The 144,179-nt window shown below is 37.1% G+C and overlaps 6 protein-coding genes and 1 pseudogene across 10 annotated transcripts in view; 2 read left to right on the top strand and 5 right to left on the bottom strand.

The window, feature by feature from the left end:
* aifm2 (apoptosis inducing factor mitochondria associated 2) overlaps nucleotides 1–6,638 on the bottom strand; it is a 7,252-nt gene extending 614 nt beyond the window's left edge. Inside the window, exons 1-9 of the mRNA XM_053501400.1 lie at nucleotides 6,534–6,638; nucleotides 4,075–4,258; nucleotides 3,839–3,954; nucleotides 3,637–3,756; nucleotides 3,417–3,509; nucleotides 3,205–3,313; nucleotides 2,376–2,522; nucleotides 1,860–2,060; nucleotides 1–330 (exon numbers count right to left, since the gene is read on the bottom strand). The exon at nucleotides 1–330 is cut by the window's left edge and continues 614 nt beyond it. Coding sequence (XP_053357375.1) covers nucleotides 176–330; nucleotides 1,860–2,060; nucleotides 2,376–2,522; nucleotides 3,205–3,313; nucleotides 3,417–3,509; nucleotides 3,637–3,756; nucleotides 3,839–3,954; nucleotides 4,075–4,249 — 1,116 coding nt within the window. The 5' untranslated portion in view covers nucleotides 4,250–4,258; nucleotides 6,534–6,638 and the 3' untranslated portion in view covers nucleotides 1–175. The remainder of the gene's footprint in view (nucleotides 331–1,859; nucleotides 2,061–2,375; nucleotides 2,523–3,204; nucleotides 3,314–3,416; nucleotides 3,510–3,636; nucleotides 3,757–3,838; nucleotides 3,955–4,074; nucleotides 4,259–6,533) is intronic.
* A 2,271-nt stretch (nucleotides 6,639–8,909) lies between these two features.
* ninl (ninein-like) lies at nucleotides 8,910–32,012 on the top strand. The gene is made up of 28 exons (XM_053502226.1): nucleotides 8,910–9,063; nucleotides 10,527–10,740; nucleotides 11,058–11,154; nucleotides 11,730–11,905; nucleotides 14,703–14,796; nucleotides 15,307–15,497; nucleotides 16,336–16,506; nucleotides 17,480–17,647; nucleotides 18,090–18,226; nucleotides 18,809–18,949; nucleotides 19,930–20,104; nucleotides 20,360–20,470; nucleotides 20,589–20,678; nucleotides 21,053–21,203; nucleotides 21,302–21,361; nucleotides 21,440–21,561; nucleotides 21,634–21,992; nucleotides 23,700–25,328; nucleotides 25,786–25,890; nucleotides 26,659–26,728; nucleotides 26,812–27,096; nucleotides 27,804–27,917; nucleotides 28,046–28,192; nucleotides 28,280–28,429; nucleotides 28,596–28,721; nucleotides 29,561–29,770; nucleotides 31,036–31,152; nucleotides 31,243–32,012. Exons 2-28 carry the CDS (start codon nucleotides 10,558–10,560, stop codon nucleotides 31,429–31,431), a joined length of 5,568 nt encoding a protein of 1,855 aa, XP_053358201.1. The 5' UTR covers nucleotides 8,910–9,063; nucleotides 10,527–10,557; the 3' UTR covers nucleotides 31,432–32,012.
* A 35-nt stretch (nucleotides 32,013–32,047) lies between these two features.
* On the bottom strand, nucleotides 32,048–37,186 carry gins1 (GINS complex subunit 1 (Psf1 homolog)). The gene is made up of 7 exons (XM_053502227.1): nucleotides 36,963–37,186; nucleotides 34,113–34,177; nucleotides 33,919–34,017; nucleotides 33,752–33,842; nucleotides 32,470–32,586; nucleotides 32,269–32,343; nucleotides 32,048–32,176 (listed from the first exon to the last, which is right to left on the bottom strand). The coding sequence occupies exons 1-7, from the start codon at nucleotides 37,035–37,037 to the stop codon at nucleotides 32,108–32,110; spliced, it is 591 nt and encodes a 196-aa protein (XP_053358202.1). The 5' UTR covers nucleotides 37,038–37,186; the 3' UTR covers nucleotides 32,048–32,107.
* A 1,558-nt stretch (nucleotides 37,187–38,744) lies between these two features.
* LOC128528870 (pancreatic triacylglycerol lipase-like) lies at nucleotides 38,745–44,913 on the bottom strand (annotated as a pseudogene).
* Nucleotides 44,914–49,284: 4,371 nt separating this feature from the next.
* On the bottom strand, nucleotides 49,285–54,311 carry LOC128528522 (pancreatic triacylglycerol lipase-like). The gene is made up of 13 exons (XM_053501392.1): nucleotides 54,251–54,311; nucleotides 54,109–54,163; nucleotides 53,790–53,944; nucleotides 53,403–53,525; nucleotides 53,138–53,272; nucleotides 52,878–52,986; nucleotides 52,674–52,793; nucleotides 52,041–52,160; nucleotides 51,372–51,490; nucleotides 50,369–50,501; nucleotides 49,996–50,107; nucleotides 49,669–49,836; nucleotides 49,285–49,418 (listed from the first exon to the last, which is right to left on the bottom strand). Exons 2-13 carry the CDS (start codon nucleotides 54,161–54,163, stop codon nucleotides 49,352–49,354), a joined length of 1,416 nt encoding a protein of 471 aa, XP_053357367.1. The 5' UTR covers nucleotides 54,251–54,311; the 3' UTR covers nucleotides 49,285–49,351.
* Nucleotides 54,312–61,251: 6,940 nt separating this feature from the next.
* pitx3 (paired-like homeodomain 3) lies at nucleotides 61,252–74,023 on the bottom strand. 2 transcript variants are annotated; one of them, XM_053502364.1, is made up of 4 exons: nucleotides 73,928–74,023; nucleotides 68,163–68,289; nucleotides 65,070–65,275; nucleotides 61,252–62,605 (listed from the first exon to the last, which is right to left on the bottom strand). In XM_053502364.1, exons 2-4 carry the CDS (start codon nucleotides 68,269–68,271, stop codon nucleotides 62,039–62,041), a joined length of 882 nt encoding a protein of 293 aa, XP_053358339.1. In that variant the 5' UTR covers nucleotides 68,272–68,289; nucleotides 73,928–74,023; the 3' UTR covers nucleotides 61,252–62,038. The 2 variants fall into 2 exon arrangements, with proteins under 2 accessions (XP_053358339.1, XP_053358340.1); XM_053502365.1 differs by having other exon boundaries at nucleotides 73,937–74,015.
* A 4,568-nt stretch (nucleotides 74,024–78,591) lies between these two features.
* gbf1 (golgi brefeldin A resistant guanine nucleotide exchange factor 1) lies at nucleotides 78,592–140,033 on the top strand. 4 transcript variants are annotated; one of them, XM_053501617.1, is made up of 40 exons: nucleotides 78,592–78,731; nucleotides 81,625–81,727; nucleotides 82,927–82,993; nucleotides 115,534–115,665; nucleotides 119,841–119,959; nucleotides 120,366–120,474; nucleotides 120,808–120,868; nucleotides 122,492–122,546; nucleotides 124,438–124,588; nucleotides 125,211–125,428; nucleotides 125,687–125,855; nucleotides 125,955–126,166; nucleotides 126,263–126,361; nucleotides 126,491–126,685; nucleotides 126,789–126,981; nucleotides 127,070–127,210; nucleotides 127,318–127,406; nucleotides 127,853–128,055; nucleotides 128,456–128,579; nucleotides 129,256–129,381; nucleotides 130,346–130,428; nucleotides 130,609–130,845; nucleotides 130,980–131,073; nucleotides 131,158–131,334; nucleotides 131,510–131,574; nucleotides 131,870–131,996; nucleotides 132,113–132,184; nucleotides 132,317–132,411; nucleotides 132,553–132,706; nucleotides 133,203–133,428; nucleotides 133,547–133,695; nucleotides 134,373–134,619; nucleotides 135,660–135,862; nucleotides 136,307–136,457; nucleotides 136,924–137,054; nucleotides 137,139–137,240; nucleotides 137,346–137,459; nucleotides 137,725–137,902; nucleotides 138,035–138,199; nucleotides 138,322–140,033. In XM_053501617.1, exons 2-40 carry the CDS (start codon nucleotides 81,632–81,634, stop codon nucleotides 138,597–138,599), a joined length of 5,607 nt encoding a protein of 1,868 aa, XP_053357592.1. In that variant the 5' UTR covers nucleotides 78,592–78,731; nucleotides 81,625–81,631; the 3' UTR covers nucleotides 138,600–140,033. The 4 variants fall into 4 exon arrangements, with proteins under 4 accessions (XP_053357592.1, XP_053357593.1, XP_053357596.1 ...); XM_053501618.1 differs by having other exon boundaries at nucleotides 78,605–78,731; nucleotides 135,660–135,850; XM_053501621.1 differs by lacking the exon at nucleotides 78,592–78,731 and adding an exon at nucleotides 122,910–122,990 and having other exon boundaries at nucleotides 81,606–81,727.
* The last annotated feature ends 4,146 nt before the right edge of the window (nucleotides 140,034–144,179 follow it).

Here is a 144,179-nt window from a genome sequence, read left to right as displayed (position 1 = left end):
AGTACTGTTATTAAAAAATCTTTAGTTACATTGAAGATATATAATTAACAGCATATATGTCCTTCTATTTAGGCTGATAACAAAATTACCACCACACCAATAGGAATAGGAATCTCCTTGAACTAGATGAATGTAGTTTTGTGTACTGCACAATAATAGACCCTGTGGCTACCTACTAGCTAGGTGCTTTCTGTCCCATTTCCATCCAGCTCTTCCACAGCAGTAAGCCTTGACTCTTCCCCTTAGTGACTAAGAAGCGAGGTAGTTTATAACCATTGAATTGTCCCACACCATCATCTCTGCCCATAGCCAACAGCATTGTCACATTTCCTACAAAAGAAATCAGAGAGACAAAATTTAAATGCATTATACACACACACACGGGTTTTTACACACACACACACACACACACATTATGTTCTGGCCGATAATATTGAGTGGGTCTTGCTTTTTCTGTCAAAATTCAATTTAATTCAATTTTTCTTTTTTTTAGAAAAAAAAGGAAAGAAAATATTTGGAAGTGTGTATGGGTGAAAAAAATGTGTCTAGATGATGTCTCTGATGAGCAAGCCAAGGGTGATGGCGACGTTGGCAAGGAAAAACTCCCTGAGATGGCAATAGGAAGAAACCTTGAGAGGAACCAGACTCAACAGGGAACCCATCCTCATCTGGGTGATAACAGATAGAAATAACATCATGTGTGTTGTGCAGGTGAAAGTTTAAAACAGGTCATGTCATGTAAATTGTGAGGCCTCTATGGATCAGACTTGGTTGTCCAGCACATCCCACAGATGCTCAATTAGACTGAGATCTAAAGAATCCGGAGATCTTGTCAACACCTCAAACTCAATGTTCTGTTTCTTAATCCATTCTTAAAAACATTTTTGCAGCGGGGCAGGGAGCATTATTCGTTTAAAAATGGCCACCGGCATCAGGAAATACCGTTTCCATGAAGGAGTGCACTTGGTCAGAAAAAATGAACTGTACAGTTGAAAACAGAAGTTTGCATACGCCTTTACCGGAAACATTTAAACTCAGTTTTTTTTTACAATTCCTGACATTTAATCCTAGTAAAAAAATACTGTCTTAGGTCTGGTAGGATCACTACTTTATTTTAAGAATGTAAAATGTCGAAATAACAGTATTTGAGAGATGCTACTGGCCTCTTTCAGCTTGCATTTTAAACAATGGCTTCACCGGCCTTTCAGGTTTAATTGATATAGGACTTGTTTTACTACGGCTATAAATATGTTTGTTCCCGTTTCCATCTAGTGTCTTCACATGGTTCTTTGTTTTTGTTCTGGGATTAATTTGTATTTTTTATACCAAAGTACTTTCACATTTAGGAGACAAAATTAATCTCCTTTCTTAGTGGTATGATGTCTGCGTGGTCTCATGCTGTTTAGAGTTGCATGGTATTGTTTTTACAGATGACCGCGGTAACTTCAAGCATACGGAAATGGCTCTCAAGGATAAGATTTCAGCAGTTTCAGTGTTAACATTAATAATCAGAATGGAGAAAACATGTGATCTCGATGATTCTGACCATACAATGAACTGCACACACAGTCACAGGGAGCATAGAGCTTCATAAGTCAGTGTGTCAAAAGTGACATTGCGCATCAAGATTTCATCCCCAGCAACAGTCAATAGCAAATTCTACAGCCAGGTTTTAAGGCGTCTGAGAGAGAACCCCATAGCGAAAGTGACCGGATCAATGGCACATAAATCTCGAAACATTTACACCACCTCGTAGTGTCCCTAATAAAGTGCAAAATGAATGTAGACATCAAAGCCATCTGCAAGATTAGCGCATGCAACCAAAGGGTACAATCTAAGAAAAGGGTGAAATATGTTACCTGTGTTGTATGACGTCAGTGCTTTTCCGGCCAGACTGTTAATAATATTTGTCACAACCACCTTGGCATGAAGTCCAGCATGGTAGGCCATCTTTGGTTCATTCACGTTAGCACAGTCCCCAACAGCATATATATCTTCAAAGCCCTCCACCTGCATGTGCTTATTCACTTTCAGGGCTCCATTCTGTGCCAGAGACCCAGCTGAAGCATGAGTAGATACATAGCAAACAGAATGAAATGGATGGATATATCAATTTTAACACTAGAAATGTGTGTCAGAATATATCTGTTACATCTACATTTAACAATTAAGCATTAAAATATACATAAATGCAGAGATTTATAAATCCAGCTAGAAACCTCTGTAGACCAACTAAGAAGGCCAATGGTGACCACTGTATTTATTCCCATTTTTACAACTGTGTTAAGACCACTGGTCAACATTCACACTCATGTTACATAAATGCCACATTTATAGAAAATCTCATTTATCTGGGTATTTACTTATTTACTGACCTAAACTGGACCTGTATGCATCTGAATTGATCTTATTCCCTGTACAGAAAATAATAAGGTCAACAGTAAACTGCTCGTTCTTATCCGTCTTTATCATTTTGCCCTTCACATTCAGTTCCAGCTCATCAAGGTTTGAAACTTTCTGTCCTGAAAATGAAAAAAAATAATTAAATGAATTTTGGACTAACCAATTATGCTGTAAACATTTAAAGACCAAGACCAAATCTGCCAAAAAAAATTAATAAATAATAATAATAATAATAATAAGAAGAATAAATATTATTAGGACACACCTTCTAATTCATTGGTTTCTTCCTGTTTTTAATTTCTTTTAACATTGTAAAACAATGCTGAATATAAAATATGCAATAATCTCCTTTGAACAGTTGGTATTGTGTCTGCTGCTTATGCTCTGCAAAGCCTTCATAAAGACTCTAATCTGAGATGCTGTTAATTGGTGATTTTTAAGGCTGGTAACTTGAAATAACTTCTTCCCTGCAGCAGAGGTACGTTTTTGTCTTGTTTGCCTGGGATGGTCTTTATGAGAGCCAGTTCCATGATGGTGCTTGATGGGTTTTGCAGGAGAACTTGACAAAACTGTTCTTGCAAGAACTACACCAGAACAACTGACTTTTGTGTCTTAAAATAACAACTGACTGTTAATTTTCCTGGATTGTTCTAGAATGTAAAAATACTACTACAATAATAATAATAATAATAATAATAATAACTAAACAAAACCATTGAATTATAAGGTAAGTCCAAACTTTTGACTAGTACTGTAGTTTGAATGTATTGGAAATATATAAATGTCATCATAAAGATTTACCTAAAAATAACTCCACTCCTTTCTCGAGTAGTACCTGTTTGGCCTCTTCTCTTACACTGGAAAGCAGCTCTGAATCAGCTAGGGTATCACGTGAGTGAACAAGAATAACCTGCATAATAATACAAATTTTAATTAATAATAAAAATCCTTAATTTGTATTTCTAGTTATTAAAATGCTCCGTAAAAGCAGTTTCTTAAACAAGTATAATTACCCTCTTGTTTGGATATTCTGTCCTGATCTCAGCAGCCATTTCCACCCCGGTGGATCCACCACCAACTACGAGCACTGAGTCAGCTGCCTGGACCTGAGAAAGGACATTATACTGAATTGTCTTCCTGTTTAGACAAATCCTGTTTTGTTGATAACATGATAAGACATGTTTGTAACCCTCCAGAAAAGGAGAAATTTAGTATGACAGTTAAAAGTTCCACCTCTTTTACAATATCTTCATATTTCTTTATGGCTTTCTGGTACGTATCCACATTGCTGCATTTCCCAGGAAAAGGTCCATCTGACCCAGTACAGAGAATCAGGTGTGAATATCTTACTTCCTATAAAAAGTTACACATTGTTTAGATTTTAATACCAATATTGCAAGATAGTTACTTATTTTTAAGAAGCATCAGTAAATACCTTTCCATTGTCGAGCACAACAAATTTTTCTGTAGTGTCTATTTGTGTCACACGGCCCTGAAGGAAATTCAGGCCAAATGTTTTTTTGTAAGGGATAAAGGTTTGCTGGGCAAAGCCTGTGTAAATAAAAAGCAGTGACTGTTACACATAAAAAAAATACCCAAAAGAAATGCTACATATATTTAAAATCACTTTAGTAAGAATACATTATTTCAAAATGTGTTATGCTGACATACCACTTTGAACTGAAGCGCGCAGTGATGCAACATTGTGATGAAATGCATCTAAAGGGTTAATCAAGATAAAGGGTACCCCGTGACTTTTAAGATGCATGCCAGCTGCAATGCCACCAAACCCACCACCAACAATTACCACATGAACCTTCTCATCAATGGACAACTGGCCTCCCATAGTGTAAATCTGAAATGAATAAAAATACATTAATGCCCCTATCTAAATACAAGAACAAAATATTTGATCATCCTTTTTTGGGCTACATATTGCCACACTATTGATTCATATTGTGGGGCAATTTGCTTTAAGCCCACCACGTCTCAGAGATCGAGGATGACATACATCTAGACTCTGGAACCTAGGTGGGAAAATGAACTTTCTCTAGATGTCCGTACAGCTAAGACTCATGCAATATTTAAACGATGACTTAAGACATATCTGTTTCTTCACTACTTGGGTGAACCCCCCCAAAACACAAACAAAAATTCCCAACAGTGTTTGACTGGTACTTAGTTTGCAACTTAGTAAACCAGTGTAAGAATCTATCCAATTATGGAAACTTAAGCACTTTTTTATAGTCATTCTGGATAAGAGCGTTTGCCAAGTGCCTTAATGTAAAATGTAAACCTATTCCTATACCTAGGGTTCATACACTACAATGCTTCAGCAAGTCAAAACCTGAATTTTACCTAAGTGACTTAGATCTGTTTATTTAAAATGTTGCACAACATAAAAATGAGATTTTAAAATTGGATTTAAGGCAGCTCATATTCGGCATATGAGCCACATAAACAGGATCTCAGAAAATCTAAAAACAGGTCCCTCATGTGAACATTCAAGTTACGAACTTTCAAAGATGAGAACATGTGGTCAAGCATGTTCAATTGCGTTAGTTAGATCACATGTCCACCATACATTGCCACGTGCGTGCAGCTTGCATCCTAGGATGTCCGGAAGCAAGTGTAAACGTTGCTTGTTCTTTTAACATGAATCATTCAACCATCATGGAACATGTTAGTTTTATACTGTGTACAGCCAACTGTGTTAGTATCCAAGTACCTAACCAATATTCGTTGGAATTCATTATTAAGAAATAGCTCTCGGAACGGAACTCATTTGAAGGTTGGGGACTTACTGTTCTTTCATTCTCTATTTTAATTAAAATTGCAACTTGCTGGTGCACCTCGTGTACAGTTACTTAACTCCCCTCCGGTACATTTAATCATTATGTACATGTAGAGACAGTATATTCATATTGTTTTACAATATTTTTTAACTCATTGATGCACCTAAATGTGAAGTGTTTCAGATTCACACTGTATATATATATATATATATATATATATATATATATATATAATATAATATGACTGTAAACAGTGTATCTGATATATACACTTAAATATCAGTCAGTGTGCATTTTGGTCATCAGTGAAAAGGATGCCAATGGATAACTTTCAGTAGTTATTTTTTATTATGCTTTTATTCCCTACATTTTAGATTACTGGGCTAGCATAAACATTGACAGTACACAGTCCTCTGTTGGTGCTTTCCCCTTCTAGTAGAATTCAGGTTTATTTAGTTTGTACTATGCATCGTTTTCTTTCAGATTCCTGCACAACAAAACATTTCCAGAGACATGCAGCTTGGTTGAGAAAATGGCTCAGAGTGGCTCTTTGCAGCTTTCACTTTGTTCTGTTTATTTATATTTAACAGGTTAATTAAAAATTGTTCTTCTCTTGAAATAATACACTTCGTAACTCACCCTCAGATATTAAATTACTTGTACCCTAAACAAGTTCAGCCCCAAACCTCATCTGCTCTAAAAGAAAGCAGCAGGAAGTGCAGCTACACTATAGTTCCGCCTTCGTGCTCTAGAATTGGCTCATCTGTGGAGATCTAACCAATCATAGATCAGAATAAATTCTTACAACCAATCATAACGGGGAAAACAGGATTCGCCAGAAAGACTAGCAAATCATACAGCAACTATTAAGCACGACGTTGTCCTTTTCTTTTTTAATGTTCTCTTTAAAACTAATCTCACTGCTGATCTGCTGATCATTTAGTTAATTGTCATTGGTGCATTATGGCTTTAGCTCTCTCCAGCATGGCGGAAATCGCAGTCTATTCCACATAGCTTTGGTAAAGAAGTAGAGTACCAGGAACTGCTGCGAATATATTATTACTCCGTGCAGGAACAGTCCACAAATGACCGATAACTGTTGAATTAAATGCTTGCTGGTACTTCTGTCATTTTATGGCTACTGCTGACAGACTCGAAAATCACCTCGCAAGTCATTAAGTGTAACCTAGTTTAACTGGTTGTTAGACCAAGCCCTTACAAATAAACCATTTGTCCACTTGAACAGTATAGTAAAAGTCCCATAAGACAGTGTAACCTACTGTTAAAATGTTTATCTTTCACACCACTAAGTAGTAAACAATGAATCACACCAACCTTAAAGTTACAATCAGTGTGATTCCCCGACACGCATCGTATACGACGTGTTGTGAATTAGACAGCAGACGCAGATTAGGTAACGATGATCCTGCCCGATTTTATTACGCACATGCGCAGAAATATCACGTTGCAAAGCACGCGGAGATTACATCCAAAGTGGGCGGTCTCCACTTCTTTTGTTATGTAATTGCGACAGCACAATTACTTTTATAATAGTATATATATATAATTTAAATATATATTTTAAACAAATGGCTATATTAAGTTAATATATATAAAATATATATAAAAAATAGTGGTAATGTAAACTAATTTCTCCTCATTTAAGCATGTGTTAAAAATAAATGAAGATTAATATAATCATATATTAATGTCTTATTGGATTTATTCATAGTGTATTTGACACCATTGGATAGAATTCAGGAATTTAATTTTTATTATGCATTTTCCCCACATTTTAGATTCCCCAGTGCACAGTAAAAGCAGATAAAATTGAAACTAAACAACTACTTGATGGGACTCTGTTTGATACTATGCCTAATCGTGCTGTGGTGCTTAACTGTTCTCAGAAATGATCTCAGGGGCCTAACGTGCGCTGCCTAACCCTAACCATACCCCCCTTTTTTGTGCCCTAAGATCATCTTGCATTTCTTGTAAAAAATCTAAAAACCGTCGATGATATTGAATAAACATAAATTTCCCATCTTAGTGCATATGTTACTGCTAGAATTTGCCCAGTCCTATCAATTGTACTTTGAAACACTTAAATATCTTAATGCGACCACTTCCCAACCACCCATGCTCTCTGCATGAATGCAAACATCCTGCTGGTGTGGCAGATGTTCACCAGAGGTATGCAATGCTGATCACACCAAAGGTTTAAGGGTTTTGAGATCCAGACCAGTGATGTTACCATACAACATGCTGATGTTGCTTGTCAGGATGCTGTTAAAGATGCTTCTGTAGAAAATTGTTTGGAAGTGGCAGTCAGAAGTCTGCAGAGATCTCAGTCTTAACTTCCCCTCTTGGGGTAATCAGAAACAAACAGTTGATTTTTCCCTTCGAGTATTTCCTGTCATGGGAATGAAGACTACATGCAGTTGTGTAATTAAAGGATTTGCACTTGTTTAATGATGCACTGTCTGCTTGTAGTCTATAGAGAGTATTATGGGATGGCGTTTTCTTTTTAAATTTCAAAAATTACCAGACCTTCAATCTAAATAGCCTTACTAAATTAACTAACTACAAATGTAAAGAAAAGTGGACTATAATATTTAATAAGCAGACAGGTGTTTGATTGAAATATTTATTTCAAATTCAATTTCTGCTTTTAAAATAAAATAAACCAAGCATTAAATGTCAATGTTTCTGTCTGTGTCATTAGTCTACTGTATGTATGTATGGTCTAGGACATATTTTAAACTTTTTTGAAAACGATCTGGTAGTAAAATGATTTCTTAATTTTACTATAATAAAGTGCATGTTGTGAACGGTTTTATTCCTCTTATATTGTGGCGATTTGCCAAGAAATATACTTCTCCATGAGTTAAACATAATTAATTGTCAGTTGTGTATCTGTTTACAGTAATGTCACTGAACATTTGTGGAAAAAGCCCACATTCTCATGAATCCATTTTGGAATTTCAACTGCGTGCATAATACGATTTGTAACACAGTTATTAATTTGGCCCTTGTCAAAGTCACTTCAATCCTCACGTTTGTCCTTTCTGTCTGTTTTCAACACATCATATTCAGGGACAAAACGGTCACTTGCTACCTTATGTATCCCACTCACTTCCAGGTGCCTTCCAGATATTGTATCTGTAGCTACTGTGAGAAGGGCCAAACTGTGATGGCTAGATGAACGGTTCAGAGCAGCACCAAAGCTGCAGCTCTTATGGAATGTTTTCATGCTGCAGGGGACAAGGCATACCAAAAGTGATCCCAGGAAGGATTCAAGGCTTACTGATGCACATGGGGCGCCAGCCTAGGCTGTGTAGTCTGATCCAATAGAAGAGCTGCTGTAGTTCTAATTGCTGAAAAGGTTAAAGCTGGTTTCAATAGAAAGATGTCAGAACGCAGAGTGCATTACTGTTTGGTGTCAAATGGGGGAATTGTAGAATATTGTAGAATATAAGCCCTGCTCAGAGCTCCATGTAGTGTGATAGCAGTGATTACACACAGGCCAAATTCACCTTTTCCGCCTGGCCACTAGGGGCTGCTGAGCGGCCTGCGTGTTTTCTGTGCTCTCTCCACACACACACACACACACACATTGAGCATCTCTGAATGAGCAATAAGTAACTATCGGCGAGACTGCCTCATTACAGTGTGTGCGCGCGCGCGCGCGTGTGTGTGTGTGTGTGTGTGTGTGTGTCCGTACCAGTGACTGTACCCCTGTCCTGTTCACTTCTCCGGGGATTTAATGGGGACTGCGTTGTTTTAGTTCTTTCCGCCTTTGCCGTGATGCGGTGGAATAAAACACAGTTGGTTTGACCGAAAGTAACGGCACGATACAGTAAAGACGGTAAGATGGACTCATGTTTCACTTTTCTTTCAGTTACGTGTGCATATTTTCGAGTTCGGATCGCCCACGCATCTGCTCCGTGTCGGCTGAGGAATCCGTGTGTGAAACAGATAAAACTGTCCTGGCTGATCGGGCTTTTGTTTTCGGTGTCGAGTCTCGTTCCCATGGTGAAGCGTTCAGGTTCGAGGAATGCATCATGGGAAATGCACATATATACAGCTGTGTGTAAACAGACTTTCAAATTGTTGTTTTTTAATCCAAAGTGTCACTGATAATACTTTATACACGTCTTGGAAATGTGTGCACTCGAGCTCTTTTTCTCACTTTGTGTGTGTGTGTGTGTGTGTGTTTAACCTTGCGAGGTCATTTGGCTTGTCCCCACAAGGAAAGCTGTTTTTTTTTTTCCTTTTCTTACTTTCCTTTTTAATTATTATTTTAACTACCAAACCTACAACAGTTTAGTTTTCCTTTTAATGAACAGTTTTACACATAAGTTTTATGTTAGCATAAATATAGATGTAAACATAGCGTTAATTAGCTCCTTTAATAATGTGGAAGGTCCTCAGAAGTGTGGAAAGACAAATGTTTACACAGAGAAGCACAAAAAAAATGGATACACATATCAACATGAAAAATATATGCACAAAAAAAATCATGGTAACATGACAACATTACAGTAATTATGGTGCGACTACTGACATCTTTATAGGAAAATACAGTAATACTGCACATTGCTGTCATAATTCATTTCAAGTGTTAAAAAAGGCCGTAAATAACCAGTGCTCAAGTGTGTATAAATTTTTTGGGGCCCCTCATGTTTGTGGGTTTACTGTACGTCGCTAGTGTAGTTAACACAAATAGTTATTATTATTATTTCTATTATTACTAATAAAATGAGCAACATATTAACATTGCAATTACAAATGACTTGATCTACAAATTCCTAAATAAATTCTATTTATGTTTTATTCGAAAACTTACATGAGACATCAGACATGAACTCAACCACCTAAACTTCAGTTAAATTTATGGAAATTTCGAGTTGCATGTCCGACAGAATCATGGTCCTACACTTAGCCTACATTTAGACAACACAGTGACAGGCAGCGCAAAAGTCCATATATAAATATTTGAATATATATATATATAAATTAAAAACAGACAATAAAGTATATGCTGTACAATATGTAAAAATCGTATATATAGTATTTTGGTTATCTTAATGCACATTAAGATAACCAAAAACATTGTTACACGATGATCTATCTATCTATCTATCTATCTATCTATCTATCTATCTATCTATCTATCTATCTATCTATTTGTCTATCTCACTTTCTATCTAATCAGACATGGAGAAACTAAATTTCCTGTTGATTTGGGTGATCCTATAAACACTGTGTAGATAGAAATACTTTGAAATAAACAAAAATCTCTTATTTTTACATGTCTTACTTACATAGGTCATATGCAGTTTATGCAGTATGTGGTGGAATGGATGAGGATGAGCAGAACCGTTACGTGACTCAGCTGAAAGAGGAGTTTGACAGCTGTGACACTACTGGCACGGGTTACCTGGATAAAGAAGAGATCACTGCACTTTGCCACAAACTGAGTTTGGATGCTCATCTCCCACTTCTATTGGACATACTGCTCGGGTCACAGCATTATGCAAGGGTGATGCATGACCACTCTCTTGGAATTGAATTAGCTGATTGTGCCAGTCAATGTTATAATAGGTTTACATAATGTAGCGTTTATTACTGTGTAATTTTCCAAAAATACTTTTGCATTATAACAAAAAAATACTTTTTGTAAAGCGGAGCTGTTGTGGAGTACGGGGCTTTTTATTATAGTTTCAGTTTACTATAATAACCCTAATGCTAGTATAAGTGTATGTAATACATTACACGGTATAGAATAATAATAGAGTATAATACACTGTATAATATCTACATAAATGTTTTATAATTATATTTTATTTATGGGTTAAGGTGAATTTTGAAGAGTTCAAGGAGGGATTTGTAGCAGTGCTCTCCAGGTCATTAGACTTTTCTACATCTGAAGAGGAAAGCAGCTACCTTGAGCCAGGTACATACAGTACTTTAGACCTAATTACATCATGGTGGCTTAGTGTTGTTAGCACTGTCGTCTTGCACTTTCAGGGTCCGGGTTTGATTCCCGCATCAGGGACTGTGTGCATCGAGTTTGCATTTTCTCTCTGTGATTGGTGGGTTCCCCGAGTACTCCAGTTTTCTCCCACAGTCCAAAGATATGCAGATTAGGGTAACTGGCCTTCCCAAATTGCCCATAGTGTGTGAATGCATGTGTGAATGTTAACCGGAGGTCCCACCACAGTCGTAAAATGGGAATAAATACAATGGTCACTATTGACCTCCACGGTCCTTAGTTGGACTACAGAGGTTCCTAGATGGAATAACATGATAAAAGCATCCGTGTACTAGAAGATGGAAGTATTGCAAAATTGTTTATCTTCAAAAAAATCATTTATTTCAAGTACATTTTATGTCTTTTAAGCCACAATAACATTCTAGGAATATTGAGACACTTTGAGCTAATTTTACATAGAGTTTGCTTTTATAGTCAATATAGTAAAAATGGGTACATCTTATTCTGCATATGATTTATTAAAATTTTTTCCTCAGCACTGCCAGAGGAGGTCAGCCCAAAGTTTGTGAAAGGGACAAAGCGCTATGGACGCAGGTCTCGACCTGATAAAACCACCTCTGTGCTGACGGATGAGACGGAAAAGGACGAGACGCCTTGTACAGGTGTGAGGAGGGCCAAGCTCAGACGCTCCACCTCACTAGAGAGCGTAGAGGTAGGAAGCTTAATTCTCACACGCTTTCAAGGATTGTTATTAATACCATATCAAGGCCTGAATAAATATTTATAGCACTGTATTTCTCTAAAGGGGACAGTGGTCTGTATTCGTACCAGTTTTTAAACACCAGTTAAAATGTCAGTGTTTGTGCTGGGTAATGCTTAAGGTTGCTTTTAGGAGTGTTAGTAGTTCAGTAGCAGAGTCAGAGCACTGCGTACCTCCAGCAGTACGGGAGTGTGAGCACAGCTGCTCGCTACTCAGGAAGTGCGGTAATGTGGAATGTGCAAGTGGCGGCCTTTTCTCCAACCTCCACCTTCACCAGTTCTCACTGTTACTGTTGGCTCAGGATCAAGAAATGGTTTAATACACTTTCCTACTTTTTTCTACTGTGCAGGAACACTGGTTAAATAGGGCCTTTGTGTTCCTCACTTTTTTCTTTTAGGAGTATTTTATTTACTCTCTGTCTGTGTTGTGGAGAAAAATGTGTGGTGGAACTCCTCCTACGATCAGGCTCTGTTTCCTTTCTATTTGATTTCTGAGGCATCATATTACAGTTTCCCTAAATACAAAAGGTACTCGAGCAAAAGCTAACTGTAACAATGACTTTGTTTACCATCAATCCATGACAATGTGTGAAGGGGGAGGGAGGCTGAAATTAGCATTGTTCAGGGTGTTAAGACATCCGTGGTGGTCCACTTATGGAGAAAGTGAGAACTGTGGTGAGAGGTCTCTCTCTCTCTGTCTCTCACAGAATGCATGCTGTTCCACAAATCACTCCCATAGCAATTTATGTTGATTATAAGATGGCTATGTAATCGTAGTGCTATATGATTATCTGTCAATTATACTGATTTGGCTTTAAATGTTTAGATTAGAAGCCTTGTTTGGTTGGTTTGGGTGGAGACCAGAGTGAAGACACACATCTTGAGTAATTAGCCTGCCATACACTGTAATCGGGCCTGCTGGTCTCTCGTTTTAGAAGCACATATTTGCATTCCAAAATTTCTCCCTTTTTCTCTCTCTGCATTTTTTAAGTATGTAGGGCTTTTATGTAACCTAGCTGGCATGGACTGTTCTAGCAGCCTGAGGGACTGTGTGGTTTCAAACCACTTTCTCTTAGAGTAATATGAAATGGTTAGCATTGCAGTGTGGTGAAGAAGAGAATTCAAAGCCATACTTCCCCAAAGATTATGATCATTTAAAAAGATAACAAGTGTATTTACACCTAAATGGGTGAAAGCAGTCATGTCTGTAAAGACTGTAAGTAACTGCGAAGTTTCTGTGGAGGAAGTAAATCACTAATCTGAGATTTCATATCTTTTTGTAATGTTTAATCAAACTGCTCTTCTAATGTAACTAACTAAACTGGTAAATATTTTTTTAAAGTCAGTTCTAGTCTTTTATGTAATACTATATGCAATAAGTATGCTACATTTATGCACAGATTTTTGTATCACATTTTATCTCCTTTTTTTTAAACTGTCCAAGATCACATAAAAATTTTTGGTTAATTTTATGGTGGTTTAAACTGTTAATTATATCTGTACTGCAAACATACTGATTGTAGCCAGGACATTCTCAGTGATTTCTGTATGCTCTCTTAAACTTATTAATCTGTGAATATAAATACACTTTAGTATTAACATAAAGGGTAAGCGAAAAGTCCTTCCCTGATTATGTACAATGGCATCTTACTAATTATGTTATGTGTTCATGTATGGTAAATACATGAAAGTTGTGGCATTATATCACTTAATTAATAGACTTTTTTGAAACTTTAAAGGCAAAGATAACAGATGCTTTAGCGAGGGTAAATGTATGTTTGAAATCAGGGAAAGACTTTATGCTTATTCTGTAGTTTTTGCCAATTTGGATAAAAGATTCTCATTGACACAATTTCAGTATAGAGGCTTAAGTTTGTAAATTAACCAGCTCTGAATTTCCTAATAAGCAAAAGTTAAGAGTGAATGTAAGAGAAAAGAGAGACTGCATTAGTGATGGGTGAAAAGAGATGCTAAAAGAAGATACTGTATGAGAGGGACAGAAGAGACAAACACTCTATGCTCTCTGCTGGAAAACTGTTTGTGAACAGTTATGTAATTCTGTACAATACCCTAAGCTGATGAAAATTGATTGTGGCCTGTGTGTGTTTTATTAGGCATTGCTGGAAGCTAAACAGTGACCCCTCTCTGTCAAGAGTGATTGTATTGATGTGTTCTATGACTGTGGAGTATGTGAACTGTACTGCAGCTGCATGTAAAAAAAAACACAGTTAGGCTATATTTAATATATTTTGTATAAATGCAAAAGTGTCATTGGGGTTGAATGTGCATTTTCTATGAAGAAGTGACTAGTATAAATTTATATTGGTGTTCCTAAAATGCACTTTAGGTTACCACTACAGGTGGCACAGTGGTGTGGTGGGTAGCATTATCGCCTTGCACCTCCAGGGTTTGATTCCCGGCCAGGCTCAATTTCCGTCTTTGTGTGCATGGTTTCCCCGTGCTCGGTGGGTTTCCTCCGGGTACTTCGGGTTCCTCCCACAGTCCAAAGATATGCAGGTTCGGCTAATTGCCGTTCTCGAAAAAATTGTGAAGTATTTGTGTGTGCCCTGTGATGGATTGGCACCCTGTCCAGGGAGTACCCTGCCTTGTGCCCTAAGCCTCCTGGGATAGGCTCCAGATCCCCGCGACCCTGAATACAGTATAAAGCGGTATAGACGATGAGTGAGAGTTAGTGAGTGAGTTAAAATTTACAGTCCAAAAATAATTGCTGAACTATTATATATTTTTAGAGTCTGAAGTCTGATGAAGACACAGGAAACAACAAGGAAACAAACAGGGAACAGCAAAATGCCATTCAGAACTCACTTCAATTTGAGGCACAAGGTAAGTTTTCATAGTTACTTTCTATAATTTGGTACAAAAGTCTCTGCACACTGTCTTGTCTTATCATTGTTAATCATCATATGTTTAATAAAATTTTTTTTAATCTAAATCAGTGTATACAATAAAGTCGGAGACCATTTCAAACTATATTATTGATAACAACTTAAGTGAAAAGTAGAATCTTTCAAATATTTACTTGAATCTTAAAGTTTCCTAGCATTCCCCTTTTTTTTGCTTTACTGACAGTGTGCATAGACTCTTTTGTGCAAATTTAATGATTAGTTTAAATTCAAATCCTTGGATAAGGCATGGCGGGAATCTGAATTTTTGTACATTGCAAGTAACATTGTCAATATTACAAATTTGCTTACATTTTAAAGTAAGAAGAATACTTATAGAAGAATAGTTTAAGAAATAGTTTAATAAATAGTGCAAAACCTTTAATAATATTCAAGCTGTCAAACATTTGCTTTGTTTGTTTAAATTTATTTACACGTTTAAAATTCTCAGGCCAGTTAAAGTGCTGGAAGCCAGACAGCTTAGGAGGTCGGAAGCACTTCATTGAGCCATGTCAGGAAGTAACAGATGGGCAGGTGAGAGCGGTTTGGAAGGATCTGGGGGTTGGCGCTGGAGGATCGCTGAACAAGCAAGAGCTGTTGCTAGTATGTGACCACATTGGCATCAAGGATCTACAATCTGAGGTACAGTTATATGAACCAGAGCAAACTAAAATGTAGTAGATTATACACTCACTGGTTATAGTAAAAAGAAAAGAAAAAAAAGGAAACATTCTGGGAAACATGCACTCTGCTGAATGCTGGGATGTGTAATTTGTCTGGTTCAGAAAAGGATTTCGTTTCATCACAATGAAAAAACTCATTCCACTATTGTTTGGGGAAATTCCCAGCCAAGCTATACCTTGATTTGGAAGAGATAAAATTTTATGGAGAAGTAAAATCTACCTTCTTAGTGGAAATGTGAACTCCAGAAAATGTTGCCCATGTTACACACAATGTACAAGGACATTACACTCCTGTCATTTATTTATAAAATGCATTGCTCTGTCTCCCTGTGCAGGGAATAGAGTGTGTGCCAAATTGTCATTAGTTTACAAGAACAATTCCTTACAGTGCCACAGGCATCTGTTACAAAGAGTCCAGAAGAGCGGAGACCTTCTCGTCATATAAGTAGAATGGCATTCGATTTCCTCTGTTGTTTGGAGCGGAATGAGCCTATGCCAGTAATTTGTTTACAATATATTCCAGTTATTGCATCCACCCCAAATTATATTTCTCCACCCTGTGAGGATTAGTTGTGGTCATGCTCTAAGTAAGTGCTAGTAGTTAATCAGTGGAAACTGATGTGTCTAAAAATCAAAAATCAAAATGTTTCCTACTTGTCTTACAGTGTGCAGCCATTCGCTGTGTTATAGTGAGAATAAAGCAATATATCTACATCTAAATGATCAACATATCTACAAGGATTAAATGTTAGTTTTAAATTTTATTTACTGAGTTTAACGCTTATGTTTATACACAGGAGCTAGACAATCTCTTCAGGAAACTGGATAAAGACCAGGATGGGAAAGTGAGCCTTACTGAGTTCCAGGATGGTTTGTTTATACATGGAGATTTGCCCGAACCCAAAGCTGCATCCACCCCTGCCCGTCTCATTAGCCACTGCTCTTTCTCACAGGTCACTACACTTACAGTAAGCCTTCAAAAGCCTCTGTTTCACACAAACACCTAGATTTATAACTTGAGAGAATTTATAAAGTTGTTTTTTAAGCACAAATTAGACAAGGTTATTCAGTTGAACTATTTGCTGTAAAAGTTTGGAGGTAAATAAAGTCTACAAGTGCATCCAGCGGCCAGAGAATTTCTAATGACATGCAAGTGTTCCCTTTATGTTATTAATCTGGTTTCAGTATGTTGGATGTATTTTTAGACAGGCAGAAAATCTAGGCAGCTAAATACTTACCTGTGCCAAATAGGACTGGTTAAACAGCTCAAATACCAGGCCAAAGAACTGAGCCCAGCAGATGCTGAAAGTAATTAAGTTAACCGGGAAGGTGGAGCTTTATCTTGACTGCAGCCATCTAAACCCAACAAAGAAGGGATTTCTATAACCACAGTCATGTGGAGAATGAGCACAATGTATTGTACTTCAGGGATCCTATCTGAAGTGCATTTAGTAACGTGGGCACATCAAGACCATTTCGAATCTTTCAGTGAGAGCGCTCTGGACTTTCCTGAGGTGATTTTGTTAATCCAGACATTATCAAAAGCTATCATCAGAAAATGCTTTTACATTCAGAACCGTCTAAAAGCAAAGCTTTTCCACATAAGTACTAAATTATGAAATTAGAAATTAATGTAGAAAAAATATAGTAAAGTCAGAATATAAAAAATGCAGTTAATTTTTGTTGTGGATTTAATCGTAATAGTTTGATTTGTTCCAAAAGTAGGCCACGTGGTTTTAAAGAGCTTACAGCTTACAACACCAGTATGTTTTAGATTATTAGTGGTATGCGGACCAATGTTATTTATATTTGAATCTCCACAGCTCATACTTGACAATTGTCCAGTGTTTTTGGATTTTGTAAAAAATTTTTTTTTTTTTTTTTTTTTTTTTAAACAGTGAAACTGTGCTGTTTATAATGTCCTTACCTGTGATCTCTCAGGACTTCGAGGAGCGAGTTCTGCGGTCCACCTCACCCTCGTTGCTCTCTGCCACAGTGGGTCAGAGGCTGCTCACTCGGCTGGATGATGGCTCAGGCTGCACCAGTCCTGATAGTGTCATCACCCTTTGGACTGAGGAAGGAATTCATAACAGCAGAGATATCCTTCAGGTCAGAACTGGGTTTGTCTGGATATTTTGCTTTGTAGCTGTTTTTTTCACTAAAACTGTAAAATTTTGTTTCAGTAGAAACTTCACTGTACTATGTCTATGTTCATATTACAAGCCACATTGCTCAATTTTTTTTACAGATCCCATCTGAAAACATTTACACAGCCCTAAAATCTGACCTGTGTCACATTAGAAATTGGATATGTCTGATGTATTCTAGCATGATTTTAGCACTGTATTTCCCAAAATACTGGGTAAACATAAGTGATTGAATATGTGTTCTGTGATGATGGGAGTCGTTCATGATGTTTTATTTTCATAAGTTAAAGCTTATGGCAGATGTGCTTTACTGTTTGGTAACAACCTTAGTTGCAATATGGTCAATGTTCTCATACATTTTACATGCATTGTGCATAATTCTAGTTTGTTGCGTTATTGAACAGACTTTGGATTTCAATTTGGAAGAGCAGCTGAGCCTGGTTGACCTCACCCTAGCCCTGGACAATGAGCTGTTGGTCAGCGGCAATGGCATCCACCAGGCTGCACTCATTTCCTACAAGGATGAAATCCAATTCCTTCAGTAGGTTTCTGATACCCAAATTTATCTTGTATCAACTGTCAACAAAATTACTTGAAACACACAGTATATGCCACAAGTATGTGGACACCTATGGTGGGTATGGAATAGAATCACTCCCCTTTAAAATAATCACACTTAGTGCACACTGATTGTGCACCGGATCACCTCACCTAACATCATTGTCCAACATTATAAATGATATTGTGGCTGAATGGGCATATCCACACAACCCAAATCATAAATTTAATGGAAAGTGTCCTCAGAATAGTGAAGATTGTTATAAGAGAAAAAGGGGCACTAAATCTGAAATGGTATATTCATTAATCACATAAGAGTAGGTATGATTGGTCAAATCTCTATGTACTTTAGGCCATATAGTGCATTACATTTTATGATTTCTCTCCATGTAGGTGTGATATGCTGATATTTGGAAGAATGTTTTCTATACCCTTCTCTTAGAACAACATAAAGATTGAGAAAATTACTGTGGTTTCTTCGTTATCAAAAGTTTTTGTTGTCATTAGAATTTAGTGGTCTGCTGATTGCTGACTTATATGTTTCTTGTATCTGTCCATTATTTAGAGCACTGGCAAATCAAGCCTGTCAGGAGAGGGACAAGGCCAAGGCCCAATTGGAACTGGCTGACCGTCGTAACCTGCAGCTGGTCAGAGAGATTGATGACCGACATGCCACCATGGAGTCACTTAATGAGTCTAAGATCAAGTAAGCTTTTTCTGTACATCTAAAATATTACGGTGGCCCTGAAGTGCAAAACAAATTAACAAAACCCAAAACAAAATAACAAAACCCAAAACCAAATTAACAAAACGGAAAACAAAATAACTAATATCTGACTGGCCGAGAAGTGCAATACAAATTAACAAAACGGAAAACAAATTTAAAACCAAATAACAAAACCCAAAACTATTTTTTTTGGAGGGGGGGAGTTTTGTTGTTTTGTTTTTGGTTTTGTTATTTTGTATTCAGATTTGTTAATTTGGTTTTGAATTTGTTCAATTTGTATTGCACTTCTCGGCCAGTCCGATACAAACCGGAAAAGGTAGGTATAGATTGCGAATGAAATGCTTGCCGCTGATTGGACGAGACATCTGTCACTCAAGATATACAGGAAGTACTGTAGTAGCGGGAAATTTGTGTGTGTATGAATGTGCAAACATTATTGTGGTTTCAAATATGGCCCTGAAGTCAGTTTTGTTAATTTTTTTGCACTTCACGGCCATCATAGTTTAAAGTGAAGCAGAGCACACAAGAAACAAAGATAAAGAAACAAGTTCCTACTTCCTGTATATCTTGAGTGACAGATGTCTCGTCCAATCAGTGGTAAGCATTTAATTCGCTAACTATACCTATCTTTTCCGGTTTGTATCGGACTGGCCGAGAAGTGCAATACAAATTAACAAAACCAAAAACAAAACAACAAAACTCCCCCCCTCCAAAAAAAAATAGTTTCAGTTTTGTTATTTGGTTTTTAATTTGTTTTCCGTTTTGTTAATTTGTATTGCACTTCTCGGCCAGTCAGATATTAGTTATTTTGTTTTCAGTTTTGTTAATTAGGTTTTGAATTTGTTATTTTGTTTTCAGTTTTGTTAATTTGTTTTGCACTTCAGGGCCACCGTAAAAATATATAAGATTTGCTTAAAATCATGTTACTAAAACAAGACGTTTTTTTTTTTTTGGTTAAGGGATCTGGAGCAGGAGTTTCGGGAAAAGCTAAGTGCTCTGAGAAGTGAGACGGAGCAAGAGAATGAGGTGCTGCTTCAGCAGGTGGAGAAGGAGAGAGACAAGTTTAGGGAAGAAGTAGAACTCCTCAAAAGCCAAGAAGCCAACTTGCAGGAAGAAGCCACTACTGCCATTAAGGTGACCAAAGATTATAGCTCAATTTAATCTGTAAAGCACTGGCTTAAACCATCTTTTTACAATAAAAAAATATATATATAGATATTTTTTAATATCCTGTCAGTATTAGACCCTATTCTATGACGCACACCACCTTTGCTGTCTGTGCATACTGTTCTGGCTTCCTTCATTTAGACGCTGTTCACTCATGGTGAGTGGTGTACGTTTCTGTCTGGTGTGGTGTCAGGTTAAGTATTTGGCAATCTGTCTTTATAGGAGAACAGTCGTCTAGAAGAGGAGAACTGTGCTCTAAAAGAGAAGCTGTCTGAAGCTGAAAGCAACATCTCTAAACTAAAGAAGGATCTAGACCATGTGCTACAGAACAAGGTCAGCAATTTTGCCTATTGTTTCCATCAGATGTTCCCCCTTAATTATAATGTATTTTCAATACATTAACAATCTGAGTGATTTTGGCTGATAATGATATTGTACTTATGATTGACAGTATGGTGGTTTAGATCCAAACAGTGCAGGACTGATAAGTCAAGAGGAGCATCTCTCAGGGATCATAAAGGAGTATGAATTGCAGTGCCGGGTAAGGCTGTTTTTGCATAGCTTCTCTGTGGCTTTTTGATTAGAAGCATTATCTTTGGCAATTTGAATCATTATGTTGCCAGGGGAGAAAATGCAGGTTGTACTTATGTTTTTTTTCATAGTCAATGATTCCGTCTTATACACTCTAGCTAAAATGTTAAACTTCAGTGACTAAGATACTTGTGTGCATTTGCTTAAATAAAATGCACAATAAATGTTATATGTACAATATAAATGTTTTTATATATTTATTTTCCATATATTCCATTTGATGCTGCTGTAATGTTAAAACCAAGTGTATTCCTATTTAGTTTCTAGTTTAAGTTGGTTTCATTCTGTATTCTGCCATTGACTAAGACATTATTTGTGCAACAGGAGCTGCAGGACAGGAATGACGAGTTGAGCTCTGAGCTAGAAGTACTGAAAAATCAAGGTTCAGGAAAGAAAACCAGAAAATCAAGAGACAGACCTTCCGCTTACACCTGGTCAACAAGCCACAGAGGACCAACCACTGAGTCTGATTCTGGTAAATTCTATTTTAATTTTTTAATTTTGAAAACTAGAATTTTCTTTTACAGCAGTAGATTAAAAACAGCTTTTATTGCTAACCTATTCGCCTTTTAGATGACCCTGAAATAAAAAGAATCTCTTCTCCCAAAATCAAGAAATGCACTAACAAGAATGGTAAGATATTATGGAACTGACTTTGGATGTATCAAAAGAAAATGGGATTGTTCAGCACAATGGAATTTTTGTTGACAGCTTTGGGGTCATTGGAGAGTCTAGCCCCTACTGTGAGCATTGAGACTGAGCTAGCAATGGAGCAACTTAAAGAAAAATATGAACAAGAGATCCAAGATCTGAAAATCCAGTTGGAAACCAAGGTAAAGATAAAAACTACATCCTGGTCAGAATATTTGTCCACATGGAGCGATACTAATAATTATGCCTTGCAGGTAAACTTCTATGAACGCACCATAGAACTGATGAAGCAGAACATGGAGGTTGAGCGTAAGGAAATTGCTCAGGGCTTCAAAATGGAAATAAGTGAACTGGAGGAGCAGAAGGCTTCGGCAGAGAAGAGACATGAGCAGCTACGTAAGAATGTGGAGCGGTTAGAAGGGGAACTGAAGATAAGGAGTGAGGCCATGGCTTGGGGACCTGAACAGGAGCGACGAGTTCAGCGGGAGCAGGCGGAACTCGAGCAGAACTATGCCCGTGAGATTGGTAACATTGTGCATCGCCTGACCTCAGAGAAGGACCAGCTGGAGGCAGAGCTTAAGTTAAAAATGGATCAGGAAGTACTACTTGTTAGGTGGGTTTACTCTGATGTTCTGTGGCCCCCACTGTGCAGGTGAATCTATTAAGCATATAACTTAAATTCAATTTCATTTGATAATTACAACTGAAACAAGTTTCAAGTTTCAACGGCAAAAGAGATAATATAATAAAGCATTTTCTTGCCTTTTTTTCCCAGTAAATAATCATTTCTAAACTCAACTGCAGAGTTTAAATAAGGAACTGATTAGCAGTTTTAATCTACACTACAGTATCTACACTACAGGGTGTATTCCAGTAGCCTATAAACTGAAGGAATTACTGAAGAAGACTGATTGGAACTATTTTCTAGGCTGCTTATTAGTATTGCACACCTTCAGCATCTTAACTAAACCGTAGGTTTAAAAAATGCACAAATTACACCTTTTATGTAAATCTCTTACAGACCTACTGTTAGGTTCAGCTACAGCAGAGGTGACATTCCTTTGCCTATACAAAGTAGGTTAACTATATTTGTTGTTAGCTATCTAGACTGTTTGGCCAAAAACCCACAAATATCAGCATTAGCATTTCACAAAGATCAAATTATTACATCAGGCAAAGAAAACCATCCAATATCTTTTTAAAACCTAGAAGAATAGTGCTGAACCACCAATGTCATAGAAGAAATGTGTTCAGCAAACTGTACTTAATACAGTGGTACATCTGCATAGAAATTTAATATGTTCCCGAAGGAGCAAGTTTTTAAGGCAAAATTCGGTATTACGGAATTTTCCTGTAGGAAATAATTTTCCTGTAAATGCAGATAATCTTTTCCAGACACACACAAATATTACCATTATTTCCAACACTATAATCATATTTTTGTATTTTTGATTGCATAACAATCAAAACATTTAGAAAAGACATGTAAATTAAATATGAGATAAATGGACATCATCATTTTACCTTAATTTATGATGCCTCTTGGCACCGGCCGCTTTTAAAATTAAACTAAAAGTGGCTCTCTTTTTTTTTTTTTTTTTTCTTCTTCCATGTTGGATAACATTCTTGGGACCCTTGTTGCTATGTCTTCACAAAATCTTGCAGAGGGGGAAAAAACATAGTCATAGTCAGTACTATAATAATGGATCTGATCAAATGAGTTTATGATTTTACACAAAAAAAAAAACATCGAATTAAGAGAAGGGGTACGCACTTTTACGAATGCATGTTTAATAGTGAAAGTAAAAGCATTTCATCTCGCACAATGCTCTTCACTCTATTGGGTCTAAAAAGCTCTGTGACCAGGAAAAGCCTTTGGAGGCAGTGTTATAATCTGGGGTTTCCTCTGTTGATCAGGTCTAGGCTCAGGAATGTTAAGTGGCAACAAATGGTCAGTTCTCAAATTGTGAAAAGTAATTCTGTGAGCATGAGGAATCGTTTTTACACACAAAATTGCCCAACATGATGTGTGCCATATTTAAAATTATTAGTCAAATAAAATTTTATATATACAAATATTATAGACTTTTTGGGCAGATGGTGTATATATGACAAAATTAAATATTTATATCTCAGCTGTGCCTGGTGGGTCCTGAAAAACTATTTTACTGTTTAATTGAACAATTTCAATTGTATCATATTATATTTTACAAAAAAATTCCTGCTTTTCCCCACTTTAGCCGTTTAATTTATATTTGAGTTTATATCTGTTTCCTTACTGGTATTGATGGTAAAAAGTTAGCACCTTACTCTGTACCAGGGAGGAGCTGGAGCAACAGTTATCACAAATCAAGGCTCAGTACAGCGAGACTCAGCACAGTTTGCTGCATCAGCTGCATGGTGAGCAAGTTCGGCTGCAGGAACAGACCGAGCAACGCTGCAGGGAAATGGGCGCGTGGGAGGCTAGAGTGAAGGAGCTCGAGCAGGAGGTGCGCAAGGAGCGGCTTCACAGTGCTGAGCGCTTAGGGGAGGAACAGGTTCAGATCTGCAGCAGTGCTGCTCAGGAAAGGAAGAAACTTGAGGAAAAGCACCAAGAAGAGGTTCGGCAGCTAAGGGAGTGTATTTGCAAGATGCAGGAGCAGGCTGAGCTACAGTGTAAAGCAGAGGAGGAATCACTCATCCTACAAAGGGAGATGGAGGAAAAGCTGGAGGAGATGTGTGTTCAACTGGAAGACAACACAATATCAATGAAAGCACAGGATGCCCTTATCCAGAGTCTGACCTCAGAGCTTCATGCCAAAGAAAGAGAGATAGACATTAAGAAGGAGAAAGAACAAAAGCTTCTCAGTAAGGTGTCTCAGCTAGAGCGCAAACTTAATTTTGAACGAGAAAGGAAGCTTTCTCAACAAAAGGTGGAGAAAAACAAAGAGGAACAGCTTCTTGGCAAGGTGTCTCAGCTTGAACAGAGACTTATGGAGGACAAAAAGAGGGAAGAAGAGCTTCTTGATAAACTCTGTCAGTTTACAGAGGAATGGGATGGCATGAAAACTGGATTTGACAGAGTTCAAATAGAAAAGGAAAGAATTCAAGGAAACTGCAATAATTTAACATCTGCACTTGTCCAGCAAAAAGCACAGCTTGAGGAGCAAGAGAAGGAACTTGATCAGCTTAGAGAGAATTTGGAAAAAACTCATGAGGCATTAAAAAGCAGAGATGATGATTTGACAAAACAGACTTCTGAGCTAAAATCTGTGGAGATGGACAGAGACCGGCTTGTGGAGGAGCTGAAGAGTCAAGACAATGTTGTGAAGGAACTTCAAGCAAAGTTTCAAAATCTCTCTGCAGACTGGGATAAGCTGAATGATATTGTACAAAACCTACAGAATGCTCTAAGCAAGGAGCAAGGCATGGTTTCTTGGCTACAAACTCAACTGAACTTGGAACAGGAAGAGAAGAGCCACCTTCTGCAAGAGAATTCCTGTTATAGAAATCTCTCAAACCAACTCTCATCCCAGATTGTGGAAATGGAATCTGAAACAACTAAGCTTACAGAAGATCTCAAGGAACTGAGAGGAGAATTACATCTCAAGGATAAACAATTAGTAGAACTCAGGACCCTGCTAGATACCAAATCCAAAGAGAGAGACTTGCTCTGGAACGAGGTGCACCAGAAGACAGAGATGTGTGAAAATGTCAACCGTCTTTCTAATGAGGTACAACATTTGACCCAGTGTTTGGAGGACAAGGAAAAGGAGCTGTGCTCCCTTAGAGAAAAAACAGACAGTGACACTAATCAGCTGCAGCAGTCCTTGATGGACACCCAGGAAGAAGTTCGGCAGGTGGAGGAAGCATTTAATTGGGAGAAGAACCAGATGAAAGGGCAGTTATTAGAGATGGAGAGACTCGTCATTGCTCTGGAAACAGTGATGGACCCATCAAGTCCACACAGGTTTGTCATTACCGGCCCGGTAGATGACCGTGAGACAAAGAACTGTTAATCTATGCTGTGTTGATTGTTGTTCTGCTTCTACAACTTGGATGCAAAGGATCCAGTGATGTAGTTGCAAGAGCACTTCTTACCCTGGATTGTGTCATGGAACGAAATTCCATTTAACCCTTCACATTTGCATTAATCTTTCATAAATCTGTAACCTGAGAACCCTCACTTCACTTGCATTGTACTAACTGCTGCATTATTGCTGAATTGCTGCATGTTTTAATTTTATGTGAATGCTAAATAACACATTTTAGTGCCAAAATGTGCAGTGTTGCATCCTCTCACAACTAATCTTTTTATGACTGCTTGATCTCCTTTTTTTTATTGCATTCTTCAGATTAAAATCATATAGTAGGAGAACTTGATGAATATGTGTGAAACATATGAAACATTTTCTTTCCATTTCTAGGGCCAAACTCGATCAGGTTAATTCTGAAAACAGTGCACTGAAAGACAGATTGACTGTTTTACATCAGGATGTAATGAGGTTGGAGGAGGAAGTCAGCAAAAAGAGGTATGATCTTGCTTTTTAGGTCTACCTAAAAGTGATGGCTTTAGTGTTATGGCTGATCACTGTAAAGCCAGTTATATAGACACAAGTATCTGGATCCTCTGGGTGTGGCACCAAGGTACCTCTAAAGGTGTGCCGTGGTGTCAGGCACTGGAATATTAGAAGCAGAGTGGGTGCTCTGGGATGCAGGGTGGGGTCTCCACGTTTGTCAGGTGCTTAATCCGATTGGAATCTGAAAAAAATTGGACCATCTGCATAGTCGGCTGGAAAGCACTGGGTGTCCCATTACCTTTCCCTTCATTGTCAGCATGACATTTTTGGCGGGCTTGCCTTCGGTCAAAACAGACATAGATGAACCTTGGCTGCCTGTAACTCTCTCGCCGGTTTACTGGTATATAACTGATGGTTATTCAATTCACCTGGTGGTGTTGCCACCATTACATATTCAACATCTTCCTTCCCAATCACTTGATTTTAACTTCTATTAAATAGTGTGTTTCAACCCAAACTAGTTTAGTGTAACATAAAATAAATATATTACAGAAAAAAAATAGTTCCTTTCAAAAAGAACTTTAGTATAGGTACAAAGCAGATTGGATAATGATGCATTAGATTATCTGTTCATCCATTCTATTTAGCACAGATATTGTGCAATAACTATGTAGTATAAATATTTACATTAACGTGACTGTTCCCTTGTTACTTTGCATTGCATTTTCAGCTATTGTCAATATATATATTTTTTTTATTACTATTGAACTGTCCTTTCAGAAGGAAACTTGAGGAAATGGGAAGAGAATATTTAAAAATTGAAGAAGAAAAGGAGAGGTTCCACAAAGAGGCAAGACCATTTAATTCCATTACTTATGAACACATTTGTATAAAATCCCTGGCCATCATTAAACTGCGCTCTTTTAAAAACAGAACTCCAAGCTACGAGGAGAGGTGTTGGAATTAAGTGCACGAAACTTGCAGCTTAGCAACGAGAACGCAGAGTTAAATTCTCGCCTCCAGTCTGACCAAGGCACAGTACAGATGTTGACTGAAAGGCTTTCCCAGGTGTGTCAAGAACAAGACGAGTTGACAAACTTCATCAAACAGCTCCAAGAGACAAATAGCAGTCTGGAGAAAGAGAAGCTACAGCTGCAAGCTAGTAAGCAAGATGAAAAGAACCTCCTGGAGAGGCAGCTGAAGGAAACCAAAGACAAGGTATTTTGTAGTAACTGAAAAAGAAACTGGCCAAAATACATTATTGGTGCTGATTTTTATAGCCTTATACAGTCTCTTGCTTCAAACAATAATAATTTAAAATGCAAATTTGTTAAAATTGGTATAAGTTTCTAGCAGCATATGACCTGTAAAAATTGTTGCTTATATAGTTTTTTAGTAAAAGCTTAAAAAGACAAATATCTGTATCATTTGTAATCATGTCAAAAGATGCGATCATGTTGCAATCTAGCCTAACAATTCTAACAGATTTGCCTTTTAGAATAATACACCTTTTCAGGTTTGTCTTTTTCATGTGAAATCTAAATTGCTCAAGTTTTATCTCAATGACTAGATAACTGAAATATTTGAATAAAGAGTTACGGACACTACATAAAAGGGCATGAAATTGTAGCTAGAAAATGTTTCCTTTTATCTGATAATGTGTGTATGCATATTTACATGAATCAGAAGATAAGAAGCATTAAGTATTATAAAAAATGGAGTTAGTTTACTTTTTAGCACCAATACCATGTTTTGGCGGTTAATTGATTTGGTTTAGCATTCTAATTTTTCTGTTTTTTTTTTTTTTTTTGCCATGTTTAAATAGAAAACCTTGAAGCAATCAATATTTGCAGAAAGCACAAAAAATGTTCATTGCACAAACTGTAAATATAATATTTGCCCTCTTTATACCTTTTCCTAAATAGCTTGAACACTTAACAGAGGTTGAGTCCGCCCTGATGAGCCTAACCTTGAAAAAACAATCGCTTCAGCAGGACAAGGAGAACTTGTTGAAAGATGCAGATGAAAGGAACAAAAAGGTGGAAAGACTTATCAATGATTACATTAATTATCTTATTGATAAAGACTTATCAATAATTATCAAAAAAATTATTTCAAATGCAATCATCCATGATTTTGTACTTAAACAACCATATTCCTGTATCAGCTTAAAAAACTTCAAGAGAGTGTTGACTCACTTGAGTGCCAGTCATCACAGCTTCATTCTCAGATTCATTCAATGTGCAAGGAAAAGGAGGATCACATGAAGGAAATGTCCACACAACACGTACTGTTAAAGGAATCGCAAAACAAGGTTGGGACTGCAGGGGAAGCTTAAAAATAAAGCTTGTATTTGCAAAAGCATTACTGTAAATGAAATTCCACTGCTTTTATTTAACAGGCTCTGGAGCTTGAAACCAGGATGCACCAATTGGTTAAGGAGAAAGAACACATGCAGCTTGTTCACAGAATGCAGGAGGAGACAGCAGCCAGTGCTCTTCAGGAAAAACTGAGAAGTGTGCAAGGCCAGTGTCAAGAGCTTCTTGACAAGGTTGGTCAACTTGGAAATGTGAATGCAATATGTAATATTTTTAAAACGGAAATGATAAATGCAGTGCATGTTGTGTTGGGTTCTTTAACCTGAGAAAGTGGATTCATTGAATGTACACACAATGAAGGACATAGACGTGATATGACTTTGTTTTATTTACTTGTAGTTGAAAGCGTCTGAGTCTAAGGTGCACGATCAGGAGATAGAACTTCAGAGGTTAAAGCATGAAAGCCTCACTTTAAAAAACAAACAGGCCGAACTGGAGACCACCAAGCGGGAGGCAGAAGAGCAGGTAAGAAAGTGTTTGATTTGCTGCATTTTAGTAACTTAATATTACGTTTTGTTCAATAAATGGGTCAGAAAACAGTTTTTATGAGGCATCATCTTAAAGGACAAAAAAAGGATTAAGATAAAGAGTAAAAAATATATATAATTGTACAATTATATTGTATTCCACTACATTCAGGTCATCAGCTGACTTAATTTTACTGCGTCATAATGTTGCTGAGTCTAGATCTGACCAGCTGAAGCAACATCGTGAGGCATTAAAATACAGTCAGCTAATGACTTAAATGTAGAGAAATGGCACGGGTGGACAGCGGGTATGTGGGTGCATGATGGGTGCATCACTTCCCTTCTTATCCTGACATGCTGTAAAATCCAATCTTTATGCTCCCTAGCAAATTGAAGCTTTTTTTCCCCTGATTAGTCTCAATAGCAAGGTGTTTTTCTTACGACCTAACCAACATTTATCTTCCATCTAAATCTCTTGTTGCATTATGCATGTGAAGATGCTCTTACTTTCATTATTATTTCCTGTTGACCTTTTTTTTTTTTTAATGATGTGACTAAGTGCTTAAGTGATCGCTGATTATTTATTTTATTTTCTATGGTTCAGCACTGTCCTTTTAGGTTTTAACAATGCATTGAACAGTTCATAGTCCTGTTACAGTACTTTTAGTGTTTACTTTGCTTGATGCAGGCCTTCTGTATGTATATTGTATGTATGAATGTTATATACTGATGCAAGATTTGATAGCCTTCAATTTTAAATGCCTGTGGCTGATTTAATCTTAAAACTTTGTTGGGACAGTTCTTACATAAAACACTCTTGAAATAAACCTTGCATAGGCTTTGAGGGCAAACACTGCTCTATCACTGAGCAAGGCACAGCATGTTCGTGAGGTGCAGGAGTTACAGGAACAGATCGGCCTCAATACCCAGGAACTACTTTCTAACCTACATACTCAACTAGCTGAACACCAGAGTAAAACACAGCAGCTGGAGGTACAGCTTCACTCTCAGGCTCAGCAGGCCAGGACTCAACTGAACCTTCAACAGGTACATCCAAAACACACACACACACACACACTTTGCGTGAGAGGGAAAGAGACCTATTTACTGTAGATAAATACTGTATTGTAATTTATCATAGATTATTATAATATAATGTGTCCCCTTCTAAATTACATAATTTTATATTATGAGAAGATTGCAAAATGTATTTGTTACATTGCTTTTAAACTGGTTACCGAACATAAACGGAAAGACACTCACGTGAACACATACTAATGGAATCACTGCTGTAAAGTCAAACAAACAAATGAACCTGCACTTTATCTTTAAATAGAATCGCGCCAGAGCAGTGTGTGTGTGAATGGAGCCGAGAGGGGCACGGTTTCAAACTACGTGTGCACACACACGACGACATAAAATGGATCTTTAACCTCTCAAATAAGAATTTCTTTTGCTTTACATGTGCGTGCGCACACACGCTTACAAACACAAAATAAAATGTTTTGTGCACACACGTGGTCACAGTGTTATAGTAAACAGTGCACATGTGCACGGATGTTGATTAAACCACTGAAAGACGCGCACTACCCAGCAGGGGAGACGATTCCCCACAGCCAGCGCAAGAGAGAGAGAGAAAAAACATTGGCTCAGTTGTGATCACGTGACTACTCGTAAACCAAAACCTTGCTCGTTTTTTAAAAGTCAAAATGTATTAAAATTCATCTTGCAGAACACTAGAAACCGCATTACTCGCAATCCGAGGTTCCACTGTACTTGCTCAATGTAAAGAAACACCTGCACCAAAAGATATTAATTACAAAAGCTAAACTAAATATTTGTACTGGGATTACTAAATATTTACACCGTTGAAGTAACAGTGCTAAAGTGGTCCGAGTCGATTAAAGACAATATTTAATCTTTTAACTTAATCTAAAATTGAAAGTAACTTTCAACCCAGCGTTTTTTTTTCTAAGTTCAAAATGTTTTTGTTGCATGCAGAATTTTTTTTTCTCTAGCAGTTCATTGATTTCATAAATGCAACACATTTGTATTTTTTCCATAAAGGTAAAAACTGATATATGCAGTGTTCTCTTAATTTAAGATGTCAAAAGGGTTTTGTGGCTTCCGGTGATTTCTTTTCTGTGGGAAATAGGTGCATATGGCTCTTTCAGTGTTTAAGGTTGCTGACGCCTGGTCTAGGTTCTGCCTAGAAAGAAATATTCCTGACCACTGACTTGGTAATCGTAAGACGACAAACAATTGTAGTTGTGACATTAAATTGTTTGTATATTAAATGTTTCTATGTACAGGACCAGTATGAGAAAGTAATGGAAAACATGCAAGACAGGATGGATGATGTGGAAACCAAACTTAAGGCGGTACGTCTGATGCTGCAGGAAAAGGTTACCCAGCTGAAGGAGCAGATGCGTCCATGATGTTAACACCAAGCTTATGTGACACTCTTAAATCATGGCTATGATGGTAATTCTCTGTCCAATGTTTCTCCTTATTAGATGTCTAAGAACATTAAGTCAGATCTGCTTCTAAAGGACCTCTACGTAGAGAACGCTGAACTTATGAAGGCTCTGCAGATAACTGAGCAGCGGCAGAAAAGTGCAGAGAAGAAGTCCTTCCTTTTGGAGGAGAAGGTCACCGCACTCAACAGAGTCTTGCGTAAAATTGCTCCTGTCTCTCTTTCCACTTAGGATAGGATTGTTGGCCACAAATATCCCTAACAATAGTGAAATGGGAAAAGCTAGCCAAGTTTTTTTTTGTTTCTGGCTGAAATGTGACAATCATTGTTGATTTAAGCTCCAGGTTTAAAATGAACACCACAAGCGATATGCCGACAATGTTTGCAATAAATTGTGTTCTACCAGTTTATATCAACATGTAATGTTACAATTTTGGAAAAGGCCATGAACATTTTATTATGTCTCTTCTGAGACAATCGTGTCTGAATAAAATATTAACCGGAATATTGTATAGGGGCATTTTGCTAATGAAAAATTCATTTGTTTATATACATTATAATGTTTGTACGGTATTCGACTAGATGGATCAACACACAGTATTCTTCACATGTACATTTTTGATACACAGGCTGTCCTTAAACTTGCACAATCATGATGCACTACTGTACAGTCCACTGTGATATTCATAAATTGTGTTGACAGTCTTGTAAAAGGTGTAATTTTATTGATTTGTATTGTCTTTACTTTGTCTATTTAAAAAAAATCTGAATCACTGTTTATATTTGGACAGTAAAACTTCATTCAGAAAAAAACAGACTGATTTGTGAAACTGCTTTGAATTATATACAATTAACTGACATGTTGATTTATAGTAAATTAACTATCAAAAGCATCTGTACATCAAATGTTAGGAAATTACATGCTCCAGCACTCCCTGGCGAATCAGCTGCTCACACTTCCAGCGGGGAAGAAAATGCTGTAACAACAAAAGAGTTGTGTGTAAATGCAATTGGCAGCATGTAATCTGGCCTTAAAGTATAACAGACATAGTAAGAACCATCTCAATACCTGGCTATTCTTCTTCAAGAGAATAACCGTTCCATCATCTATTTCAAACTCCCCATGATCTTTCAAGCAGCGTACCTAAAGAAACGGAAGGAAGGATCAATACCAACAGCGTGCAGTAATCAATTATACTAAAGCATAATCTGAAACATGATTACATTAGAAGACTGCAGGCAGAACTCAATGTATAAAATTTTAACTCACCTCAATATATAAGCTCTTAGGGGGTTTCATGTCTTGTGTTATGTCCAAACCCTCCTCACCTCCAAGTGACCTCATATATGTAGCCAGGGATTTCTTGTACTGGTTAAACCACTCCAACTAAATAAATTAAAAAGAACCCATACAAGTTCAAAACTGAAAATCAGTGCCACTCATTGCTTGAATTATGCTTCCTCTTCTCTTTTCCTTGCATCTCTACATCAGGTTTTCTCTCTTAGATATTTTAGTCTGATGACTGGGTGCACAAGCTGTATAGCCTGTCACTGGCCATAATGGATCTGAACAACATTGAGATTAACATAAACGGAATTTTAATTTACGTGTTCTTCCTATCTAAACCATTGTTTAACTTGATGTTCTGTTCTTTACACAACTCTTCTCATCTGAACCTATTTCATCAATATACTTCTTGTGTTTTCCCCTTTCCACCCCCATTTGGTCTTGGCCAAGTTCTTCCCACCAGCTATCCCATCCCCGTTTTACAACAGCCACCAACCTGCAATGGGTTAAGTGAACACGTTTCTTTAAACACCCAAGTAGCCAGTCACCCTTATGCTTTTAAATCGCTGCTTACACCTCATCATAGAACACTGTAACACACTCTTGAGGAAAGGTCCATCTGCATGCATCAACATACATTATGCTCACATATCATTCTGTAATAGTTACCCATACTGTAACTTCTCCTTGCACATATCCCTTTTAGGTGTACTTAGAACTTATACCTTTATCCTGCACTTTTTGCTAATTGCACTTCTGGTTAGACCTAAACTGCATTTTGTTGCCTTGTACGTGTGTAATGACAAAGTTTAATCTAATCTAAAAAAATCTAATCTAATGAACTAACAGACACATGCAATCTGTCTTTTAGCAATAAAGGCTGCTGCATTATCAGGATTCAAGGATTATCAGGGTAGGGGCAAACATTGCCTTGTCACTCTGAAACCCAGCACCCTTATTTTTACTACCTTTGATCCCGTTTGAAGAATTGACGCACACTTGAATCAATTTTTAGCTAATGAGTTAATGCACAGGTTCTCGACACTTGTCCTGGAGTACATCATGAGCTAGTACTTTCTGTGCTCTAAGTCACCCCTCCTAACTTAACTGATTCATTTGATCAGGTGTTTTCGGACAGGGGGTACCCCAGGACCGGGGTTAGGATCCTGCGAGTTAATTGATGTAGAAAGGAGAGGCAAACATTTAATTAAGTATTAGGATTTAACCCTGATATTACTAGCATTCTTTAAAAAAAAAAAAACACCTCCTCTGCACACATATGAAAGCGAATTGTTGTGGGCAACACACTTCCATACTCCCATCTCAGAGCACGGATTCGCAGGAGCCGATCATACCTGCAGAAATAAAAAAAAAACTTGTAAGTTGTCATCTGTTTGGAGATACAGGATGTAAAAATGTTAAATAACTTACAGGTAAGCTGAAATACAGCGCTGGTTTCTCAGCAAGCAGCAGTGACGAAACTTGATAGTTGGTATTAGTTCAGCTTTGCCCTCAGTCTTGGCTTCATTACTTTCGAGAAAAAAAATCAAAAGGAGCAATTTCAGATGCAAGACTGCTGCGATTTTAAATGATGAGAAATTATGAGAAAATGGTTAGAACCTTACACGTCACTTTGGTTTTGCTCGTACAAAGCTTTCATTTCTTCAAGCACTTGTCGAATGCCATCCTCCTGTTGAGACATGAATAACTGTCAGTTAATTGTGCATTAAAACAAGCTTAAAGAATAATTTATTCCACATGGGAAAGTGGAATAAATTTTCAACAATTATTTAGGATAGTCCTTAAGATTTAACCAGATACAGTTTTACTAACCTTGTGACTGTACACTTCATTCTTATTTTCTATACATTTTATTATTATTTTATACTTGTAAAGTTAAATTCTTCTTTTAGTGTGGATTTGATTTAACTTACACTTAATTTTTTTTTTCCCAATCAGTGGAAGTCGTCTAAGCATTTCATTGGATGTTGTACTGGTTATGTATGTGACAAATGTTTTTTAATAATTCATCTTATATACCGCTTTTGATCCAACATGGGGTTTATTTCATATAGTTTATTATTTAAGCATTGATCCCATTGTAATTGCCATTAATTTTGGAAAAAACATGCAAACTCTAAGCACACCGTCCCATGTCAGGAAACGAACCCAGACCCTGGAGGTGCAAATTATTTAGATGCAAGTTAGTTACTAATAGTGATGGGTCGTTCATGAACGATTCGTTCTTTTGAAGGAATGTTTAACATGACACAGGTGAACAGAGGTAATCTCGAAGAGTGATTCGTTTAATTTCTATTGGGCGCGCATGCGCAAAGCATTGCAAAACCTCTGTATGTTATATACAGGAAACAGAAATAAGTTGTTACTTTTGAGTCTTTTCGGTCCTGAGTCGTTCGTTCTTTTGTCACGTGACTCCCATAGACGCTATGCAATGCAGTACACAGGAAACAGTATTAAACGATTCTCTCTCAATGATGTCAATGTCTACTTCGTCTCTCTCAATGTCTACTCCGAGTCGTTCGTTCTTTTAACACGTGACTCAGATAGACGCTATTCGGTGCAATAGTTTCAAAAGAACGAACAACTCAGACTGGAAGATATGAAAGGTGAGCTACTCCTTCTGTTTATTATAATATGTCCAAGCTGCATTGTAATATTTTCATTACCTAAACTATTTTATTTTGTTTCTGATCAAAAGAACGGAATGAACTAAATGACTCAAAAAAGGATTCGTTAATTTTGATGAACGAGATTCAAAGAACCGAGTCACTAAAATGATTCAAACGTCCCATCACTAGTTACTATTTAAATCGATTCTTTCAAATCGATTTTTATTCAATACTATTTTTCTCAGTGTTTTAAAAGCTTTCCCACATGTAACACATTCAGCCAAACACCAGATCAGCTCTCTTTACCCAGCATTTTCCTCGCCAATGTGTGGTCGCTGATGAACAAAATGGACGAGATTCGACTCCGCATCAACACAGTAAGAGACTATGGAACTGCAATGTTATGATTTTCACTGAAACATGGCTGAACAGTGACATATATCGGACAATGCTATTGCTCTAGCTGAGCACCACACATTCCGGGCAGACAGAACGGTGGATGACTCTGGTAAGGAGGATTGTGCATAGACCCACACCAGTTTGCTTACCATGCCAACAGGAGCACAGATGATGCAGTCTCCATAGCGCTGCACTCTGTACTTACACTTGGACAATACAAACACCTATGCACAACTGTTGTTTGTTGACTTTAGCTCAGCTTTTAATACTGTTTTACCCTCCAAGTTAATCACCAAACTTGGAGATCTGGACATTAACCCCTCACTTTGTAATTGGATTACGGATTTTTTGACCAACAGACCCTAGCATGAGCCATATCTGCTCCACTACTGTCGCCGTTCAACACTGGCGTACCACAGGGCTGTGTGCTAAGCCCCTTCCTTTACTCCCTTTTCACCCACGACTGCAGGCCTGTGTATGGATCTAACCACATCATCAAGTTTGCAGACGATACTATGGTGATCGGCCTCATCAGCAACAACGATGAGTCTGCCTACAGAGAGGAGATCAAGCACCTTGCCACTTGGTGCACAAACAATAATCTGCTCCTTAACACCAATAAAACCAAGGAGCTCATTGTGGACTTCAGGAAAGGAAGAAGACGTCCACATCAACCCATCCACATCAACGGGATGGTTGTTGAGCCTGTCTCATCCTTTAAGTTCCTGGGGACCCATATTTCGGAGAACCTATCCTGGTCCACTAACACCTCTAGCCTGGTCAAGAAGGCTCACCAACGCCTATTCTTCTGGAGAACACTTAAGAAGAACCAGCTGTCCTCAACTACTCTGGTGAACTTCTATCGCTGCACAATAGAAAGCATCCTAACCAACTGTGTCACAGTTTGGTACGGAAGCTGCTCTGTTGCTGAGCGTAAGGCACTGCAGCGGGTGGTAAACTGACCTAAACTGCATCTTGTTGCCTTGTACATGTGTAATGACAATAAAGTTGAATCTAATCTAATCTAATCTAAATCTAATCAATCATCGTGAAGATACAACAAATATGTAAATTAGCATGCGACGTCACCAAGCGCAGTAGCTACGTTCCCCTGAAAGCAGATAACAGTAAAAGACAAACTCCCAAATTGTTGCGCGTTGTTTGTCTCTCCATTAAATCTCCAAACTCAGAGCCATTACTCAGTCTTGACTTACTAAGCCACGAATTAAAAATGGTTACAAAATGATCCTTAAACCAGGGCTGTAGTGGATCTAACTTAGTAAGTAAATAAAATAGATTCAATCTAATCGTTACCCCTTTATCTGTTGCTGATTAGCCAGGAAGAGTGAACATGTGGTGATGTTTGGAAACTTATATATATATATATATATATATATATACACAATAACTGTGATCTAGGCAGTGACACTGAGATACAGAACTTACGTTAAAAGCAGGCAGCTGGCCATCACTCATCCGGTGAAGTTCTCTTACAAGTTCAACGGCTTTTTCGCAAAACATTATTAAGCAGCTGTTTACAGAATTTAATCAGTAACGAACAAACAGCGAACCAGGTTAACCGATGCAGTGCTGTGTTCTTTTCTCATAAAACCTTCACGTATTCGTGCACCTACAGCAAGCGCGCGCGAGAGTTTTCGCGGCAGAATATGTTTGCACCACATGACCATGGCGAGAAGTACGGAGAGCCTAGTAGGACAACGCGTCCCTTTGAATAGTGAGAAATATTTTCCAAGACGCAAAAAGCTTCGCCCTAATAAAGCAGAAAAATTCCGAACGAGAGAAATAACAAAACACGCTTAGAAGTTTCACAAATATGACAAGGGTTTGAAATAGTCTTCTTCTTCTTTTTTTTTTTTTCAAGAAAGACCAACATAAAATGTTTGAACAAAGGTTGCAAACTTTGCAACACGTAATGTGAGACAGCCAAAGTGTTATAGTTCAAAGTCTCTCTTTCTGATATTTGGCATTTTGCGTTATATATTAGTATATATTATATTATGATAATACAGTAATATGATAGGATTATTATATTCATATAATAAACAGTACATCATACTATTTTTCTTATCCTTTTTTTTTTGCCTCAGACTAAACAGCCTAAGAAAACCACCTGTTAGTGAGACTACTCCGGAAAAAGCTACAATTTGTTAGGGAACATAAGATTTTACTTTAAAGCAATAGATAAAGGTTATGTGGTCTGATGAGGTTGACCTTAATGGCTGAATTAGGGTAAGAAGAGAGGCAGATGAAGTGATTCTATCTAGTACCCACTGTACAAGCCTCTGGTGTTAGGATTACTTCAGGTGGTCAGGTCTCGGCTCAGCATCATTGTGTGGAAATAAAATGAAGTCATCTGACTACAGTTCATTACTCAGACATGCTCTCTTACTTATGTAGCCAAGACTTTTGTGAATAGATTTGTATTAGGTAACGGTGCAGATCTGAGGGACTCGTGGACATGCAGTGTCTTGCAAAAGTATTCGCACCCCCTGAACTTTTCCACATTTTGTCATGTTACAATCAAAAGCGTTGTCATGTTAATCCCACCACAAGGCACCATGCACAGATATTCACATGCTTAAATATAACCTATAGGCGATTCAGAGTCATCTATCCAACTACAAGGGTTGGACAATGAAAGGGAAACACTGGACAATTTAGTGGTATAGCTTCATGGCTAAATTTAAACAGCCTGGTGACAGAGTGGTTTGATGAACATGAAAGTGAAGTTGAACATCTCCCATGGCCTGCACAGTAACCAGATCTAAAAATTATTGAGCCACTTTGGGATGTTTTGGAGGAACGAGTCAGGAAACATTTTCCTCCACCAGCATCACATAGTAACCTGGCCACTATTCTGCAAAAGAATGGCTTAAAATCCATTCTGTATTGGCCACAAAAAAGGCCCTACACCATACTAATGAATTATTGTGTTTTAAAACCAGGCATTTTAGTTTCATTGTCCAACCTCTGTATCTACACATTTGAGAGATGGAAGAAAACTGGAGAACCTTGAGCAAATTGTATTTACAGTAAACTAAGCTCAGGAACAACTTGGGACCCTGGAACTGTGACCCAGCAATGTGACCCAGTGAAGAGTCTTAATTTAGATGAACTTAAAAAGATTAAAGTTAATAATAAAGTGAATGCTTTAATGACTAACTGAATTTACTGGCAGGAAGACAGGTAGACATGAAGCACATTTTCTCACACTTGCTCACTTCCACAGAACTTACACCTGTCACAGAAAACACAGATTCTTTATAAGTTTGTGTAAAAATTTCCTTTATTATTATTTTAATTCACAGGTCTTGTACTGTGCTTGGGTCCCTCTGCTTATTTTAAACTATACTTCATGGCCAAAAATTGAATCAATTACTTTTCTTGCCATTGCCTTACTGAAAACCTCTGTTCAGTGTTGGCTATAAGGCAGGAATATTGAAAACAACTCACATTTTCTGTCCACTATTATTTAAGTGGCACCAAACTTAGGCAGAAATGGATTTAGTATATTGTTGTTCCATATAAACTAAACATGAGTCAATTCATTAACTTCTGTCTCAACATTAATGAGGAGCTTGTAGGTTTTACCAGGTGACAATGTGCCTCTGAAACGAATAAGTCAGAGCTGTGCTTATCTGTTATTTCCCAAAATAACTAAATGAAAAAGAAGTTTAACAGAAATCAACAGATTCTGTCAAGAGATCACTGGTACTGTAAATGCAATATGGAGTGTCTTTATAGCAAAGTAAATAATATTATGTGGTTGCATTTTAAATTATAGTTAAATATTAGTGTTGATTTTAGTTTACATTGTATGCTGTTTTACAGTAAGGAAAATGAAGTGTATGAAATATACAGTACTGAGAATAGGTGGGACATTCAAAATGTGAAAAGGGCTGAGACTCTACTGCTTAGGCAGAATTCCAACTTTTTCGCTGAATTGGATACTTTAAATTTGTCAGCATAGTGACTCATAAAAGGACATAGACCACTGGAAGCACATGAAAAACATTGCCCCTAAAACTTTTTTTTTCTTCTGTCAAACATTAAATTAGAGTAAACCTTTTTCTGTTTTAGATTAATGAATATTAAAAATTTACATACACTTTCTTAGTATTTGATAAAATTGCCCCCAAGCTGTGTCATTTGGGCCAAACGTTTCGGGTATCCTTCCACAAGCTTTCTACAATAGTTTGCTGAAATTTTGACCCACTCCTCTTAACAGAACTGGTGTAATTGGATCAGGTTTGTAGACCATTTTGCTTGCATTCGCCTTTTCAGATCAGGGCTTTGTGATCGCCACTCCAATACCTTGATTTTTTTGTTCTTGGGCCACTTTGTAACTAATTTGTATGTATCCTTGTGACCATTGCCTATTTGAAAGATGCATTTACGCCCACGCTTTAACTTCCTGGCTGATGTCTTAAGATATTGTTTCAATATATCCACATAATTTTCTTTTCTCATGATGCCATCTATTTGGTGAAGTGGCCTTCTGCAGCAAAGCAGCCCCACAACATTATACTACCACCCCCATACTTTTAGCATTTATATGGTTATTATTATGGCCAAAGAGTCTTACCAGATGCAATCTTCACAAGGTCTTTTGCTGTTGTCCTGAGATTGATTTGCACATTTTGCACCAAAAAACGTTTCTCTCTGAGACTCAGAATTCGTCCTGATTTCTTAAATCTTCCTGAACGATTTGATGGTTTTACATTTCCATGTTTTTTTTATATTTGCGTATTATTGTCTGAACGGATGAACGTGGGACCTTCAGGCACTTGACAATTGCACTTAAAGATGAGCCACAATTGTGGAGGTCCACAATTCTTTTCCTGATGTCTTGGTTGATTTCTTTTGATTTTCCCATGATGTCAAATAAAGAGGCTCTGTGTTTGATGTGTGCGTCTTTATATGCATCCACAGGTGTGCCAACAATTAACTCAAATGGAATCAAATAACCTATCAGAAGCTTCTAAAGCTCAGAATGGAATAATCTGGAGTTTTCTTGTGTATGTACGTATACTTCTGACTTTGATGAATGTGATAAAAAAATACATAAAAAATTTCCCTCGCTCGATTCTGATATTTAACAAATGCAAAAAAATGGTTAATATTTATTGATATAAAACAGAAAAATTTTACTCTGATTGACAGTAAATAAAAAAAATTTCTTGTATGTAAATATCTGGTTTCAACTGTAGAAGAAGAACGAATTCTTTAAAAAAGTCTTGTAATTCACTGAAGCCACCTGTCTGGTGAAACACAAACAAAAAATGACAGATTTCTGATTTTACTCCTCAGGCAACTTTTCTTCATTGCTAAAAGGTTTTAATGGAACCTTTTAATGCAACCTTGTCTTTCATAAATCTTCGATTGTCATTTGATAAATGAGAATGGTATTATATTGTGGGAACCCGCAACTTTATACAGCACAGTAGCTGCAGTTCACAAAAGAGAACAACCACGAGTCCCTCAGGAAACATGATCACATGAGAACTTGGACTGTGTCTGCTGGACTATTTTGCTTATCCCAATTTTAGAAGTGTTATTAGAGACAGCTGCAGAAACTCTGTTAATTGAAGTCCTACCTACATGAACCTGCTAAATAAACAGATAGAAACAGTTCATGACTAAGTGGTTTGTGCGCTGACAGGTGGTCATTCTGCACCTTTTCATTACCACTATAACAAACTCTAAATCATGTGATATTTAGACATTCATATGAAAATCTGAGTAATATTTATAGGTATGCCCTGGGTTAACATTTTTAAGTGGCATAAACATCATATAAAGAGTCATATAGAAACGTACAGAGGCGCAAGCTAAAAAGGCCAGCTTTGGGAGCCCCGGGATTCACATTCACATCCTTTCAGTACAGACTTTAACTGCTGGATCACTTGGATTTATTTTCTACATTTTAAAACATTACTGTTATGTTTTTTAGTTTTTTATCTATAAAATAACACATATAGCATTAGATAATTATATAACTACAACAGTCAGTTGTTGTTTTAAGACATAAACATCTGCTGTTCTGGACTAGTCCTTGCACGAACAGTATTGTCAAGTGCATTTGCAAAACTTTTCAAGAACCCTGATGAAACTCTCATGAAGACCATCCCAGTGTGGCAGGACTGCTAAGACTCCTCCTACTTATGTTTGGTTGGCTACTTAATTTATTGGTGGTTCTATGATGGATCAGTGGGGAGATATATATGTTCAGTGACAAGATCGTAGGGTCCCCTTGACACATGCCATGTGTTATCCAGAACAACGCATTTAACGTGTTGCTGGCACTGACCCGAGGTTATTCCTCTACACATTCAGAGGTTGGCGTGGGACAGATTTAAACCTGTTAGCTACGGATATTATTGGACGTATAGAGTGTACTCAGAGTTCTTAGTTGAAAGTATTTGCCTGCTTGATTGGGTTCCCGGGGCTGTGTGGAAACTTTTTGCCTGGGAGCTAACTGCTGCTTGGCCTTGAGCTAACTGTTACTTTGAACTGGTTTACTTCTTGCAATTCCTTTTAATTAAGTTTTTTGTGCATATTGTGTTGGATTCTCTTTGTTTTGGTGCATGTATGCCAATGTGTGTTCAGTGGTGTGTGTGATTTCTTTTATTTGTTTTCGTTGTTTGGGTTCATTGTTTTGACCAGAATTCTGGGTTTTAATTCAAGGTGTAACGAAATGTAAAGTACAGTGGAGGCCTTGTGCCCCTTATTGCCTGCTATCACATCTTAGGTGTTGTACAGTGTACCAAGACATTTCTGGCGTAGCACAGTCACTCTTGTGTGTGTGAAGTTGTTTATTATTATTATATGTTACAGTGGGATTTCATTTCTTTTGTGTTTTCTTGTTTTGTTTGTTTGATGTGATTTTTGCAATAAAATTTTATTTATTTTTATATCTGCGTCTCCTGCCACCTCACTGAGAACGAACCTGTGCTGTGTCTAAGCCACTAGGGGTGGCTGTGGCCCTTCAGGGCATGGCGCCATGGGATCTCTTGGGTGTGCTGTGCGAGTTATAGGCTTGTTTGTCTGGCACATGCCATGAGATTTGGGGAATTTGTGTGTTCATGTGTGTGTTTGTGTGTGTGCACAAGTTGTTCTGATACCTTTCGTTTGTGGCCAGCAGTGACTTTTTTTGGTGATTTGTGCTGAATTGGATTTTCTGTGGGATCGGACGTGACAGTTGGCTTTTGGTCCCCACAGACATAGATAGGCCTTGGGCTCCCATGATTCTGTTGCCTGTTTACTAGTATATAATTGATAATCAATGTTATTCATGGCATTATTATTTGTGTCGTTAATGTTATGGCTGATCTGTTTATTTGAAAATATTAAACAAAATTATCACTACAAGTTTATTTCTTATAATTCCTCCTTGGTCATGTAATACCTGTGAGCCATATGTGAACCAAGACTATGCCCTATATTATGTAAATTTTCGAGACTCTGCTAAAAACCTTCCTGCAGTTATGTCAGTACAGTGAGGCAAAAAAGTATTTAGTCAGCCACCTAAGCGTTGTGTTCTCTCGCTTAAAAAGATGAGAGAGGCCTGTAATTTTTATCATAGGTATACAGTACCTCAACTATGAGAGACAAAATAAGAAAAAAAATCCAAAAAAATCACATTGTAGGATTTTTAAAGAATTTATTTGCAAATTTTGGTGGAAAATAAGTATTTGGTCAATAACAACATTTTATCTCAATACTCTGTTATATACCCTTTGTTGCCAATGACGGAGTCGTTTTCTGTAAGTCTTTACAAGGTTTTCACCCACTGTTGCTTGTATCATGGCCCATTGCTCCATGCAGATCTCCTCTAGAGCAGTGATGCTTTGGGGCTGTCGCTGGGCCTGGACATGTACTGGCTTAAGCAGGGGGACACGTCTGGCACTGCAGGATTTGAGTCCCTGGCGGCGCAGTGTGTTACTACCATTGTTACTACCAACACTGATGGTAGCCTTTGTTACTTTGGTCCCAGCTCTCTGCAGGTCATTCACTAGGTCCCCCTGTGTGGTTGTGGGATCTTTGCTTACAGCTCTTGTGATCTTTTTGACTCCATGGTGTGAGATCTTGCGTGGAACCCCAGATCGAGGGAGATTATCAGTGGTCTTGTATGTCTTTTATTTTCTAATAATTGCTCCCACAGTTGGTTTCTTCACTCCAAGCTGCTTACCAATTGCAGATTCATACTTCGGGTACAGGTAGAAGAAGAAGTTACAGGTCTGTGAGAGCCAGAAATCTTGCTTGTTTGTAGGTGACCAAATACTTATTTTACAGAGGAATTTACCAATTAATTCATTAAAAATCCTACATATCCATACTTTTCTTATTTCGTCTCCCATTATTGAGGTATACCTATGATATACCTTTTTTAAGTGGGAGAACTTGCACAAGTGGTGGCTGACTAAATACTTTTTTGCCCCACTGTCTATAGGATATTTTAAAATACACTGATTGACCAGCTACAGGTTTGGATATATAACAAAAGATATGATGCTATATGTGTAAATGAAAAAACAAACAACACAGTACTTAAGAAAAATAAACACAATCCAGCACTACTACCAATAATAATAATAATAATAATAATAATAATAATAATATCCAACCTACCTTAAAAGTGGAAATCATATAAGCGATCTGAGCACCAACAACTCAAATGTTATTTGCTGTCTGTGTGTACAATGCCCTTGACCCAGATTTCCAGTCCAGACAAATACAGTTTATATCCTTGGCACTCAGCATAAGCTAAGAAACGTTTATTATACAAAAAGATGATGAACACATAGACTAGTAAAGTACATATAAGCATACACACTTAAGCAAAAATAATAAATATTAAACGTTAATAGATTAGATATGGCTTTACTGTACACATGTCAAGAAGCCAATTCTCATCTCATTTGTCAATAAATCCATGGGTTATAAAATGAGTCTTTCTATTTCCTTTATAATTAGATTGCACAATGACATCTGCATTTGCACTAAAAAACTAAAAAATCTTCAGGACTCTCAGTTAGGTGTGCAATAGATCTTTCCGTAGTGCCACTCCATGGCATCTCATTGAAAAAGCAGCCCAGATTGTCAAAGCATATGTCCGCACCTGCCAATCAATTTATACAAATAAAAAAAACTAATGATATTGCTTCAGTATGTGAAAGATGTATAGAAGCCTGGACAACTTTGTGCGTGAGAGATAACTTCGTTGAGTGATGCAGACAAATTCACCTGCAACCCTAGAGGTGCAAGACAACAGTGCTAACCACTACACCACCATGTCGCCGACAGTCAATTAAATTGTTTTTTATTTCTTACCATGCACAACCCTTACACAGCAGTGTAAAAGTCCTCCAATCAATAAAAGTCACATTTGAAACCATGAAACAGAATATATGTCAGTAGAATACAAACAGTCTGAATTATACAAATATGTACTCTACTAATGACAGCAGCCTAGTAGAATAATGTTGGGTATTAGTATAGCAACAACCTAGCTAGTAAAACCTAGTATGGAAGCAAATTAGCATCATAATTAGGCTATTTGAATTATATCAGCCTTTGAAAAACACGTTTTGAAATTTAATCACTGTTAAATTGTTAATTTTTAAATTTAAATACTACTGAATTTATTAAACTGAAATATGATTTTAAAAAGCAACATCTTTGAATTCAAGTGCTCTGAATGTCACATGAAATTTCAAGCTGTGAAATTCAGTTAGAAATATTCAAGTTTGGAAATTCAAGGACAAATTCAATACAGGAAAAGCAATCGAGCCAGAATGGAATCCGTTCGTCAGTCACGTGACCCAGGGAAAGTGGACGTCTTCGATACCGGCTCCCAGTAAGTCTAGCTAGAAGACAGAAAAATAGTGATGGGACATACTGTTCTGATGCTTTGAGGCGTGTGTCGAGAAATGCAGGAACTATTTAGTGAAGCGTGTTCCGAGGCTTGTATTGTTTACAGCGACTGATGTCATAAATGACGTTTGAAGCCTCGCTGCAATTAGCGGTTCAGGAAATGGTTTGAATCTTGCCGACATGTATTGACATCTATAAATATCATATATTTATATTATTTTTGGGGGGCTGTGGAATGAATAATTTGAGTTTCCATTATTTCTTATGGGAAAATTCAATTTGGATTACGATTGTTTTGTAATACAAGCCCCGCTTGGAACGAATCATGCTTGTAATCCAAGGTTTCACTGTGTATATATACAGTGAAACCTTGCTTCCTGCTGTAAGCCTCAAACAATGGAACGAAATTTATTGAGCTTGCATTGGAATCTTTGGAGTCTTTTGACAAGGATGACCTACTGGATGTGCTAGATACTCATGACTGCCACTCTCTGTACTACGGTCACAGATAAAACATAAAATTCTAATCCAGACTCCACTGTTTGTGATCTTTGGAATTACTTTGATCTTGTGTTTAGAAGCTCTATCTGGGTTATGGACATAATATAAAGCAAAATAATGCAGCCTCAAGTGCATATACCACCTGTCACAGCATATGCATATGCCACTTGTCCATTATAAAAAAAATTGTGGTAATCGAAATTGGTTGTTCATTGTTTGACCGTCTTTTCATGTTTGACCATATAACTGCTTAAAACAATAAATTAACTTACTGATACTAACTGAAAAGTATTTTTGTATGCACTTCACACTGACTTGTTAATTACAGTTATGTGCATACCAGTATTATATGTTCAATATCAAATACAAGTTTACTGGCAGGTCCATGTAATTAATTTACATTTCTGTAAACAGCTGTTTTCCTTTGCACAGAATAAATGTTCTGGTTAAATAGCTACTAAAATAAAAATTGATGAACAGCAATTTGGGTAATATTACCATTCACTGCCCACTTACATTATATTTACTGGTATACTTTATATATATAACAGCTTGGACATATCAGTGCAAACCAAAATTCCAGCAAACACAAAGTAAAACCAAAAGTTTGAAAAAGTCAAAATGTATTCATTGTTAACACTTTGATACTAATGACTGGTATTTCTTTTGAAGTAAAAACAATAGATGTTGCATAGGTTGCAAAAATGTTGAGATAGGTAATGTTTAACTGATGATAAAAAAAAACATGAAAGAAAGAAAAAGAAAGAGATACCTTTAAATCACCACAAATACATCTGGTCATGTCAAGCATGTACATGTTCACATTACAGCATGTTTTATTTTTATTTTAGCCTGTCTTTCTTGCTAGGCTAAAAATTTAGGGAGCATAGAGCTTCCCAAGAAAAAAATTTTGGACTTTTGCAATGTTCTGGGAAAAAATAAGGCCCGGTTCTGATATGGTCACATTATATTGGTCAGCTGAGAGGAACTTGCATGTCTGTCTGTTTGCACAAATCAAGGTCAGTGTGTGGAACAATGAGGTTCCTATAAACCCAGAGCTCTGTCATTCCTCTCTGGGTTCTTGCATCTGGAGAATGCAAGATTAATATATAGAACAATATTTAATCTATCTATCTATCTATATATATATATATATATATATATATATATATATATATAATAATGTTCTTGTGTAATTGTGTAATATATAGTAAAAGTGTATGAGCAATGTTGTCAGTACCACATTATCATCTGCACACATTTACTACATTAACTGGTTTCATATCTTATACAATTGTAAATATCGGTATCTGGTGAACTGCAGTCTAAGCTAAAGTACTTCCGTAATTTCTTTGCTTCTTTGCATACAGTACGACCTGTCTGCGCCGTTTTTTTCCCACGCTGTCACTTTCCCCACATATTTATGTTTTCCCTAGCCCTATGTGTCCTTTCCCATTCTGCACACCATTCTAGTGCTCTAATGTCAGACCAACATTGGCCGATTGGTGGGGCCAAAGATAATTGGTTGGCCCAAAGTTGCCGCAACATTAGTTCAGTAGATAATGGCAAGGTTGGAAATTTGAAATTAGATTATATTGCTTTATCTTTGTGCAGAAGGCTCTGTCAATGATGCCATCACATCAGGAGCTCATATGAGGGTTGGTTACCAATCTATTACATAAATAACCCTGAACGAACTATATATCAAACTCAGTGGATACCGCTGTTGGCCCAGTGTTGGTCCAACAACGTCGCCTGTGTTTCTCCTATTCTTCCTGCTAGGCGGCGACACTTTTGTATTTGCTCTACTGACCGTCTTGAAGCCAAGCTAAACACAATCTAAAGTTTGTGCCTCTTTGCCTAACTACAGGTGTATAAATATTCTTTCAAATGAGATGTAAATACCCTTAAGTATTTGATGAGTGTTTGTGGTGGTAACATGAAAAGCAAGTGCTAATAGTTTTGCAGTAATGTGGTGAGAAATGTGTTTAACTATGCACTATTATGCTAGGCTAATCGACCTGTTGCCAGTGAATGCAGTAGCATACGGAGCCATAGTGAGGTTAGAACCATAGGGATTGTTGCCATAGTAAGTGCCAGAAAATTTAAAGGGCTAATATACAGTATTATTGTTTTGCTTTAGGGCACTGCATTTTTGTATGTTTATGCAGTGGTTGAATAATGTACTAAGGTAGTTAGCATGTGAAACATATCATTTGCCAATTTTGCTAGGTTATTTCCTGTTTGAATTGCTGTGTTTACTTCGTTTCTTCTGGAGAAAAATATGTATGCTGTAAAACTGTTGTTGAACTGAGTAGAGCCAAATGTGGAAAATGTTTTTCTCACTATTTTGCTGGTTAAAAAGAAATATTTCGTAGGAACGTATTGCGAAGAATGTATTTCAAAGTACGTTTTAATATACAACGTTCAAATTTCTTGATGTATTTACACAGACTAGAGTCACAGTTCTTCAAAGATGTTTAATGTTAATGAAGATCATAAGGAAGATGATGAGAAAGAACAACTGAGCTACAGTTACCAAGTTGATGGTGAAATTACCGAGGTAAATGATTAGAGGAAGATGCAGTGCCACCTGATATAAAAGACAGTCTGAAGCAATGGGTGTTATGTTTCTATGCATTTATTTTCATCCACCTTGCTGAGACAAAAAGTGGTTGTACTAATTGCTTATTTTGTAGTTTATCATCATAATGGTAACATATATTTGTAACATATCTTAGTTTGTATTCATTTGATCACATTTGCGAATATATGGAGATATAAATGTGTTTTCTTATTGATGACGATAATCAAAATAGTCTAATTAAATTTCCAATTTCCAACCTTCCCATTATCTACTAAATGATGTGCCAACTCATCTTTGGCCCCACCAATGGGCCAACGTTGGGTCAACGGATAAAATGACATTGGGCCAACCACAGATGCCAACACTGACTCAACGTATGCACTGCTGTTGGCCCAACGTTGACCCTTCAGTGGTGTGCGATCTGGGTAACCATACGAAATGATTGTGAAATATGTCAAAATTTTAGTTTTATTAACAAAATTTAAGTTTATAAACTTGGAGCCCTCAAAACAAAACACATGTATTTAAACATGTAATTGTCACTATTATTTGATCCTTTCCTTGGCTTTCAAAGAAAAGGATTATAAGATTACAATAAAAATCTTTGTAAACATTAGTAATTATTTAAAAAAAAAAAAAAACTTAATAGTACTCTAGTTTTGTATTTGTATGTGGGAGAAGCTTGGGAACCTGAAACTGTGAAGCACCAATGGTACCCAGTTTACAACCATGCCACTGTTATTTGTGTATAAAGTCTTTAAATGAACTTAAAAAAAATGCACATTCATAATAAGGTGAATGCTTTATTGAGGGAGTATATTCTGATCCTTTAAATTGTGATTAACTAAATTTACTGGCAGGAAGACAGGGTCTGAAGCACATTCTCTCGTACTATCCCATTTCCACAGAACTTGAACCTGTCAGAGAAAAACACAGATATTAGGATTCTGTGTAATGTTTTAATTCTTTAAAAATTACCTTTTGTTATTATTATACTGTAATACTGGTCCTGTACTGTGCTTGGGTCCCACTGCTCATTTTAAACTATACATCATTACCAAACATTTAATCAGTTACTTTTTATTCTTGCCATTGCCTTACTAAAAACCTCTGTCTAGTGTTGACTACAAAAAAAAGAAATAATTTGAAATATTGAAAATGACTTACGTTTTCCTGTCCCGTCCTCTCTCCACTATTATTTGAGTGGCACCAAACTTTGGCAGCAATGGGTTTAGTACATTGTTGTTCCATATAAACTTAACATGAGTCAATTCATCAACTTCCTTTTCAACATCAATGAGGAGCTCATAGGTTTTACCAGGTGACAATGTGCCTCTGAAACGAATGAATCAGAGCTGTGCTTATCTGTTATTTCTCAAAATTATAAAAAAAAAAAAGATTAATACAGTGGCTTATATGGCAATGTCTGATATGTTTTAATTTGTTTTGCATGTAAAACAGAACAGAACATGTTACAGGGTGTATGATGCATACTTGTAAATTTCATACTGTCGAGTATTTCCATTAACACCATATAAGGCCACTTTGAAGTATCCCGTGTTGGTTCGAGAGCCATCAATAGTTACTGTCACCCTATAGCGATAACCTACAAAGAAAAATAAGTTTAACAGAAGTCAAGAGATTCTGTCAAGAAAACACTGGTTAAGTGCAATATGGAGTGTTTTTTTTAGCATGGTAAATATTATTTGATTGTAATTAAATTGCTGGATTAATATTAGTGTTGATTTTAGTTTACCTTGTCTGCTGTCTTACAATAAGAATAATGAAATGTATGAAATATACTGAGCAACATGAAAACTGGGAACCTGCAAATTGTGAAAATGGATTAATGTATTTAAATACATACGTGAGAAGGGCCGAGAATCACCCGTGTTTAGGTAGAACTTCAACTTTTCTGCTCCATTGGGTACTTTAAATTTGTCAGCATGGTGACCCATGAAAGGACATGGGCTACTGGAAGTACATGGGAAGCATTGCCCCTAAAAGGAAAAATGTAGCACCAGCCATTTATCTTCAAGAAGAATAAGCTCATTTAGAAATCCTTGGGGACAAGATCATTTTAAGCCGTCTGTCAGGTCACACACAAACAAAAAATGACTAAGATTTGATTTCTAATTTTACTTCTCTGCAGGCAACTTATCTCCATTTCTAAAGGGTTTTCTTTTTTAATGCAATTTTAAATTTCATATACATTATCTTAGATTATCATTTCATAATAGAGTAGCTATCATACAGTAGCTGCAGTTTATAAAGAAAAGAACCAGCATACATAGAACTCATAGTATACATGGTCACATGAGAACCTGTACCTGTACTGTGTCAGCTGGGCCTTTTTGCTTATCCCAACCTTGGATGAAGGTTATTAATAGAGACAACTGCAATCAGAGTGTGTTAACTTAAGTCCTACCTACATGAACGTACTAACTAAATAGCTAGAAACAGTTAATAACGATATTAGTGGTATGTATAGTGACAGGTGGGCATTCTGAACTTTTTCATTACAATTATAACAAACATTAAAGCATGTATGTTCAGACATTCTTATGACAATGTGAGTAATATTTGCATGTATGCTCTAGGTTAACACTTTTAAGTGACATAAACCTGAGGCAGAAAATAATTATATAGAAACATACAGTATACAGAGCTGCTGAGCGCGTAAAGTCCTTGCTAAAAAGGTCAGCTTTGGCAGCCCTGGGTTTCACATTCACAATCTTTAAGTCACAAGTACAGACTTGTATACTAACTGCTGGGACACTTGTTTTATTTAAATCAGAAATAATCAACATGTGTTATTTTATATCACCATATAGCATTCTTTCTTTTGGTTTGTCTCAGACTGTACTTACAGACACAAACATGGCCTCGTTTGTACAGGAGTATCCCAGAAATCCTTCAGGGTTTAGGATGCTATCACTGTAGTACTTGTAAGACCTCAGATGATTGCAGGCAACAAAATCACGAGTACCTATAAAGGAGCAAAAAAGAAAATCACTAAAATACAAAGTACCGTGGAACCTTGGATTGGGAGTAAAGCGGTTTGCAAGTGCAAAGATTTTCAATAAATTTTGACTTGGAAAACGAATAAGTCTTGGTTTACGAGGACGGAGTATCATGTATCACGCATGCACTTCTTGTTTTGATGCCAAGCATCACTTGATCACAACTGAGCCAATGTTTTTTCTCTCTCTTGAAAGAAATTGTGGGTAATCGTCCCCACTGGGTCTTAGTGAGTGTCTCTCACTAGTATAATCAATAGCCATGCTTTTTTTAAAGGTAAAGTGCAGGTTAATTTGTTTTATTTTTACTTAATTTTTTGCTTTAATTATTTTTCTGTATTTAAGTTTTTTAGGCTGTGGAACGAATAATTTGAGTTTTTATTATTTTTATGGGAAAATTCCCTTTGGTCTACTGAGTGTTTTCCAAGGTTCCACTGTACATAAATAATTATGATAATTCATAAAATCAGGTTAATTCTGAATATTAGAACCCTAAAACATTATTAATATGATTGTCACCTTCCCAAATGCCATCTATGTCCACAATTTGTGAGATTATATTCTTTTCACAACCAGGCATGCTTTCCCCTCCATTTGGGTAAAAGTCAAGGTGTCCAACAGCTTGAGACATTCCAAATCCTAAAAAAAAAATTAACATTTAGCAATATATATGAAGGCTAAATTGTATGTTTGTAGTATGTATGAATTTGGTCTGACATTATATTGGTCTGACAAATTAGTTATAAATTGGTCTGATATTACATTGGTCTGACAAATACTGACATTAAATACTGCTATTAGAATAACAATCTTATAAATAAGTAAGTCATTACTTCATCACATAGATAGATAGATAGATAGATAGATAGATAGATAGATAGATAGATAGATAGATCCAATACATTTAAATAAGGATTGACATAACCACTAGTCAACTGCTAGTGCACAAGAAAATGTGTCGACAAATAGCGTATTACAAATGATTACTAAACAGATTACTAAATAATTTCGGACCAATGTTGAACTTGCAAGTATTAATCTATTTACATTTTAATTTACTTATTTTTTTGTGAACTAAAGCATGTTACCACTAGACTTGTCAACAAATCATGTGCAAGCAGTCATTAAATTTAGTGGTGATTAAAATCTCACCAAGGTAGGGGATCATTGGTAGGGCATCAGAGTGAATGACATCAACAAACAGAGCATCGCTGGGGTCCAGTCTTACCAGAGTAGGACAGCCCTGGAAATAAGGTTCAGCTGGGTCCAAACCTTAAAATATAACAGAAGTATTTGACGAGACTCTTGCAAAGACCAATTCATGTTATTTCTTTGTTGGCCCTTCATTTTTTTTACCTGTGATCCTCCCAAGCCCTGGTGTCCTTCGACCAGCCTCTGCAGCCAAATGTGAACCAAGACTATGCCCAATAATATGCACATTTTCAGGACTCTGCTGGAAACTTTCCTGCAGTTATTTCAGTATAAGGAATATTTAAAAACACAGAGATTGACCAGCTACAGCTCAATATATATAATAAATGTCTTGATACTATAAGTAAATACTGTATATGAAATAATAATATTAATAATAATAATATTAATAATATCCAACCTACCTTAAAGATGGAAATCATATAAGCAACCTGAGCTCCAAGAACTCGAATATTATTTGCTGCCTGTGTGTATAATGTCCTCGACCCAGATTTCCAGTCCAAACAAATACAGTTTATATCCTCAACACTGAGGATAAGCTAAGAGACAGATATTATACAAAAAGGTAATGAACTGATAGACTGCTAAAGTATATATAAGCATGTAGTTACATTTAAATCATGAATATTTAATAAATATTAAACGTTAATAGATTAGATATGGTTTTACCTTACACATGTCAAGAAGCCAATTTTCATCTCCTTTGTCAATAAATCCATGGGTTATAAAACTAGTTTTTCTGCTTCCTTTATAATTTGACCGTGCAATGACATCTGCATTAGTACTGATTTCCTAAAATAAATAAATAAAATAAAATAAAATAAATTAAATAAAATAAAAGTGATTTTGTCTCAAAAGCAGTATACTTTTGTGACTCCTTAAAAAAATTCTACAGGTAGGTACTAAATTACCCGACTTACATATTTTAGTATTTTCCTTACTTTAACACACCCACTTTAACTTAACTACTTCAACAGATTCTGAAAGTACTACAAACTTGTGCTTATGAGTAAAATATGATTTTGTACCCCACTTAACACTTTAAGCTGACTCTACCTGGTACAAATCAATGTTCTGTCGTGTGAAAAGAAGAAAACGGGCATTGATCTTTTCAGGACTCCATGGTAGGCGTGCAATGGGTCTTTCAGTAGTGCCACTCCATGGCTTCTCATTAGAAAAGCAACCCAGATTTTCATAGCATACCTCCGCACCTGCCAATCAATGTGTTCAAATGAAAACTTCAGTAGGTTTAGGATGACTAGAGGTTTCTGTGGCTTTTGTTAGATGGTTACAGGTAAATACCAATTTTATTTATTTTTTGGTAACAAGGTGGCAATTTGTAACTGACAGTCAATTAAATTGATTTGGCTCTTACCATACACAGCCCCTATGAAGCAGTGTAAAAGTCCTCCAATCAATAAAAGCCACATCTGAAATAATAAAACAAAATATACATCAGCAGAAAACAAATCAATAAATAAACATTTAAACAATATCAAAACTATTTGAATACATACTTTAATAATGGCAGCAACCAGAGATACTGGATATTCCCCTGCTCTCTATATATGTGTATACCTTATCAGATGTCAGATGTAGTAAGTGGGAAAAATACAGGTGATGAGTTGGCACAACCCACTGCACAAATAAATACCTGCTCTGAATATCCTGTTGCACCTAATTTTTGTTTATGAAAGAGCATTTAAGGCAAAACCTTTTTTTGAAAAAAAGATTTTTCATAAATGTAATTAAAGTTTTGTTTTGAGATTTTAAAAGAAAAAAACTTTTATCTCTTTTTTAAATTATTTTTAAACATTGCAAAAGCTGCTTAATAAGATCATGTTGGGTAACTATAGAATAAGAAGCCTAATAAGTAAAAACCTAGCTAGTTTATCGAAGTTTTCTCAATAATTAAATTGTAGGCTATATAATGATGGTGCTATAATAAAACATGACATATGCCTGATCAACTTAGTTTGTAATCAAATTGCCTGAAACGTTATTGCACCATTACACCATCAGCCAAACAAAAACGTGCTTCCATTGTCTGTAGAAGAAACAGTTATAAATTATAAGACACGATAAGCATTATAAAGGTAAAGAATTCATCAATGGAAGAGTGAACATGCAAGAGAAAAGATAAAAATGAAGTTTGTGTTTAATGCCTAATTTAACCTCAGGTTATGAGGTTAAAAATATCCTCTATTAATCCACTATTAAAAATAGTGGATTAAAAAAAAAAAATAGTGGATTATGCTATTGATTAATGCTAATTTTTTTTTTTATTGTAAACTTATATAATTCATTGATAAAATGTAACTAATGTGGGCTTTACCCATGATAAAATTTGGAAACAAACATAGAGTAAGCATACATTTATTATAATCTGTAAACTAATTATAATTTTAAAACAGAATTAGATCCCATTTTTACTGGGATAAAATAGAGAATTATAAACGATTCTTTAAAAAAAATTATGGTGTGAAGATAATGATTTAAAAAATCAACAAATGTTGTGTGCTTATTTTAACATTCATTTCAATGTTAAATCTATTATTGTTGTTGTTGTTGTTGTTAATATTATTAATAATAATTATAATTTAGAAAAAGTTATATAAAGTAATACAACACCACCTGTAGCGTTCCCACCTAAGCAGTAATCACCTGCTGGGTTAATGATTTATAGCACGCTTGTTTATTGTTCTCGAGCTTTTGAGAAACTGCCACCATTGAAATTTGTCCTCCCATAAAATCAGTTGGACCTTACAATAGACAGTATTCCTTATCATACAGGAAGTAACACGGCTTGTCATCCATCCAATTTCCAAAGTGGCTCTGCAGGTGGTACAAAAAAGAGATTTTTTCCCACTCATTTTCCCATCCAAGATTATATATGGAAAAATCCTGTAAAGTACGAATGTTTTTTTTTTTTTTTTTAAGTGTTAATCAATTTATAAAATGGAATGTTGTTTGGGTTCATTGTCCTACTGCAGAATGAATTTGGGGCCTGTCAGACCTTTCCCTGATGTTATTTCATGATGGATAAGTATCTGAGGATATTTTTAGAATTGAGGACACAATTAAATCTCAAGTCATTGACCAAATCATCAACTCCATTTACAGACATGCTTCCCCAAACTTGCAAGGAATCTCCACCATGCTTCACTGTTGCCTGCAGACAGTCATTTTTGTATTGCACTCCAGCCCTTTGGGAAAAAACCTGCATCTTGCTACAGCCAAATATTTTAATTTGTGCACCCCAGTTTCTATGTTTTCAGGCATGGTTGAGTTGTTTAGCCTTGTTTCCATGTTGGAGGTATGGCGTTTGGGATGCAAGACCACTTCTGGCCAGACTTTTCCAGACATAGATGGATGTTCCCATCTTCTGATGTTGAAAGCACAACAGCAAGATGTGTCTTTTATTAGGTTTTCTAGCCCTACCACTATGTCTATGTTACTCAACATTGCCTGTTCCTTTGTGCCTTATCAATATAGCTTAAAAGCACATCTTGAAACACCCTGGTCTGCATTGAAATTTTTCCATGGAGAAGACCTTGCTGATGCAATATAACTATTTTCCTTCCTATACAGCGGTGGTAGTGGACCTTCTGAACCACAGTCCAATGCCTCAACCAAAGAGCCATCCTTGCCCCATACTTCAATATCAGAGCTTGGTTGTTCCTCACCCAGTGAGATACTCCCCTTCTTGTTTACTGCAGTTCACTTTATTACCAGCAGATGGCAGCAGATCCGTGTTTATAGACGCCTGGAGCCAGGTAGCCTCCTTATAAGATTGTTTCAGATAACATGGAATTATTCATTAATATGATCCAAACAAGGAAAAAAATATGAAATAACTTCTTGTTTTTTGTATTCTGAATACACTAATATTAAATGCTGTTGCCGGTCAAAAGGGACTTTTAAAGTCCTGGATAGTCCTGTGTAAATGCTTGTACATATATTTCATTTAATTCCGGGGAAAGACATAAATAGTTTTTTTATTTACAATGGGGTTCAATTAAAAAGTAAACATTTTTGGTCCCAGAAATGTTTAAATGTAAAATATTAAAATATTATTAAAGCGATGGTTTTAGTTTCTGAAATTTCACATTAGGCCTAGACTTTTTTATTATTATTATTATTGTATTAAATTCAAAGGACCAACAAACAGGGTAGTGACTATGAAACTCAATAAGAAACACAAAAACCTTTATGACAGTGATTTGTGATTTTCTTCACTGTACTTAAGCTAAGTCACAGACCTCTTGACTCTGATTTGCAGTCCCCTTGGGGGTCCTCAGGCTACACTTTAAAACCCACTGCTGATAACAGACCTCATCCCCCAGATCAAGATAAACTTCATCATGCTACACTGAGCATTAGGTCCAGGATGGGGTATTACAGGCATTACTGACCTTTCACTGTAACGGGGAGGTGATGCAGTGCAGGGAGGCAATTTGTGTAGAATGACTTTATAAATAAACAGGTACCCATGGACATATCTTCTTACATTGGGAAAAAGCCACCTCACCTTTCTATATAAAACACAGTGAGGGCTATCACTCGTTATGAGCCTGTGAGATGACTGATGTACATCATTGAGAGGTTTAAATGAAAAAAAAAGGGCAATGATTGATACTGTTTAGCTTAATCGTGCATCTATAATTTAACCACCTATCTTAATCTGTAGATAATTTATTAATAAATAAATGTTAACATCTAAGAAAAACTCTTAACAAAATATATTCGTGTAGTGTTTATCTATGCTACTGTGGGCCTGCCTTTAGTTATTATTTATTAGTGTTACCCATAATAATGTAAAGGAAAAAATTCATGCATTTTTTTCTGTGTACAAGCAAGTTAGAGTAAGCTGTGGATGTATTCTGTCATGGGATTTTGACTTTGGAATTTTAATCCTGCCAGTGCATTACAATCAGAGGATGGTCCCAGGAGATCTGACCAAGGCCTCAAGAGGAGAAAGATCTGACTTGTAGATGACCAGAGGTAACGAGAGTAAGAATACACAAAAGAAATTCTAGACTATGTTTACCATTTATTCATGATGTTTGTATTATCCGTTCAATGTAAGGTATGGTGGCTTAATTATGTTTCATGGTGCTAAAAATTGAAACACTAAAACACTGTGCAGGAAATCTTTTTTTTATATCATGCTCTAAATGAGGATTATCGAGATTAAAAACTGCCAAAGTGTATCTCTAGAAATATTAACAAGACAAATTGATCAAAATAGGATGAAAACACACAGCTGTGTCTCAGTATAATAAGTGTTTTATGAACTGTTTGCATGAGTGTGATTGATCGAAGAAAGATGGAACCGAATGTGAAGTTTCATCTATCTTTGATCAATTTGTCTTGTTAATAATTTTAGAGAACCATTCTGGCAGACTTTCATTTCTTTAATCCTCATTTAGAACTTAGTATAAAAAGAAATTACATTTCCTCCACAGTGTTTTTTTTTCCCCTCACTACTAATTATCTTGATTAAGACACTCTGTTCAGGCTTCAATAACTTTTATCTAAATTTTCATATTAATTTTGTCTTAGTGCCTGGCCCATGACATGATTTCCCAGAAACACTGATGAAAAAAATGTAATTAGGCTGAGACCTTCAAATATGCGCGCAATTAGTGAATTAGGGCACTAGCTCTTCATATCAAGCACCCATATCTTTTTGAATGTGTTACGTAAGATATGACTTTTGATTATGAGTTTTTGATAAAAGGCTATTATTATTTCATCATTGCAAGCTTTCATCCAACAAGTTTCATAATATTTTCTTCTTGTAGTCTATTTGAGCTAGTAATATCTCAGATATAAATTATTACCTACGGCTAAAGTTTTAAATGTCAAATTTGTGATCACAGAAAATGTCTTCGTTTTTATGTTTTGTGTTATTCTTTATCTTATTTGATCTTATATATATTTTTAGATATAATGTTGTCAACTGAAAAAAAACATTGACACTTTGATATTTTATTCAGTCATCTTTGGGGTTGATTACAGCTCACAATGTGGTGGCAAATTCATGTGTGTAAATAATTCCTCATAGCTCCCAGAACCACCAGTTTGAGTTTGCCCAGTTTGAGTCCTATACCATAAAGGAAGAATAAAACATTGATGTGATAACCTGATCATTCAGTACCTTCAGTTCATCAGTTGACCTCAATTTATTACCACATAATAAAGCCTTGCTGAGTCTAAACCCAACCAACTGCGGCAGCCCCACATTATAACACAGAGGCTTGTGCAGTGGCCACTATGCATGGTGAGTACAGTACATCGCTTCATGTGATTCCCTTTTTTCTTTGATCACATCAGCCCCAGAACATTGCTCTAAAGTACAATTTTTATGCTCTTTAGCAAATTGAGACAAGTTTTCTGATTAGCCTCACCAGCAAGTGGTTTTCTCATGACCACACAGCTGCCATTGCACTGTGTGTGTGTGTGTGTGTGTGTGTGCGTGTGTGTGTGTGTGTGTGTGTGTAGGTGTGTGTGTAAATGACCACATTTCTTCCATGAAGCTGATGGTTCACCACCTTCCTTTCATGTTTAAGTAACGTGTTGGACAGTTCTAAAGTCAGTTCCGGTAATCTTCATGCTTTTTGCATCTGGTGCAGACCATCAATTAGACTCATCTTAAACAGTTAGAACAATTAGCCTCCTTTTTTGGTCAGGAAGGTATTGTAAATTTAATCATGTAGATTATTATATTTATAATTAATCTTATAATTAAAGTAAATTGGCTTTTAGTATGATTTAATCAAATCCCTTCTTTTCTGCCTCTTTCTGACGAACAAGCTAACCAAATGATGAAGTGGTTCATAGAGGAGGTAAACAAATAACATGAGTGCAGGGTCTGTATTATTATTATTATTATTATTATTATTTGCAATCTTGTTCATAATATAATTAGAATCATATAATCATTTAAGTTCAAAATGATATACAATCTCTATATGATAGCATCGATACGATATTAATCTGATAACCACCAAACTTAATTTTCCAAACAAGTACTACAGTTTGGGTCAGTTTGGAATTAAATACTGCTGTACAGGTGTCTCAAATCTCTGAGGTGATCGTTACTATACTTACCAGTTCATGGGGTATTTTGGGTCAGGGGTCATAACAACTGTAAGTGCTTATTCTTTCTAATTCACAGTCTGCTGTGTGAAGTAATCATCGAAGACGAGAGGTTATTTACACTTCCCTGAGATATTGATTTAGAGTGCTGAGAGAGGATCATCAGTGTGACCAAGCCTTGTCTAAGTATACAGATCTTTCGCTCTCTTGCTTTCTCATGCACATACACTTTGTACGCACATGCACATCTGTAAGTACTGCAGGCATTTTTCCTATACTATGATTGTGTATCCAATACTTTAAAGAAAGTTTTTTTTGCATTCTTTAGTATACTATTAATTGTACACACTATTCCCTATTAGTTGCATTGGCCTTCACTGTCGATCCTGTGTTTTGTGTTATTCTCTTGGTAAGCTAGTATAACTATTATTTTGTAGAAATGGTGACTTTAATATAATGTACCATAATATGTTGAAAAACCTATAGATGAGATAATACTACTACTAATAATACTAATACTAATAATACCACTAATAATAATATTAATCATAATAATAATAATAATAATAATAATAATAATAATAATAAAAATAATAATAATAATCATAATAATAATTTGCTAATATTATTGCAGTGTGTGTGTTTTTAATATAGGACACCTTTACAAGAAATGACTCACCAAATAGCTTAAAGAAACACACAAAATATTTGCATTCATTCTAATATTTGCATTATTCATTCAGGCCAGATAAAGTTGGAAGCACTTTGGTAGTTGTTTGGTAGTAGAGTAGTTGTTAAAGTTGTAAAAAGTATATGCACCATATGTATTGCCCACCAAAAACGTTTTCTCTGGAAAATCATTGTCAGTTAACATGTGGAGGAACTGAATTGAAAGCTCTGAAATACTGGAATGTTTGAGTGGACAGCTGAAGGTTCTCAGGTTTAGTTAGACTGTGAGTGGGAGATTGGGCACCGTGGCACCCTGGAGTGATGCCTCTTATGTGCTTACGTAATGTTGGCCACGATCCGTCTGAGAGACAAGGCGTATCACCAAGAATCCCCTCCACCCTCCCATCGCATGGTATTCACGATGATGTGCCGTTCACAGCTAGAGGGGGACTCTACAAGCATGTAGGTCAAACAGATCAGTGACAAGTTACCAGCGACATCTATATCTTTCCATCTCCCACTCTATTTTGCCCTCGTTCTTGCTGTATGGGGTTGTACTGGAACTTAGGGAAGATTGCTATTAGCTGACAAGTACAAGGAGAGAACACTCTCTCAGATGTTGTTCTGATGTGATAATAAGTCATTTAGAACGCTAATACGTTCACCGAGGCCTATATTTTTCAGGGTGTTACGCATTAAAACAAATAATTCTTTATTTTCATTTTAATGAGACAAATCAGGCTACACCAAAAAAAAGTTTTTTTTTCAACAACTGCACTCTTACATACATATTTTACAGTCATAGACTCCCTTTTTAGAACACCACACAAAACTATATTCAATGGCTTTTTAGTTACTTGCTCAGTGTTTAAGCAGAGCTGAAACTTATTTTTACTCTTGAACTTATTTGTCTGTCTCTCAAACTATTCATTGCTACGTCTGTTTGACAGCAACCTTTGACACGACCTCTTACCCTAGGTGAATGGAATTCACAACAAAGATTAAAATTCCTTTAAAATCCACATTTATCCAGGTTTTTGCTGTTGAGGAACATGCTTAAATCATTCTTTAAAATACTACATTTCAAAGATATTTTTTTTGTTACATACAAAACAGAAAGCCATTATGTACATCCTTTTGCCTGTGTTGCAGACACTTGGGCCTCATTGTGGGCTTGTGGCGAATGTAGTTTAGACACTTTTCCTTGCAAGGCTTTATTTTTAACCAATGCAATAAAAAGCTTTCAATCCTCTTCTTTGTCATTCACTCTAGTCATGCTGGAGAGAAAAAAGTTTAGAGATCCACTTGCCCAGATCAAAGCCAAGTGTAACGATCAAGTCCTTTATATATGGTCCATTTTGTGTTAATTTCTCGTTTATTTCCTTATTCCTAGGTCTTAGTCATTTTCAAAAGTTGCATGTTTGTATCCAGTCCATATTGCTGGTTTGATGCCTTAGAATGAAATGGCAGTCTAGATCAGTAGTGGGTTTTAGGACAGGATGGGGATTTTTTTTCATATGAGCAGAAGTGATTCATACTGGCCGATCTACTGCATACTGGCATGGGCTCAAGTTAGATACGGGGTTTTGCACAGCAGGGTATGCAAAGTTGGTGTGCTGTTTGGCTTTGAGCCGGAGACTAGCCAGGCTGGAGTTACAAGTGTCTCTGTACATGTATGGGCTGGCAGTTGTGGCATAGGGGCAGGTAGCCGCTGACACTGACACTGTGTTGAGCGTAGGGCTGTTAAGATTGTTCAAGTTGCCCAGGTTATTCAGCCCTGATCCTGGCACCCCTGTCACTGCTGAGGGCACCATGGAGGATGCCATGTTCATGGAGGGGATGGAGTTTGGTGGAGAGAACATGGGCTGCGAAGACAAGGGACTAACATTCATAGAGTTAAAGAAAGGGAAACTTTTGGCTGATAGGGGGCTGCTAGCCAAACTCTTGGTGGCCCAGTTGTTGTATGAGTAGCCGGAGTACATATCGTCATAGGGCTGCATGAGTCCATTAAACTGAGCGCCAAAGCCGTTCTTACACAGCTCAGCCTGTTGGTTCCTTTCTCTCTTTCTCCACTTGGCACGACGGTTTTTAAACCATACCTGAAGAACACACAAAGAAGAAGAAAAATCAAACCTACAAGCTATATACAATCATTTTTATTTGAACAATATGTTACACACAAAATTAACATTTGATCATCTGTATTTTTATGTGAATTGTATTTTTTATTGCAAGGTATGTGTGATAATTTTTTTTAAGGCAGCCTAACATTTGCAAACCCTGTATTATAATCATTACTACAACTGCAAAATATAATGCAATATTTAAAAAGAATGTTACATGCGTTTCATTGGTTTTCAATGAAACAGTATAAAAAACTTTATACATATAAAGTATAAAAAGACCCATAATGTCACATATGTCATAAATAAATAGCACTAGAATGACTAAAACAACTCTGCTAAACAACAAGCAAATTCACTAAAAAACAGCCTTTTATTTTAATTTCCTGACTCAATTTTTTACTTATACACCATTTCATCTGTTACTTCAGTACATTCTAATCACAATTAGACAATCACGTTTTAGTCCATTGCATTAAAACACCCCTACCTATCAACATTCATATATTTAATTTATGTAAAATGTTTAACTCGTATCATGGACACAAAAATTACTGCACAATGGGAAGACAAAAATATGGCAATTCCACAGTAAAACTATAAATCTGGCAGTTCTTAAAATACATACATCAAGGACGGAATATTTACATAACATTTCATATGAAAATGATCAAAAGAAGGACAAGCTCTACACTGCATTTTCAAACCACTTTGAGGCTGATTAATTAAACGAAATTATTCTTCTATTATGAGCTATGTCTGAGAGAAATGTCGGGAGAGATCTCTCTGCACATTAGTCAAATTTAAAGTCCTATTTTTAGAGGCTATAGGTGGATTAAAGTTTTAATTGCTAATTTTAAAAGATAATATTGAATTTAGCTCCTCAAAATCTGTTTTCTTAAGCATACATTAAGCTGAACTGCTTGGGAATTTTTATGGGTAAAACTCTATTTGTTATTCATAATAAAACAGTGAACATTTCGAAATCTGTCTAATTCTCACTAATAGATGGCTATTGATAACATTAAACCTTTATCTTTGCTCTGGCAGATACTGAAATAAGCAAGTAGGAAAGTTAACTCTTGAATATGACAAATCTATTAATATGGTGTTTTAATATTTGTCTGAGTGGCATTGGAAAGCTTGCTATAGTAATCAGAAGCTCATTTGGACGGCAAATATAATATGGCACATAGTTGCATTATACCACTAGTTTATTTTAAGGGCTGTGGAATCCCCTACTCTTTGAAACATGTTTGCTATGATATCAATGGTGTTTAAGGCTTCGCAGAAATAACTGAATATCAAATGCTATCTAAATCGCCAGGGTTTCTCTAGTCTTAATTTAGGTTCTCAGCTGTTTCATGATTTACTGAATCATCAGTATATAGTTATTTGTCATAACAATAGATTTCTATATTTTTATTCTCAGGAGCCTAAAATGATAATAAGCATAAAAGATATTAAAAAAAAATATGCATATAGTATAGTTGAGATATTTTTATTATATTGTGATGAAACTTTCCATAAGATCTCAAGTGAACAGTAATAGTAACATGACAGGGATTTTCCTGAAAAGAAAAAAATCCCTCTTCATCATTGTGGTTTTAAAGGGAGTCCAGGTCAGCTTGGCTTCAGGTCAGGGTCATAATTTAGGCTTGGACAGTGTATTAGGAACACATAGTCATTCAATTGCATAAATCAACATGACAGAAGAAGCATTCAGAATATGTTGCAGGAGTGAATGTCCTGCTAGGATTAGTGGAACACATACAGGGTTCAGGAGGCCACTGATAGACATTAGGACAGGGACAGCGCCATCCCTGTTGTTCTTTCAAAATAGCCAAGATTGCATGCTATGTGACCTTTCCTCTGTCCACCATGAATTTGATCCTTTAGATGTCGGGCAGGCATGAAGCCAATGAATGTGCTGTCATCCATCAGGCAGGCAGCCCACCTGCTTTATTCTCTACTACACTGCAATAACTAAAAAGTGCGGGCTCAGATTTGAGGGGATAGGCACCGAATTTGCATATGAGCAATATGTGTCTAATAAACGTGTGCTATATACCATTTGTATTATCTCACATATTTTGTTACAATTACATTTCTGATTACCTAAATAAGTGCCTGAACTGTTACCTGATCACTTTGGCATTTAATTATTGTATAATTATATGTAAATGTATATGACATATAACATGACAATTAAAAATTCTAAATTATGAAACAGTAAATTAACAAATTAACAGCAAGCTTTGAGAATAACATTTTCCAAATCTTCTCTTTAGTGATATAATAGTTTCTGAGTAAATGTAGATTTTCACTACATTTTTGATCACAAAGCACAAACAATTCTGTGAACAATGAATACTCTTCATATCATAAAGCAGCTGTAAGAGTTACTAAGTGGTGCTCAGTTTCTGCACTAGACACATACCCTCACTCGTGCTTCTGTGAGATTTGTCCATACGGCGATTTCCTCTCGTGTGCTCATGTCTGGATAACGGTTTCTTTGGAAGGTTGCCTCCAGTTCCTGTAGCTGCTGGCTGGTGAAATGTGTCCTCTGCCTGCGCTGTTTCTTCTTTAATGAGCCATCTTCGGGGTTTGATTCATCTGTCTGATTTTGATGCGACTTCTCTGTGTCTGCATTTGAAAAATAAACATATTACAGAAATTCACATTGTTTTTGCACCATTTTGTGATTACAAACTTCTTTTTTATTAACGCTAGTGACAAATAAATTTTTGCATGGGAAAAAAAATGATGCATGGGAAAATTGTCTTTTCTTGAAACGTTACCCACCAAGAATAAAGAGTGACACAAAGCAAAGTAAACAGCAAGACCAAACAGCATTTGTTATGTCTGGGGAAAATCCTCCCTCACCAGAGCAGTTCTGCAAATTGAAGACCTCACAGAAGGAGCTAAATTAGCTGGCCACATAATCCCTGGATCAGGCATTAGTGACAGGGCAGGTTTGGAGCTGTTTGGCATGGGCTTAACTACAGGAGCATTTCTAAATCAGCAAGCTTCCAAAACATACCATGATTCTCAATAAATCAGTATGAATTTTTCAACACATCTTTGTGCATTGTTATAAATAAAACCCTTTCAAAGTACTTAAAATAGCTCCTTATTCAAACACAGTTTTAATATTTGAATTTGGTTTTTACTTAACGGACCTGGTCACAAGAATTCACACACACACACACACACACACACACACACACACACACACAGGCATGCAATAATTAAGATTTATGACTTCTTAAACCTGCAGCTCTACAATACAGGGTTATGATATGTTCTTTCTGATTAATTTACACTGATTTCTTTTTGTTATGAGGAAAATGTCTAATCATTTCATTGCAAGCCTGTTGGTTTGTTGGCATCACAAAGCTCTGTAGTAGGATTTATGTGTGTGCCGCATCTCTTGACTGGCTCCAATTAAATAAAAATGTATCAACTCGTTGGCTGTCCTTCAGATTATAACATTAGTGAATATATGTCCCATAAGGGTAGGTTTAAATCTCTCACTTAATGATAAAATAAAAAACACAACCCTTTTAAAAAACACTCTGAGTGGTTTTATATGAGCACTGTGGGATGCAAATTTATTCATGACCTGTTTTAAAGCAAGCCAATGAATGACTTGAGAGAATGACCAGAGGGACATTTAGGGGTGATCAACATATTTCCAGATGTACTGTATATATGGTGATTATCTGTTGCTGAAGTGTAATGTCATTTGAACTTTTCAGACATAACAAATATGTCTGTCTCTGCTACACAGCAAGATAAGAAATTACAAAATAAATATAACTAAATAAGATAACTTTCAACAAAATACATAAAAAAAATATTTTTAATTAATATTAAAATTAATTCTAATAATTGATATTGCCCACTTTTTCAGATTGTTTCTTCTGTTCTTATTAGTTCTCATGTTTGTGACTAACTTTTGCTTTAATGTATTAATCACAATAACTGTCAGTATTTTTTATATGTACTGTCTGTTTACTATGTATCATTTCTTTAGTTTTTCATTATTATTTTAAATGAAAATTGCCTAAATTAACTGTCATAATATGTTTCCCTTTAAACATGAACTTGCATTGCTTACTGTAAAAATATTCTCAACCTTACTTTGGTTCATTGTTGTCATGGAGTCTACCCTTTCTTTATGGAAATTATTGGAAATAAAACATGATAATATAATATGTGCTTTAGCTGTTATTGAAGCATATGTGCTGATGCAGGGTTAGTAAAAATAGAGAATAAAGTGTTTGTTATTATTGAGTGTTATAAGAAACAAAATTTTGAACCTGCTTCTGTTTTAAAAAAAAATCACAGATCTAAACCAAAATTAAAGTTAAGATTGAAATGCTGTATTGTTATGCTACTCTCAAGGGCTTTGTAGATATAAACCACTATATTTCACAGAACACTTTTTGGATTTGCACCATTTAAACCAAACCTCGCAACATTATCCTACATAAAACACAAATCCCAATTTAAAAACTTGACTTCAAATCTAATGAACTACTAATGAAAATGAAAAGGCTATACAGGGTGAGCAAAGTCTCTTATCTAAGTAACCCATAATATATTTAAAGGCTATGCAATATAAAAACATAGAGCCCAGGTTGGAATTCACAAGTAACAGAAAAAGTGTCATTAACCATATGTTCGTACCTAATTTAAGCCTAGATGTAGTACAAACATCAGGTTAATGACACACATGATAAAATATACACATTTTGTTCTCTTGTGAATTCCAACATGTGCTCCTTATTTCTATAATACATAGCCTTTGAAGATATAATGGGTTAATCTCACATCAGCCAATCATCAGTAAATCACAGTGCAGAAAGTTGATTTGCAAGTGCACAATAGCCCTGGGCTTGTTTGAGAAATAAGACACTTATCCCACAAAGGGAGAAGAAAATTCAAAATAAAAACCTAAAACCTTTGTTTCTTTAGGTCATTAACATCATGGACTTAAACAGTCGGATTTAATAAGCTAAGGCTATTTCTGTGTTTTCATTGGATATGTAAAGTGTCAAAGAAAATCCTGGTTTACCACCGTCTACTTCAAACCAACCCTGAAATAGCGACGTCTAAAAACGCATAGTGCCAAAGTTCATCCAAATATGTGGCATATTATTAGGTCTGTATGGCAGTAAATGTGTGTCTGTGGATGTGCACGCGCGCGCCCTAAATTGCCTTTCTCTGGTGTTCGGAAAATCTCCATACATAGGAGAAATGAACACAATCTTTTTATCTGTTTTTTGTTTAATAAAATGTAACTTTATTTGGAAATAAATCGACTTGTTTGTAAACATACACTAAGATTAATAGAACTTGAAAAGGTGTTGTAAATGTAATTGCTTAATTGTCTTTATTGTAGTGCTTTAGTAGGCCTTTGCAGTTTTGGGCGCACAGATCTTGGATTAATAAATTTGACATTTGCAGCATAACATTAGCCTTAGACCCGGTGTTAGTGTGAACATTTCAGCTCCAGTTGACTAACCGCTGTTGTCCTGGCCTTTACACGCCGCGTCGTGCTGCGGAGTGCCGGAGTCGGACAGAGACAGTGCGGGGCTGCGGGCCTCGGTGTCCGCCAGCAGATTAAACTCCATCCCCCCGACCCACAGGCTCTGCAACACACCACAAAACACACATACATTCAATGACTACTTCTAGGAGTAATTATTTCACTAAATAAAACGCATTTTAAATAGATCATATTCACTAGCGCAATGAATTCACTTCCATTAAATAACCTGGTTAAACACGCAAGGGATGTTTTATTCGATTTCCCACAAATAAGCTTGTCAGGACTTCAATTTCATTGGGGGAAAAAACCCTAACATTTCAAGTAGCCTATTTTCCCTAATCTTTTTAGCCGGTTACCAAAGTGCAGGTCTTTACTAGCGCGTATTTTTAGAAGTTCAGGCAATTTCATTTAAATAATATGTAGTCTAGGCTGAGAGTATTCCATATATATTGTCTAAATCTGCTGACAATTTACAATCGAGTGTTTGTTAGATAATAGTAACAGTTCCAGACTGTGAAATATCTTTATTAATTAAGGCATAAAGGCTTAAGTCGTGATTATACACACAAACCGACATGAGCAAATTAATACACCTAGATTTTGGACTTTTTCTCCTAATTAAATCAATAATTTTTTATTATAACTGTATATAATATTCTTTGAGAAAAAAACAAAAGCAATAATAATTTCGGTCCATTTGAAATACGGAGAGAGAGAGAGAGAGAGAGAGAGGGTTCAATGTGATGCTCACTCTACTTTTTAACAAGTTCTATTCCTTTTTTGGAAACTCTGCCATGATCAAACAACACCAACAAACCAATAAACACACTTAATCTTCATATTTATACGAGAAAAGATTGTATGCTTGTTATTGTCAAAAAAAACTATTTTGTATTGCGAAGCGCAAATCCATGACACCGTAATAAAGGATAAAATAACATCTCGTTTATTTATACAACAGCAGTTAACACCTTACACATGGGAGAATCACTCCCTTCACGCACAGACTGCTCTAACCTCTAAAGTGCCCTAATGTTTCAGTTCGCCTTTAGGCTGCCAAAAAGCGAGACTGGAAGACAATATTAATCTATAAAGCCCCTTAGAGTAAAGCGCTTTTATCTGCCTGGAAAAGAGCAAGAGATCGATCCAGATCATTCTATTTTAGTCTTTAAATTGGAAAGCTGTATAAAATATCGGTTAATCTGTAAAAATGTAATATCCAGATAAAGCTTTTTCCTAAAAACCGACTAATAAAGTGCACTTCCAAAAGGATTACATGATGATGCACTTAAAAAAAAAAATCAAGCGTATGTATAATATGCACCACTGCTAAATGCAGTTTGATCATATTGAATGATCATGATGTATAGAATATGCTCATTTAGACCTGTGTGCATACTGCAGAGAAAGCCAGCATCATTATGCACAAAAGGCAATGCAGAACTAAGCTAACCATACCCCTCGTCGAATGTCTTCTTTTTAGACGAGAAGAAGCCAATATAAAATAATATAATAATAAATTAATGGCACTTGTGTAGATAATTTTGATATTTATATGATTACGTTTTGTAAGGAAAACTGTGGAACAACGGGATACTAACAGAGATGAAACGTTACAGACAAGGAAAACTAAATTATTATTATTAGGCAATTATTATTATTATTATTATTATTATTATTATTATTAGTCATAGCGCCAAATATATACGTAACATGTAAAGAATTTCGGCAAATCATATAATGATTTAATCGTTATTATTTACGTAAATATTTGTTAATTTACTAATACGTTTATTTTTTATTCATCCATAAAATATGCTATTCGTCTAATGCCTACATATGTATTTAAAATATTAAATTAAAAAATATATTTTCAGTTTTTATAATTTATTTAGGAAATGTATTGTGTTAAGGTTAATTCTGGAATGCACAACACTCATGCGCTGATAATCACTCTGTACTTAATATTGTCTGTAGTATGTGTTCAACTTCATCTTTTTATTAAACGGTGTGCACGGACAGCATGTCCTCGCCTCATTCTGAGGTGCCATTGTAATAGAATATGTTTTGCTCTTGTAAAGCATTGACTGATGTGTGTGTAACGAGAAAAATCTCTTGAAACAAGTGCCAACCTCTGAGACTAAAACCTCAAAACCTCAAAACCTCAACAACAAAAAACTATCAGGAGGTACCTATTATAATCTTACACTGCGGTTTTGAGACTCACTGTTTATTACAGTAAGGATAACAATATATAAGAGTATTTCATTTTGTCGGTAAAATATTACAATGCCTCAGTTCCAACAAGGCATAAAAAAAACAAAACGGGAATTCGATGACTGATAAGAATTGAATGAATAGGGATTTGGGGTTTGTTTAAACGCAGAGCTTGAGGGATTGAATTGCATGTCATATGTAATATGTTTGATTACTTTCGTTATTTTGACGGAACAAGATGTCATGGACCTCCTCCGGTGAAGACAAAACATTCAACTCGATATACTGAATTGTTACAGAATTAAACAAACTATCAAGTTAATATGACTTTTCGAAAAGAGATGCGTTATATAATAATAATAATAATAATAATAATAATAATAATAATAATAAAATTATATACATATGTAGTTAGTTAGTTAGTTTCATAATTTAAATGCTTGTATGATGACGCTGTCTCCACATTAAATAAATATTCTGACTAAGATGCTCCAAGCTCTGACACTCCGACCTCCAAGCACTTTATAGGCAACATTATATTCAGCACCGCCATTCGGTATTCGGTAGCAGAACAGTTTTATTAGTATAATCGTTATGGTTTGCACTGAGTTGGCCTTGTGCACATTTCACGCTAAGTTTTACCTGCCGATAATAACTGTATTTCCTGTAGATTAATATCCAGTACAGTACCTTTAAGGATTCGAAAGGAGGAACAACCCAAGAATTTACATGAAGTACTCGTGCTTTTCTTTCCCGACTTTTCAGCGCGTATTTTGACAATAATTTGCATAAGCAAAACATTGGTTCACATGAATCGTTTTTTTTTAGCGCATGTTTGGTTCTATAAAAAAGAAGAAAAACCAGAAGTTAAACCAGTAGCCTACGTCCAGCCGTCGGGCTCTTAACATGGTTTAGTACATGCAGCTCAACGAAGAATATTTGATCCATATATTAACGGAGAAGTTAACATACGCGATATATATATTGCGATCTCGTTAAAAATAGCTATTAGGGCAGAGAAGATAATAGATAGGAAAATCCTCTAATTTTTCTGCAGATTGTTGAGTCCATCTGTTGGTTAGACCAAGGCAGACTAAGCACATTTCCACTGGCAGCATTATTAGGCTGGGAATTATTCATAAACGCGTCCAGAATTAATTCTCTGGATTAAGAGTTGATTAAGATGTGTGTCACTTTGCTGTCTGAGAACTTATTAAGGGCCCACTCGAGCCGGCGGCAGATGGAATTTCTACCCAATGTTTGTAGATGTTAATTTCCACCCTCCTAACATCCATTTGCATTTGCCTGTGTGTTAAAGCTGCAGCTCTACATATCCCAGAACTGAGAGATGCACAGCTAGCAATATAACACTGCCAATGTTTATTCAAGCAGTTTTAATCTTTGTGCTGGGATACAGATGTTTTTGCTGTAGGGACGTTAAACATCACATCCCCCAAAACAAAACATATCAAAACAGTGAAAATGCGGATACTTTTTAATGAGGAAAAAACTCAGACTGGTAGTAAAATATAATCTATAATAAATAATTAGATTATTGCATCCTTACAATTGAATTTGAACTTGAAACTCAGGTCATGTTTTCTAGCCTTAAAAAAATTATATATAAATATATTTATTGTATTATTGTATTGGTTCTACTGTGAGGATCGTGCAACAAATGCCATGAGAGCTTAGATGTAAAATTGTTCTTAATAGTGAATTAATTAATAATGTACCCAAAAATCTAGAGATTACAATGCTAAGTGTGCGGTAGACCGGTGAGAAGCCCATCCCAGCCCAGGGAAAACTGATGGGCCACAGCTGAGCCTGAGCTGACAGGGATTTATTCATTACGTCACGCATGATAATGTCCACGAGGTCGCTTAACCCTCGCGTGAAAGCTCAAACAGGCGCGATGCGTAGTATGTCCAGATTTACAACCTACTCCGACTATATACTCCATTAAAACTCAACCAGATGTGGCTTTTACTAAAAGTTTGTTTATTAAAGCTGACTATTTTTTTCTCCCAAATCCATCGCTTTCATGATCTAGATGATGGCAGGTATAGACATTATTTGGTTACATGGTACTAGTAGTTTACAGTCATTGAACTGGAGTCTTAGAGTGTTTTATTATATCTCCCAAGTAGTATGCAAATTCTCTACTTATACAATAAACATCGCAGATGTATGAAGGCATCGTTCTGGGATATAAAGTGTCAAATAATTTACAAATTATTGTTTTTAATCTAACATGAATATCCCGTTTTTGAAAGAATTCATATAAATTATTTCAGCAAAAAAATCAGCTGTCATATAGCCTATAGGCTCTAAAATGTACTAAGTTAATATTATGATGGTTTATATTGAGTTGCATTTTGTTCAGTTATGTTTGCCTATTTGTTTGTGCAACTAATCTATTTCGGAGTCCGAATAAAAAAATCCCAAAAACTTTAAATTCTTCTCTTCAACAAATGTATTGCTAAGCTATTGTTATTATTATTGTTGTTAAGATATAGCCTATTGTTTTGCTCTAATGTTTAATTTAGTAAGTAGACTACGCGGAAATAAGACTAGAGCATAAGATTATTAGATTATTGTCGTCTATAAATGCATTGTTAAGGGTAGAAAGTATAATGTAATTATTATCTCCCATACAGCAGACGACCTGGGGTCGCACATGGCTGAGTTTAGGCACGTAAAGGTGAGTAATGTCAGTGTCAGTGAATGACTGACCTGTTGCAGCTTCTGTCCAAAATGATTCAAATACAATCTGATGTGTGGGATATTAACGATGGGGGGAAAAGTGCTCACACTAAATTCTGAGCCATATCATTGCTAAGACACGATTTCTTCTAGATGGGGTTATGTCTGTATCCTGACTGGCAGATCCAGACGTGTGCGCCAGATGTAAGTGGAAACTGGGCCGGCACTATAGTCTCCCGCTCGTGCGTTATCTGGATCGGCGGGTAACTATTATGACAGAAATACCGGATAATAAACGTTCACATTAAACTGTGGGCCAAAAGATGGTCAAAAGACAAACATGTATTTATTAGGGTTTTAAATTTCAAAATCAAATTCAGGTCACCCCGACTGTATAGGCGATGTAGTCGCAATTATTAGACTAACATCTGTTCTGCAGCATCCTGACTTTAACAAGTTTGGATATAGCCGATATCTCGGTTTAAACGCTTTAATGTCATTCTTTAAAAAGATATACAAATGAAATGGAGTCAATTGGTTAGGCTGAGCGACACATTTACTGCATCGTGATTGTATCTCTTTATAATCATTCAGGCCCTGGGTCAGTAGGACTGCTTCACTGCGACGGTAAAGGCATGCTGTTTATCTTCCTTGCTCAAGCCAAGCTCCACATCACATGCAGCTAGATGCGCTGCCAGGGCTTACGGCGGCGAATGTAAACGCTTCGTGTGTAAGACACACAGAGCTCTAGGTGTTTAAAAGCATTCGTTGTCTATCACTGCACAGTTTTACGGAGAATGTAGTTTTTGACTTACGTTAAATACCTCTTTGGTGGAAGTAATTCCCGAAAAAAGCAACTTGGCTGCGGTTGAGCTGCTGTCCTGAAATGATGTACCGATCAACCGTCATGTAGAAAGTTTCCTGGACTGCAAAGAAAGATGAGAAAGCCCACGTTTCCTGATCTCACGTTGGTCTTTCATAAAGGGTGCTGGAAAAAGTGAAGGCTCGATCCCCACACGCAGAGAGGGACTGACTTTATGTTACACCCTGTGCGACAGGTCCACAGCAGCAAGGACTGCCCACCTCTCTCTCTCTCTCTCTCTCTCTCACACACACACACACACACGTTTGTAATTTCTTTGTGTGGTGTTTCCACTCGCTTGCTACAGTAGCTAAAGTTATGCTATGCCTATACTTATCACTTAAAGACATCCTTTATACCTTTTTCCCCCCCAAAACAATAAACACCCTTGTCAAAAAAAAAAACCTAATAAAAACACACACAAAAAAATCATCAATTTCCCAACCAAATCTCCCGACAAGGTCAAAACTGTCAAATCTTCCTATCATTTGTTTCCTGTTAAGAGATAAAACCTGCCCGTCCCAGACATTCAACTGCCTATTTTTTTTTAAAGAGTTACTTGAAGTAATTCAGGTTATTCTCCTCTCCAAAAGTCCTGGTTCTCAGCCAGAAGGTTTGGGTAGACAACACAAAAAGATCAGTCATAGGACATGCAAGGCCTTTTACACATAACATTGTTCAGGCACCACAATTTTAAAAAGCCCTTTGAGTATCTTATAAATTGTGTGGCTTTTGAGTATAAAAAATTGTAAAACATAAAAAAATAATAATAAAATTGTCCATGTAGAATGTAAGACTCTGTGCAGTCTGAACATGTAGGAACATGTGGGAATCTTCAGTTTATTGGTAGAACCAAGAAAGCCTCCAGACATTTAGGCCTTAATATTGTAAAAGAAAGTTCTCATACATACTGTGCAATGAATGGTTCTCACTTACCAAAGGGATTAGTAGGGGCATGGCTTTAATGCATGTTCTCCTTGCAAATTCTCATTTGCATTTTATTCAGACATTAAAGTCATTTCAAGAATTGTATGTATTTTTACAAGCATTGACATGACATCTCAATTGTGGTAAATTGCTCTTAGTTGGGATTAATTTTTCAGTTATAAAGGACTACCACAGGCCATGTGAAGTTCTTCCTTTTACCCAATAATTATCTTTGTTCAAAATCTTTCTGTATGCAAAAATAGCTTTTCCTAAGCTGTGTTTTTAAGGACTTTTTTGTTTAAAAAAATTGTTCAGGAATCCCTTGCTAGTAGTTTTTTTCCCCATTCTTCAGCTGTCCAGTTTTATTGGCTCTGTGCCCAATGCAACCTTGGCTGACAGGAGTGGAACTCAATGCAGTCTATTGCTGCTGTAGCCCACCTGCCTCAAGGTTTGATGTGTTATGTATTCTGAGATGCTCTTTTGCTCACCACAGGTGTTCAGGTGATCCTAATACGTTTGCAAGTGGGTGTAATTATTGCAAAACTATACAGATTATGTTATGGAAAATTCAAATAGATTTTTTTTTATTTTATTTTTTTTTTACATTTTTTTAATTTACAAATTTAACTTCTGTGCCCTAAAATTTTATAATTAACATCATTACCAAAACTTTTCTACTTCATTAATTATAAAAAGGGGGAACACAGTGTCATAGTGTTTAGTACTTTAAACTGGCACATTTACCAAGCGGGTCTGTGAGTGTTTAGAGTGGCCCAAAGTCTCTAAGGCTCCCTGAGACCCTATACAGAACAAGTGGTATTGAAAATTAATGAATTAATTGAAGGCATTCATTTACAATAATTCTGCTTGGTATGAGTAATATTGATTAAATAATTAAGTACAATTTGTCAATAAAAATTTGTGTTTTAGCTGGTTAAATTTGGATAATCCTTTTGAGTATACAAAAATAAAAAATCCATTACTGGGTTTCCTGGAAAATCTCCTGATAAACAGCACATATTTATCCATAATCCTGAGTGCCTGTGTCAGAATTTTAGGACTGGTTGATTGGCCATAGATAGTTACTTTGGTGGAAAATAGACTACAAACATGTATGTTCCCACAACCAATTCTTTGTCAAATTGTTTGAAATAATAATTAATTTTGTCTACTGAATTTAATTGTGCAGTACCCAAGCCTAAACCTAAAATGCTTTATATACACTAAATGTAGTATGTGGTTACCAACGATCACACCCATATGTGGGCTTCCCCAGACCATTGCCAAAAAGTTTTTGGCACAAAGTTGTGTAGAATGTTTAAGCATTGTATTAAGAAGTGTAGCATTAGGATTTTCTTCACTGGAACTAAAAATTTCCAAAACTGTTTTAACATAACGATTCCCTTTTCCCGGCGGCATGGTGGCATAGTGATAAGCACTGTTGCTTTACACCTTTACGTTTCAGGTTTTATTCCCACCTTGGGTCTGTGTGTACGAAGTTTGCATGTTCTCCCCGTGTTTGGTGGGCTTCCTTTGGGCCCTCTGGTTTTCTTCCACAGTTAAAAAAAGGACATACAGATTAGGTTAATTGGCTTTTCCAAATTGCCAGTTGTGTGTCAATGAGAGTGGTAGTGTGTGTATGTGTGCACTGTGATAGATTGGCACTCTGTCCTGGGTGTACCCTGCCTCATGCCCTAAGTCTCCTGGGATAGTATAAAGTGGTATAGACGATGAGTGAGTGGCCATGATTTGCATGATTTGTAGAACCTGATTGGTCTGATGCTGACTGTTCACATCAGAGTTTGACCTCACTTATACTGTACTAATGCTGACTGAATTAACACAAATCTATGCTGCCATGGCCCAAAATATAGTTAAAAAGGCCCTCCCTGAGTAATGGAGGCTAAATTAAAACCAAGCGGGTACCAAGTCCTTGTTCATGCTTCTGGAAAGTGCACATATGGGTATAAGTGTCAGTTCCTTTTGGCCATATAATAAAGGTTGTTTATGATATATATTAATTAAGTGGTGTATATCTCCCAGTGCCCCCACTTTGATCCTAAACTCACATTAATGTCTATGTGGAGTTGCTCTGCATGTTCTCCCATTGTCACTTTGGGTTTGTGTGTGTGTGTGTGTGTGTGTGTGTGTGTGTTTTTTTTTTTATGACATCCCATAATCACTCCAGTATGTAGATTGACTAAATTTTATTTCCCCTGTGTGAATGAATGTTTAAATGTACATGTGCACGTGTACTTTGTTGTATGTTGTCTATTGTTGTCTCTTTTTTGTATAAAAGTAGTTTTAGGTTAACTTAAATTATTTTTTTTATTTGTCATATCTGAGCTAGTCAGCTAATTCGGTTTCTTAGTTAGCTAGCTGGGCGGTATGGTGGTGTAGTGGTTAGCACTGTCGCCTTGCACCTCCAGGGTGCGGGTTTGATTCCCGGCCAGACTCGATTCCTGTCTGTGCATGTTTGCATGTTCTCCTCGTGCTTGGTGGGTTTACTCTGGTTTCCTCCCACAGTCCAAAGACATGTAGGTTAGGTTAATTGGTGTTCTCAAATTGGCCATAGTGTGTGAATGAGTGTGTCTATGTCTGTGTGCCCTGTCCAGGGTGTACCCCGCCTTGTGCCCTAAGCCTCCTGGGATAGACTCCAGGTCCCCGCGACCCTGAATACAGGATAAGGCGGTATAGAAGATGAGTGAGTGAGTGAGTTAGCTAGCTGGTTGTTAATTTATGTTGTTGCATGTATGTAGCACCTTGGTCCTGGAGGAACGTTGTTTCGTTTTACTGAGTACTAATATGTCTTTAACTTCGAGAAGCATTCATGTGGGCTTTAATCTGAGATCCTGTAAATTGGTGATTTCTAAGGCTGGTCATTCTAATAAAATTATCCTCTGCAGCAGAGGTAGCTTCTGGTCTTCCTTTCCTGGGACAGTCCTCATAAGAGCCAGCTTCGTCATAGCGTTTAATGGCTTTGGACAATCTAAAATATAAACCTTTCCCATATTTTATTTTATATGTTGTATACATAATTATATTTTATATATTTTGTTGTACACCTTTTGTGTGATACATAATAACAGTTTGGATGTCTTCAGAGTTATTGTAAAAATGTTGAAAAAAATATAGAATATAAAATAAAATAGAAAAAAAAACGTGAGGTGTTTCCTTTTGACTGGTGCAGCTTGATTAAATTTTTTTTATGGATCTTGTCATAGACAAAATATACCATAACATAAACCCCTGGATTAAATATACATCATCTTTGTCTCCATTACTTTGTGTAAAATACAAAATAATAATAATAAATAATAATAATAATTCGAAGCATCCCAGTCATATCCTGTTTTCTTTCTTTACCACTCAACAGCCACCGACAAGAACCTACGCGTGACGTCAGATCGAGTCCCCGCTACGACCCAGTCCGTCATTGACGTTCAACCGAACCTGATGGCTGCCATGGCAGCGTGTAGAACCGCCTTAAATTTGTCAAATAAAACACTTCACTCTTATTGCTTCATTAACGTACGAAACATTTATGTTATCACGGGTTTTACTCATTTATATATATTCTTTTGGAATATACATGTTTAAACGCTTTGTTATAAATGTCTGTTAGGAAAGATCCGGTGCATGCAATTGGCTGAAAAGGGGGTCATGTCAAATGAAAACATCAAGCTAGTGTGCATTTCACGCTTTTCCACGTCAGTAAGTTTACTCGCGCGAGTTTACTGTTGCCGGCTTGCTAAGCATAGCGACGTTAAATAACGTTCCAGCTTCAAACAGAGAGGAATAACCTGGGCATGACGTGAACCTGCTTAAATGTAAGACCGTGTTTAGTGTCATTACTTTAATGTGCGTCGCAGCAACAAACATTGTACATTTGTATTCATCAGGCAGTTGCCTGGTTAGCTTGCTAGCCACTAAACGCCATTTTGGATTCGCATCTGTACAGGTAATGTGTTTTTGTCTGGTTTAACAGTTAGAGATGGACATGGCTGATGGAAACCGTGTGTCCTTTAGGTAAATAAGAGATTCTGTACTGTCCGTACACTGTTAAGGAGATTTTTGATTAAGTCGTTACCACAGCTAAACACCTAGCATGCTAACTGGCTATGGGTATTGAGCTAGGATGGAATCTTTCAGGATAAAATGTTGAATTTATATCCTCCCAGCATGTAGATTTATTAAGGGACCGTTTAAATGTATAAAGGATGTTTGTGCTCCTGAAGACGTTGAGTAGACTTGTTTGTACAGAGCTGTGTGTTTCAGCTGTCAGAACAGGCTAAGCTGAGCTGCAGCTAACTGACTTAACTTTCTGTTAGCATTGGAGAATCTTATCACTGACATCTTTCTTAGCCCGTCATTGTAAAGCTGTAGAACTGACTAGCAATGGACTGACAGCCCAAACCCTATGCGGAGCTCTTGAAATAAAGGGGCTTATTAGTTTAAATAACGGTACAGAAATGTATTTTTTACTTTTCTCTGGTAATGTCGAGAGTGTATCATTTATTTCTTTACCTTTTCTTTTCGTTTTTTTATTTAGTTTTTTGAGTAAAGCACATCTCTGGTCTTCAAGGGCCATTACTACAATCATAATCACTGTAAAGGTGTCCTGTTTCGAGGTTTGCAGGTGAAATTTACATGTTAAGCTTACTTAAGATTTACCCTTAATGGTGCAAATAAAGCAATGAGAAGAATCCATTATTAATATTTCGCTCATTTATTCATTCATTCAGTCATTTTCTGTACCGTTTATCCGGTACAGGGAGGGAAGCAGGGTGGAGGCTTCCCCAGGAGACTTTGTGCACAAGGCATGGTACACCATGGACGGGACACCAATCCAGCACAGGACACACACACACACACATGCACTTTGGGAATGACGGTCAAGTTCATCTACATGTCTTTGGACTGTAGAAGGAAACCAGTGTTGTCAGTCTTTTGGCTGCTTCCATCGAGGGGTTGCCACAGTGGTTCATCCGATCCACACACAACTCAGCCCATGTTTCTCTGGTATGAGCATTGGGTGGGAATTAAACCCAGGGCTTACGCTTGGCAGGAGAGAAACCTATCACTAAGTTACCAATGCCCGGAATATCCAGAGGAACCCACCAAGCAAGAGGAGAGCATGCAAGCTCCACACTCACAGACCATTTATTGTCGATAGTGTATACTTTTAAGTTTGTTCTGCAATGCTAGGATCAATAATATGGTTACTTTCTTGAACTTTTCACTCTCCATTTATCAGGGTTACATAAAATTGCCTTTCGGCTTAAAGGTCTAAGAAATCGACAGCTTTCTAGCTCTCTGTCATGGCTCCGTTCAGACAAACCCACAATCGGAAAATTTTATATTTTTAGGCAAGATCAATTGTTAGACATTTGTATGTTTGCTTTTTGTTTTATTTTTTTATTTTTTTTTTATTTTTGTTGGATCAGGTTGAATCCAGGGTTGCCGAATCACTGTGACAAAAAATGAAAGTAAAAGTTATCACTTTCAAAAAGACGTAAGTCACAATAACTGATAACATCTGTCACAATAACAGATAAGCACACACATGTTTACAACATAGTGACATAGGACGTTGTTACACTGTAATGACCGGTAGACACACTATATGTAACAACAATCTGTGCCAGAATGTCGTAAACTTGTGCCTAGTTATTAGTTTTCATTTGTGACTAATGTTATCAGTTATTAAGACCTATGCTTTGTAAGTAATTCGTAAATGTTTCTTGTGACCAACCAGCTTCAGATATTAGGCTGACTCTTTCAGAAGCCTTCAGTTTAATAGAAGATTTTGTATATGAATCGGCTTTGTGAAATGGTCCTAGTTCAGTTGTGTACTTTTAATACGTCATTGCATCCTACTGTGAAATTAGAAATTAGTGTGTTGATTAAATAGGATTGGACACACTTATTGCATAATAATATACAGGAACTTGCCCCTTAGTCTAAAGCACACTGTCCCTGTCTATTAAGTTTTAGTGTTGCCTAAAGTGGTGCTTTTAAATTTTGTAATTGATTATTTGTCACAACAAACGCGTAATGTAATTATTTTATTTTGAGTGCCTAATGTAGAAGGATTTTTTTTTGTGTTGCTGAAGCAAAATAACTGGTTAAATTAAGAAATGGGTCATAATCTGTTGACAATAAACGGTGCTTGTGGAACTCTTGTATTAAAGCAGTTTCACAATCGAGGTCATGCCAGTTAAAGTGGTGGTTTCCGTGTTTTTTCTTGGTCAGAATTTGGGAATGAGTTATGATCGCTAGTTGCATTATTTTTACTACAAGATTGTCAGGAAACTGCAGTTTAGGACCATCAGCCTCGTGAACACTAGCTTTAGTAATACGGCAGACTTGTCTCTGTTCTCTTGTTTGTTTGTTTTTTATTCATCTTTTGATTTATGTTATACATTTTTTTAAATTATGTGCATGACATTTCAGTAGACAGACTCTGAAGAGAATAGTGCTGGATTAAGGAATCTCTGTCTCAGCCGTCAGTCTAGCACCATAAGACTAATTCGGAGCTCTCTAGTTATTCTGATATTGTGTATGATGAACAAATGAGGGATGTACAGTACAAGTGTCACTGCATCACCTTCATGCAGACAGAAATATGAAATCAGTTTAAATCTTTGTTAAACACACCTTTCTGTCACAATTTTAATGATCAGTGCATGGCCTAACTTCATTTTCCTGTTTTATCTTCAGATTCACAATGGTGGACAAGAATATATACATCATTCATGGAGAGATAGCAACAGTGGTTGGCGCTATCAAGAGAAACTCCAGATATAGTACACACACAACGCTGGTAAAGTATCTGTGTATTTCTGTGTTTACCTCATTTTTAATTTGTTTTAAGTTTCACAAGAGACAGACAGCACATTTGATAGATACAAGGACATACAAGGAAGAGCCAGTACACCACTTTTTAGTAAACAGTAAATCATTTGTATCCAAATTTTTAAAGTGGAGTAAATGAGACACAAGATTTAGGGATGCACATTTAATGAGTTTAACTGTGATCATGACATTTTGGCTTTTTACATATTTCTTTTATTAATTCCATCCTCTGATATATGTAAGCTAGCTAGCTTATTGAATTATTTAGCTATCCATAGTAAGTTAAAAACAGATTCTGTCCTAATGTTTTTGGATAAAAACAAGAAGCCCAGAGACCTGTTTGCTCAGTTAAACACATAGTGGTGTCCTCAAAAAGGCTACACAAGCATCAATGATTCAGAGGCCCCTAGGCTTAAACTATAGCAGCAGAAAGCCACATTACATTACATTTCACATACTAAATGCCAGGCATCACTAAATGACAGACTGCGGGCCGGATCCAAACCAAGTAACAGTTCTAGCCTGACCCTGGTTCTTTTCTGATAAATGAGAATAATTAATATACCGGTAATCTTGTGCTTTCTGGTTCAAGCTGGGCTTGGTCAAACATGTCAACAGAACCAATCAATGTGATAGTTTACCGTGTATACACGTGTGTGGAAGAAACAGAAATAAAAATGTTACACAGCATTCACTGCAGCAGGTGAGGGCATATAAAATACTTGACCTGAGAGACCAGTATGACAGAACAACCAGAGTCCTTTGACATTCATTTACAGCCCAGCCCTAGAGCACAAGCGTTTCACTTTATATTATTCGGGCCATCAAAACTGTGCAGCAGTTCAAAATGATTCAAAATCATTTGCTACCATCACTTGTCTTTGATGTGTGTAAAAAACTTATTATAAACATATAATTGATTTTTTCATTAAAGAAAAGTTAAACAAATATTTGTCTAAGCTGTCACTTTTAGTTCTTAGAAAATCAGTATTAGGCTTTACTTTTTTTTTTTTTCAAACAAATGTTTAACCTTTTAATAAATAAATTGTGCAAATGCAGTAACAATTTCTGTTATTGCCTCCTTGAATTGACACATTTTTGGTTTGTAAAGTTCTCAAAAGTGTTGCACAAAAAGATGATTTTAAAATGGATTTATTCTCCTTACAGGATGAAGATCAGGACCCGCTTCTCAGCAGTTTTAGTCACCTTAAGGAGACACTCAACAATATCAAAGGTTATACAGAATCACAAACTTGATTTCTTTTAGATTGTCTAATTAGATAGATTATGATTAAAATAAAATTGTATTAGTAATGTTTTTCAATAAAATTTCTCCAGGATCTATCCTAACCTATCACAGGTTGCATATTTATTAGACAAAGATGTTAGTGATACATTGTCTAAACAATTTGGTTCTGTGTAGAACTGTTTTTATACGGGTAAGCCACTTGCCAGCCAGCACTGAGATAAGTGTATGTCTGACTTTTTAGCATTCACAAGAGTACTCTCTGCTACAAGCATATTTAATCAGGTGTGCAAAATGTCCACTGAGAAAAGGGATGGCATTTTCAAGTCAATATTATCTTCTCATTGTCTTATTGTTGGATTTTTATTTCACCTCATGATTTTAGGGTGTCCCATGGAAACTATGTCAGTGTTTGTTCATTTAGTTATCTAAATGATTCATAATGAACCTGACTGCCAGAGTAAATGTTATGCAGTCTTGTGCAAGTGTTCCTCTATTTAATATAGTGAAAATGATCTCCTAAATTCATTGCTGTGAAAAGTCTGTGCTAGGTTTGAGTGGTTTCTGTGCTTTTTAAGCCATCAAACAATCCTCAAATATTGCCCCAATATCAAATATTACAGGGGAGGCATAATCTCTCGGCAATAGACATAATTTCTGTATCTTGAGTTTTAATCTCTTTGACACAATCTGTGCTGAATTAGTCTGAATAGGCTTTTGCATTGTAGCCACGGCACACCAGAAATGTCAAACATTCTGCTCTGGAAGTTAATTTATATGAAAGCCAATAATTCAGATGTTTTATTTTAAATGTAGAAAAAAAAACTGCCCATATGATTTATATCACATATAGTTGCAGTGGGGTTCCTCATCAAGGTGCCTATAGGATATATAAATCTGAGTAAATTGAGTTAAATGAGTGCCAGTGGCAGGTGTAATAATTGAATGGGGTCTTATGCAATATATAGGAATTCGTAATCTGTGTTTTCAGCGGTTCTACTGAATTCATGTTGACTGTATTCAGGGGAAAGATGGGGAGTCGCTGATTTTCTCGAGTGTTCATTATCGCTTTTGGTTGAATATTTGCTATGATGGCAAACTTATATAAAGTGCAAGGGTCACTAATATTGCTGCTTTCACTTCACAAAGTAACATAATGTTAAAAATGCAACCTGCCTGCAACTCTACCTCTTCCATGCTGATAGGTCCCAACTATTCTAATTAAGCCCTTATCATTCCAAAAGGGAGATTGTAAGAATCATATAATCATATTGCCAGTGGTACCAAATACAGACCACTGTTTATATATATATATATATATATATATATATATATATATATATATATATATATATATATATATACATACATACATACATACATATAAATATGTATAACATATATAAAAATATTTTTTTTAGGATAAAAAAAATCAGTGGTCTGTATTTAGTACCACTGGCAATATTATTCTGATATATAATATATTGTATATACACACAGTGAGGTCAATAAGTATTTGAGTTCTCTTACTTAGAAATCATGGAGGGGTCTACAATTTTCAGCATAGGTGCATCTCCACTGTGAGAGACAGAATCAAAAAAGAAAAATCCGGAAATCACATTTTAGGATTTTTTAACAATTTATTTGTGAATTACTGTGTCAAATAAGTATTTGTTCCCTTGCTTATCAGCCAGATATCGGACCCTTAAAACAACAGTTAGTTGTTATTTAAAGAGACAAAGGTCAGCCTTTCTATAATAGTTCTTGCAAAAACAGTATTGTCAAGTGCATTTGCAAAATCCGTCAAGCACCATAATGAAACTGGCTCTCATGAAGGCCATCCCAGGAGGGCGAGACCAAAACCTACCTCTGCCGCAGACGAGAAGTTAATTTGGCGTTATCAGCCTGAAAAATGACCAATTAACAGCACCGCAGATTAGAGGCGTTATGAAGTCTTTACAGAGCATAAGTAGCAGACACATCTCACCATTAACTGTTCAAAGGAGATACATTTTTTGGACACCTTCAGCATTCCTTTACAATGTAGAAAGAAATAAAAATCAGGAACGATCATGGAGTTAGAAAGTGACCCTAAACTTTTGAACGGTAGTGTATATATAATGTATGTGAAAAAAAAAATCCAGATTATTTTTTTTCCAATGTCATCCTTAAATGTTTGAAATAATAAACCAAGTTTTAATATTATACAAAGCACCCAACTAAATACAAAATCCAGTTTTTAAATTTGTTTTAACTTATTAAGGGGAAAGCTGGATCAATTTATCACAAAAGGGAGAACCTGTCTGACACATTAATGCATGATAAAGATTTTAAAAAGCATCACATCATGCTTCAATATAAAGAAAGTCAGGAAAAGATGAGAAACAAAGTAATTAAGTTGTATCAGTCTAGAAATGGTTACAAAGCCAATTCTAAAGCTTTGGGACTTCAGTGAACCAAGGTGAGAATCATTATCCACGAATGGTGAAAACTTGGAACCGTTCTGAAACTTCCCAGGACTGGTTGGTCAAAAAGCACAACAGCTTATCCAGGAACTCAAAACAGAACAACAAAAGAACTGTAGGACTACTTCTCTCTGTTAAGGTCATTGGTCATGATTCAACAATAAGAAAAAGACTGAGCAAAAAAAATGGCATCCATGAGAGTGTTCCAAGGCAAAAGCCACTGCTGACCAAAAAAACACAGAAACCTGACCTTAATCAGGCCAAAAATAATCTTTGCCAGTTATTGCAAACAATTGATTATGAAACAGTTATTACGTTTAGGGGAAATTCCTTGTTACATATGGCCAGGCTGAATAGCTTTTTTCCCTTAATAAATGAAATCATAATTTAATCAGCATTTTGTCTTTTCATGGTTTATCTTTGTGCAATATTAAAATTTATTTGACAATCTGAATCATTAAAGCGTGACAAATATGCAAAATAAATCAGGAAGGGACAAATACTATTTCACAGCGCGATCTCTCTCTCTCTCTCTCTCGCGCGCGCGCACGCACGATCTCTTTCTGTCTCCTGTTACAATTTTCCTTTGGGATTAATAAAGTTCTCTATCTATTGCATTCAGTCTGTATTTTCTGTTAAACAAAGGGTATGTAATGTATAAGGAAAATAGAAATCTAATTGCATGACCTAGTTTCAATGCCATACTGATGGCATGCAGCAGAATCCTTCATATTTTGTCAGTCAAAGTAACTGAAAGCTTGGGTCTGCTTAAAACCCTAGTACTGCTTTAAGTATCAGGAAGTTAATTGATTCATTATACAAGCTGTTAAAGTGATTTGCTTCTAGTCAGCTAGTACTGAGGATCAAATGGATTATGTGTTGAAATAATTTTTTTACACTATGTGGAATACTATGTCTTTGGCTAGGTATGCTTTTAGTGTACACATCTTCCATTGCACACTGTCCCTTGTGTATTTTGAGGACATGGTTTCATGATGACCATGTTGTGGATTGTTTAGTAGCAACCGAGGGGTTCTCTGGGGTCGCTCAGGTTCACACGTGAAGCAATTTTAAAGTGGTTAATTTTTATATGACAGTGCAAGGCAGGGGTGTTTCCAATTCTAAGTTTATCACACTATAGCATCTAAAAATGCTTTTATTTTTTTGGTTACATAATGTTATTTCACCATCCACTGTGTCACATAGTCATAACTTATTACACAGATGTGGAACGATGTAAATTTTTAAATACCATGTACGCTGGGGTTTTACTTGATTCAGTACCTTATTGCACCTTATTGTTTGATATTGATACTTTTTCCAAACCATTTTGCCTACTTTCTTCCCTATGTTCCCTTCCACATCTTTTCTACTGATTATTTTTGTACTATTTTTACTATTTTAGGTATTTAGGTATTTTAGAACAACTGGGCTGATTCAGATGTTTACTTAATTCATTTGAGGAACAAAAGTGAACTTTTCAAATTAATTGGATTTAACTGAGCTGGATTTGGGTTTCTATACATTTCAGTAGAGGTCTAGATAGTATGGTAGTTTGTTGGTTACATCCACTCTATAGAATAAGACCATGCCTTTGTCAACACATTTCTATTTTAGAGTTTCATCTTTGCCAAATTATCATCATGCTTTGTCTGGTTCATCATGTGCAGTTCCACTGTACATTTATTACACCAGTGATGGCTCATGATTAATGTGTCGTCTTAACCTAGATAACTCTGTGGTCAGCCTTCCATGCAGAGCCCCAAGCTGCAGCGAGAGAGAAATAATGAGAGAATTAGGAGAATGGAATCCCTGGGAGTCTGGGATATGAAGACTGATCATGGGAAGTTCTCAGTCTCTCAACCCCTCCCTCGCTTGTACTCCCCCTTCAACTTTCTGTCATCTCTTGGGATTCTGGTAGATGGACAGGAGCGCCTGCATCAGGGGCCTGGGAGGAATCCACCACGCTTTTTCACCCTGAACCCCACCACAACCCCCTTTCTTTGCCAACTTGGCGCACAAACACCAGTCTCACATGCTGGTTTATAGTTGTATGTAGGAAAGTCATCAGTAATTGGGGTTTCTGGAATAATATCTGTTATCTGATATCTGATGGTTTATAAATCATAGCTTAGTCATTTATGTTGGATGTACAATGCTTATTACATAATTACCTGTAGTTAGATACTGGTATGTTGAGAATACAAGGCATTATTATGGCTGCTTAGTAATTTTATTCTGATTTTAATGCAGAAATCAGCTCTCTTAGCCACATCTCTTTAACAACTGCTGTGTTGAATTCAAATTTTTAGTATTTTGGGTCACACTTTTGAGTCAGAGTTTTTTTTTTTTTTTTTTTTTTAAAGAATTCCTCTTGTTTTGATCCAATTTTGTTAATACTTTCCTAAAGAGTTTCCTTTGTCTCTGATGATTAGTTTTGTGTTGGGTGGACAGTAGCTCTCAGCTAAACATAAATTCCATTCACGTGTTATATATTATCTTCTCCACAAACGAAGGACTCTGTATTTCTCTAGCCCGATTCAGGCTCTGTTCCCTTTCCCCGCTAGCAGCCGTATGATTGGCAGGAGCATGTGCCATACGGCGGCAGTGTGCAGCTGTAAGTATATAATCTGCAGCTTTGGTTGGGTAAATATAGCAGAGGGACTTGTCAGACTGGGAGATGGATTGTTCTGGGAAAGGAAGTGTTGTCTCTTCTTCCACTTGTGGAACAGGAACTTTTTTTTGTGTACATCTTTGAAACAAAGAGCAGTCTGTACAGTTGTGGTTGTTGAGCATCAGTTGCATGTATGTCTACTTCCAAAATCCTAGTACCTGGTCTACCCTTAGGCTTGATAACTTTGAGCTGTTAAATAGTTTCTACAAGCATTTTTTTTTTCTTTTCAACTTTTCATTAATTCAGTATTAAGACTGTAATTGGTTACTTACAAAATACTTGTTATCATCCTTAATTATATTACTCTATACACCTGGTGTGTGTGTGTGTGAGTCAAACTTTGGATAGCGAGCATAAATGGTTTTGGAAGCATGCTTGTTCTGTATATTAAAACACTCATTTCAGTGTGAATTTCACCCCTAAGAAATAATGTAAACTGATTGAATGATTCGTTCTACAACCCAAAAATGTTATTAAAATATGAACATTATCTAATACAAAATATAAAGTAAAAATAAAACTACAGTAATTGACCTGCACTTTACCTTTAAAAAAAATCCCGATAAAGTAGTGTTTCCGTTGGTATGTGTGCATTTGTTTGTGCTTGTGCACGTGTGTAAAGCTGAAGTAAGATGAGAGGAGGGAGGGAGCTCCTGTGTAGGGTGACTTGCTTGCATGCGTACACATACACACACACACACACACACACACACACATATATATGTATATACACACACAATATTTTACAAATATTTTCAATGTACAGACACACCATCTTTACAGATTCATATTCATTTATCTATACAGTATCTATATATACATACGTTTGTGTGTATTGTGTAAAAAAATTGTGTAGTAACTGTGTAACTCTTGTGTAGTTTTTTAAAGTTGCCTTTTATTACTGTAAAGCAAGTATATTGATGAATTTATGTAAATCATATTTCATATACAGAATTGTATTCCAAAATGAAAAAAATATTTTGTTTTTAGGTTTGATATTTTATGACCAGAATTTGGCCCACATTTTTAAATAAAATTGTATTATTATTTTTCAATTTATTTATTTGTATAAACAATGATGTGGATCTAATAAGGTTAAAACTGTGATGTAAAGTTGTTGCAAGTTTTCCTCATTCGGATTCTGTAGGTCTGTAGTCTGTAAGTCATATTATTTTTCACTGTCGACAGGGCTAGCCACTCAGACATGCGTTTACTAATCCAGAGCCTCTCTGGAAGTACAAACAAGTGTGTTAAAGTGACAAATGGATGTTGGAAGATGGGGTGTTATTTTTCAGGAAACAGTTCTTACGATCTGTAAAGCACAGGCATAGATTTTGGCACCTTTGTCCATTTCTCTAACATTCATGTCAGTCAGCCTGCTTAGTAGATCCCCGGCATTTGTTGTGAAGCATTCTGGATTTAAGAGATGGATAAACTGTGAAATCGGATTCGGTGTCAAGTTGAATCATTTCTGTGGACCAGTTCTATAGTGGAGGAGTATAAGAGTGAAGAGAATCGGGGTGTTTGCAAGTGGTGTATTGATTGACAGAAAAATGTGGGTCTCTTTTCCTGCTCACATGATTTTTCTCTGTTTTTTATGCACCAGCCAGCCTTAACCGTAGCCTGCTAAATCTTTAAATCTTTCTGCCTCCTCTTTCTGGCCGTCTGATACATTGAGTGTCAGGTTTTTGAAAAATCTGTTGAGGAAAGTGAAGGGCTAAATCCCCCTATTTTTATTCAAACAAATGCAAGTTTCATCTGATTGACAGCTTTGCTTTTTTTCTTCCCCGACATTTATTCTCTTGGCCATTTATGACACTGAAAATTTACAAGCAACACCAATTGACTAGAAACACCTGAACCTTACGGCTAATCAGGCTTTAATTGAACTGTAGAGCGCACCTCGTTGTGATGCTTTCATCGGTGACCTTTATTTTGCATTATCTCCTGTCCTCTGAACAAAGGACAGAGCAAAGATCGCTTAGCAAGGTCTTCAGCTTGATCAAATTAGTCGGCTTGCTTTTAATCTGTGCTTTTCTTATTTAGAGCACATTGTTTACCCTTTGACGCCAGTGAACAGCTGACTACTACTGGCCTCAGTATGTACCCAGTATTGTTTTTCGCTTTCATGCAACAGCATTAAGTTTACTTGGCAGTTAATTAGTTAGTTTCAATTATGAGAATAAACCCATGTTTTGTCTTAAAAGATGACCGTAGTAAAGCAAGATAAGAGCTGTTCACTGTTCACCTCATCTCTCTCTGTCTCTCTCTCTCTCTTTGTCTCCCTGTGTCTTGCTTTCTGCATTGAAGTCCAAGAGTCCAAGGTCAAGTGTGAGCCGTCTTAGACTCACAGCTGTGCCTGAGTGCCAGTGTCCCAATGTGGCCTTCACTCAGTATGTAGGAATATCCTGCACTCTGAAGGCCTCATGCTGCTCATTTGCCATTTGATATCTGCACATATATCTTTCCCAAATGAACCGAAAGAATGTAATTTGGCAGACCCAGTGTAAGAAGAAGAGCCATAACTCAAATCAGGCAACCGCATATGCAAATATGTTTACTCATCGTGGCATATGCGGGTGTGACATGCCCTTGTGTGAATCTTGTGTGAATGGTAAGTGCTCATTCCAAGCAGTAAACATAGTACTGTATGTATGTATGCATGCATGTATGTATCTTTAATGCTACCTCGTACGATTAGGGTTTAGGGTCACTTTTATTTTTTTTTTCTCTAAGTATATTTCTTATAATGAGAGAAATTAGACAAAATCATAGACTCCAGAGTAATAAGAGATTAACTAGAAGGAATTTACAACTACTCTCCTCTGAGGAAGGAGGGCTCATGTCCCTTGGGCTAGCACTATCGTCCAGGCTCCTGCATGTGAGCAAACAGGAGAACATCTGACCTCTCCAAGTACATATTTGTAAATATTTGTTTGTTTGCTTTATTGCAACATGAATTTCAAATTTAATAAATGAGTATATAATATAGTTTACAATTGTGCCCGTTATGGTTAATGTTTAAATAAATAAATTTTACTCGGCTGCAATGTTAACAAATTTTTAAAAAGTATGTCTTAGATATTGTACTGGAGCATTTTCTTTTCTTTTTCTTGGTATAGATTAGTCTTGAATGGTTTATCTATTCTTTTAAATCTGAGTTTTTCTATATTTGACTCCAGTACAACCAGGTAGGTTTATCTCTGATTTGCACCCACTGCAGCAGTGAAACGCCCCATCGGTGATGATGAATGCTTGTCTGCCAGGCAGCCACCCAGCGCTAGTTAGTAGCTGTAAATCTGGCCAGTTAACAGTCCACTAACCGGCAACTGACAGGCAGGACTTAGGTTTGGTGTGAGGTTGGGATGCAACTGTTGTTCTGTTTCAGAGCCTCTCAACAATGTGCTGAGTGCATGGAGGGGCCCAGGACAACCATTAATCACAGCCTCGGTCTGCCGGTGTAGCAGGCGAGCCGAGTGTGAGTGAGAGGTAGAAGTTTTATAGGATGGTGGGAGGTCCGGATGTGCTGATGGGGAAGGTAGAGAGATGTGTGCCTGCTGCAAGGTTAAAACTGATGCACTTCCTGCTCTTAGAGTCCTTAAAAGGTCCCGAAGCACTTGCCTTGCCAACGGCATTAAAACGCTTATGAATTGCCTGGAGTATTTAGGAGAAATTTCTAGGGCAGAGAGGTATGACTGATGTGGTCACAAGTTCGTGGTGGGATTAAACAAATTTTTAGAAAGAGTTAAGTCTGAATTATTATAATATTTAATTTCTTAAAATTTTTGATAATAGCAACTTGCTGTGTTGTTTTATCAGCCTGTCAGACCATGCCAATTGAATGCATCGCTATGAGCGGGAAATATTTATGTCTTGGCTTAACACGCTCTCAAAATAGTTGAGCTGCTTATGAAGTGTGCATGTAAGATATGCAAATTTCCTTAAGTTACATTTAGCTTTTGTTTGTAAGGGCTGTTCTATTCCTTTATCAACAAACCAAATGATTTAAGCAAACCGTACTGCTTAATTGCTTTCTGATTTCTTAATTAATTATTACACTGACAGAAATGTAAAGTATATGTAATATAACCTCTCTCTTGAAGTTCAATTAAATGTCCATTAATGAATAAAGGACCTTAGTATCCATTACAGAGCCCAATAACAGGGATTAATCCCCATAAACTAAAAACCATGAAGTCTGACCAAATATTTATTAGTAGTTTGGCCATGATTGGGTCCGAGATCTGAGACCTAATAAAGTTGCAGGGGGAGTCGGTTTTATGCCGGATCAAAGTAGGTGGTTGGATATAAAGGTTTCAGTTCAAAAAAGGGTAAATTTATAAACCGTAATTCATTCATCATTGTCTGCTTTGTCCTGGTCAAGGTTGCCGTGGCACATTTTTGTTCATTTTGTTAGAACCGATCCAACTAAGTTTATTAAAAAAGACTGAAGGAGTGAGCGGAACTATTAAAAATTGGGATTAAATAAAGCCGTCCCATTCACATCCCTTGTTTAGTTCTTGTCAGGATGTTTTTGACACTTTTTTTTGTTGCTAATGCAGTCTGTTCATCCGCTTTAACTCTGCTGATTAAACTGGCAGGTCTTGCTGATTTACAGTTAAATTCCAGCTAGTTTAGGCTTCATTAAGGCACCAAACCATTTCAAGTGGCATTTAATGTGCTGCAGTTTTGGGGGAAAAAAAATGCAAGATTAGAAATATTGCATGAAGGAGTGCTATGATTTTCTGTGCGCATATCCTTAATTCAGCGCTGCATCAGTGCTTCCTGTGCCTTTGTGCTGACAGTTAGGAGCTATGAGGTGCAGAGGTTGTGATGTGAATCTGGGCTCAATAGCAGGCTAATCCTCAACAGATGGGGAATGGAAAGGAGTTGGGGTTTGCAGAAATAAGGGCTAATATTAGTATTGCAGAGGCAGTGCCTTGTGTGACGTTGAGATCTTAAGCCTAGGGCGTCCTAGTGTGAATCCCAGACTGCCTTTATAGATAGGGCTAATAAACCTCACTCTACACACAGTGCGCACAGCTGCTTGTTATTTCATGCCCCGTAAGGACTCTGTGACCATGAGCATTATAATACACATATCTAATCGTGCATTAGATTGTTGGTCTTGGTTTGTCACTCTGACAGTGGTATACACACAATGCTTGACCATCTTCTTGGCAACTCCACTGTAGTTATGTTGGAACTCAAGGATGTTGTTTCCCTTGTTGATGTAAAGACATCAGTGACTTCTGCTCTTTTTGTTTATATCCCTCATTTATGACTTCGACCATGTGCTTAGACATTCCTGTGGAGTAAAACTTTTGCCTAATGAAGCATTGAAACTGAAAACTCCTTTTAATCAATCAATCAGTAACGGTTTTCTGTCAGAAATTTTCACCAAATTGACAGTAAGACTTAAGAATTAGCAACCTTCTGGTAATTGTGTACTGTATACTGTATACAGTACCAAAGCAAACTAACACACAATCAAAATAATCTACAAAAATATTTTCCTAAACTTGACTGGGAACTATTTTGAAACATGATGCTAGAAATTGTCATGTTAAAAAACATCACTAAATAATTGTAAATAGTGCTACACAATTATTTGTATAAATATCTAAATTGTGACCTGTGCAATTATTCAATCACAAAAGACTCCAATTTTCTACAGGTAATTTATGCATAGTTGGGAATTTATGTCAAATTTAATGTTAGTTTAATGTTAGTTTAATTTTTAAATATACTTTTGAGTTAAATGTATCAGCAAACAATCAACTGATTTAATACAATTAAATATCACAAAATGAAAAAAAAAAACCTAAATGAAGTCAATGCTGTTGATGTCTGGTTTACTCTACTGTGTGTGTGTGTGTGTGTGTATGTGTGTGTATATGTATATGTGTATATATATATATATACATATATATATATATATATATATATATATATATATATATATATATATATATATATATATATATAAACTAAATAAATTTAGTAACTGGGAAATTTTACATAAAATTGATATATATACGCGGCCAAAAGTTTTGAGAATGACACAAATATTAGTTTTCACAAAGTCTGCTGCTAAACTGCTTTTAGATCTTTGTTTCAGTTTCTGTGATGTACTAAAGTATAATTACAAGCACTTCATATGTTTCAAAGGCTTTTATCAACAATTACATTTCGACATTTATGCAAAGAGTCAGTATTTGCAGTGTTGGCCCTTCTATTTCAGGACCTCTGCAATTCGACTGGGCATGCTCTCAATCAACTTCTGGGCCAAATCCTGACTGATAGCAACCCCTTCTTTCCCAATCACTTCTTGGAGTTCGTCAGAATTAGTGGGTTTTTGTTTGTCCACCCGCCTCTTGAGAATTGACCACAAGTTCTCAATGGGATAAAGATCTGGGGAGTTTCCAGGCCATGGAACCAAAATTTCAACGTTTTGGTCCCTGAGCCACTTAGTTATCACTTTTGCCTTTTGGCACGGTGCTCCATCAGCTGAAAAATGCATTGTTCTTCACCAGACTGTTGTTGGATTGTTGGAAGAAGTTGCTGTTGGAGGGTGTTTTAGTGCCATTCTTTATTCATGGCTGTGTTTTTGGGCAAAATTGTGAGTGATCCCACTCCCTTGGATGAGAAGCAACCCCAGTCCTCAACAGTCCATTCACCATACTTTCTGCAGAAGATCAATTTGTCCCTGATGTTTTTTTTTTTTTTTTTAAAGAGAAATGGCTTCTTTGCTGCCCTTCTTGACACTTCTTTCAAAAGTCTTCGCCTCACTGTGCGTGCGGATGCGCTCACACCTGCCTGCTGCCATTCTTGAGCAAGCTCTGCACTGGTGGCACGCTGATCCCGCAGCTGAATCCTCGCTGATCCCGCAGCTGAATCCTCTTTAGGAGACGATCCTGGCGCTTGCTGGACTTTCTTGGATGCCCTGAAGCCTTCTTACCAAGAATTTAACCTCTTTCCTTGAAGTTTTTGATGATCCTATAAATTGTTGATTAAGGTGCAATCTTAGTAGCCACACTATCCTTGCCTGTGAAGCCATTTTTATGCAACGCAATGATGGCTGCACGCGTTTCTTTGCAGGTCACCATGGTTAACAATGAAAGAACAATGATTTCAAGCATCACCCTCCTTTAAACATGTCAAGTCTATTACTAAACAAGACGATTACTGAAATGATCTCAGCAGGTCCTTTTAATGACAGCAACGAAATGCAGTGGAAAGGTTTTCTTTTATGATTAAAGTCAATTTTCATGACGAAGAAGGACTATGCAATTCATTTAGTCACTCTTTATAACACTTGAGTATACTTGAGTATATGCAAATTGCTATTATAAAAACTTAAGCAGCAACTTTTCCAATTTCCAATATTTATGTAATCCTCAAAACTTTTGGCCACGACTGTGTGTGTGTGTATGTATGTATGTATATATATATATATATATATATATATATATATATATATATATATATATATATATATACACACACATTTATCCAGAGTGACTAACATTTTTATCTCATGATACATCTGAGCAGTTGAGGGTTAAGGGCCTTGCTCAAGGGCCCAACAGTGGCAACTTGGTGGTTGTGGGGTTTGAACCTGGGATCTTCTGAACCATAGTCCAATGCCTTAACCACTAAAAATCTCACAAAAGTGAGTACACCCCTCACATTTTTGTAAATATTTTATTATATCTTTTTAAGGGACAACGCTAAAGATATGAAACTCTGATATAATGTAAAGTAATCAGTGTTCAGCTTGTATAATGGTGTAAAGATGATGTCCTCTCAAAATAACTCAACACACAGCCATTAATGTCTGAACTGCTGGCAACAAAAGTGAGTACACCCCTAAATGAAAATGTTCAAACTGTGCCCAGTGTCAATATTTTGTGTGGCCACCATTATTTTCCAGCACTGCCTTAACTCTCTTGGGCATGGAGTTCACGAGAGCTTCACAGGTTGCCACGGGAATCCTCTTCCACTCCTCCTTGATCACGTCACGAAGCTGGTGGATGTTAGACACCTTGCACTTCTCCACCTTCCGTTTGAGAATGCCCCACAGATGCTCAATAGGGTTTAGCTGTTGGGACATGCTTGGCCAGTCCAGCACCTTTACCCTCAGTTTCTTCAGCAAGGCAGTGGTTGTCTTGGAAGTGTGTTTGGGGTCATTATCATGTTGGAATACTGCTCTATAGCCCAGTTCCTGAAGGCAGGGGATCATGCTCTTCTTCAGTATGGCACAGTACATGTTGGCATTCATGGTTCCCTCAATGAACTGTAGTTCTCCAGTGCCAGCAGCACTCATGCAGCCCCAAACCATGACACTCCCACCACCATGCTTGACTGTAGGCAAGACACATCTGTCTTTGTACTCCTCACCTGGTCGCCACCACACACACTTGACACCATCTGAACCAAATAAGTCTATCTTGGTCTTATCAGACCACAGGATGTGTTCCAGTATTCTGCTTTTCTTCAGCAAACTGTTTGCGGGCTTTCTCGTGCACCATCTTTAGAAGAGGCTTTCTTCTGGGACGACAGCCATACAGACCAATTTGATGCAGTGTGCGGCATATGGTTTGAGCACTGACAGGCTGGCTCCCCATCCCTTCAACCTCTGCAGCAATGCTGGCAGCACTCAATTCAATTCAATTCAATTAAATTTTATTTGTATAGCGCTTTTAGCAATTTTCATTGCCGCAAAGCAGCTTTACACAGTCAAAAGAATTATTTAATTTTGTATGAAATGTGAATTTGTATGAATCAAAATGGTCAGTTTGTCCCTGGTGAGCAAGCCGAGGGCGACAGTGGCAAGGAAAAACTCCCTGAGATGGTAATAGGAAGAAACCTTGAGAGGAACCAGACTCAACAGGGAACCCATCCTCATTTGGGTGAAACAGAAAGCAGTAAATGATCTGCATTTATACAGTGTGTAGGGTGGGAGGCAGTTTAGCTATAATAGCTGATGTTAATTGATGTTAATATGGAGTCCAGGTAGTTATTGAAGACCCAGGTAGACTTGTAAGAAGTTCCAGTCATGAACTATCGAACTGTGAAGTCCCCAGAGAAACAGTTGGCAACACCAGTCAAGGCCAGAACCATTTTCTAGGTAGAGAGAATCATTCCCAGACACCAGACGCATCCCAGAGAGACACACGGAGCATCCATGTGACGAGATCTTCAGCCAGAAGCGGGGCACCAGGATGGGTCAGACCGGTCCGGAGGGCAGAGGGAGTCTGGATCACTAGCAGCTCAGGAACGACATGTGTAGCTCGACAGAGAGAGAGAGAAAGAGTGAAAGGGGGAGACAGGAGGAGAGAGGAAAAAGAAAGAGGGGGGGAAAGAGAAGAAGAGGAGAGATGGCAGTTAAGTATGGTCACAGTCACACAATGTATAATGTGAATGTATATTAACTGTAGAGTGCAAGCAGAGACTCCGGCAGGACTAACTATGACAGCATAACTAAAAGGGAGAGCCAGAAGGAAACACAAACATGAGGGCTTCCTGACATGTAAAGCAAACAATCACCTCACCGTCAGCAAACCTGAGTGATCAATGAGAGTGAGGAAGACAGCATCCAAACATACCAGTTCACCATAATACTCTACGTCCATGAGTCCCCCAGATCTGCTCCTTTACCTATGGCAAATCTATTTATAAAAATGCTTGGCTAAATAAATAGGTTTTTAGCCTGGACTTAAACACTGAGACTGTGTCTGAGTCCCGAACACTATTTGGAAGACTATTCCATAACTTTGGGGCTTTGTAAGAAAAAGCTCTGCCCCCAGCTGTATTTTTCATAATACGCGGTACTGACAAGCAGCCTGCATCCTTTGATCGAAGTAGGCGTGGCGGATCGTAAGACACTAGCAGTTTGCTCAGGTACTGCGGCGCGAGACCATTTAATGCTTTATATGTCAAGAGTAGTATTTTAAAATCAATGCGAAATTTCACAGGGAGCCAATGGAGTGAAGATAAGATAGGGGTGATGTGCTCATATCTTCTGGTTCTGGTGAGGACTCTCGCTGCTGCATTCTGGACTAGCTGAAGCTTATTTATGCATCTAGCTGAACAACCAGACAGTAAGGCATTACAATAGTCCAACCTAGAGGTGATAAAAGCATGAACTAGTTTTTCTGCGTCGTTTAGCGACAATAAATTTCTTATTCTGGCAGTATTTCTGAGGTGAAAGAATGCTATCCTGGTAATATTATCTACATGTGCTTCAAATGAAAGGCTGGAATCAATAATCACACCAAGGTCTTTCACTGTTGCATTTGATGGAACAGAAAGGCCATCTAAAGTTACGGTGTGATCTAAAATTTTACTCCTAGCTGTATGCGGTCCTATGACTAGAACTTCTGTCTTATCCGGATTTAGCAGAAGGAAGTTAATTAGCATCCAATTTCTTATGTCCTGCACACATTGCTCAATTTTAGTAAGCTGTTTTTTCTCATCAGGTTTTGCTGAGACATATAACTGTGTATCGTCAGCATAACAATGAAAACTAATACCATGCTTACGGATTATGTTGCCCAGAGGAAACATGTAAAGGGAAAAAAGCAGTGGACCTAAAACTGAACCCTGCGGAACGCCAAACTCCACTAGAGAACATGCAGAATGATTACCATTTAAGTCTACATACTGATAACGATGGGTCAGATAGGATCTGAGCCAGGAGAGGGCTGTACCCTTAATTCCCACTACATTTTCTAATCTGTGAAGAAGAATAGCGTGATCAACGGTGTCAAAAGCTGCACTGAGGTCAAGTAGTACAAGCATAGTTACACAACCCTGATCAGAGGCCAATAGAATGTCATTTACTACTTTAACGAGCGCTGTCTCTGTACTGTGATGAGGCCTAAATCCTGACTGATACAGTTCATGTATGCCATTTCTATGTATATATGAGCATAGCTGCTCCGCTACTATCTTTTCCAGAATCTTAGAGATAAAGGGGAGGTTTGATATTGGTCTGTAACTGGACAGCTGACAGGGGTCGAGGTCAGGTTTCTTAATTATTGGTTTGATAACTGCTAATTTAAAAGATTTTGGAACATATCCAATGCTGAGTGAAGAATTAATTATTCTCAACAGGGGTTCTATTATTGCTGGTACTATCTGTTTAAGAAAATGTGTCGGTACAGGATCTAATATACAGGTTGATGAATTTGAAGAAGAGATGAGTGAAATTAGTTCATTCTCTTCAAGGGGAGTAAAGTATTCTAGGTTCTGATCTGACATGGCTAGATTAACATCTGCATCAATTACATTGTTCGGTTTCAAAACCTCAATTTTATGCCTAATATTTACAATTTTATTATTAAAAAAGTTCATGAAGTCCTCACTATTGCATGATGTTGTTGTGGAGATTTCTGCAGTGGTCTTATTTCTGGTTAATTTGGCTACAGCATTAAATAAGAATCTAGGATTATTTTTGTTATTTTCTATAAGAGTGGAGAGATATGTTGATCTAGCTACACTAAGAGCTCACACCTCTATTTTCAAAAGCCAACCTCTGGACATGACGCTGAGCACGTGCACTCAACTTTTTTGGTCTACCATGGCGGGGCCTGTTCTTAGTGGAACCTGTCCTTTTAAACGGCTGTATGATCTTAGCCACTGTGTTGCAGCTCAGTTTCAGGGTGTTAGCAATCTTCTTATAGCCTAGGCCATCTTTGTGTAGAGCAATAATTCATTCTTTCAGATCCTCAGAGAATTCGTTGCCATGAGGTGCCATGTTAAACGTCTAGTGACCAGTATAAGAGCTGAGAGTGAGAGTGAGAACACCAAATTTAACACACCTGCTCCCCAAGAACACCTGAGAGCTTGTAACACTAACAAGTGACATGACAACGGGAAGGGAAAAGGGCTAATTGGGCACAAGTAGCCCTTTTTATTTAGGGGTGTACTCTTTGTTTTTGTTGCCAGCAGTTCAGACATTAATGTCTGTGTGTTGAATATTTTGAGGGGATATCAACTCTACACCATTATACAAACTGTACACTGATTACTTTACATTCTATCAGAGTTTCATATCTTCATCTTCATATAGCGTTGTCCCTCATTTACTAAATTAATCTGTCAAGTAAATAAAAATTTTTTAGGCAGCAGTAAAAATATGTTTTGCCTACTATGTGTTTTCTCTTCAGCAAAAATGTCTAACCTGTTTAGGATAGTGTGTGGGGTTTTCCTCTCTGGCGAGAAGCTCATGAGTTGTACCTGGACAAAAGTAGCTCTCCAGATGATGTGCGTAGTAAATCATATCATTGATCAGTGGATGATGTATAACATGTTGTGTTAAGCTTTTTATAAGTACTTGGTTGTAATAGCCAGGCTGAATCAGCACCCACCATCCCATCCTAAGTAACATTAGATGTTGGTGAAACATTGTTATTAAGTAGTTATCTCTTCACTGTCATTCAGATGGTAATGGGCCACCTGTGTATGAGAATATTCCTCAGTGATTCAGGTGTTTTGTCTCTGTGCTCATCACTTCTTCACTGAACATGTCCAGCTCACTCTCAAGTACTCTCCAGTGAATCGTATGACAAAATTAGCTCGTACAGCAAAAAGCCTTTGAAGTCTTCCTTGCCTACAGTTGGCACATAACAGATCCTCTGGCAAAGGCAACAACATTCAAGTGGTGGCCTGGCATTAAATAAAAAAAAGTTGTTCCTATTTTCGTGCAGCAGCTGGTTTTGAAGCAGAGTGCCATTGTAAAGGTGACATGGTTCAAAACTTTCTTGCTGGCGTCAGGGGCGTGGAAGAGTAACAGGCGCTCTCAGATGATTAAACAACTGCCAGCCATTCGGGGCACACATATAAATATTCAAGCAAGAAGAGTGACACATGTGGCCAGCCTTTTAAACCTGTTGACGAGTATTTCTTAAATAGAATGGGATCAGCGCTGCCGATTACATATTTTAACAAAAGCCACTATGCTGACATAGACGGGAGGCTGGCAGAGAGGAGGCCCCCCACAGCTGACCAGGGGACATGCTAACAACCTAGGACAACAAGGAGGTGATGACTGCTCTGAAAGCAAAATAGACCTGCAGATATACAGTTACAGCCGCCCCCCCTTCCCTCGATGGCTGCTCACACTTTTTTATTGCTTCATGAGGTGTCATGCTAGCTGGGTTATTTACTACTCCTCAAAACAGGTCTGTGACTCTTTCCCGTTTAAAGATCCTAGCTAGTTTTTCCAGTTGCTTAGTGTCATTTTGATGACTCTCTTAAGAAATGCTGACTAATTCAAAGACGTAAAGTTTATCAATTCATGAGCCAGCTTTTTACTTTATTTAATTCGTTAGAAGATGTAGTAAGTTACATTCACTCGCTCTCGCTGATCGTCTATACTGTTTTATCCTGTATTCACGGTCGTGGGGGGGCCTGGAGCCTTTCCCAGGAGACTTGGGGCACGAGGCGGGGTTTACCCTGGCTGGAGCGCCAATCCATCACAGGGCCTAGTGATTTGCATTAGGTGATAAATTCCACCAAGTTATTTTGTCAAAATGAAATCTGTTCTATGAGGCCATCTTATTGTGTGCATGTTTTTGTCCTGGTGCCTTTTGTTCTGCTGGATTTGGGGGCGTTACTACACTGCCTTTCTTGTTAAGCAATTCTTGTATGCACTTTATAAAATTCTAGCCATGTCAGTTATGCATATAACCCTGTCTTGGTTTTAAACTGTAAAAATTCCTGCTTCCCTGACACAGTGGTAGTAGCCGTGAGTGATGAAATCTCGACACAGAATTTATGACTTGGGAGCACTTGTTGAGTAACAGCATGAGTTTGACTCTTTAAGAAGTCGGGCGCAAGGTCATGATGTACTAAAATGTTAACCAGCACATGGCACTGTTACTGTTTTGTCCTGGTTTACAGCTGATTAATATGAAGAGTAAAATCTAGGGTTTTTCTTACTTAACCTCATATATGTTTAGGTTACAGGTCTGCTCTTAAAAATGTCCCCAAACACCTTCTTTTTTTATTTTAGGCAGAAAAGAAAAGCAAACCCATTCACAAACACACACAACCCTGTGTGTGTGTCGTAAACTTCTTTATAATTCATGAAAACCTTCTGTGCTATCGTAAATGTCCATGATTTTTTTTTTTTTTTCTTTTTTGGGGAATAATCTTTTCTTAGTTTTAATGCAAATTTTTAATCTTATTTTTAACAAGTTAATTAATTATCCTATAGTGCATTTAACATCAGCAGCGGATTTAATTAACCTAGGGTCACTTAAGGCCGGAGAGATCAGCCCTGACCTTAACGTGGCCTCGTCTAACCCCACACGAATGCTCCAGAGACCTGCTTTAATTCAATATTCTTACCCTCAGAACTTTTAACCTGCCTCATGAACTTCTAACCTGCCATATGCTCATCGTCAACATTCCTTATAATGTTCTATATTTAAACAATTTTCTCTTGATTTCATCTGACTTTGTAACACTCACAAATCACCCCAGTGCCTTCATATGCCTAATCCGTGTGTCCTTTTCCTACTACATGTACTACCACATGCCACCGAAGGTGTGAACTTCTATACGTTTGTGAAAGTGTTTCCGTATGTGATCTCAGGAAGATTTTTTCCTCCCATTTATCTTTTTTTTTTTGTGTGTGTTCTTGCTCATTAAGGGGTCTTGAGGCATATCATTATACGCTTACAGTGTGATAGGAACTGAAATTGCCAGTTTTTTTGTATAGTAATGTAAGTTAAAAAAAAGTTAATGTTAAGTTAGTTTACTACTCGAGGTTTAAGTACTTTTTTTCTTAGGTGATTTATTTCTGTTTCATGTTGTACATCTCTTTCTCATGCACATTGGACTATTTTTTTTTAACAGTGATGGAGGCTAGTTGTTTTCTGTTTACATGAAGTGACATGACCAGTGGCGCAAGTGCGCAAGGAGACACGCTGTTGCCATAGCTAAATATACATCCCTGACAGCTTCATAATGGGTTCCAGGAAGTTCAGTCAAAAAATAAAAACAAAGCAACATTTCTAGCTGATTGGTTTTGAAAGGACGTTTTTCCTTGCTGAATGGGAAAAATGTGGACTTCAGCATTCCATGGCCGTGATGCCAGTTGGATTGGATAGGCGCAGCCTTGCGTGTGCTGAATGAACAGAGGGAGATGGAGACGCAACAGACGGCAAAAAAACTGAATTATGGGAAAGCGTTCTGTAACGACAGCATGAAAAAATTATAAATTCAGCTAAAATATGAAGTAAAATGTTTTTAATTCGTAATACAAATTTTTCTTGTAAATGTTTTATTTTAATGTATTTAATGCTTTTAATTGTTTTTATGTTTTTAGAAATTCATTGATGATGACTGTTAGTCGATTCAAAGTCAAAATTCAGGCTTTTTGACATCCAAAGTGACATTAGCTTGTTTAGATTTATTAAAGTTAAGGATTTGCTGATGTCTTTTTTCCAGTGATGTACATAAAGGTTTTGACATTAATACTCATGATTAGAACACGTTTTGTTGTAGGAAGCTGCACTTATGTGCATTGGTCCTGTGTTGTGTTTCTCTGTGACCTTATTCAACAGGGATTTAATTATACATTTTGTGTCACCCGTTATACATTTAAAGTCATTTTCTAGTTTTCTTATGCTTTTCTTTGTCGGTGAAAGGATAGGAATATTTCGTTTGTTTGTCTTATTGCTTTCTTTGTATTCTCACATATAAACTCCAGTCAAGTCTGTGTTGGTCTGTATAAAGCAGAAGAATTATACAAACACTGTACTTTTATTGAATGCTGGCACTCAGTAAAAGGTTGTGTATTGGCAGAATGCTAGCAGAGCAAAAAAAGATTTCTTCAAAATAAGTAACGCTGTGTTCGAACTCCATCTGTACAAGACATTCTCATGTGAAAGGCGCACAAATGTTTACAAACACCTATCTGGCGTTTGCTGCCTAAAAAGAATTTTGTCATGAATTCATAAAGATAATGCACTCCCTGGCGCAGGGCCCATGTGCTCAGCTGTCCCACATTACCACACAATATGGTGGAGGAGTCACTTAACGCTGCGCGGTTTAAAGTTACCACACTGCTGGCAAGCGGCTGTAGAGTTTTACTCCTCCGCCACTTCTGGAAATTGTGTTTGTATTTCTTTCTTTTTTTTTTTGCCTTTCCAGTTTTGGGTAAATTGTGTGCTGAGAGATGTTTTATGACAAACAGCAAGCCCCAGGGAAGTGCACTTTAGACATCACTCGAAACGGACCGGGATGGGATGTGAATTCAGCTCAAGTACTTTAGTGTTAGATCTTCAGATTCTTAAACTCTTAGGCACAGTTGTGGCCGGGCATGTCCAACTTAATTAGTGGCTTTATTTATTTATTTTGCCTCCCCCACTGAAACTGTATTTACATAGAGGGACTGAAGAAGGGATCTGCGAGACATGGAGTGTGTGGAGGGTACACTATGCTCTTTCACAGATCTCCTGTCCCCCCTCACTCGCTGGGTCGGTTACTATATGGTAGACATGCCGGCACTCAGGGGAGTCATTTTTGACATTTGTCGCCTTGGTCTGCTAAGCTGCTCGGGGGCATTGCCTGCCACTCTTAGAGTTACGTTTCAGTGCCCCACCGGGTTTAAACCTGATCTGCTCTTGTGTTTGCCCACTGCAGTGATCCTGCCGCATCAGCGCCCAGAAATGTTGTCCCTCAGATTGTGTTGTCCAAAGTCATCAGCTGTTACCATGGAGAGTGAGATTGACACATGGGAGCACAAACCTTTTGTCCTGGCCATATTATTACCCTGCAAAACTTGTACAGATCTTGCCTTCTACGTTTTTGTACAAACTATCCATCTCAGTTGTAATTGGGACATTAATTGCTAATTTAATGTTAATGTTAACAGCATTGAGCAGATCCCCCCCCCCCCCCCCCCTTGCATTATCACACTTTTTCTCTGTTTGGTCTATTTTTCAGCTGCTTTCTAGCCCTCTGTCTGTTCACACATTCATAGCAAATCGAAACAGCTCAGATTAAGATTAATCCTCTTTAATGCGCCTGCTCATAACACAGTCATTAGATGACTTGACTCGTAATCCAGCCCACCTAACTGCTGTGCTTTATAAAACACACATGCAGGATTTATTGTCAACGCTGAGAAACGTGTACATGTATTTGTCTGTATAAAAAATGGACTAGAGTACTGCCGATAAATGCAGGGCTGAATGGTACCGTGATCTTGCAGCTGTTAGCTGGAGGCATTAATCGTTCATACTTTGACAACTTTGTGCCGTTTGAACCATTTTATTTTATTTTGGAGATTTGGAAAATCCCTTGATAGATGGCAGAGGGGAAAAATTATGTATTGTGTCAGTTCTTTTGAATATCAATGTATGTATCGCCACCCTGATTTAGATCGTTTGGTTATTATTATTATTATTATTATTTTTTTATATTAATGTTTGCATGTGAAGTTAAAAAATGCTGCTGTACCTCCTGTAGTCCTACAGGTGGTGCATTTTAAACTATTTACACAGCACAGCATCCTATGTGGTAATTATTCACTAAGTTTGTTAAGAACAGTAAGAAAATAAATGCAAAAAAAGAATTAGGACATTTATAAACTTGTGACACTTATATAAGTGTGCTACAGTTCAAATCTGCACCTAGATATCCTGATTATTGTATCGGAAGGTCTGTGGTGATTATAAATATATACCTAGACAGACAGAATTGTTCTTATCAATTTTGCCATTGTGAATTTGAACAATAAGAAAACATGTGAGCAACTAATTTTTATTCCTTTCACTTCATTAAGAAACATGTTGATTATGAATAGTTATTTTTGCAACCCTTTACAGTAAAAGGAATTCTAACATGCTCAACCTCTTTCTCCTCACTCTTTCTTTGTGCTTTCGAGGCTCAAACAGCAATGTAATTGTAGGCAGGGCTTGTTTTAGTATGCGCCTCAGTGTCTGTGGGTATTGTGTCTTTGCTAACACAGTAGCTGTGGCCCATAGTCCAGCTCTACAGTGCATGGTTGCAGGATTCTCTCATAGCCCCTGGGAATGCCATTAGTGCAGAGTTGAAGGAATGCAGCAGGTGAAACAAATAAGGCACAGGCTCTGTCTCTTGTCGGCCTGCTTTATTTCTTCTCCCCCCCCCCCCTCTGTCAATCTCTTTTTCTGTCTTACTCTGTCTCTCTCTTTCTGTCTCTCTCTCTCTTTCTCTCTCTCTCTCTCTCTCTCTCTCTCTCTCTCTCATTCTTTCCGTGCAGTTGTGGATTGTAGTAGTCATCGTGCAGGGTGTGAAATCTGCTTCGAGCCAGAGCATGTGTGGCGGCACTGCCCATTCTCCCTGGCTTAACTCCTAACACTACCCTACTAAAACAAGCTGACCATCCTCAACCCTCACACACTACTCTACAACTCGAAGACAATTCAGAACTTGCTCGTACGAGATGGAAAGTTACTGATACTGTTTGGTTTTCCTCTGATATGAGGTGCTAATGCAAAGTCATCTCTGATGAAGGTCGCAATGTGCTAGTTTGTATATTGTGTGGTAAAATGACCACACAATATATAAATGACCCCCCCCCCCATCCTTTTCTGTTCAATAGTAATAGCGGCTATAGCATTTAAGTGTTATTTTTAATATAGAAAAACATTTAAACTGAAGTTTTTATACATCTGTGCTGAACAGTTCTTGCAGGCATACAGGAAGCAACCTTCAGCAAGACATTCTTGAGGAAGTATACACACACTCAAGCCCCACACGCACACATGGACAGCGGAACTGGACCATGTATGCCTGCCATTCTTTCAAATGTTTTAATTCAGCATGATAAAACATCCGTTATTTATGAGTTGATTGAGCATAACGTACTTCGGAGCAAAAGCCCATCCATCATGAGGCGTCTGCACACTGTGAAACACATTACTGTACATCTCAGGCCGCCCTGCTCTGCCAGAATAATGTGGCTTCTGTGTAAAGAATGAAGCATAAAAAATAAATTTTATTTGCAGGATAACAGGTGTGACCCGCATGAGGCTCGGATACTAATGAAGTCATGGGTTGCAAATGCTTCGGGTTTTGGAATATTTTTTTGGCCGTTTTATTTATAGTTAAAAGTCTAGAGTGAATGGTAAAAGGTAAAAGAATTTTACAATATGTAGTGTTGTTGATGCAGCTTTATTTTGAATGTAATCATAATTCTTAGTTTAGACACTATGTTTTAAATATACTCAAGAAACTCATGTTTAATATACCTCCATACCATAGGGCATTTTGTTTTTTCAATACAGCACTTTTAAATAAATTTTTTATTATTTTGATGTCCAAATATACTAGTTTAACAGTGTAAAAATAGTCTTAAATGTCTATATTTAATTAATGATTTCTTTCAAAATTACCAAGTGACTATTTTTCCCTGTAATTTTTACGGTTTGTGTAATGAGCTCAGTGAAGTCATCGGATTAACATGCTGTTCATTCCCCACGTAAACTATTTATTCTCCCTCTTCATTCTCGCAGCTGCATTTCTGAACCCTGTCAAATCATGCAGCGTTTCAGTCTCTGGTCAATAAGAGTCTAGAGGGCAATTTGAACAAAGCCCCCTCAGGTCAGAGGTGAGGTGCAGGGCTGCTGTTTATTTGTTTGCACTGTCGCTCAGCACCTTTTTTAATATTAGCCTCAAGGTGTGGCAAACAAAGCCTCGGCCGCTTAGAGCTGCACAACGAGAACATGAGGGAAAGAAAAGAGGGTTTGGATTAGAGGAAGGGACTCACCAAACATGCCAGTTCATCTGTCTGAATTAAATTTGGTGCTTTTTGGCCTCTCTCTCTCTCTCACTCACGCACACGCGCGCGCACACACTCACACACACGTTTTCCGTGTTCGTAGAGAGCAATTTCCCACCTCTCCAGTAGGGCTGGAACTGTTGATTTTGTTGTTTATGTTTAATTGATTTAATGATTAATTATTCATTTATCATTTATATTAATTAATGATTAGAAGTTTACGATTTATATTATTTTAATTTATTTATTTTATCAATGTATTTTAATAAAAAGAAAGCAGCCATAACCTAAAAATCTGTGGGACTTTAGCTAAATCAATCCAAAGTAAGAGTCTAAAAAATAATTTTATCTAACTTAATAATTTTGCAGTATAATAATTTACTTAATTTACAGTAAATGATTAACAGTTAAGAACAAAATTGTTGCCTTAATAATAAATGAAAAATTAGAAATGATGAACACATTGTATTTCTTATGGCCAATAATTATTATATATATATATATTTTCTACTGCGTTGTATTTTAATTGTAGGTCATCATAGTCTACGCAAACATTAAGGCCTGTGGGAACATAACATGCATTCGAGAGTACCTAAAGAGTAAATATCCTGGTGTGAGTGTTTTGTGAAAGTTTCAAGAGGAGAGTAAACTCTGTTTAAAGCAATGTTCAACCCTTTAAAAAAGATGCAAAATGGCTGGTAGGATCACAAAAGTCACCAGAAGTTAAGTATTGTTCTGTTCATAACAAGCTGTGCTTTAGATAAGTAATTTAAGACAAGAATAAAAGACTCAGATTACCTTTTTTCTTGTTGCCAAGCTCATACTGTACGTTGTACAGCATGCTGGTATACCTCTGTAGCAGCTTCAGCAAGGGCTTCAGTAAAACTCGATTCTTCAAAAGATCTTTTGTACAAACAATTATTAGCAGTCACATTGCTGAGTTATGTGACCTGCACTCTACTTGTTTAAGACCTTGACTTCTCGATTAATGTTATATTTGGCTTCAAAATGCAATACTTATTATTTCTTAGTGAAAAATTATTTTATTAATAATTAACATTTTAGTATAGTCTGTCCTTTTATAGAATAAACACTCATGCTTTTCTTTAATGTAGTTGTGATGATAATTTGTATAATTGTATAACTGGTTTTTATATCTTTTGGAAAACTTAACACTCATACTTTATATTACTTTCAGGATTTTAATAATTTTACATTATACTTTTTTACTTCATCTTACAGTATATTATTATTATTATTATTATTATTATTATTTACCTTTAATATTAATAATAAGAACAGGTGGCATGTAGGTGATGCCACCTACATGATGCGCTTACTTTTTAGATCAGTAAAGCTAAGCTTTCCTTTTTTTTAAGATCACGTGCAGTCTGAAAAGGTTTCTGATGCTGCTTGGGGCTTTTATTGCTGAAATAGTAATGGACAGCATGTTAGCTCAGAGTAGAACACTTTGCCCCCTTATCAGGAATCAGTTTAGTGCACACACTGGTACAAATATAAACCTTATAGCATTTATCCCTGGGATTTTTTCTTCTTCTTTTTTTTTTCTTTCTTCTTTTTTTTAAAAAAAAAAAATCATGTTTTCACTTTGACATGGGTACTTGCCTATAATGAAACATGACTTGGATGTAGTAAGGAAAATAATATTTTACTTCAAAATGTTTTGACAAGGTAGAGAACACTATTAAATTAGTAAACATTACTTAAATTAATTAGTTATTATATTTTTCAGTTGTTCAAATTTCCATTTTTACCTAATGTCCTTTTCAGATTTATTGTAAATGCTTTTTAGAACATACAAATAAATGCTATAAAGCCAGTATGCCTTCAAACAAATCCTGTAAAGCCCAGAAAACAGTAATCAGTGAAACAAAGTGAATATTTGTCATGATGGTAATGCTTTGAGGGTTTTGGTTTCAGAAAGAAATTGTGCAAAATTGTTTCATAGAAAAATTAGCTAGTAGGTTTTACTGAGCATCCTGCAGGACCAACAGTAGTTCTTCTAAGGACCTTGTTGCACCTGCTTCTTTTGTTGCATACAAAGCCTAGCAGCTTCCTTTTTTTCTCTGAAAAGTGGTCATTTATGTAATGTGCTGCTTTTGTTTCTGCCATACAAATATTTGCTTATTTATTTTTTTCTTATTTATTTCTTTAACATTTTTTTTGTTAAAATACTAGTGTTTAGAAATCACAAATGTTTTTTGTACTAAATCAAATAAATAAATCCCTAAAATGAAAAGAAAAAAAAATTGGATAGTTTGTACTTAAAACACATACTACCTATGACTTGCATACTGTACATAATTTAACTGTTGTGATTTTATAAAATGTACATTTATTAAAAAAAAGTCAAAGCTCATTTTTTAGCTTTCCTTAGAAGAACTGACTGAAAAACCTAATGCTATGGATAAAAAATGTAACTAAATTTCATCCCTGGATAGAAGAACCCTGCTCTGATTTTGCAATGTTAAAAAGAGCTGCATTGTGTTACTGTGGACGCTTCAAGAAAAGTTTTAATTTCTCTGGGGCTTTTAAAATTGCCTGTTTAGATTGTGCAGAACATTGTTCAAAGCATTTGTAGCTACCGCTGCGGCTTGTATGGAACAACCATATGGACTTCCATAACATTGTTACATCCTAATTGCCCTTTTCGACAAGTGCCAATTTCCTTCAAAAGCTGGAGGAAAGGAGAAAAGGGGGAGAGTTCTGCGTTGACATGCGTCAATTCCAGTCCCCACCCCCACCCCCAAAAGAGGAGGAGAGAATTGCTGGGCTGGTTGCAGGCAGAGATGAGGGGTCTCGCTGGATTTGCTTTGGCCTTTCTGGCCTTGTTAAAGCGTCCCCTCTACCCCAGAGCAGAATGCAGCAGAGGCGCTGTCTCTAATTCCAGCAGCCGATCAATAAGCATGAGTGCTGGGCTGCTCACTGGGTGACTAACCCCTATATCGTCTCAGCACCCCACATCAACATGGGCCAACACTTTGGAGAATTTTTACTGCTGTCTTGTGAAGTCTTTTATCAGGGCTTGATTGGTGCTGAGTGTGAGTCATTAAAGAGCTGCATGTTCTTTTACACTGTATGGCCAGATGTTTGTCTGCATCTGACAAGAACAATGCGTGCTTTTTGAACTAGGTTCAGATTTCACTTCCCTGGGAGGGCTTTACTCTAGATCAGTGGTTCTCTATTCCTGGGAGACCACCTGCCCTGCACATTTTAGTGTTTTCTAAGCTCCCAGTGCACCCGATTTAACCAATCAGCCTAATTAACTGTTTTTTTTTTTTTTTTTTTGTGAGTGAGTGTGACGGGGCAGGGAAAACATGACAATGTGCAGGACAGGGGGTCTTCCAGGACCAAGGATGAGAACTATCAGCCATCTTTTCATACCAAAGATGTTTAGTAGGGTTAAAGTAAGAGCTCTGAGAAGACCACTCGCGTTCTTCCACTCCACCCTTGGCAAGCCATGCCTTTTAACATTTACTTTGTGCACATGGGTATTATAATGGTGGAACAGGTTTTGGCCTTGGCCTTTTAGGCCTTGTTTACATCTGGCATTAACATAGCCCTGGATGATCAAACTGTAAGTGGTCAGTGATCAGCACAGGTGTGTATGGGGTCAGTTGCATCTCGAAAATCTGATCACTCAAGCTGGAATGGGGTCGTCTGAGATGCATAAGACAACCTAATCAACCTTTTATTCACCTTAGCTGGAAAATACGAAAAATACTTTTACTTAGCTGGAAAATACAGAAGCATTTAAGATAAATGGCCAAGCTACCTGCTGGATAAAGATGGTGCTATAACAACAGGGATGACGGCGCAGCTTTTCATCTCATTTCTCATTCATTAATGGCAGACCATATGGGGTATATGAGATAAAATTTATGGGCAGTTCTGTCTGAAAAGAAATGTTGCCCAACAAAAACAAAATCTGAAAATCGATCAGAATGGTCACTGATATGTATGACATCTGTGCAACCTGGCCTGTCCATTTGTGATCTGATCACCAAGGCTATGTTAACGCTAGGTGTGGATAGATGTTGGTTCCAATGAAGGGAGTCTCTAATGCATCAGCGTGCAAAAATATCCTGTACCATTGTGTGCTTTTAACTGTGTAATTGTGCAAATTAGTAAAGAGCCCTCATATGGATGTGATGGTCGTGTCCACATACTTTTGGCCATGTAGTGGATGTGATGATGTGGATAATAAACTCACGCTACATGTACTAAAGTATGTAGACATGTAATACATGGGTTCACACGAACACTACATGTCCACATACTTTTGGCCATGTAGTGGAGCTCGTGCCTTAGCACATGAACTTTAATGCAAGACCTTTTTTAGTCCTTGACATTTGGGTGATTTTCTGCATTACATGAAATGAACTTTTATTTTAAACACATTTTTCTGTTGTGTTTTTTTCTCTAATAACAGTTTAATTGTTTTGAGAAATTCTTCTGAGCATTAGTTTACACACAGAGTATAAAGGGAAAAAAAAAGGGGGGGGGGTCTGGTTTGTTGAGGGATTGAAATGAACTGGTGTTTACACTATAAATGACTATAGCCAGTGTATGACTGACTAAAATATGTGACACAGCAGTCTGACAAATTAAGTTATTCATTCTTTTGTGGTTAAATTAAGCAAATACAAAGCACTGTCAGCTCCAGTACTCCATCAGACACTGTTTGTATTTCTGGTGCCGTAGTCTAATCATGTGCTGCTTTGAATAGCTGCCCCCCCAGCAGCCCCCCCCCGACACACACACACATACACACACAACCACTTCTTATCTCTTAATTCTAGCAAACTCTCTATTCTTTCTTTGTCTAATTAATATAGTTTTTAAAGTCAAAATATATTTAGAATTGCAGTCTCCATACTGTAGCAGTTCTGTCCAGTTTCATGAACTGTGTAGATTTCTTTACATTATAATTTCTGCCGTGCGTGGTTTGGCCCAATGTCCCAAGCTGTGAGATAATGTATTAAACATTTATATAGTATAAACTGTTAATTACAGTATAAAGGTAGGATGGTGGGGTGGTCATCATGGATAAAGTATGAAAAAAAAGAAATAAATAAAATTCTTTTGATAAGAAATTTAACTTCACACACAATTTAACTTACATCTAAGATTGGCATTTGCTGGTCTGATGTAGATTTTAAAAATTGAATGATGTATAGGTTTGGCAGGGTTTAACTGTGAATTTTGTGGATAGAACCTGTTTCTGTGTTGGTTTGCTAGTAAAACCGGCACATAAAACACCTTTCTTTGTAAATTAAGCTGTTTCTGCTTCAGTGCCAATGCATGTACATTTATAATGTTCTCCCACAGGTGCTCCCATGAGCTTCAAGGTCTCCCGTGCTCCGGGGTTGTTATACCACAATACAAACCACACATGAATGCACAGCACTAGTGTTGAAAAAGGATTCCGCTCGCTCCCTGTTGTTGGAAACTAGCAGCCTCTGTGCACTGGTTTAAATTATGGGCTAAGAGATATTAATACGACACACATTTAGAGCATAGCACTAGCAGATGATTTTGCTTTGCATTTTTGTATTTTATTGTAGAATATCACTAGATACAATAAAAAAAGGTAATCTGTTATGCGATTGTAGGACTAAAAACACATCAGGTGAAATATTTTGTTAAAATACACACACTACCCGTTCATGCACTTATACTCATTCAGCTACTCGGGTTGCCTGTAGATGAGTTATACATGGAGGGAAGATCAACTTTAATCCCCGTTTTATTTTAGGTGATGTCACCCAGAGGTCACGCTGTGGGATTACTCTGGGATTGTCTCTCCATGATGCTCCAACACCTCGATTCTTTATTTATTTACCAGTCTGGCCCTAGAGAATTCTCAAAGTATAGTCATATTTATCCGTTATTTAAGGAGAGTGGGCTTCACATACGGGTGTGTGTGTGTGTGTGTGTGTGTGTGTGTGTGTAAGAGGGGGTTGGTGAGTTGCAGCTGATGGAATGTCTCTGCTTGCTGATGGCCTTCCAGATCAATACAACACAATTGTTGTCCAGGCTGAGAGACTAGGAGCGCCATGGTGGCACTTACGGGGTGATCGACTCTGATGAAGTCTTTATTAGACCTTATTGACAGATTCATTTTAGCGCTCTCTGCCATGTCTGTGCACTTCTTTTCAGACCCCCTCTCTCGCCGTAAAAGTAATAGACACTAAGCCCACCCTTAAAAGTTCCCGGCTCTTGTGATATGATTTAGCACAATAGTTATTACACCAATTGGTTTGAAAGCTTAGCGAATATTTCTTTGACTAGTTTTTCAAAGTTACTTTCTGTTTTTGTTGTAAGAGTTTGCTTTTCACATGGACTGAAATAGAAGGTACTCAAGTGGTCTATTCTTAAATGCAACATCCTTTTCAAAGAATTGTCAGTGCATGAATTCTTCTCCAATGCAGCATCAAGCATCTCTCTAGAGAGTGCAAAGGGCGCCCTGGTCCCATAGAAATGGCTTGCAGCTGAAGATTTGGTTTTGGAGGCTCGTCTGAGAGCGACCTGGCCGAAGATAAAACAAAGTGTGGAAATTTTAAAATTGTTTTGTGTTTAATTTCGAAACAAGCCTTGGGGATATTAGATATTACAGCTAATACTCAGTGGCCACATGTGCTCATCTTCCTGTAGGCTTTGAAGTCACAAGTTGCTTTTTTATGAAGTAAATATTCTAGAGAGCCTTAATCCAGGCCGTATTAAAATGGCAAGCAGAGCGCCAGCTTAGCGTTTTTACCGCGTTTCGTGACTTGGCTAATTTTTCCCTTGTTGTTTTAACTGGTTTGTGTTTTGTAACCTCTCACCCTCATATCACCGTGGCTTTCAGAAGAGCTGCTTCCCATTCCTGGGTGGATTGGCCCGAGGTGCTTTCCCATCCACACATGTAGCTCAGAGGCGCATACTGGACGTGCAGTGTGTAGTGCCCTGTGCTGCTGCTGCTACTGTGATTTCCTGACTCTGTGAGCTTAGGGATTTATGTGCGCTAGGGACTGATGTTTTTTACTGAGACCTTATCAGTACCAAATTCTGTGGTTGTAGATGTAGATTTATATAATATTTTTGGTAGTAGTTCAAATTTTACACAAAAGCGAAACTATTATATTAGGTTGTTAAGATGTAACAACTAAACCTTTCTACCTCAAAGCCTTTAATATGTTTTATTTAAATCTTTAGAAAAAACTTTTTATTAGACCAAAATCCCCATCATTTATGAGAGAATTTTTTTTTTATTTATTTTTTTTTTTTTGAACAGTTGTTTCTTCATTGAGACGTTTCATTAATGCCAAATCCTACATTCTATACCACTGCTTTAGCAAAGCTTCTAGAAATTGAATTGTAATAAGACATCCCACACTGCCCGCGAATTAGACCAGGAAATTTTGCTTGCTGTTTTGAACTCTCTCACTGTTTTACTCCCCTGTTGTTCTTCTTCATCTGTGGATCATTTCTGGGTTGCTTAGGACAAGCAAGGAAGTGCTCATTAAAAGTCATTAAAACATAAGTGACCTAAAGAAGTCTGATTGTGACATGCATTGATATCTCATTTGTTATTTTTTAGACCTCTCTGAAGTGGAGCCCAATGTGTTTCTTCGACCCTTTTTGGAAGTTGTTCGCTCAGAGGACACAACTGGACCAATCACAGGCCTTGCCCTCACTTCTGTCAACAAGTTCCTTTCTTATGGCCTCATAGGTATGGTTTATTTGATGTTATTTTCATGTAAACATGTTGTAATTTATTGTGGTATTTTATTTCATATTTTTATATGAAGCATCGTTATTTGCAAACTAAAAACAAGAACATCTATTTACAAAAACTACACAGCTATAACATTAAACGATTAACACTAAAAAACTTAAACTTTGGGTTCCACTGGTGCTTGGTGGGCGTCTGGTCCCAGGATGCTGCCACAGCAAATTTGTTGCGTGTTGTCGGGTTGCAGGACGGGGTGTCTGTGGATCAGACCTGTTTGTCCAGTGAATCCCATTGGGATCTGAGGAGTTTGAAAGCTGTGTCTACAGCGGTCTTTAACAGAAGGCCATGTGAGTCTGTGGAAGCAAAATAAGAAAAAACAAAACAAAACTGAGGGGTCAAGGCTTTTGCCGAATACTACATATAGGTGTGTGTGTGTGTGTGTGTGTGTGTGTATAGTATGTATGTATACCTTCTTAAATTAATTTGTGTACCACAAGAGCACATAACCAGTCTGTGAGAGGCAAAATTTATTGTTGGTTGGTTGGGGAATAAATACTTATTTCCCCCATTGAAATGCAACTTAATTCATAACATTTGTATCATGTGCTTTTTTTGAATTTTTGGTTGATATTCTGTCTCAGTCCTTTACCATAAACCTACGCTAAAAATCATAGACCCTTTATTTCTTTGTAAGTGGGCAAACTTAGAAAATCTGTAGGGGATCAAATACTTATTTCCCCCACTTTGCTTTTTTGTATATGTGTGTGTGTGTGTGTGTATTATTTATTTTTATATATATATATATATATATATATATATATATATATATATATATATATATATATATATATATACACACACATAAACACATACATATACTGTATATACAAAAAAGCAAAGTGGGGGAAATAAGTATTTGTGTGTGTGTGTGTGTGTGTATATATATATATATATATATATATATATATATATATATATATATATACATGTATATAAATATGTATATATGTATATATATACGTATATATATATATATATATATATATATACATGTATGTATGTATGTATGTGTGTGTGTATATATATATATATATATATATATAGATATATAGATATATATATATATATATATACATACATACATACATACATACACACAGCTACCGCCACAGTTTGTCTGAAGATTTGGTATAGAGCTGTGTCAGAAACCAACGCTCCAGATGTAAGTCATCCATAATTTTCCTGTAATCTTCCATAAATAGTGGGGGGGTTGTTGAATAAATAATATGACAGCGCTTGTCAAGCAACTGTATGGTTTGCACAACAAAATAGAGATGGAGAGACCTGCTATGACCTGAAGTGCTGCAATTGCAACTAGGAGTTACTTGACCCATAATTTCTTTTTTTAAATAAGTAATATGGGAGAAAATGTACTAGCCATGACATAAACACATGAGGGTTGAGCGTGATGTGGTGTTTAAATTGAGAAAAATGAATGTAGCTCATTGGAATTCACAGGCATGTCACATGGATTTTTTTTTTTTTTTTACCCAAATGACAACTGAATTGCATCAAGTGAACGATAGGCACAGGAGTGGAAATATTCACACATGCACATGCTTAACAAGTAAGTCATGGACTCCCAGAGGCCTGCTGTCACTCCAAATCCAGCACTGATCTCTTATCCAGCATCTCATTGGGGGGTTCACGTGTATGGGTTTCTATAGCAACCAGTCTGGGGTTGTCTAAAAGATGGGCTGTCTTGTCATTGGAGGGTTCGTATATGCGCACACACTGGCATGGCTTCTATCGTAAACTATAAAGTTTTTTTTTTTTTTTTCGAAAATTCTGCAACACCATAAAAAAGTAATGTTTTTTTTTTTTTCCATATTTGGTGTGTTTGAGTTTAGGTTGTTTATATTTATTGTTATTTTGTAGATTTATTGTATACTCTATTGTTACTGAAATCGTGTATCTTTCATTAAAAAAGAAATCGTGTGTATGTGTGTGTGTATATGTATATATATTTTATATATATATATAATGTATATATTTTATATATATATATATATATATATATATATATATATATATATATATAATTTTTTTTTTTTTTTTTTTTTTAAGCGTTATCTGTACGCACGCACGCAGTGAGCGTTTTAATTTTTGCCTTGATCCCAAGTGAACGCTTGACATGCGTGATCTCTTAATGCAGTTGTATGAGTTTGTGATTAAATGACCTTTTGGCATGCAAGTAATTTTATGCTGACTGACAGGTTATGCTTATTCACTTTCTCCTAATCTGCTATGAAGAGTGACATTATCATTACTTTGAATTAGCATTCCACAGACATAACACACACCACTACTTATGGATCACTTTTTTATTGTTCTGTCTGTACTGGCTGTTTTCTAGATTTTGCTCTCACTAATTCAGCTTCTCGGTCTTCAGAGCTCTTTTGGTGGAGTACAGTGAGCCTAAAATGAGTTGTTTTACTGACTTAATGAGACTTCCTATATCCAGTAATCATTATTCACTGTGTGAAGAGCACTGCCATCTATTGGTTAAATATGGAAATCCAGTCACATTTGGCATTCCTATCTACATACCAAGGTTTTGTTTTATGTAGAGTTCTGCTTTTTTCTGTTCTTAATTGCAAGAGATAGTTCATTCTATCTAGTGCTCATCTACCAAGACATACAGCATGTGCTTTTTATCAACCAGTCCCTGATGACTTGTCTCGCTGTCTCTCACGCCGTGTGTACAGTGAGACCTGAGCCCTTCTAGCGTGCTGGGGGGTCTGTGATTGTGTGAGTGAGTTCATTTGCTGAGGGTTTAATTCTCTTCAAATCTCAGGCCTGAGGTTGGCTGACTCTAGGGGATGGCCTCACTGACAGATTTCCATATCCAACTTTTCCCACTTTCCCGTTCTCTTTTCCCGATTCCCTCACACTAAGTCTTAACCTGCAGTGGCTAGTTAGTGAGTAAGGATTCATGCACACTGAGGATTTCAGTGGACTTTTTAATGAGTGACGATGCATGTAACAGGCAACAAATATTTTGCTGTTTGGTAATTTGAGTTTAAAATGAAAAGGTTATCTAAATTTTATACAGTTTATCCAGAAAAGAAATGATCTTAATGCTAACTTATTAGTGTCTGTGTGTTTCATTTTAAGGATGTGCATTATACATGCTGTTCCATAATGTGGCATTCTCAGTAAAAGTGTCCGAACATACTTTGATTTTCCCTATTACTACACGACAGCTGTTTGAGCCCCACACTCACACATGCACACAGTCCCTCAGCCCCACCCGCACTGCTGTTATTTCAACAAGGATTCTGCCGCCTGTCTGTGTAGCCGGTGCCAAGTGAGGATTAGTATTTTAGATGACTTCTAATGTTGTGCTGAATAGCCCATAGCTCTGGTTTCCGTGGAGATTGGGCATTTGGAAGAATGTCTCATGTTTATTGGGGCGCTTGTTTCTATATAAGCACTAAATTCACTAGTGCTCGTGAACCTTTTTTGCCTCGTGGTCTCTATAAACGGTTTTAAGAATGGGCAATTTAGGAATGGGTTAAGGGGTTTATTTTTTGCATATTCATTGGCAACATTGGGGTGCAAGAATTATTCTTCATAATTAAACATATCTCAGAAAATTGTCTGCCTTTTTAAGCATGATGTTTAAAGCAGCAGAAAAGGTAGGCTACCTTTTCTTTGCTGCTTCTTCCTTTGTGTAGCTAATAATAAAATACATGTTCTATCGTCTCGGTACTCTACCTGCGGCAAAACTTGTGGGTTCTATTCCAATGCTTATTGGTTAATGAAATACTTTTTAACTGCGTTAGGAAAGAAAAGCATCCTGACTCCAGCTTGCTTCTGGCCCAGCTTAGGTTTCAAAACACAGAGTCCTGTTGCCTAGACAGCCAATTTACACACCTGCCCACAAAGGACACATCTGGTGATTAGATGTCAGATGGTTGTGATAGACCCTTCTCTTGGAGTACTGTGAATGGAAAAGGAGTAATGGGATAAACAAACTACATGTATGAGATTTATTGTTTGATATTCTTTTATTATTGTTTGTTGATCCATATGAAACTCTTGAAGCTTTAGGAAAAGCCTGGCTTCCTTAAAATGTTTTTATGTTTTAAAACTCTTTCCCATTCCAGATGCCAATCATGAAGGAGCAGCAGAGGCGATTGAGAACATGGCTGATGCAGTCACTCATGCCAGATTTGTGGGGACAGACCCGGCCAGCGATGAAGTGGTACTTATGAAAATCCTCCAGGTAATGGCTTGACAAAACTTTTAAGCTCACCCAGACAAAAGTGCCTGAAAAACATATAGTAGGGCTCTGCGACATACAATGCGGCAGTCAGTGTGCCACAGTCCACTGTTGTGAGGTCTAACTGATATAAGTAGACTGTATCCACTTTTATCACACTCTCTAAATTTTTATTTGTTCAATATTAACTGATTTGTGTTTGAGAGACTGAAATCTTTTCCGGGATCTATTCTGGCTTTTCACCTAGTGTTCTTAGGATACAGACATTGTTAATATCATTATGTTTTTGTAATGTGCCATACAATGTACATCATGAACTGTGATAATTTCCCAACTCACTATTCCCTCACTTAAAGTTTTTAAATTTCTAACTCCAACACTAACCCTAGTTTTTTTTATGATGTTTCAGGTTTTAAGGACTTTGCTGCTGACTCCAGTGGGTGCCCATCTGACTAACGAGTCTGTGTGCGAGATCATGCAGTCCTGTTTCCGCATTTGCTTTGAGATGAGACTAAGTGGTGAGACAAGCAACTGAGGTTGCTACCGTCCCCTTGAAACATTATTACTAACCATATATAAGTGAATAAGACAACCATCAGTGCAATCTTGGTTATTATATTGACATTTTCAGCTGTTGTGTTGGCACAGTTAAATCTTCAATGCTGACCCAGTGTATGTTAGACTGCAGTTCACAGCTCCCTGCCCCCCCAGTCCCTGAGCAGGGTGCTAATAAAGCCTAGCACTAATCCTAGCCAAACAGAGCGGGACTCTTGGGTCCTGAGCTACTGCTGCTCCCACTTTTCTAAGCTAACCTCCTGCTCACTTCATCCGTCCTTTTTTGCCCTTCGCAGAGCTGCTGAGGAAATCAGCCGAACACACGCTGGTGGACATGGTGCAGCTGCTCTTCTCCAGGTAACCAGAGAGAGGGGAATGGATGAGTGTGGAAGAGAAAGACAGCGAGTGAGGGGGTTGGAGGGGATTAGGGACCCAGTTGTCTGCTGGGTGTAAACATAATCAAACCGAACCTGAGACCAAACACAGCAGGAACTTGTTTTGTCCTTAACGGTTTCCAATTTCACTCTCAGATGATTCCCTAGATTTTCCACTTCCGATGTACAAAAGGTTCTTTGCCAGTCGAACGCTAATGAGATTGCGATGCTGCAAAGCTTTTGCAGGATTCAGAAATGGTTTTTTTATATCGGGGGGGGGGGGGGGAAATCCACCCACAGAGATTTTGAACTTCAAGTGGCTTGATTTAGATTTTATGTCTTTACTTAGTACACTATTGCACTGCAATGAATGTCATCAAATTTTGCGCAGCATCACTTTGTCCTGCCTTTCAGGTCATAGTGCTCTGCTTCTCTAATGCAATAACATGATTATGGGATGGCATTTATCAGAGGTGTGTATCCTTGGAGACAGCACTTGTATTAGGCTTCCAGTCACATCCCACACAGACAAGAGAAAGAGCCTACAGAGCAACCTGGTCTACCATCTGCATATAGATGAGAACTGTATACACACAAGCACACGCACACAAAAGTTACATACACAAATGTCATCTTTTGAATAAAAACAAATCATAGTTTGTGTGAAAGCTTTTTTTTTTTGGTAAGTAAATAAACATATTCAGGCCCAGTGTCCTTGAGAGGACCATCAGTCACCTGTTTATATGGGAATTTATAATTGTGCACATTTTTGTCACTTCAGTATGCACGCACACACACACACCTTTGCTCCTGCTATGCTTGTATTATTTCTTAGACCCTCTTGTCCATGACGTCTTTCTATAAAGGGTGAAAGGCATTAACAATGAATATGTATTTGTGTGTGCATGCATGCGTTTCTGTATGCACTCATGTAAGGGAGAAAGAGCAGTAATAAGCAGCGGATGTCATGTATGTCCGCATGTGTGGCAAAGTGAGAGAGTAATGAGCAGCAGATCTTATTGAGTGCTCAGGAGGAGGCTTAAGCAGCCTGCTGAAAGCATTAAGGATGTTAATCTGTTGGACTCACAGATCATCCAATAATTGAGCCAGCAAGACAACACTCTATTAACGCAGAGCAGAGTTAACATCAGGTCCCGTCTCTCCCACTGTGTGAGAGGTGATGGCTTATTTAAGGCAAAGCTGCAGAGTCCACACAACGCACCATGAGAACATCATCTCGTCTAATTCAGCTAATGAACTGGCTGCACGGGTCAAAAAGTCATGACACTTGAACAAAGATGGCAGCTCCTCTGACATATTGTCTTCCAACCAGACCTGAAAGACTTCTTGGAGCGAACAAGACTTTTAATTTGGTCCATCTGGATAAGAACCAGATTCCCCCAGTTCTTAATCTCAGCTAAAACTACTTTGCTTTGCACTAGACATTTCTCACATATAGTTACAGTATGGTGTGAAAATATGTCAGTGTTTTGTGTCCAAATACAGATTACTTTTCTGTAAATAAATTCCAAACTTGGAATTAAAAAGAAAAAAAAAAATCTATAATTTGCTTATGTACAGTTCTCTCATTCTATTCTGATTGCAGATTACCACAGTTTAAAGAGGAAGCTAAAAGTTTTGTGGGGACCAACATGAAGAAGGTAAATATCAAACATGTGATGAGTGATTGAATTGACTGTCTCAGTTGACTTTGTCTCATCTGTCTGCTTCCTCCACGGTGCCTTAATCTTAGACCGGCTTCTCTTACATCTGTTCTCCCTGCACAGCTTTGTACAGTGATACAGCTCATTTATCCTCATGTCCCATCGTTCAACTCTTCCATTAATCATTCCTCCTGACGTTGACAAATATCATATCGTATTATAGTTATATTAATATGATTGACTGTGCTGCATCTCCCTTTTTTTCTTTTTTTTTTTTTGAGATTTCAACTTTACCTTCCAGTTGCTATGTCTGTGTCTTTCTTTCCCATAGTACCTTTCTCTGCTGGTTCTTTTCTACAGATCCCAGGCTGTATCCTGGACACACAAGATCTTATTAATGCAGATCACCCTAGAAACAGCAGTCAGAGAGGTTTAGACAGGGTACTTTTTGTTTATGTAAAGCGGGAGTAGTGATTGGGCTATAGCTAGTGCACTTAAATACGCTGAGAGGCATGGCTTTAAGCAGTGACTGCATGGGGTTTTTAAAGTACATTCTAAATGACAAATACTGTAAAGAATTTAAGTTGTAATTTTAAAAGTAAATACTTGAAATAGTAAAGATAGTCGATGTATAAAATTAATAAAATGGTTGTGTTGTTGATGTTGATGCCTTGCTAGATATTTTAGATAGTATTGTAACAAATAGTTAACAGATATGCTTGCATTACTCTGAGATCTGTGGCTCTCTGGTTCACACTGTCTGTGAATTAAGATTAATACAATGTTACAGTGAAGGTCCCGATAATCACACCTGGACAGTTTTTAAAGAAAAAACATATCAACATAGTTTGCACTGAATATACATTTTTACATACATGTTAATATGCAATATTTTATATATATATATATATATATATATATATATATATATATACAGTACATGCTCATACTTTTTTTATGTAGACTTTATATTCTGCACAGAATGTATGTAGTGATTGTGTTTTTGTCTGCCGTATGTAAATCATGTCTTACATGGTCTGAAAAATGCAGTAGGTTCTCTTTTGTGTTTGTGAGGATGTTTGACAGGTTTTGTGTTAGAGAGCCTTTTATGTTTGTGACTGTATGCCTTCATAGGAGTTGCATGTTTCAGTCTGTAGTACATAGAATGCCATCCAGTACTTTTGATAGGGGTGTGTGTGTGTGTATGTGTGTGTGTGTGTGTGTGTACACGTGTGTCTGTGAGTGTGAGCCCTGTGCATGGTGGTGTGCACTCCGCTGTCTTGCTTCTGTACTGTCTGCATGTGTAATGTGTTCATCACTAATCCCGGGGCATGCCCCTTTTCTCCCGAGGCTTACAATATCTTGTGGAAAAATAAACGAGTCCAGGTAAGGAGAAGAGATTGCAGTCAATAATCAGTGTAACCTCCTCCATCCTATCTCCTTCCTGACCCATGTTTTCCAGTTTTTCCACTGTTGTATGTGAATGACATATTTTATTTAAATGCCAGAAAGATAAAGACAGGCTGTATAGATCAAGTGGTTTCATGGTGTGGCTCTGCAAAGATGGTGGGTTACTTTAGCCTAGCACCAACTTTGAATTTGTGTGACTTTATAGACGGAATATTTATATATCTGTGACCAGATGTTATTGTAGATGAGTCCTTTAGTTTTTACAAGTTAGGAATTTATCATTGCATGTTCATCTACTCCTTTCTTGTCACTTCTTGCCTTGTGTATGAAAGTTATTGCAGCCTCTGAGGACTGTTCCACACAGAGCTTATTTGAGATAATCTGTATCTTGACAAAATATATATATATATATATATATATTTTTTTTTTTTGGTGTTGGTTATTGCACTTCAATTTAGTTGTCATTTTTTTTTTCAAGCTGAAGATGCGTGCTGGTGGAATGACCGAGTCATCCAAGTGGAAGAAACAGAAGCGTTCTCCTCGTCCCTCTCGTCACCTGGATATGGTTCGCAGCTCCTCAGGACAGATGGACCAGACTCAGCTCAGCGCTCTCAGCAACAACCTCTCAGGTAAACCTAGCTCAGACACTATTAGATATCTTCCACCTGAATACAAATTAGTTTTACTAGTCTAATTGCTGGTCAAATACTCAATGTACATTTACACACACATCTCTAAAAATGCCAAGCAATAGTTCTAAAGACTAAATAAAAATCATGTAATTATGGCCTGTTTTTAATTGATATCTGTCAGTTAAATGGCCTGGGCAGAGTGGCCCTTTAATTACAGTAACATGCAATGTACATTTTCTAATGGGCGACATGTTTTTTTCCAAATCTTGTTATTCAAAGGTCTGTGTGGGTCATAGTGTGAAACAGACACCACTGCTTATGAGGGATGAAATGGATTCTAGTACCCGTCAGGTGGCGTTTGTGATGTGGCAATTGCCATTTTCCGTGTCTAATTGGCAGATTTTTAGGTGTCAGTCCTATTAGACAAGGTCTATTTCTTTACTCTTGGCCTCAAGAGTAGGCAAATAGTTGGCTGATCTTTAAGGGTGAAGCCTGTTTATCTCATTTCTCAAGCGATTATCTGCTTCACCTGCTCGTATAAATCAAAACATTATATATAAGGAGCGGAATAAGGTGTTTGTTTTTGAATTCAACTTTACAGACACATTTGTGTTTCTAGGTGGAGTGCCGTTTATTGAGCAACAGGGTGAGGGTAGTGCAGAGTTGCCTGTTTCTGACAGTGCAGCATCCTCTATATCTAGCCCTACTGCAGACAGTGGACTGTCCAACTGCTCTAAAGCCACATCCAAGGATGACCTCACAGACCTGGAGGGCTGCTCCACAGCCACCACTCCCAGCACTGCAACTTCCACTTATGCCAGCATGCTTGACACGCAGGTAAAACTCAATCATTTTCAGCAGCACTGTGGCTGAATCTGCCTGTTTTGAACAAAATGACCTATAATAAATGATTAAAAAAATATACTACTCTGTCGTAAGCTTGTGCTATTTTTGATATTTAAACACTTTGTCAGAAAGCCAGGAAGTGACATAAATTTCCAGTCGGATCATTGTATGTTTTGATATTACTCCTAATGAATATTTTAGTTGCAAAGATATTTGCTAAGAATTGTTTGTGTTGTCTTTTGTTCACAGAGTGAGGGTAGACAAGTAGAACATACTCAGTCTGCCTCAGTAGAGTCCATTCCTGAGGTGCTTGAGGACCGAGATTCGTTAGTGGATCAGTCTGACGCTGCATCCGTGCATGACATGGACTATGTAAATCCCAGAGGAGTGCGCTTCACTCAGTCTACTCAGAAAGAGGGTACAGCTTAAACTTTGTTTCATGCAGTTTGATAAAATTAGCAAATAAGCCCAGTGTCTTCTAACATATGCATACTACTGTACATTCTATTTCCTTCAGGTGCAGCTCTGATCCCTTATGGACTCCCATGTCTGAGAGAGCTCTTCCGCTTTCTCATTTCTCTCACCAACCCTCACGACCGCCACAACTCGGATGTGATGAAGCACATGGGTTTGCAGCTGCTCAGCGTGGCTCTGGAGGCCACACACATTGCTCCCTACCAGTCACTTCTGGTCCTAGTCAAAGATGAACTCTGCAGACATCTTATACAGGTTCGCCTTTTCTCCATGAGACTTCTTTTAAGCGTTTCTATGTATTTATTTCTGCATGAGGTCAAATAATTTAATGACTCGTTGGTCTTTTTGTAGTTATTAAGTGAAGAGCGAATAAATTTATATGCTGCCTCCATACGAATCTGCTTTCTTCTGTTTGAGAGCATGCGGGGACATCTCAAATTTCAGCTGGAGGTATGTGAACATTTGCGCAAATAGTTTTCTAGATTTAACTCTTTAGTATAATACTTTAATAGATAACTTTCTAATTTAAAAGTTGGTTTGCCGTTGTGTGAATGAGCTAAATAGCTCTTTGTCTTGTAGATTTATTTAAAGAAGCTAATGGACATCATTACCTCAGAGAACCCAAAGATGCCCTATGAAATGAAGGAAATGGCCCTTGAGGCAGTTGTGCAGCTGTGGAGAATCCCTAGCTTTGTGACTGAGCTCTTTATCAACTATGACTGTGATTTTTACTGTTCTAACCTTTTTGAGGACCTCACCAAGCTGCTCTCTAAGGTGCTCCATCTCAGCCGTGTTTTTTAGATGACTGATCTACATCAAGAAGCAAAGTTTATTTAGTAAACACAGTCGACTGATTGATTTGATCTCCTGTTTGCAGAATGCTTTTCCAGTCTCTGGACAGCTCTACACAACCCATCTTCTCTCACTTGAAGCCCTGTTAACTGTTATAGACAGCACAGAGGCGCACTGTCAGGCCAAAGTGATGAACAGAACTGCTGAGCAAGAGCATTCAGAAACTTTAACAGCTGAAGGAGACGCCTCTGTCGACAGTACCACAGATGCAGTAACAGGTTTGATGATGATCAGTTTATGGATTTTCAGTAGTCACGGAGAAGTTGTTGCTCACCTTTTGCTAATCCTATCATATTTTAATTGCAGAGGCTAGCAAGGGTTTGTTTGGTTCTAATGGAGAGACTGTAGTAGAATCTGGAGTGCCATCAGTGTGTCTTCCGACCAGTGGTCATCTCATGGCTGAAAAGATGAAACTGGGTAGGCAGGACCAGGAGGAGGCAGATTCAGGTAGACTGACTGTGTAGTTAGCCGTGTGTGTATGTGTAAAATATTTTTGTTTGGTAGTAAAATAATGCCATTTTTTTTTTTTTTTTTTTAACTTCCAAAATTTTTAGCTGAAAAGAAAAGTCCTAAAAAGCCTCAGCGTTTCAGCAGTTGTCTTCCAGACTCACAGGAACTGATGAACATTAAAAACAAGAAAAAGGTAACAAGTGTTCTCGAGATTTTACAGAGTTTGCATTGTAATACATGGAATAAACTGCTTAACATGTATTACATATTTGCAATTAATGTTTAAAGCTTTAAAAACATTTCAAGTTTAAAATTTTAAAATTAAGTTGTTAAAAAGTAGCACCAAAGTAGCTTATTGTAAGGGTATTTCCAACCACCAAGTTGTTTTGCATGTAACCCTTTGAAAAGGAGCCACATTTCAGGGGAATACCAAATGCATTCGTTTCATTGCAGTGAAGTGCTTCCAAGTTGAAAATGTTTTCTAAAATATGCTTAGTAACAATTGATTTTATTTTTATTTAATTATTTATTTATCTTTTGACCTCCTTACAAGTAAAGTCACATGTTTTGAGCCTCTGTATTAAGCAAAATATGAACAGCTTAATAAGTATTACACATGTGTTTTCTCTGTATTTGTAGCTTCTTATTACAGGAACAGAACAGTTTAATTTGAAGCCCAAGAAGGGCATTCAGTTTCTGCAGGAAAAAGGTCTCCTGAGCAGTCCAATGGACACCAATGAGGTGGCGCAGTGGCTTAGAGAAAACCCCCGTCTAGACAAAAAGATGATAGGAGAATTCATCAGTGAAAGGAACAACACAGAGTTGCTCGACAGTTTTGTCAAGTAAGTATTCTGACTGTTTTTTGGTCATTGCAATTTATTTAAGTATATTATAATTTATATTACATTTCAGCAGTTATGTTAAGATAATTAACAGCAAGGTTCTTGGCTTTAAGATGCATTGATGCTGTCCTTCAGTTTTAAGAAATAGTGCTGATGGCAGAGTGTGCTGCCATCTGCTGTTGTGATCTTATACTTGGAGATTAAGTTGGAGCTTAGGACAAATTTCTTCAAGATTGTGTTTATTGTACTCTGATTTGATTTCAGTGTCCTTTCCCTTCTGTAGGTTAATGGGAAATAATCATAATAAACCTAAACATAGTCTCTCGGCTGTTAAATGTGCATATACAATGTGTGTGTGTATATATATATATAATTAATGTAACCATTCTTTTTTTCCCAGTACATTTACCTTCCAAGGGCTACGTATAGATGAAGCACTGCGTTTGTATCTGGAGGCTTTCCGACTTCCTGGCGAAGCACCGGTCATTCATCGGCTCTTGGAGACCTTCACTGACAACTGGCATGTGAGTCAGCTGCCATACACACATTCACCTTGGCAGGGACACAGTAACACACACACACACACACACACACACACACACACACACACACCCATACTGTAAATAGAGTGTAGACTGCTGTCTCACTTGCACACAATTACTAGGACACACACACCACTTCTTCCATTACCACATGCTAAGTCAATCCTTACCACCAACTGGCCCTATCATCAGGTAATTAGTGACTGTGGAACAGAAACCCAGTAGGGATAAAGGACAGGCACATTAGTCATGCAGGTAATCAGGGACAGGGAGAATGTTGCAGTAGGACGTGTGACATAATCGATCTGTCCTGCAGCAGTACCCAACCTAAACCAAAGAAAGAGAGCATTTAGAACATACGCCTTAAATAAGCTTGGTTGTTCACTCTGTGACCTGGAAAGTATTCATAGTAATGTCTCTTTTAGTCTCCGTCTGAAAAAAAAGAGGATGAGCTCATTTCACACAGAATAGATACAACAGGTTTGTGCCTTTCCCCTTTACATCAGCGGAAAAGGTTGACTCATTGACGTTTTGAGAGGAAGGTCTCAGAAATTATCCAGAACAATTTATATGCAAAATTATTTAGAAAGATGTTTGAACACTTATTAGAGTTATTTCTGTGCATTTGTTTTTCTACCACTGTGTTCTTTATGTGCAGAAAGTTAACGGGAATCCATTCCTGTCAAATGATGCTGGATTTGCTTTGGCCTATGCTGTCATTATGTTGAACACGGATCAGCACAACCACAACGTTCGCAAGCAGAATATTCCCATGACTGTAGAGGTGAGTCTGGCATCTCCAGAACACTCCAGATGAGTATTACACAATTTAAAGCCATTCTTTAAAAACATTCACTGTCATTCAATGCCTTACATATCTTTATCTAGAAGTGTGCATTACAGATTTTGCTATTTAGGTTTAATGATAAAGGTTCATAATTTTGTGCATCTGTAGAGCTACTAGCCAGGATTTATTTTATTTGCAATAGGTCATTCACCCGTTGACTGATATGTCTTTAAAGCTCTTTATTTTTCATTAAAGAGCTTTTTAATTTTTAGAAGCACTTTTGTCCAGGCTTTAGTGTATATCTTGTTTTATATAAATGTGGCACAGAGATTTATACTCTAGGCAGGCATGTCAATATTATTTTACTACCATAATAATTATGAAAATCTATCTACAAACCATATAAAATGCATCACAAGCTCTTGGAAGTTTGGCCTGGGATATGCCCACACTACATACTTCAGGGATAAGTATCAGAGCAGAGTTCTAAGTGAAAGTGGAGCTCTCGAAGCTGAGAGGTCGCAGTGCTGTTTGGCTGACGTGTGTGAGTGCAGCTGTCTCGTCTCTGAGGCAGCTATAGTAAATGTCTGGACCAAAGCTCCAGTATGGAACAACACAGGCCCAGCTGGCACAGCCCCCATTCTCCCTGTTTACTCTATTGTTTATTTCTCTTTCTGTTCATCCCACTCTCCAGGGAGCTTAGCTTTCTCTTGTTTTACCTGCCATTAAGAAGGCATGCAGTAAAACAGTGGCCTAACTCCATCACTCAGCAGCGGATGTGTGTGTTTATTTGGGCTGAGATTGACTTTAGACCAGTCTGCCCAACTCTAACACTTAAGGGACAGCAGAAGCAATAACCCCAATGCCCATTATCAGATCTGGAAGCTGATAGGAATGAGATGTTGCTGTAGAGAATTTTAATCTGTTTTTTCTTTCCCCCTTTTTTTTTTTTTTACTGTAGCAATTCAAGAAAAATCTGAAAGGTGTAAATGGTGGTACAGATTTTGATCAGGACATGCTGGAAGATATCTACAATGCCATCAAGTAAGATAGCAAAGACATATTGTTTTAATTAATGTCGTTTAATTATCCTATAGTTCCTACGGGAATTGATGGGCTTTAAACCGTTTTTTTATTATTATAATTTTTTGCTTCATCCTATTTTACCAGTCGTGTTTTTAATGGGGAAAATTTTTTTGCATATTTGTGCAATTTGTCTTGCAGAAATGAAGAAATTGTTATGCCTGATGAGCAGAAAGGCTTGGTAAAGGAGAACTATGTGTGGAGTGTGTTGCTACACAGAGGGGCCACTTCTGAGGGGATGTTCCTTCACGTGCATGCAGGCAGCTATGATCACGACCTGTTTACGATGACCTGGGGCCCAACAATTGCTGCCCTTTCCTTCGTGTTTGACAAGAGCTTAGAGGACACTATTATACAAAAAGCTATTGCAGGCTTTAGGTATGTGTTATGTATAAAGATAGACAACACCTTAAAGAATGCTAACGAGTCTCAGTGAGATTAATAGATTACAGCAAAATATTAATGATGTCTACAAAACAATAAAAGTTTAATTCATTTTTAACTCTTTCCAGAAAATGTGCAATGATCTCAGCACACTATGGCTTTAGTGATGTTTTTGATAATTTAATCATCTCCCTTTGCAAGTTTACCACACTCAACAGTGAGGTAAAAACAATGCCAGTCTATCACATTCAGCTCTTCATTTTAGATTATGCTTGTTGAATTTATGAAAGCACTTTGTGTGATCAGTCTGTAGAAAACCTGCCCACAGTATTCGGCAGCAACACCAAAGCTCAGATAGCAGCAAAGACAATGTTTAACCTTGCACATCGTCATGGTGATATCTTGAGAGAGGGTTGGAAGAATATCATGGATGCGATGCTGCAGCTCTTCAGGGCTGAGCTCTTACCCAAATCCATGGTAGAGGTGAGATAAGGATTCTCATGAACTCTTTTCTCTCTTTGTGAATAGCATATATATATATATAATATATATATATATGCTTATGTATACTTATTTTGTGTGGATTTTTAAGTTTGTTTCTTAACGTTTAGTTCATTTAAAGGGTAACAAATCTACTATGACTCTGCTCTCTTCAAAGGTTGAGGATTTTGTAGAGCCTAATGGAAAGATTTCTTTACAGCGTGAGGAGACTCCCTCAAACAGGTAAGTTTATTTCACATCCGTTTAAGGGAATACAGACAAGTCCTTATGAAATAAACAGTGATGACTTGAGCTATTTGTATTTATGATCATTATGAAATAAATTTCTCAGTTTTGTTTGTAAATAAGTGAGATTAGGTTAAGATTAAGTCAGCATCATTCATGGAGTCTCCTCTTCTCAGAGTTTTTAAGAATTAATGTACTGTAAAATAATGACATACTGTACTGCCTTGTAATTGATGGTAAACAGCAGCTCTGGAGCATTAATAAGCTTACTAAAGATTGTGCCCTTTCTCAGGGGCGAGTCAGCTGTACTAAGCTTTGTTAATTGGTTAACACTGAGTGGTGGAGCAGAGCAGTCCGGACAGCGAGGCCCCTCCACTGAGAATCAGGAGGCCAAGCAGGCTGCCCTGCTCTGTATAAAGGTATACATATGCATGTTGAATGCACAATATTTTTTTCTTTTTATTCAAGCTTTTTGTCCCCCCTTTAGGTTTACATTTTACTTTCATTTAAAAAATTTAATTTCTCTTTCTGACAGCATTGTGATCCTGAGAAACTGATCACAGAAAGCAAGTTTCTGCAGCTAGAATCTCTACAGGAGCTTATGAAGGTGACTTTCAACTTCCACTGTACATGTTAACTTTCTTAAGCAGCGTATGAGACTAATACAATAACTTCAGTAAACATTTCTAGAAGGTATTTAGTACATTATGTTTATAATATATTTACCAATATATTCCAGGCCCTCATCTCAGTGACGCCTGATGAAGAGACGTATGATGAAGAAGACGCTGCTTTCTGTCTAGAGATGCTTCTGCGCATTGTTCTAGAAAATAGGTACAGTAACTTTGAAAGTATTCAAGAAAGCGTTGTTACATAGAGACACATGCTCCAACCATCCTATAAGGCTGTTGGATAAATTTTAAACAATTAAGGACTTTTCTTGTATGTAATTTCTAATGTCTTGGGTACCTGCAGGGACCGGGTATCATGTGTGTGGCAGACTGTTCGTGCCCGTTTGTATCACCTGTGCGTGCATGCCAATGAAAGTTGCTTCCTGGTGGAAAGAGCTGTAGTGGGACTGCTGAGACTTGCTATACGTTTGCTGCGCCGAGAGGACATCAGCTCACAGGTATGTTCGAACATATGCAGAATTACCACAAATACGCCTGTATCTATCACATAGTCATATACAATTCAATAATACATCTGAGGTAGCATTTTACAAATTGAAAAACTTAATCTGTATCTTATATTGAGATTTACATGGCTTGATTATATACATGGTTATTCAGATTAGATCAGACGTGCAAAAAACTAAGACCAATATTAGTTACCTGCAGTCAGTTAAGCTAGCAAAGAAAAAAAATGTGTTTATATTCCAGCGCACTAATCAAACCCTGTGTTGCACTGCAGTACAATGTAGTCTCATTGATGTGAAATGTGTGTAAGGCATTATGTAGAGAACATGGGGTGGTGTACCATATCATACTGTGAGACATGCTGATAAAGAAACATTCACTTAAAGATGATGGGAAAGGGGGAAGTACTCAAAATCGATTACATTGAAGATTACTGTACACTATACCGTAAACCGCATTCTTCCTTATGCTTTATTTCTTGCGCAGGTACTGCTCTCTCTACGCCTGCTACTGATAATGAAGCCCCACGTGTTGTCCAGAGTGAGTCGAGAGGTTGCCTATGGTCTACACGAGCTGCTCAAAACCAATGCGGCCAACATCCACTGCACTGATGATTGGTACACTCTTTTTACATTGTTGGAGTGCATCGGTGCTGGAGTCAAACCTCCAGCTGCACTGCAGATCACCAGCAGCAACCCTGACAGTGACACAGGTTAGGAGTATATCTTGTGCTTTGCTGTAGAATTAGGCAACTCCTGTTGATCAAGGTGCCCGAGAGTGAGCCTGATTAAAAGTGATATAACTGATTTTTAACTGCATGGGTTGTCTAGGTGCTCAGTCTGACAGTGAAGTGAGCTCATACCACCAAAGTGAAGTCACTTTGGACCGAGGCTACACCTCTGACTCTGAGGTCTACACCGAACACAGCAGGCCCAGATTACCCCGCTCTGCCACTGAGGTTGAAGTGGGATGGCTTGTGGTAAGTACAGAAAAAAAATGACTTACTTTTAATGTTATTCATGTCTTGATGTATATCCTTTTCAGTTTTATATTTATTTATATGATAATTTGTGCCAGGAACTCTCTTCAATTTATCTGTTTTTAATGAAACCTATTCATTGTGTAATCTAACACAGTTAAGACAATTTTCCAGAATATTGAAAATATGTTGCTGTTTTGGTTCTACTTCTCTTTTCATTGAAGCATGATAAACTTTCACATCATCTCCATTCTCCACAATCAGTATTTTACATATTGGCACAAACCCTTAGCAGTTTTTAGATTATTATGTTATAGGATTGGCTGCTTCCAGTCTCCCCTAAAAGTATTGGAACAGAAAAGCCTTTTTTATTAAATAATATACTGAGAATGTTTGTCCATTAGCACTTGCATGACTATTGGGTGTAGCCAATACAGGAGAATTTAGACAAGCAACGACAAACCATCTCAAAGTTTAATAAATACTTGGTATATAAATAGTGTTTTTTATAGTTAACACCTGTAAAAATTATAGCTGCTTAAAACAAATCGGACAGTATGCATTAGTGCTACTGGATCACTTCAAATGAAAATTGCAATGCCAAAAATGTAATTTTAATTGACTTGACAGTGATTCACAGATTTACCGTACTATACTTTCTATGTTTCTTTTAACAGGTTGGTAAGGATGACCTAGAAAACAGTAAGGCATCTCTTGCTCCTGACTCTAAGTCTCAGACTCCTCTTATTAACCAGTACAGTTTAACCTTGGGTCAAGACCTGGGCCTGCATGATACGAAGTCCCTAATCAAGTGCGTGGAGTCACTGTCTTTCATTGTACGCGATGCTGCACACGTCACGCCTGAGAACTTTGAACTTTGTGTAAAAGCCATCCGAGTGTTTGTTGAAGCCAGTCTTAATGGAGGTTAGTGTATCTAAATACACATTTTCATCTTTTTTATTGTTGTCACTTATAAGACAATGTGGTCATTGTGTCTATGATCACCTCTGGGGCTGTGGGTAACATTCATGCTAGCTTTTGAGCTACAACATAGACATCAAAACAACAAAAGTAGTCTTTGCATCATACAAGGTTTTTTTTTCTTTCTTTTCTTTTAGACATGCCCTTTAATTCAACCACTTTTGGAAACTAAAATATACAAAAATATGACTTTTAAGGGGATATGGTACTCTTGCTAGAGAGGAATCTTAGTGAGAATAACAGTACACAAAGGAAACATGTTTTGCTTTCTTACTTTACCTGATATCATAATTCTGTTTTACTTAAGCATAGGAATATAGCAATCCTTAGTGTTGTAGAGTGCTTTTCAGACATTGTATGTGCAGATTCACTCCTTCGGGATTAAGAAGTCTTTGTGTGGGTTGGTTCCATAGCACTGTAATTGGATGTGTCAGGGCCAGGAAGCTGTTTGGTTGGGTATCATAAGCTTTGCACTAAGGGTGAGTCATTTAACTTGGGGCAATCTAACTGCGTGACTTGTATACTCTCTCTCTCTGTTCATTTGTCAGTTTTTCAATCCAGCTATCTTCAGCAGGCTTAGCTAAGATATTCAGCACTTTTTGGCTCTGTGATTAGATATCAGCTTCTTATTCATCAGAGGGCTCCATGCACTTTTGTAGATACCTGCTGTCAACAGGGCTTACAAGCAGCTTGATCAAAGTGCTTAGTTCTAACATGTAAAGAGCTAATGGAAACAGTGCTTTAAACATGCAGAATGCTTGTTCTTTGTCTTCTGCCACCAGGAAAAAGAAAAAAAAATATTTTGATACATTTCCAGGGCAACTATGTTTTCACTGCAGTGCACTGCTGTTAAAAGATAAAAGATGATGTTACTCTGTCAAATTATTGAAAAGGCAGGAAAGACCGCTAGACAAGTTGACAAAACAAGGTTTAACTCTCTGTTTAACTCTGTTTATTTGCCTGCATTCCTGTGGTTTAAACAGGTTATCGCACTCATGAGAAAAAAAAGAGCCACAGATATGATTCAAAAGCTAGTAGGCAAAGGAAGAAGCCACGGGAGAAAGACGGTGTGTCCCGACGTGCTAAGCCCACTAGTCAGCGACCCTCTCGTTCCCATAGTGACGACGAGGAGGATGAGGGGGTGCCAGCAAGCTACCATACAGTGTCTTTACAGGTTAGTCAGGACGTAAGTACCGCAGCCCTTTCCCTACTTCCTTTACTGTACGTATGCCTGCTGTTGTAGGGTCGTGTGATGGTGAGGGGCTTTGGGGCAAGAGTGCTTTGTTTTTCTTTTTCCGATGCTCAAATTTATGGGTCCAATCACCCAATCTTTTAACAAATACATATTTAAAGATTATTAGTTACTATCCTTTTGAATGAATTGGAGAAGAATAAAAAGACCCATTATGATTAAATTCATATGTCTGCAACACCAAGATTTCCTTTGGAATATTAGGTTTCTACTTATTTTTGCCCCTGCCTTTGTTCCGTATTGTTATTTTTAACTGCATTTAAGTTACCTTCTTGGGGAAATTAATTAGAAGTTTATCTGTATATTTTTCAGTTTGCTATTTCCTGTAAGTAGTTTCATTTACTGTGTGGTTAATACAATGATCCCACTTTGTATTAGTTGTTAGATCTGATGCACACGCTGCATACCCGGGCAGCCAGTATCTACAGCTCATGGGCAGAAGAACAGCGCCATCTGGAGGCCAGTGGAAAGAAGATTGAAGCTGACTCTCAAACATTGTGGTCAAGCTGCTGGTGTCCTTTGCTCCAAGGTCAGACTTGAACAAAACGAAATTGTAGTAAATTGCTTTGTTCTCTCCAATGTTCAATGCATTCAGTCTGAGAAAGATTTAAATACACATAGGATTAAAGCACACACAATCTGTAAGTGTGTAAACCATTTATAGTATGTTTAAACCATTAATGTATTATTTGTCAGTAATTAAAATATGGTGTACTAATATTCACCATTAGAAGGTTCAGAGCCCTGGAGCTTAATTAGTAACATCACAAACTAAGCTCATACATAATTTTAAATTAAGTTCAGAGAAGTATTGATGAATGTTTTTTTGTGGGGTATTTTAAAAGTATATATTAACTAATTCAAATCAATGAATCAACTATATAAGTGAAGCTAACATTTAAGAAGCACAATTTTTTTTTTAGTGTTTCACTGTCATAGACATGTATGTGACACCCTTTAGTCTAAGCAGAATAACACTGAAGTGATGCCTGCAGGTATGGCCTGGCTGTGCTGTGATGCTCGGAGGCAGGTTCGGATGCAGGCCCTCACTTACCTCCAGAGGGCCCTCCTTGTACATGATCTGCAAACACTGGATGCTGTGGAGTGGGAATCCTGTTTCAACAAGGTAAGACAAAAGCATGTGACACACTAGTTAAATAAAAGTAAAACATTCATTTATGCTGACTCAGAGCTTTACCCTTTTTTATAGGTTTTGTTTCCGCTGCTAACTAAGCTCTTGGACAACATCAGCCCAGCAGATGTCGGCGGTATGGAGGAGACCAGGATGAGGGCCTGCACACTGCTCTCCAAGGTCTGATAGATTTGGGCTTTTGTAAGGCATAACTGTAAATGGAAAGCACGGTTGATGGTTTTTGCTTGAAATCGAAAATTTATTTCTGGTCATTGGCCTCCTCAGGTGTTCCTCCAGCATCTCTCGCCACTGCTTTCTCTGCCTACCTTTGCTGCTCTTTGGCTTACTATCTTGGACTTCATGGACAAGTACATGCATGCTGGCTCCAGTGACCTCCTGGTGAGATACATGTCCAGTATTACTTATATTTATGTTATTATAATTTACACAGTAGAGCCAATAGATACTGCACATTAATACAATCTGTGGCTGCACTGTAAATAAGTGCAACATTAATTTTATTTATACGATTGACAACAAAAAAGAAGCTTAGGGTGCAACTTCAACTGTATAGTAACCTTCTGACAAGCAGAATTGTTTTTTAGAATACGTATTTATTTTGTACAAGATTTGTATTCTGATGTAATCTATTTTTGCTATAAAGTTGGAAGCCATACCTGAGTCTCTAAAAAACATGCTGCTGGTCATGGACACAGCTGGGATCTTCCATTGTGCAGACTCTCGTACAGGCTACTCTGATCTCTGGGAGATCACTTGGGAGAGGATCGACTGCTTCCTACCCCACCTTAGAGAGGAGCTTTTCAAGCAAGCCGTCATGCCAGGTATCACAATACCAATCTTTAAAGTTTCACCCAACAGTCTGTAATACGCCCTCTCTATAGAGGTTCAATGATTTCCGTTTTTTTTAAGATTTCTTCCTGTAACTCCTTTATTGGTGTACCCTCTATGTGCAGAACCTGTCCCCAGTGTTCCTGTAGAGCCTACTCCTGCTTCTTTTCCGATTTCTCCACCCTCTCCACCGGTGCCATCCCCTGTACCAGTGTCAACTGCCCCTACAGAGCCAAAGACCCCCAGCAGACCTGCATCTCCTCAGGACTTACAAACACCCAGTGCCAATGGTGAGCATGAAGCAACGCTTGCTACCCTGTACATGCAACCCATCACGCATGTTAACTAAACAACGAACGAATGTATGATGTACCTTTTTGCTTACTTAATCTTTTCTTTCTAACTCTCACAGGAAATGATAGATCATCTCCAGTGCCTCCCTCCACTCCTCCAATGCCTACTCCAGTTAAAAGCTCGTCTGAATCCCCACCCTCTCTCACTCAGTCTCCTCTAATACTCCAGCCTCTAGCATCTCCACTGCAGGTGGGAGTACCCCCCATGTCCCTGCCAATCATTTTAAATCCCGCCCTTATAGAAGCCACATCGCCTGTACCCCTGCTTCCAGCACCTCGTCCAGCTGGACCTGCTGACACATCTGAGGTCAAATTAAACATGCAAGATTATCCTTGAGCATCTAGAAGAGGACACTGAAGGATCGTTCTCCCTCTCGTGCTGCCGTTCTCTCTCTGCATTAAATGCTCTGACTTGCCTCACAGTCAGCACGAATGAATACATTACATAAGACCTGAAAAGAGTGATGGAGAGCTAAAGAGAGGGAAGTGCAATTGACATGCTTCTTATTTCCCCACATTTAACATTTAAACATAAGATATACTGTGCCCAGTGCTGTTGATCACACAAGCCTTCACCTTCCAATTTGCAGAAATATTTATTCAGATTAGCAGTGCAAACCTGGAATGAAGGACAGATCTACAGTGATGGGTCCAGGTATGGCACTGATTCAGGTTTATATTTTTACCCATTTGTGCAGATTTAATATATTGAATATTGAAATACAGTGTCCTACACCTAAAAATTATTGGAACAGACGTATCAGTAAACTATCCAGTTTAGGCTTAGCATGATCTGTACTTAATAGTGTTTTTTTTCTGGGGTAAAAGGACTGCAGGAGCATGGAACCATAGAAATTAATCTCGCACTAATTCTCCACACCACTCAATATAATTTAAACTGTATAGTAACAATAAACATAATTTATGTTTACATATTTGCTTTCCTACGCTTTTGCATAGTTATTTTGTGTTCTAAGTTGACCATGATAATTTCAGAAATGTTTGTCCTGCATTTCACCATTCTAAAATATCTGTCAAAATGTAGTGTTTTTAATGAGAATTGAATCTACATCATCTTGGGAATTCTCTAATCTAAAGACAGAGAAGATCCACTTGTTTAATGAACACTACAAGTAGAACATTCCAGGTTTGTTCCCAAGTCAATCCTGTTAGCAATGGTTTTAAATGGGTAAATGTGCTGTCCACACAGATCCGCATGCCAGGTTTTATTTTTGTTTTGTTTTTAGTCCTGATAAGTCTTAAAGATATTGTAACTGAGAACAGTGTTGGGGGTCACATTGTGTTACTATTTCTGATGTTGCTGTAATTCGCCTAAAGATTTCTCGCATTTCTTCAAATATATATGTACACAAAAAAAATCTTTGAAATGGAAGTAAACAAGTCAAGTCCATTTCATTGATTATTGGTTTAAAAACAGGCCAACAAAAGACTAGTTTTTGCTCCAGGTCTTAATTTTTTTGCAGACTGGCTTCATACTATTATGGATGTTGGACAAAACTTGTGTGTTAAGTTGGAGTAATCACAATGACGTCCTCTGCTCCTGAGGTTCAGAATCATTTAGAAATCAGTTGCTTTAAGTTGTGAAACTGGGATGCCACTGCATTGATTCAGACAGAATAAGAGTCATTACCCAAAATGAAGGTAGCAGTGGAGGGCTTTTATTTAATTCTCCAGTCAACAGGAATCACATACAAATATGTATATATAAATAAAATGTACTTTTTACAATCTAATAAATGATATAAATGAAGTGGTTTGTATAATAATTGATTTTCCCTCCATGAGTATATTTATTGAATTTTCAAGTATTAAACAGATGAACATACATCTGCATGTATGTTATAGAAGCATAGTAAACATACAAGCGGTCACAATACCCAGTTTAAGTGCACACCGCATAACGGAACTAAACAGTAAGGCAGTCTTAGATTAAAACATAAAGTTGACAATAGTATGACCTAAAGATAAACACACAAAGAATAACAAAGTCATAACATTGTGCATAGATTATAGCCTGTGCATATAACACTATTTAGCCCCTTCTTGTTCCCTTCTAAAATTTCTTTAAAAATCTCCATATTTTTATTTTTACTCATGCAGGCAGATCTGTAGGCTGGGTCTGTTGACTAATTGCTTTTAATTGGAAAAAGTATACTTGGCTTAAAACAAACAGTTGATTGTTTTTCTTAGCTGCATTATGATTACATTCTGCACTTCCTAAGCAATTCCTAAGATGCATTGCATTGGTGATAACAGTAATACTACATTAGTAACAAAGAGGGATATCCAGTACCTCTAACTAAAAAGCTTGGATAGTTAGGCAATCTCTAACTTAATTGAACTAAAGTGTCTTTCTGTGTTTTACATTTAATGCCTACAGACACAGGGATTAAATTAAATAAGTTTTGTATGGATTTAGCAGAGATGAAGTTAAGTACATTCTTATTATCCATTTAAACTAAAATAATACAGAATGAAGTACAGTGAGTATGTATGGCTTGTGTTTGTATTCTTAAACAGATCTCTTGCAATTGCTCAGTGTTGTTCACATCATTAATGTCTGCACTTCATGCACTTCATGCACCTTTGCTTATCAGATGAGGCATGAGAATTTGCCACCAATTTTAAGACATTTTAATACAGTATATATGCAATGCAAAAACAGTATCTACCTTTTTCTGCCCAAGTTTTGAAACTCATCTTTTGTGCCAGGCAAGAAGACATGAACTGGTGTGAACTAAGTCAGTGCTTGGAGTTCACCTTTGTTAAGGGTCATTGGCCATGCAAAATCAAGTAATTTTCAGTAAAGTTCCATGGTGATCATCTCAGATCTGATTAAAACTTGCCAAAATAAACCTTATAGAGGTAACAAAATCTTTGTTTGAAATCTATTGAAAAAAAAAAATCCTAATTCCAGGACATTTGTAATGTCCTACAACCTTTTTGCTTTGATAGTTTACATAAAAAACTTTTCAGGGGAAGTATATTTAAGCTGGCTAAATTTGATCAGGATTGTCATTTACCTTCAGTATTCCATGCCCCTGTTTTGAGATGACTATAAATGAGATTTGATTTAAAATTTGTAAAATCCCCTCAAGGCCATCTATCTGTGTAAACCTCTCTGACTCTCTGAAGGAGGAAAATAAATGCTGCTTAAGCTGTATTGAGTTTGTAACCTCAGACTTCATACAGTATTTAACAATTTGTGTATTAACAGTTAAAGGTGTGATATAAAAATGTCATCTATAGCACATAATTCAACTGTGTTCTCAAAATTGTTTATTATATGCTTTAATATTTTGACCTTTCCTTACAGCACTTTCCAAGGGCTTGACTGCTAATACAAACAATAGAGGTGACGAGACAGTCTTGTCAAGTGACCCTTTCTTAATTGGCTAAATGATTTGGACAACATTTTATATATCACAGCTATTATGATCACAGCTGCTACTGAGTTGTTATAAAATACTTAATCCAAGTCAAAAAACACCTGCCATAGCTGAAAGGAGTAAGTACTTCAAATTTGTGTTTGACCTCATGATTTTTTTTATTTTTTTTTATGTCCAGAGATGCTGCTGAACTGTCTGGTCAAAAAAAAGTTGCCATTTCAGAAGGGCCTGTGTCAAACTAAGGAGATGAAATTACTGAAATTGGGTTAAGCGCAACACAAGAACTGCTCAACACATTTTTAAACAATTTTATTATAACAATATTATTAAAACATTAAAATGATTGTATTGTCCCGTTCATGGAAGAAGTGTGGATAAAGGAAAAACAAGGACCATGAGCAGAGATCACAAACACTTGGTGTACTTGCATGATAACAAATTGAAAGTATTAGCCACAGCTATGTTTAATACTGAAAGTACAATCTTTTCCACATGTTCAATGTAATGAAAGCTGACAGCTAAACATTTATGTGGCCATAAGAAACCACATGTTAGTGAGGCTATTGGGTGGAAAAAACTTCAGTTTGCTAGGGATCACAAAGATTCGAGCAATGGAAAGACGGTCATGTGGTCTGATGAGTCCAGACTGACCCTATTCTATGGCGATTAGCACCTCAGGGTAAGAAGGGAAGTATGTGAAGCTATGCACACCCACTATGCATAATGCCTACTGCACAAACTCTTGAAGGCAGGGTTATGATCTGGGGTTTCTGTATTTGGTCAGGTCTAGGCGCTTAAATGTTATGTGACATAATGCTAGGCAATAATTTGTCCAGCTAATTTTATTAATATATAGGGGTGAATACAGAATATAGAAGAAGATTTCCCAGGTTTTTCTTATAACAGTTATTTGCCAGAATTAAAGCTTTTTACAAACATTGTTTTATATATAGATACCAGTTAATTTAGAATGAACTAATACTAAAATATCAGTTTATAACCTATTTGTTAAAACTGTAAATATCAATTATTCAAAAAAGGAATTTCCATTGTGGTAGCTCATAATAACTGAAATAAGAAGAATAGGGAGCTCCTCTGGCCCAGTTGTTTTATTGGTTGCATCAAAAAATTGGAGAAACTTCCTTGACATTTGGAGTTTATCATTGATCCTTGGAGAAGGTTAATAAATCTTTAGCTGATCAAAGATGCTTGTGCATTCAAATAAATATGTGAGTAATTTGGTGTCATGGTGGCTTAGCGCTGTCATCTTGCACCTCCCGTAGTGTTTGAATGTGTGTGTATGTGAATGTTGACCTGAGGTGATGGAACTAATATAAACAAATACAATGTTAATCACCATTGGCCTTCACAGTCCCTAGCTGGACTACAGAGTTTCCTGGATAGATGGATGAAATATGATGATTAATTGTATGGTGCACTGATATCTCCATTCATTGTCTTAGTTTAATTTGTAGGGCTCTTAGTTTGCAATCTTTTTGGCCTTTTAAAGGCCTTTTTGTGGCATGGGCGCAGTACAATGTTCTGGCAACCTAAATCCAAGTCATTTGTGTTTAAGTAATACCTTTTTGTGCTTTTTAAAACAACAACACCATTTTTTTCCCCAGAGCAAACTTTATTTCTCTTGAAGTTGTTATTGGGTTTTTCTTTTCGTTTTTTTTGCGTCCCAAACAACTCTTCTGGCAGTATTTGCCTAAAATTAAATCTGCATGTCCATACATGAAATAAAATGTAGAGTAGAAGGAATGTTATAAGCAGTTATGCTGATATATATATATATATATATATATATATATATATATATGTGTGTATGAGCAGATCAATGTAGGTTTATCATCCTGCGCAAAGTTTAGAACCAGTTTGTTTTACTTTATATGTCCTGAAACCGTGGTGCTTATAAAAAGCAGTACAGTAATGTGAAGCGCCTCTATGAGATAAAACATGGGTCGTTAGAACAAACGTATCTGGAACAGTCTGCGGTGAGGGTGCATAAAATACCCAACCTAAGAGCACAGTGAGATGCGCTAACATAATGTACACTAAAAGTGATGGTATAAACTGTTATGTGCTGGATTTAATAATCGACGTCAAAGTGAGCTACGAATAAGCTCAATGTAAACAAACACATGCACCAATAGATACTTAATAGATATTAAATAGAAAAGCTAAAGTGAATATGTTTTACTGGAATTATTTAATATTGTCACTGCTGAAATAACAGTGCTGAAGTGGTACTGTATGAGTGAATTTTTACTCGCTGGAGTCGTTTTAAAACAGAACCTAATCTTTATCCAATCTACTTTTTCAATTTCTTATCTGTGATTCACTTTCTGATTACCGAACAGGGGGAGTATTTGGCTGACAACAAAAGAAGTAAAATTAAGCGTAAACAAGGTGTAAGATACTCAAATTTCTTTGTATTATTATGTTAGACAGAGAGTTTGCCAAACAGAAAGACAGGCAGACATGTATGTGAACTCCAACCTGAA

The sequence above is a fragment of the Clarias gariepinus genome, chromosome 8, assembly GCF_024256425.1.
Source record: "Clarias gariepinus isolate MV-2021 ecotype Netherlands chromosome 8, CGAR_prim_01v2, whole genome shotgun sequence".
Taxonomy (NCBI): domain Eukaryota; kingdom Metazoa; phylum Chordata; class Actinopteri; order Siluriformes; family Clariidae; genus Clarias; species Clarias gariepinus.
The sequence above is the reverse complement of the archived record's forward strand: the minus strand, read 5'-3'. Positions and strand labels throughout refer to the sequence as shown.

Coding starts and splice junctions, on each gene's coding strand:
- LOC128528522 (XM_053501392.1), bottom strand. CDS start 54,163: ATGTGGCTTTTATTGATTGGAGGACTTTTACACTGCTTCATAGGGGCT. Junction 53,526..53,789: donor AGAACATTGATTTGTACCAG/GTAGAGTCAGCT, acceptor TATTTATTTTAG/GAAATCAGTACTAATGCAGA. Junction 52,987..53,137: donor ATATGATTTCCATCTTTAAG/GTAGGTTGGATA, acceptor AAATAACTGCAG/GAAAGTTTCCAGCAGAGTCC.
- pitx3 (XM_053502364.1), bottom strand. CDS start 68,271: ATGGAGTTTAATCTGCTGGCGGACACCGAGGCCCGCAGCCCCGCACTG. Junction 65,276..68,162: donor TAAAGGCCAGGACAACAGCG/GTTAGTCAACTG, acceptor TTTCAAATGCAG/ACACAGAGAAGTCGCATCAA. Junction 62,606..65,069: donor TCACAGAAGCACGAGTGAGG/GTATGTGTCTAG, acceptor TGTGTTCTTCAG/GTATGGTTTAAAAACCGTCG.
- gins1 (XM_053502227.1), bottom strand. CDS start 37,037: ATGTTTTGCGAAAAAGCCGTTGAACTTGTAAGAGAACTTCACCGGATG. Junction 33,843..33,918: donor CGCTGTATTTCAGCTTACCT/GTAAGTTATTTA, acceptor TTATTTCTGCAG/GTATGATCGGCTCCTGCGAA. Junction 32,344..32,469: donor CTAAGAGCTTATATATTGAG/GTGAGTTAAAAT, acceptor CCGTTTCTTTAG/GTACGCTGCTTGAAAGATCA.
- gbf1 (XM_053501621.1), top strand. CDS start 81,632: ATGGTGGACAAGAATATATACATCATTCATGGAGAGATAGCAACAGTG. Junction 131,335..131,509: donor TACCCAAATCCATGGTAGAG/GTGAGATAAGGA, acceptor CTCTCTTCAAAG/GTTGAGGATTTTGTAGAGCC. Junction 131,997..132,112: donor CTGCCCTGCTCTGTATAAAG/GTATACATATGC, acceptor TCTTTCTGACAG/CATTGTGATCCTGAGAAACT.
- ninl (XM_053502226.1), top strand. CDS start 10,558: ATGGATGAGGATGAGCAGAACCGTTACGTGACTCAGCTGAAAGAGGAG. Junction 29,771..31,035: donor CTCAACTGAACCTTCAACAG/GTACATCCAAAA, acceptor TTCTATGTACAG/GACCAGTATGAGAAAGTAAT. Junction 31,153..31,242: donor CCCAGCTGAAGGAGCAGATG/CGTCCATGATGT, acceptor CCTTATTAGATG/TCTAAGAACATTAAGTCAGA.